We start from the raw sequence: 125,870 nt of genomic DNA, 5'->3' as shown, positions 1-125,870 counted from the left end.
TCTCAAGTGAAAGGGGAACAGCACATGTTTGTGAGGGGCACTTTTCTTCGGTAAAAAGGGGCACTGATACGAGAAAGGGCACTTGCAACAAGCTTAGCAAGGGGACTGTTTGCTCACACATAAAACAGAGCCTTCTGCATGTTAAAGGGACACAGAACACATTTGAGGGGTATTTTGTTTTCGTAAAAATGGGCACTTAGGTAAAAATGTAATTGGTAACACCTAAAACGGGTCATCCTCAGGTGAAAGTTGCACAACCCGTTCATGAGGCCTAGGGGGCATTTTTTGTAAAAATTGGCACTGCATAGTAGGAGAAATGCAATTAAGGGGTCCTCCTTAGGTAAAAGGGGCATAGTACACGTGCGTGAGGGGCATTTTTCTTGCGTAAAAAAGGAATTTTTTCAGTGCCTTTAAGGGGGGGGGGGGCTGTGCCCCCCAGGATCGCCGCCCCTGTGAAATAAAGCAAATACAATGGGGATTCCCCGTTACCAAAAACGCATTCAACGATAGAGGGCGTCATAGTCGCGTAGCTGAAAAGGTCAGGCGGCCGTGGTGCGGGAGGATGACAAATCTTTGAAACGGATGGAAAAGCTGTTTAAAAGTTCACTTAGACATCTGGGAAAAATGAAATGGTAAGCTTTATTGGTTACCCTTTATTGTGCATTGGAAGGTGAGAATCTGGTGATAATTAGTATTTACAAGAAGTGACCCACACAGTGACAGTCGGCTTGCCTTATAACTTATAAGGCTAGCATTTCTTGACAGTTTTCTGCTCGGCGCCAGCCGCCTGGTCGCCTGGCGCATGTGTGTTGTGGCTGCTCCATCAGCGATACTCGCGCAGCACGCGCTGCATGCAGCTGGCAGCGCCATGGGCATGGCCATGGCTAGACAGGAATAACCGTCGTTTCTGGGGATTTATTCAACAATTTCTGACATTTTACTGTAATCCCCATTTACCGACGGTAGGGTGTACGTGTGGGCTCGCATGTGTTCTCATTCCCTCCCTTTTGTCAATTCACAGTCCAAACTAAAGTTTGATGTTATTTTACACATCGAATTTACAATCTAAGGATGTATAAACAACAAACTTTTAAAACTTGATATTTTAATGTTTAAATACTTTAAACGATATAGATGAAAAAGGCATGAAAAATATACTTTACCGATGTTTAATTGGGTTGAACACGATAAAAATGGTCAAAATGGCAGCCAAACTATAAAATATTTACAAACGAACGTCAACAATCACAAATGTGATATCGATATTGCTTTCGATATTATACGATCTGCTCCATATGCGAACGAAACCGAAGATAAACGATACTAGTTATACTAGTACTACTACTAGTTATAATTGCGATATATCGATTCGAGACATTAAGTTAATAACGATAATGACGTCATTCAAGATGGCAACTTGCAAGAAAAACCGTCAGGTCAGGTGAAAATGTCTTAGATGACAGATTTCTCAATCATCCAGAGGATTTTTTTCAATAACTCCGGCCCAAGGTATGCAATTACTTAAGTTATTTATATTTCCCTGATAATGGAAACCATGAAACTTTCAATTTTGCTTAAAAAACAGTTTTAAATCGCGATCTATAAAACGCTAGTTCACTATACGTTGGCTGTAGGTACGGGGCCCCATCCCCTTCAGTCTATGTATGGTGAGTGGAGCCAACGTAGTTCAGCGGAACAACCAAAATACAGAGACTGAAGCTTTTGGTCTAGGCCATGGCTACCTTACAATGTAAGTCTGAACTAAGTCTTCGTGTAGGCTCCACTTCACTGCCGCTACACTATGCTACACCTACCCGTGAACATCAAGGTGGTGAACTCGCTTTGATACTCCAAGGCAAAGGTGGGATTATGGGGGGAAAATAACTTGCAACAACACAACCTTTGCTTTAATTTATTCAGTAGAGGCGCACGGCCAATATTGGAGACTATCTCCAATGTGGGAGATTTTCTCCAATATCAGAGACTTTTGTAAAGAATTTGGGTATCCAATTTCAGAGTTTTGGAGACCAATATCCTTTGTTTACATTTGCTGCAAAAGGATTACCTTGGCGGCAAATAAAAATGTGATAAGGAGATTCCTCATGAAAAATTACCCCTTTTCACCGTCTACTTTTGTTTTGATAAGGATTTTTGTTGTCAATCACACACAAAACAAATGGGCTTCTGACCTCAGTGAGACAAAATTTTTGGTGGAAAAAATCATGCTTTTGTTGGTGTTGTTTCTTTTGTCCTTTTGCAAAGCAAGCTAGTCTCCAATGTGGGAGATTGTCTCCCCTATTAGTATTGGAGACACTCTAGGCAACACCGCAATACTTACCCGTGTTAATAAACTGGGACTCCACTCATGCGCATCTGGGCCGCCCTAGCTTAGAACTAAAGTTTATTATCTAGAAATTGTTAAACTATACTGATAAAATATATTTCATTAAATAGCTTGATACTGTTTGATCGGTACTCACCGGTTCTTTTGTTGCATTTTCAGCCCAATTCTCACAATTCTTGGGAAATATTCGCGACAAATCTTGTCGCCATAGACAGCTACATGTCCATCTTTATTTATAAATGGAGCGCCCTTTACGATAGTTGTTAATGCCGCGGAGAAATCGTTAGGCATTTTGGCCTGTGTTCAAGGCGTAGCTGTTCTATTTTTTTTTATAGGTATGAGATCGAAATCACAGCGAGTATTTACACTCTTCCATAATGATTCCGAAAGGGAGGCGCAACACCCCCCACCCACATGGGCGCAAATTCCAGGGGGACATGTCCCCCTCACCTAGAATAGTAGGGGGGCACATTATGAAATGTCATCCCCCTACTATTTTTGGTCTTTTCATTCAAAATCGACATAAAATATGTATTTTAGAAGAGACGATCTTACTTTTGGGGTGCCCTTTTTTTTTGCTTGTTTGCTTATCAAATTTCTTTTGGTCAAGATGACCTTCTTTTTGGGGTGATAAACCTTCTTTTTTGTTTTTGTTTGTTTGTTTTTTTCTTGTCAAATTTTCCAGCCCCTGGTCCCGGCTACCTTTGGGGAGAGATTTCCGCCCTTGCCTAACAGTACACTTGATATTGTTTGCGAATCTGCGTGGGCGTCGGGGGCTGGGGGATGAGGAAAAGCGGTGAGACTAGAAAAAAAAATAGAAGGAAAAAGAGGACAGAAAAAAAGTGAACGAAAGAAAAATTAATGGAAAATAAAAGGGAGGAGAAAATAGTGAGAAAAGTGATGGGTAGGTCGAGATTTTATGTGTCCGTGCAAAAAGAAATGAGCAGAGGTTGAGATGTTGTCTGTTTGGGCAAATGTCTGTCTGTTTGTTGGACTGGCGCCTGTTGCAAAAATTATTAAGCTGATGGAATCAGAAAGTTCCAACTGCTTCATGTCATACCGACAGTGACAGGATTAAGCGGTTGTAGGTATAAATCACGCTCTAAAACTGTGTTCTTTATTAAAAAGTTGTCCTTCATATTCATTTTCGCAAAAGAATATCAAGTTTTCAATTAATTGTCTATAGTTATCCTGTTTATGATAAAAATACTTAGAAATTGGGTTAGGTTAGGGTTATCAAATTATCGGGGCAGAAAATATATTTTTTCAGTTCGCGCGTCAAGCTGGCATTAGTGATCAGTGAGATTATGTTTTTAATGACATTCATTCTATTCACAGCAATATATTATTAAACATAGCCGCATGAATTATAGATAGGTCTATAGTTATCAGGTGAATAATTTACCGCTACACCCTGATCATGCGGATACTGTTTTGTAAAGGGGAATTTCACCTTGATAAAAAGATTGTGAAAATATAGGCCAAAGAAAAATAATTTCAAAACATCGGTGAAGGTGTTATTAAAAAAAAATGGAGTTAGTAGAATTTCGAATGCTTGATTTGTGACGTCATAAACGAGCAGTTGCTCAATATATTATGTAATATAAAATGCCAAAATTTCCCATTTTTAATGGTCCGTAATGACCCACTTTTTTCTTTTTGGAGAGTGTATGAAGTTATCTATTGATATACTGAATGTACAATAAAAGTCATTATCACGTATTTCTTGACATTTCATTTACTTTTTACCATAATTATATCCGATATAGCTGCTCGCAAAGGCCTACGCCGTCACAAATAATTATTTAAAAAATCTCACCTTTAATTTTTTTTTGGTGGGGGATGGATTTTTCCTGAACGCATACCAATTTTTCAAATTATTTTTTCTGCTATTTTCATAATTTTAACTTTAAATAAATTCACCTATGCACTACTTAATTTTTTCAAAGACAAAATAACAAAATTACATCTAGTCTTCATCATCACCATCATCACCAACTTCATTCTCATCATCATCACCACTACCACCATCATTATCATCATCATCATCACCGCCACCATCACCACCACCATCATCATCACCAAGATAATTTTCATCATCATCATCTTTCTTTTTTTTTCTTTTTTTTTCCCCTTCCCTTCTTCTTTTTTTTCCTTCCTATTTTCCTCCCTTTTTAGAGGGGCACACCACCAAATAAATATGTTTGTTGTTGTTGTATATAAGTTGGCGGATGCCTCATGAAATGGAATAAAAGAGAAAATAAGGAAATGGAAAAAGTAAGAAGAAGGATAAGAAGAAAAAAAGAAAGCCAAACAAACAAGACAAAATAATATCAAAATTTCGTAATAAAGTCAGTCAGTTTAATAATTATGTTTTCAATGAAATGAGACATAAAAGAATTGAAACAAGTAAAAAGGGCTACATCATAGTTAAAAGAAATAGAGGGAAGCTCCGAGACAATAAAAAGTGTAAAAAAAATCAGAAAAGACTTTGAAACACTCTGAACACGAGTATAATATTAAAAAAAATTGGGAATAAGCGAGGACAAGTAGCTGAGGGACCCCCCCCCCTTTCTCTCTAGTTATTTACTCAAACTCGCATATACAAGAGAAGAAATTCTTACTAATCAAAATATTGCGAGCAAAAAGCATGAGCTGACATTTTTTTAAATATTCAAAACTGATAGAGAGACACATTTTGAACAATTCATGAAACATAATAATCATTCATTATAGCTACCAATCGGATTGCGACAAGATCTGAGAATTAGAAATTCATTAAAAGCATAAAATTGTATAACATTAAAATAAGACGGGCGCAACGCATGAGCTAAAGCTTTATATACCCAAGGCTCGACATTAGCGGTGGCCCGGTGGCCCGGGGCCACCAAAAATTCATCTCGGGCAACCATTATTGATAAAATGTTAAGTTTTGGTGGCCCGAATCGGGAAACCAATAATTTTCAAAGTAGCGCAATTTTTCTCCCATTTTTGCACGCATTTATCAACTTTCTACAGCTCAAATTGCAAGCCAGTTCGTCATGCGCCCTTTTTGTTGATCTACACACAAATACACACACAAAAAGTTTGCATATTAGGCCTACAGCTATAGCATACAGTAGCTATTATCCAGCCAGCCGCGCCGGCCGGCTGGCGTGAGCTTTGCATGAAGCCACTGCATACAGCTGTGCTCTAGATCTAGCTCAGCTTATTCAGACTCAGGGAGCTGCGATAAAAATGTTGCTGCTGAGAAATCTTCCACAGAACTTTGAAAATCTAAGTCAAAGTCACCTTTTACACCAATGAAATGCAATTCTACAGTCTATATTACGAAAATTTGGTGTACCCTGATTATTTGCAAGCATTAAGAAGAGGAATTATGACCTCTCTTTTGACTCAAAAAGACCGATTTCCACATGAATTAATACAGATAAAAACACATAGACAAGTACATCACAGTCCCACGTGTGCATTTGTATGTATGTTGATACTTGGTTTCTTTCGAAGCTGTGTATTTTCTAGCCTTAAACAAACAGACAGTTTCTTTCTTTCTTGTTTATAAATGACTTCTTAAACCACTCTTGAGAAAGTAAATACTTTGGGAAGGCATTTCATTGAAATGAAATGTGATTTTTTTCCCAACATTTCGGCAAATATAGGGAAGGACTTTTCTCACACTTTTTTTCCAGATATAGTTTTTGCCATGTTTTTTTTTTTTCTTTCATTTTTTTTGACAGTGGTTAAACCAATTATACCCCTTCCCATTGAATATGCCTGATTAAAAAATATATTTCTACTGAAAATAAAATAATACAAACTAAAGGATATAAAAATAGAAATGTGCCATTCCCAAAAGGTAAGTGAAAATTATTTGCTTGGCTTTTAATTATATTCCAGTCAGAATAGACTGTTGCCACAGCTGTTAAAAAATATATGTAATGGCTTCTTAATTTTCCCCTTTTCCCCATTTTTATATTAACTTTGTTTTATTAATTTTTCTTTCATTTTCTTTTCTTTTTTCTCTCTAATTTTTTTCTTTTCTGTTTTTCTTTTTTTCCCTGTTCTTTGTTTTTTTCTTTCTTTTGTTTTATTTCACTTATTTCTTTTATTATTTTTGTTTTCTTTTTGTTATATACTTTTTGAAAATTATTTTCGTTTGTTTCCCCCTTTTATGCATTGTTCCAATTTTGCAGCATATTTTTCTGTGATTTTCTCCTTCTATAATATGCTGCAAAAGAGAAAACAGAAATAAACTGGATTTGGGGCATGCATAATCTAGGTTTTAGGATTCAAAGAGGAAGGAAGGATAAACCATTATTTTGTACTATGTATCTATCTGAGTTTGCTATGCACTATTTATTTACTTTACCATTATCTCTATACAGAGATTTAAAAAAAAGTCCACACAACCTGCGAACAATACAATTCATTTATTCACTTTCAATCATTTCATTTTTAGAACGATAGAAACAAAATTAGCAAAGTAAAATAACAGCAAACAAGGTTTACATACAATATGTATAAAGTGAAAGTAACTTAGTGGTAGTGGCTGCAGAATTAATATTTCAGAAGTTTGTTTTATTCATTTTTAATGTTTTTCTTTATATTTTTCGGGCCACCAAACTTTAATATCGGGCCACCAAAAAAAATTATTTGATGGTTTTGGTGGCCCGAATGGGCCACCACCAAAAAAAGTTAATGTGGAGCCTTGATATACCAATTAAAAATTTGGACATTTTTAGCGCTTTCGGTAGTCATGAAAAAGATTCATATTTCATGAAAGCTCAAATCCCGAGGAGGAATGATTTTTATTAATTGACTTAAAAAAGGCTGTTCTAATTAAGCCCCATTTAATATTTGATTACAAGTCTCGTTAAACAGTAAAAGAGGAAAAAATAAAGCATATTGTGTTCCTCAATTCTCTTTCTCTTTAACCCTATTTTTTTTAATTTTTTTTAATTTTTTTTTTTTTTGGGGGGAGGTATTTTGGTTTAAAAAAAAGAGAAAAAACGATAATTGCTGGCTAGTGGGTGTATAGTGGTAGGGACACCCCGCCCCGTAGTTACGCAAACATGGGACCAAATGATCCTACTTGTTCCAAGGCGAAACTTGTGCAATCAATTAAATGTTATTTTAAAGAAAATTAAAGCTTGCGCTGTTTAAATTCAATCTCTTTCACCTAAATTTGCGATGAATGCTAGCATTATGAAATATATAATTATCAACGTCTGGCGAAAAGAATAACCAACCGATCAGCTGACGAGAACGCGTATCACGTGATCTGCATATCAGCTTCGATCGCGAGTCAGAAGTGAAGAGCAACTGGCAATAAAATCTGGAAAAAGTCGTCAAAATGTAAGTTCCCCTTCATTTCTTTCAATTTTTTTTTATTGTTAACAATGCTTTAACTTTCTTAAACAAAAATTTAATGAATAGACAGTACGATAGCTCGTACTTGTGTTATAATACACAAATAATCATCTTCACAAAGATTTCTGACACAAAATACTACAGATGTCGCCTATGAGGTCCATACATGTAATGTTTGGACCTCATTGGTACTAGGAGTGATTGGAGAGAGTCTCCCATATTGGCCGTGCGCCTCTACTGTTATTCAAACTAATACCGTATTCAACGTTCTCGCTAACACGCGTCACGGTTGGCGGGCGCCGACAATCCTGAAAATTTTCAGGGCAAATCCCCCAACCGTGAACTTCCCCGACAACCGTGGCCGACAACTGTAAAACAGGTCTAGATCTACACAAAAATGAATATATAAAAAAAAAACTATCTGTTTTTCAAATCCTATAATAAACTTGTAGATTATTTCGTCCACGATTTCTTCCCGGGATTTCTTTGACTCATAATGAATAATAATAATACAAAACATTTATAGGGCGCTTAATACGGGCGTTTCTAAGCGCACTGTGTTCTGAATTTAACTTTACATGGGGGAAAAAATATTAAATGGGCATATTAACACAAGGTGTGACAAAAAAAAAATCATGAAAAAAGAAAAAAAAAATACTAACAGATGAAAACTGGTGTGCACCTCCAATGACCGACCCACAACTGGGATTCATTGATTGAAAAGGTATGTTTTGAGCAGGGCCTTAAACTGACTGACGGACTTGGCACTATGCATGTAAGAGGGTAACTTGTTCCAAAGAGAAGGGGCAATAGAAGAAAAAGCCCGGTCACCATATTTTGTAGAAGTGCGCGGTCCAGGAGTTAACTGCAATGTAAATGATGAACGGAGGGGTCTTGAGGAGGTGCTAGAACGTAAAGAAATGAGATCATGCACCACTATGCTGTATACGATGCGACCTCGACTCGAGGCCCATTTTAACTCTCTTTCTCTTAGTCTGATGTAGGAAGCCGCTGGAAGTGCGAAGATGTTCACCTCGCATTTGCGTATCGCATTGCTCAAAAATAAAGTGAGAGAGAGGTACCGTGGGTACTGGGTTGGGCAATGTAGTTCAGATGTTACGAATTTCAGTTGATATTGTCACTTATTTTGTCAAAAGTAAAGTGTGTCAAAAATAATATAAAAATTTGATCGAAATTTAGTTTCATCTCGTCCCAGGCACATGAATTCATTGAATGCATTTCTGATGACACTGACCTAGAGTGAATTGAGAAAATTATTAAAAGATCACGTTAATAATGACAAAGCCACAGGAATGGATTGATATAATGTCCAACTCATTTACTTACAGCAAAATGATTTATTCACATTTATATTCTGATTTTACTCCATAATTTCCAAAGTCTTGATCTCTACATCGATCTTTAGAAAGTGTTGATTAATTTCGCGAGGGCTTGTCTACCAAGTTCTGTGCCACTGCTCTCGCGCTCGCAACGGCCACATACAGAATACAAATCGCACATGGCATCAAAATCCTTGATCCGCGGGGATCCGAGTCTTCCAAAATTAGATGGGATACAAAACCGATTTAATTTGAATGCTTTTTTTTTTCAGATATTCATTGAATCTGTTATAATTTTTATAAGTAATAATCTTTATTAATATTATTCACACTTTTATCATATTACGACTCATTTTTAATGTGAGTTATGCGTACAGTGTATTTTCATTTGTAATATTGTTCTTTATTAAATAATGCCAATTAAATAATGAACGCACCTGTCACGGTCCTGAGAAATGTTTTTAGTCATCACAGTGAATGCTTCATGAATTTGTTGTACAATTGCTTAACAACTACGATTTAAAATTAAATATTATTTGAAATTAATTTGTGTAAAGGAGAAAGAGAATAATGGGAGGTGGTCGTGGGCAATTAAATATTATTTGAAATTAATTTGTGTAAAGGAGAAAGAGAATAATGGGAGGTGGTCGTGGGCAATGTAAATGAAAATGATGGGATGTTTGTGACTTTGTGTGGGGGAGGGGATTGGCGAAAAGAAGTCAATGTTCGGAGCGAATGAAATTAAAAATAATTTATGGATGTGTCTACTGTGATTGTGGCTGCATAATCTTTATGGCGATTGGAAAATCAACCCTTGGTCGGGAGGGGTACGTGATTCAATAGATTTCGATAGAAGTACACATTCAAAAAAGTGGAATTGACAATTAATTCACAGATATTCATTTCAGGGGCCGCGGAAACAGGGGGGGGGGCTGGGTGGGCTTCAGCCCCCCCCCCACTTTTTTCCCAAACCATGTACAAAAACATAAAATGGACCACCTGATTGTGTTTCTTGCATGGTCAGCCCCCCCCCCCCACTTTCAAGACCTTTCCGCGGCCCCTGCATTTCAAGTACGAATTATTGAAGTTGATATGTGTGAACGTTTTAGAGGATATGTATTTCATTTGTTCACGCCCACATGAGTTGCTAGTATAATTTGAATATCGTTGGATGAATTTTTCAATTTCACTTATGTCTTTATATGTTTTATATCGGAATTGTGTTTTATATAGAGTTATCTTTACAACGGTGTTAGCCTAATTACTGCGAGTGGATGGTATTTATGAAATGAGTTGGAATGTGAACGAGACGCCCCAAAGCCGATGTCACGTGAACTTCCTGGGTTGAGCCAATCATTGTGCTTGAAAACGGGTTTCCCCGAATTCCCGCCCTTGGAATGTGTGCCATGTGCTTGACCTGTTAACCTGTTGTTTGAATGCCAATCAGCTGGTTTCGTGACCTCAAATATTCTTCATGTTGTTAACGCTGAATGGGCCGGGGCTATAAAATTAAGAAGATCTTAATGACTTTTTTTTTCATTTTTAATAATCTGTTCGTGAATTTCTGTAACTTAAAAACTGATGCAATTTATTGAATCACGTACGTACCTCGGTCTTCCTACTCATGGTGCAAGAAAACATTTAAAAAAATTTAAATCTCCAAAATATACGTGTAAAGAAAGATTATTCAGCCGTCAGGCCGTCATCATCAGTAGTAGTATAGACATGTCTATAAATATGCATTCGCTTCAAATATTGACTTCTTCACCTATCCCACACACACATACGATCTCAACATCCCCTTGTCATTGTCCACACCACGACCCGGCCCTCCCCTTTCGCTCTCTCCTTTCGACCATCCTAGCTACAACCCCCCCCCCCCTCTTCAAAAATATTTCTCCCGCTCGTTATGGGCACATTCATTATTTCATAGGTGAGTATAGAACAATACAAATGAACATAGCAATAATTGACCGTGATAAACAAATCTTGATTGGATATTATTATTATAAACACCATCAACAGAAGTCTTATGAGAGTTATAGTTTCAGTGAGTATCTGAAAACAAAACAAACAAACATGCAAATTATATAATTTGGGGACCCCGTCTCATGAATACCGATGCCCATTATTTGGAAACCTCAGAAGTTTTCTTCCGAAGCTTCCAAATAAAGTCGGAACAATCTTTGGATTTAGTAAGGGCCACGGCCGCGGCGCAAGCTCAAGTCAAAGGGCTACGCATGCGGTCCGTAGATGTAGGCGGTCATTGATATAAAAAGCAACACGCATTCACAAAATTAATCGCACTTTCTAAGGACGCAGCGATCTAGACATTGGAAAGTATGGAGTAAATTTATCGATGTCATCGATGTGAATAAATCTATAAACTGTAAGTATAAAATGAGAATGAATTTAAATCATTTCCTTCAGTTTGACTTTTTGAAGTTATCAGTACTTGCCTTTCTGCTTCAATCGCAATTCACGCAACCGTTACGGCTGTGTGGCCGGAGAAGCATTAAATAGACATAAAATGTGGTGCATTTAGCAGCAATCTAAGCTCGTCGATATTGACGATATTGACACCCCCCTCCCGTACCCTCCCCCCCGTGCATGCACGCACCGAGGCCGCTGCGCGTCTTGCGTCGCTTCGCGCCGCCAAGCGTCAGAATGAACCTTTATATATATCGTTATATCGAGGTTTTTACCTGACTGCTAAGAAAGCACGAATGCCTGTGAGCAAGCAACCAGGGGACCGACAGCTTAAGGTCCTCTCCGAGGGACCTGGTAATGAGGATAAATGCCTTACCAAAGGGCACTAGCGCACCACTTGGGAATCGAACCCGGGTCACCGGAATCCGAAACCCCCGCTCTACCGACTGAGCTATCGCGCCTCCTGGCGAGAACGTTGACCGTATTCATGGTAATACTTGGTATTCTTATTCACAAAGTCAACTCAAGTCAAAGTTGTAACTTGTTATACACATTAGCTTCGTCTTCTTCTATATCAGTCTCAAAATTGGTGATTTAGAGCCATTAACATTTACATCCTCACACCTATTAAAGGGATACTTAGGGAGTATACTGAACGAAGTCATTATGACTCTGTATTCAGTTTCAAATTTATCATTATTTTCCTTCTTCATAGTCACAGAGGTAAGAGACTCTGTCTGGACAGTGTGATAATTCACTTTCATGAATTCAATTTGGCCCGCGCGGTGTAGCTAGCACTTAGCACTAGCAGCTGCATGAGTTGGTAGCTAATCGGCATGTGATCGTGTTGCAAGTTGAATTGTCCGACTCGTCATCATCGGCGTAATTCCCTCAATTTACCTCCAGGCTCCAACTACGTCACTTTGTTGTTCATTTCATCATCATTCTCTTCATCTTCAAAATCATCAATTTGAAAATCCAAATCTAGATAAAATTCTGGGTTTTCTTTCATTTCGTGATCGAAGTATTCAGTGACAGTGTGGAGAAAACGTACCCTCACAACAGGTTTTGCATGCAAGTGGAGCTTCACGTGGGAGAGCCAATCACGCCTCTCGTACAGAAAGTGACATCATCAAATTCAAGTCAATTCAGAGACCGATGCGAGGCATATTTCGGAGAGGCAATTTAGCGTTTTTTAATCGGCGATTTTCACCTTATGTATTATTTTTGGTATTTTTGAATGACCCACTGATAATCCCCACATCATTACCTTTCCATTGATATATAATAAGACCACATTCATAATAAATATATTTCTCCTTTAAATAACTGGCCTGGGTGATTGAGGTTTTCCATGGTTCGTAACAGGGGTTTGCCTTCTCCAATGGTTTTGCCTCATGAATTTACAGGGTTCTCAACCCATCAGGAAAATTATCTAATTTCTTTCCAGCCAGGGAATTTGGTTAAAAAAAACACCTCAAATCAGGAAAAATGCCTCAAATGAGGGGAAAATCAGGGAATTTTGATTGGCACAAATGTCAAAAGCATGGTAGTCAGTCAGACTTATATTTTTATTGCATATCCAAACAACATCCATTGAATGACTGGTTATGGTGGTACTAATTAGCTTTACATTGTTTTTATACTGAAAATACATATAATTCAGTGCAACAACATATAAATACATGCAAAACTGGGAATGGGTTTGAATAATTTTCACAGGGAATTCTTAAACTTCATCAGTGGAAAATCAGGGAATTTGTTTTCTTGAAATGCTGGAAACCCTGTTTTTATAGTAAAAACTCCCTCTTTTGCATTTTCACTTGAACTGTAAAGTCACCCATATGCATGTATTATGTGTTTCATATATTTACAGATAGCATGGATGTAAAGCAAGAAACGAATGGATGGGAGTATTGCTCAGTCGCAGGAGGAGGAAGGACTGTTGATCCTTCATATCAACAACAACAACAAGGTAACGAAGCGTTATTGTATGTTTCATGGAATGTTTTGTGTGCACAATGTAGCAATGGCAATGGAGAGTGGGCCTATCTTTGCATTGACCGACCTATATTTCATAATAAACACGAAAGTGATCGTAAAATAATAATTAAAGATGTTGTAATCATCAGCACTTTGATTTACAAATAAGCATAGGGCTTGGCAATATTTCTATTTATATATATAAATCATTTTGTATCTCATATAGGATATTCATATCTTTATGTAGTGTCAATCATAATTGACAGTATTTTGGCTTCTATGTTCTCCATGTCACTCTCCACTTCACCACTTTCTGTTTTTCTCTCTACCTCACTCAATTTTCTCTTTCTATTTGGAGGACATACCCCCCCCCCTCTTTCCATTACTCTCATTTCTCTCTCTCTATTCTTCTCTCTCCCTCCTCCCCTATGCTTATTTCTCTCTTTCTCAAACTTCTATTTATGAGATTCATCTTTTAATTGGAGATAAGTTTTGACATAGAATACTGTAATTACGTTCTTATTCATTTGCCTTGTTATATCTGTATATTCTACTTCATGAATTTTTGTAAATTGACCCTTTCAGCTTGTGCTGCTGGTCAATTTTTATGTGCATATATACCAATAAATAAAATAAATAAATAAAAACAAATTTCCCTTTATGTGAACTAAGTTACCCTTGATTTTCTTCTATTTTAACTGTTTATACAAGATCATATTATTACCACCATGAAAGGGGAAGTAAAAGAAAGCATGACCCACGCTGATATAGGTCAAGACCAATTTGCAACAGAGGGTAAGATAAACTGATTTATGTATGTTGCTTCTAGAGCTAGCTTGATCAGTGTTCAAAGGTCAAGTCCACCCCGGAAAAAAATTGAATCAATAAAGACAAATCGAACAAGTGTAACGGTAAATTTTTTATCAAAATAGGATGTAAAATAAGAACGTTATGACATTTTAAAGTTTCGCTCATTTTTCACAAAATAGTTGTATGCACAACTCAGTGATATGCAAATGAGAGAGTCAATGGTGTCCCTCACTCACTATTTCTTTTGTTTTTTATTGTTTGAATTATACAATATTTCAACTTTTACAGATTTGACAATGAAGACAATGTACGTAATAATTCCACATGTTGAGGGAGACATAAATCTTTGTTTCACATGACAGTAAGGAGAAAGTTAAAATATTTAATATTTCTTATGAAGTACAAAAGAGATAGTGAGTGCATGATGTCATCGGTCCCCTCATTTGCATACTGACCAGGATGTGCATAGAAATATTTATGTGAAATTAAGCAAAACTTTCTTAATTCACATCCGATTTTCATTAAATTCTGTTATGCTTGTTGGATTTTTCTCTGTTTATTCAAATCAACTTTTTGTTGGGGTGGACCTGTCCTTAGGTTTAGAGCATCGTTGATCATACTCATTCTTAATCATTTTCTTGCTATTTATCTTTTTATACTAGGTCAAACCATCGAGGTCAAACAGGAAGTAGATGAAGTTGGGACTGTCACAAATACAGGTCTAAACCAATGGATCACACAAGAAGAAAGTAAGTCCAAGCTATTTCATATTTGTAAGGCGTAATAGAGTCTGAACCATAAACAAGCGTTGTCACTGTGTTGTGCAAGAAACTTCTTCTAGGGCAAAGGTTCTAAAAACCTTTATCTTAACCCTAGGTAATTTTGAAATCCTTCTTTTATTCTTTGATTTTTACTTTTTTACAGAAAAATACAGCTTTTTCAAACTTTGATTTTATTTTCAATTTCTCTGATTCTATATTGAATAGTGATATTCCATGTATGCTCTAGAGCTAGCTAACGTTGGGGCACAGAAAGAAAACCCTGCTTGAACCTGGATCAGAACGTGTAGCAAAATTTATTTCTGGGTCCTGGATTAGGCCAGAACTCTGGGCCATCCCCGCTGTGCCTAGAAGCCTGGCCTCACTCAGCTTGGTGCATGCTAGTGCTGGTGCACTTTTACCCCTCACGATGTTAGCAAACTAATGTCATTTCAATTTTTGTTTGATTTTATTCCCAAGAATCGATCTTTAACCTGCTTTTTAACCACATTGAGCATTAGCAACAGCATTTTTGTCTCACCTGCATAGCAGAGTGAGACTATAGGAGCCGCTTTTCCGACGGCGGCGGTGGCGTCAACACCAAATCTTAACCTGAGGTTAAGTTTTTTAAATGACAGCATAACTTAGAAAGTATATGGACCTAGTTCATGAAACTTGGCCATAAGGTTAATCAAGTATTACTGAACATCCTGCCTGAGTTTCATGTCACATGACCAAGGTCAAAGGTCATTTAGGGTCAATGAACTTAGACCATGTTGGGGGAATCAACATCAAAATCTTAACCTAAGGTTAAGTTTTTGAAATGTCATCATAACTTAAAAAAAATATATGGACCTAGTTCATGAAACTTATACATAAGGTTAATCAAGTATCACTGAACATCCTGCATGAGTTTCATGTCACATGACCAAGGTCAAAGGTCATTTAGGGTCAATGAACTTTGGCCAAATTGGGGTATTTGTTGAATTACCATCATAACTTTGAAAGTTTGTTGGTCTAGTTCATAAAACTTGGACATAAGAGTAATCAAGTATCACTGAACATCCTGTGCGCATTTTAGGTCACATGACCAAGGTCAAAGGTCAATGAACTTTGGCCATAATGGGGGTATCTGTTGAATTACCTTCATAACTTTGAAAGTTTATGGATCTGACTCGTGAAACTTGGACATAAGAGTAATCAAGTATCACTGAACATCCTGTGCGAGTTTCAGGTCACATGATCAAGGTCAAAGAACTTTGGCCACGTTGGGGGTATTTGTTGAATTACCATCATATCTCTGTAAGTGTATTGGTCTAGTTCATAAAACATGGAAATAAGAGTAACTAAGTATCACTGAACATCTTGTGCGAGTTATAGTAGTTTTCAAAATCAGCACTGCTGCTATATTGAATCGCGTGATGCAGGTGAGACCGCCAGAGGCATTCCACTTGTTTCAGCCTTGATCTTGATTTGAACGACGGTATCGAGATCGAAGCCAAAATACAGCCATTTCTGTTGCTAGATGCGACTTAAAACGAGGTCTAGGATCAATTGAGTAAGATATTTAGGAATAGATTTTATCTCAGTTCACTCATGGATTTGAGGTATTGGTTCACATATTTTTGTAATTCATTTGGTATTTTTTGTCTTGCCTGCATCACAGAGCGAGACTATAGGCGCCGCTTTTCCGTCAACATTGACATCTTAACCAAAGGTTAAGTTTTTGTGAACCTAGTTCATGAAACTTAGACATCCTTCTCGAGGTTCAGGTCACTTGAACAAGGTCAAAGGTCATTTAGGGTCAATAAACTTAGACCATGTTGGGGAAATCTACATCAAAATCTTAACCTAACATTAAGTTTTTGAAACATCATCATAAGTTAGAAAATAGATGGACTGAGTTCATGAAAATTGGATGTAAGGGTAATGAAGTATTACTGAATATCCTGCCAGAGTTTCAGATCACATGGCCAAGGTCAAATGTCATACATGTACCATGTTTGGGGAATCAACATCAAAATCTTAACCCAAGATTAAGTTCATGAAACATCATCATAACTTCGAAAATGTATGGACTTAGTTCATGAAAATTGGACATAAGTGTAATGAAGTATTACTGAATATCCTGCCAGAGTTTCAGGTCACATGACCAAGGTCAAAGGTTTTGCATTATTACATGTGTATCTGCATAAACGTTGGAAAGCTTTGAAGAGGGATCATGGCCCTGCAGTCTTTTTTTTAGTTCAGGGTGTACATTATATATAACCAAGAAAGACTTCCATATATTGTGGTAATTGGTTGTTTCATTTGTGTTCCTACTAGATCAAACCATCACCATCAAGCTACAATTGCTTGAAGATTCAACCCTCACCAATGAAGGTCAAGATCAGTGTACCACACAAGGTAAGATAATTGATTCATTGATTAGATTGGCGTGTATGCACTGGTAATAAATGGCTGCCTGACAAGGTTACTCCCCAGGGAGTGGAGATGGTGAGCTTTATGTGTGGAGCAGTGATGGATTCAATGTCTGGGGAAATAAACTTGTAAAGCACTTAGAAACACAAGTATTAATCAATGCATGAAAGTAATTATTATGATCTGTTATTGTTATCTATATTTTAGTTCTAGTTTGAAAAAAGGATGCTTTGAATGATTATTTGCTTGCTTTTTTTTCTTTGCCTTCTTATTAGGTCAAACTATCATCATCAAACAGGAAGTAGATAAAGACATGACCAGCCCCTATACAGGTCAAGACCAATATACCACACAAGGTAATATACACTGGTTCTTGTAGCTAGATTGATTGATGTTTGAAGGTTTTAGCATGATTGACCGTTATCAATCTGAATTATTTTCTTTCTGTTATTTGTTCATACTAGATCAAACCATTACCGTCAAACAGGTAGTAGATGAAGACATGACCAACCCCGATAGAGGTCAAGACCAATGTACTACACAAGGTAATATACACTGGTTCTTGTAGCTAGATTGATTGATGTTTGAAGGTTTTAGCATGCTTGACCGTTATCAATCTGAATTATTTGCTTTCTGTTTATTTGTTCATACTAGATCAAACCATCACCATCGAACAGGTAGTAGGTGAAAACATGACCAACCCCGATACAGGTCAAGACCAATATACTACACAAGGTAATATATCGTGGTTTTTGTAGCTAGATTGATTGATGTTTGAAGGTTTTGGCATGCTTAACCGTTATCAATCAGAATTATTTGCTTTCTGTTTATTTGTTCATACTAGATCAAACCACCACCATCAAACAGGAAATAGATGAAGACATGACCAATCCCGATACAGGTCAAGACCAATATACCACACAAGGTAATATACACTGGTTCTTGTAGCTAGATTGATTGATGTTTGAAGGTTTTAGAATGCTTGACCGTTATCAAACTGAATTATTTTCTTTCTGTTTATTTGTTCATACTAGATCAAACCATCACCATCAAACAGGAAGTAGATGAAGAGATGACCAACCCCGATACAGGTCAAGACCAATGTACTACACAAGGTAATATACACTGGTTCTTGTAGTTAGATTGATTGATGTTTGAAGGTTTTAACATGCTTGACCGTTATCAATCTGAATTATTTGCTTTCTGTTTATTTGTTCATACTAGATCAAACCATCACCATCAAACAGGTAGTAGATGAAGACATGACCAATCCCGATACAGGCCAAGACCAACGTACTACACAAGGTAAGATAAACAGTTGCGAAATCTGGAAAGCAAAAAATTCCAATTTATTCTGTGTACAAACTAAAGGAATCACTCTTCTAATGACGTTATGGTTTTGAGGCCTGTGAAAAAGTTTGCAGGATTGGAGCTTTTCTCAAACAAAATACTCAGTTGGCAAGCAGCAAAAAATGCATAAATTTTGTATTTCAGCATGGGTTAGTATAAGATTAATCAAGTATTACTGAACATCCTGTGCAAGTTTTAGGTCACATGATTAAGGTCAAAGGTCACTTAGGGTCAACAAACTTTGGCCATGTTGGGGGTATCTGTTGAATTACTGTAATAACTTTGAATGTTTATCAGGGCCTGACCTTTACTTTTTTTTTAGGGAGCCAGCCGGGCTCCTCAACCACTTTTTTAGGGAGCCCGCAAGGGGTTCAGGGAGCCCAAGTTTATCACATTTTTTGGGGGGTCATAACAATGGTCAGTATTAAAACACACCAACACAATTCCTTGTTTTTATAATCATCAATACCAGGTGTATTATTATTAAGCAAATGTGAGGATTAACTGAACTGAAGAATTAATCTTACAGCAATTGACTTTTGTGAAGCCCTTTTGCTACAGTAACAGTCTAACATTGGACTTCCGGTTTTATCAGAATGAGATATAGCACTGGATAAGTCACTCTTCCTCGCTTGTCTGTTCAAATTTATATTCATTCAATCTTCAATATTGCTCAACAGATTGAGCAAGCAATAATTAATATCATTTGCAGAGAGGAAAATAAATGACAAAAACAATTGAAAATGCATTTAACCACTAGGAATACACTTTTCTTTCAGAACCTTCCCAAAATATGATATTTTCATCCTTTGCTCAATCTGTTTCATTGCATATTCAATTTCCACTCAAATCGACATTCATCTCATCCATTATTTCAGAATAGACATCTTTGTTTACATTAAACTCAGCCACAGGCACTAGGAATGCCCAAGGGGCTCATACAATGACCCCTGCCATGGGGACATACCATTGTAACCAAGCAACACAGGCTCAATGTTGACAGTTACGAGGTCACTCACTGTTTTTATGAATGAACTTTCTTGGCTGATACTAGAAAAACTTAAGGAGCAAGCCGGGCATTTTGATTTACTTTCTAAGGAGCCCGCCAAGGTTTTAGGGAGCCAATTGCCACCGGGCTCCCGCTAAAGTCGAGCCCTGTTTATGGATCTGATTCATGAAACTTGGACATAAGAGTAATCGGGTATCCCTGAATATCATGTGCGAGTTTCAGGTCACTTAGGGTCAACAAACTTTGGCCATGTTGGGGTTATTTTTAGGAATTGTCGTAACTTAAAAAGTTATGGATCTAGTTCATGAAACATGGACATAAGAGCAACCATGTATCCTTGAACATCCTGTGTGAGTTTCAGGTCACATGACCAAGGTCAAAAGTCATTTAGGGTCAATAAACTTGGGTGTATTTATGGAATTGTCATCATAACTTTAAAAATTTTATGGATCTAGTTAATGAAACTTGGATATAAGAGCAGCAAGGTATCCCTGAATACCCTATGTGCGTTTCAGGAACTTGGCCAAGTTCAAAGGCCATTTAAAGGTTAATGAACTCTGGACGTGTTGGAAATATGTGTTGAATTGACATCATAACTTAAAAATTTTATGGATCTAGCTCATTAAACATCGACATAAGGGTAATCCAAGTATGAATGATTGCCTTGCACATGTCTTAGGTCACATGATCATTGACATAAGGTCATTTTGGGTCAATGGAATATTTTATTATCATATAATTGTTTTCTTCTGTGAATAGTTAAAACAACACAGTTCTTGTATAGCACATTATATTCATTCATTTGCTGTTTTCAAAATCAGCACTGCTGCTATATCGAATTGCGTAATGCAGGCGAGACTGCCAGAGGCGCTCCACTTTTTTGTTTGTATATTGATATAAAACCATCCAGATTGAGTTTTCATTCTTTTTTCTTATTTTTCAGGCCCTGATAATTTTTTTTTTTTTTCAGATTTCTAAATGTTGTATAAATTTGGACATATGAAGTTTGTTTAGGTTCTTTGTAGTTAAAAGAAAATCAGGCACCTTTTCTTTTTTTACTTATGGTGAGTTGGTAAAATGAGTGCAAAAATGGATCGAAAATATGCCTCTTAAAAAAAAACTTTTGGTAGCCAGCATCAAGCCACCAAAAGTTAGCATTTTCAAATAATGGGGGCCCAACGGGCCAACCTGGTGACAGCTTTACACATTAAGATCTATGACAAAAAATTATTTGGGTTAAAAAAAGGACCACATAATAGCATAACCAAAGCACCTTTGATCTGATTGTGGGGAAAAGAGTTCCTTCAAGTAACAATTTGGGAGTAAGTGAGGAAGGATTTAGAAAAATTGATGATTATCAGATCAGGGGTGGATCCGGGATTTTCCGAAACGGGGGGGGGGGGCACATTTTCCTGATGAAAAATTTGACAAGCAAACAAAAAAGAGGGGGGGGCACACTTGTGTAAAAGCAGCATTTTTATATTGAAATTGTTGATGATGGCTCTTAAAAGGGGGGGGGGAGGCACCGACCGGAGGTGTCCCCCCCCCCCACATCCGCCAGTGGTTTGATGTAAACCATAGTAGTAGGTAACGATATATTAACTGTGATACATTATGTGAGGAAATTACAGATGAGTGCTATTTCTTTTTCTTCTCTGCAGATAAAGAGTTTAAGAGTGAAGCGGACAAGAGACAACCTAACGCAACGGAGTGCAGTGGAGAGAAGGCACATCGATGTTTACAATGCATGAAGATATTCACGGATGAGAGCACTTTAACTCTATATCTTAAAGCATGCCTTGGAGGAGAAGAATTCGTTCGCAGTCATAGACCAGAGCTAGATATGAGCTTTCAGTGTCCCTATCGAGATAAAATTTTTGATTGTGATAGTAATCTAATGACCCATGTGGGAACGCTTGGAAATAGAGATAAGCCCTTTATTTGCTGTCATTGTACGAGAAGTTTTGCCCAAAAGGACCTTCTTAAACATCATATCATGACAACACATACTGGAGAAAAACCTCATCATTGCTCTCAATGTGAGAAGGGGTTCCCAACAAATAGAGATCTTATTCATCACGTGAGAACACATACAGGAGAAAAACCTGATCTTTGTGAGAAGAGATTTTCTAGAAAATTCCATGCTGGAGAAAAGCCTTATCATTGCTCTCATTGTGAGAAGAGATTTTCTGAAAAGCGTTATCTTACTGTTCACCTAAGAACACATAATGGAGAAAAACCCTATGTTTGCTCTCATTGTGAGAAGAGATTTTCTAAAAAGAGTTATCTTACCCGTCATCTAAGAACACATACAGGAGAAAAACCTTATCATTGCTCTTGTTGTGAGAAGAAATTTTCTCTCAAGGGTAATCTTGTCCATCATATACGAACACATACTGGAGAAAAACCTTATGTTTGCTCTCATTGTGAGAAGAGATTTTCTAAAAAGAGTCATCTTACCCGTCATCTAAGAACGCATACTGGAGAAAAGTCTTATGCTTGCTCTCATTGTGAGAAGAGATTTTCTGAGAAAAACATATTAACCTATCATGTAAGAACACATACTGGAGGAAAACCTTATCATTGCTCTCATTGTGAGAAGAGATATTCTCAAAAGTATCATCTAACCCTTCACATCTTAAGAACACATAGTGTAGAAAAGCCTTATGCTTGCTCTCATTGTGAGAAGAGATTTTCTGAGAAAATCACATTTACCCGTCATGTAAGAACACATACTGAAGAAAAACCTCATGTTTGCTCTCATTGTGAGAAGAAATTTCCTAAAAAGAGTTATCTTACCCGTCATCTAAGAACACATACAGGAGAAAAACCTTATCATTGCTCTTGTTGTGAGAAGAAATTTTCTCTCAAGTATAATCTTGTCCATCATATAAGAACACACACTGGAGAAAAACCTTATGTTTGCTCTCACTGTGAGAAGAGATTTTGTAGAAGATCCAGTCTTACCCTTCATCTAAGAACACATACAGGAGAAAAACCTTATCATTGCTCTTGTTGTGAGAAGAAATTTTCTGACAAGGGTGATCTTGCCCATCATATAAGAACACATACTGGAGAAAAACCTTATGTTTGCTCTCATTGTGAGAAGAGATTTTCTAAAAAGAGTTATCTTACCCGTCATCTAAGAACACATACAGGAGAAAAACCTTATCATTGCTCTTGTTGTGAGAAGAAATTTTCTGACAAGGGTAATCTTGCCCATCATATAAGAACACATACTGGAGAAAAACCTTATGTTTGCTCTCATTGTGAGAAGAGAGTTTCTAAAAAGAGTCATCTTACCCTTCATCTAAGAACGCATTCTGGAGAAAGGTCTTATGCTTGCTCTCATTGTGAGAAGAGATTTTCAGAGAAAAACACATTTACCCATCATGTAAGATCACATACTGGAGAAAAACCTCATGTTTGCTTTCATTGTGAGAAGAGATTTTCTCAAAAGAGTTGTCTTACCCGTCATCTAAGAACACATACAGGAGAAAAACCTTATCATTGCTCTTGTTGTGAGAAGAAATTTTCTCTCAAGGGTAATCTTGTCCATCATATAAGAACACATACTGGAGAAAAACCTTATGTTTGCTCTCATTGTGAGAAGAGATTTTCTAAAAAGAGTTATCTTACCCGTCATCTAAGAACACATACAGGAGAAAAACCTTATCATTGCTCTTGTTGTGAGAAGAAATTTTCTGACAAGGGTAATCTTGCCCATCATATAAGAACACATACTGGAGAAAAACCTTATGTTTGCTCTCATTGTGAGAAGAGATTTTCTAAAAAGAGTTATCTTACCCTTCATCTAAGAACCCATACAGGAGAATGACCTTATCATTGCTCTTGTTGTGAGAAGAAATTTTCTGACAAGGGTAATCTTGCCCATCATATAAGAACACATACTGGAGAAAAACCTTATGCTTGCTCTCATTGTGAGAAGAGATTTTCTGTGAAAAACACATTAACCCATCATATAAGAACACATACTGGAGAAAACCCGTATGGTTGCTCTCATTGCGAGAAGAGATTTTGTAGAAGGGCCAGTCTTATCTGTCATCTGAGAACAAAGGAGAAAAACCTTATTGCTCTCATTGTGAGAAAAGATTGTCTCAAAAGAGTCATCTTACCCTTCACATAATAAGAACACAACACATACTAGAGAAAAGCCTTATGCTTGCTCTCATTGTGAGGAGAGATTTTTTGAGAAAAACACATTACCCATCATGTAAGAACACATACTGGAGAAAAACCTTATGTTCTCATTGTGAGAAGAGATTTTCAGAGAAAAACACATTATACCCATCGTGTAAGAACACATACTGGAGAAAAACCTTATGCTTAATTGCTCTCATTGTGAGAAGAGATTTTGTAGAATGACCAGTCTTACCCGTCATCTAAGAACACAGGAGAAAAACCTTATTGCTCTCATTGTGAGAAGAGATTTTCTCAAAAGAGTCATCTTACCCTTCACATCATAAGAACACAACACATACTAGAGAAAAGCCTTATGCTTGCTCTCATTGTAAGGAGAGATTTTCTGAGAAAAACACATTACCCATCATATAAGAACACATACTGGAGAAAAACCTTATGTTTGCTCTCATTGTGAGAAGATATTTTGTAGAAAGACCAGTCTTACCCGTCATATCGTTAGTGATTCTTACGAAGCAGCTCAAACCTAATTTTCGGTCAAATTTTCTAAATTTATTTGTTTGCATATTCTAAAAGTCTGTGATTCACTCTATCGATTTGCCAAATTTCAGATCAAAATTTGTATTATGCAAAGAATAACAGCATATTTAATTTTTTTTACCCCCTCCTTGATTATACAAACTAGCCCAAACCATACTTTGTGTACTATAAAGATTCTGGAATGGCGCGCTCAGGTCAAAGACCCGACCTAGATGCTGCAAGTATGCGGCGTGTATGTGCTTTGCGCAGGGTTTGTGCCTCTAAAACATCATGCGCATGGCATGAATGATTTCATGAACTTGCTCAAGTCCCCTTTTTGGGGGGGAAATTGGCAGCTTCTAAAATGCACAGATGTACTTCTTTTTAAATATTTAGAGAATGAATTACAAATTGCGGACAAAACTCTGCATATTATAAAAGAATAGTATGTATGCTTTAAATTAGTTGATCTGGTTTCTTTAAATGCGTGAAGTTTTGAATTTCTGAAACACATTCAAACGTTGGACAGGATTATCTCAAAATAATGTTTTCGAGACCAGCCGAGGTTTGAGCCAGTTCGTAAAATCACATGATATAAGAACACATACTTGGGCAAAGCCTTATGCTTGCTCTCCTTGTGAGAATAGATTTTTTGGAAAGAGCGAACTTACACATTAGAAAGAACACATACTGGGAAAAGCTTTATGCTTGAAAAATCTCTTTACTACTTATGTTAATGTTTTGCGTGAAATTAAAAAAAAAGGTACTCTAATTGATTAAATAATCATTTTTTCACTTTTTGTAGGATTCTGATCAGTTGTTCCCCACAATCATTATCATAAACTTGTTGTATGTAGTTTGGTTGTTTTGAATTTTTTTATGTATTTCTTTGTTTTTGCACTTTATGTTGTATTGTTTTGATGAAAATTTTTGGCAACTCTATTCTGACTGTTAACCAGATGAAATGAATTGAGTTTCATCAGTGAAAGTAAGAGTAAATGATATTTTGCATTCATTTATACACGCATTCACGGTTTTGAGCAATTTTGGGTCTGACATGCAGTTCTGTGATGTATTATTTTGAAACTGCGTAAGCATTTGTTACAAATTTGTTCTCAAAACCAAATTTCATGCACAAAGTCAATACAAAATGTGTTCTTAGCAAGGCTTCCACAATATTTACACATAAGATTTGGCTCTCGAGAATTGTTTAGTGATTGAGACCAAAAAGTACGATTTCATGAATAAATTAACATAATTAAGTAGTGTGAATAATAGATAGAATAATAATAGATATTATATATCACTTTCTGGGCGTCGACTGTCGACGCCCATTGACAAAGGATAATCCTCTGTGCTGCAATTCCCATGCTTTCTACCATTATGAATTTTTTTGCCGTTACATGCGTAATCCATATAGCCAAGATCGCCAGAGAGTGACAAGACTAAATATACCCCGGCTCTGATTACAAAGTGAAAATGTATGTGACCAAAACAGATCCATCTCAATTTATTTAAGAAATTAAATGATTTTTCAGTTGGATATATTTTGAAATTGTCACATGAATTTGTTTTATGCACGTATCAGAACTTGCAGAATAAGACTCTATGAAGTTTTTTCAAGTTATCCTCTTTGTGACCTGATATACAGCCAGTATTTCAGATCGTATCATAATAATAGCTGGATTTATAAAGCGCTTTTTGCCCTGGCTTTAGCTCGTGGTAGTATCATATAAAGTATGGATTTTTATTTTCATTTCACTCATGTAAATGGCACAAGAAGCAAAAGGTGTTTACACGTCAGCTCATTGCTCATTGTGGTTGATATTGCAAATAAAATTGTGAACTAATTATAAAACTTGTCAACTGGATTTACTTTTTATTGCATTGTTTCACATCCTCTTCAGGTGGGACGGGGGTGTTTCATAAAACTGTTTGTTAGTTACGAATGACTTTAAGTACAACTGGTGACCAATTTTCTGTCCTAAATTATGTAGCTGGCAAGAAAAGGTCACCAAGGCCACTTCTTACAAAGAGTTATGATTGATCCAACCAATGGTAAGTGTCATAATTTTGTTTACAGGAAATTTGCAAAATGTCCTGTGTGACAAAGGCAAACACACCAAATTGTCAAGAAATCAATTAATTAAAGAAAATACATCATATCTTGAAATATTCTTGAACAAACATGTATTTTTAGATGTGGGTGTTGCTGGCTTTCCGTGGTTGAGTTTGATCGGATCAATCGCAATTCTTTGCAAGATAGGGCCCAGATGTTTGTAGAGTTGTTTGTAACTCTTAACAGTTTTATAAAAACCACACTCTGATGCCATGATGTGTGTGTGTAAGCTAGGATACCAAGTATCATAAATCATGAGAGTAGAATTTCAGGTCGTTTTACAGGTATTTAAAAACTACACTACAAAAACTCTGGTGTTGATTTAACACCAGCCTGGTGTTCACACGAGAGAAGTATTGAAACAACACCAGTTCAGAATCAAACCGATGCTGTTTCAACACGAATTGGTGTTGCATAAACACCTATCTGGTGTTAGACCAAAACAAAACTGGTGTTGTTTAACACTGAGTGTGGACATATGTAGATTCCAGGCTGGTGTTTAATTAACACCAAAGTTTTTCCAGTGTAGTGGGGTCTTTTCAGTTGGATAACGGTTATTCTCATTGGAGCAGATCAGTTAGAGTGAGGGTTTTGTCGATCCATGACACTAATGAATGGTGTACAGAATGGGGGCCATGGACTCTGATGGGCCCTCCAACATTTTCATGACCAAGAAAAAAGAAGGAAAGGAAAAGGGGTGAAATATTTTATTTTGTCTCGCCTGCATATAGCAGCGCGAGACTAAAGGCGCCGCTTTCCCGACGGCGTTTTGAATCAAAGTATATGGTCCTATTTCAGGAGACTTGGAAACAAATATTACTTAAATAACACCCTGTATTGTTTCCTGTCACATGACCAAGGTCAAAGGTTATTTAGGGTCAATGTACTTTGGCCATGTTGGGGGTCGTTGTTGAATTACCATCATATCATAACTGAAATTTTATGGATCTAGTTCATGATATGTGGACATTAGGGTAATCAACAAGTCTTATGTATCATGATCATGAACAACTGTTATACATGTAGGCAGTGGCGTAGACAGGTTCGTACACCTGGGGGGGATGACTGGGCTGCCAACGCTAGTGAGGGCGCGAAGCGCCCGAGCGAGGGAGCGAAGCGACCGAGCGGGGGGAGGGTGTGGGAGGGGGGTGTCCCCCCTCCCACGGTAGGGAGCTTTTGCAATTTTGAACTTGAAATCGTGCAATCTGATGCATACTTAATGAGGTAAAATAACACACACAAGCGCGCACGCACACACACACATACTCACACACACACACACACACACGGGTGCGCGCACCACACACATACTACGCCTTGAATGGACAGACATACATCGACAAGATCTACACACCGTGGCATACGAATACAGAATGGACTGACATATATAGTATTGCATATTGAACCACACTACGTATTTATTTATCTCTGTGAATTTTGCTGTTACACCTCTTCAGAAAAAAAACCAATGTCAACTGTGTACACGCAGGTATAGTCTTTGTTGTCTTGATATGGGTATGTGGTTATGAATGAAAACAGCCTCTGTGGCCATTTGTGAAAGAACACATAAACAACAAACAAATAACAATATGTCTGTTCATTATAAAGCATAATGAATACGTACATACTATATGCTTTTTTTTTACCTCAAAGAAACAGGCATAGTATCCATAGATGGATATTGGCTGGCGGCTCATTAACATACAGATACAAAAAACATAAACAGTATCACTATGATCCATGGAGTAACAATACTGCTTTGTAAGTTTGTGAAGAAATCGGAACCATAACGGCATTGCATCGTTTCAAATTAGGGCATTATTTACTTCTATTTGATCTCAGTCTTATAATAGTAATAATAATAATAATAATAATAATAATAATAATAATAATAATAATAATAATAATAATAATAATAATAATAATAATAATAATAATAATACAAATACAAATAAAAAATAATACTAATACAAATAATAATGCTAATACTAATAGGTTCCTTTTATCTCGCATTTCAATACAGGGTAAATTCACACTGCGCTTTACATGAAACAAACTTCTTTAAACATTTCAAACTTATGTCTTCATGCATCAATCAACATACTTTAAATGAATACAAAACAAAGTGCATCTTAAATAAAACAAAAATAATTAAAAAGTTAAGGAAGACAAGGCCTCCTGCTGAGCGGACTCACCACGTGTTTTTGTTTTCTAGCTAACTGCCTTAGCGCGTCCCTTCTCTCCCCGCACGTAATGCGCACATAACACGGCGTACGCTCGTAATCCGCATCTCTGATTTTCACACGTTAAAAGCCAATCTTGTGGTTATCTTGTGGTTATCTTGTGGTTTGCCCCATTTGAACACGCAAAACTCGTGGTTATCTTTTGGTTTCCACACCACGAGATTGCGCGCACAGCAAAATATGCGCGATTAATCTTGTGGTTATCTTGTGGTTTCCAAACCACAAGATAACCACAAAATACTTGTAAGATTTTCTTTTTTTTACCGTCTGAATTGGCTTTCACCGTGTGAATGCGGCTAATAACAATAAACACAATTACAATAATGATGAGGATTATTATTATCATCATCATAATTATTATTATTATTAATATTATAATTGTTATCATTATTATTATTACTCTTATTATCATCATTATGACTTATTAAGTAACCAAATATCATTCCCCAAAACCTGGGGGGGATGATTGTACATGCCATCCCCCCCACCTTGTGAGGTGGGGGGGATGCATCCCCCTCATCCCCCCCGTTGTCTACGCCCCTGCATGTAGGGGTCGATGAACAGTATTTTTCATAATGGTGTTTTTGTGATCATTCTGTTTTCAAAGTCAACACTGCTGCCAGAGGCGCTCCACATGTATCACTAAAGGTGAAAAAACTTGCTCTCTTGCAGCTATTATTGTTGTTGAAATTTTGCCCAATACACCATATTCCCAGCCCGGCCCACCCCCTTTTTTTTTGGGGGGGGGGGGGGGGCTCATATATGCTACTGACACTCCTGCTACTTGATAGACTTTGCTTAAATTTATTAACTTGATGATTTAAAAATGTTGACTTATTTTGACAAAACCATTTTCAACCAAAACAAACTGAATATTCGATCAAAGTTGGAAAAGAAATAGGTTATGAATATTCAAAGTTTTTCATTATGTTATTGAGACAGTTCTATGTCTGTCCTGATGAATATGCAATGATTGAATTAATTTTGTCATTCCCAACTTATACTTGTGTGTTCTAATATATGAAATTATGTTTACTTCAATAGATTGATTACTGATCTAATATTTTTATTGCGTTGCATGAGGGAAAAGTTCAGACATGCTCAGACGCACAATAACAATAGAAATAATTTGATTCCATGTATGATCAGGGGCGCGGAAACGGGGGGGGGGGGGGGCTGCGACGCGTCAGCCCCGGCCCGCACTTTTTTCTCCAAAACTGTATACAGAAATGCAAAAATTACCATTTAATTATTTTTTTTGCATGGTCAGCCCCCCCCCCTCCCCACTTTGTCAAAATTGTTAATTCTGCGGCCCCTGAAAGTAGGAGACCATGCCTTCATCACCCCACCTATTCCACAGGAGAAAAGCCGGGAAGAAAAGCCTTATCACTGCTCTCAAGACTCACTGCCAGCTGTGTAAAGCAAGTACATCCGTCGATAGCAGATTACACACTGTGACACTGGCAAAAACCTTACTGTACTCTTGATCAAAAGGGGTTTTCTACAATGAAAGATCTTTCATTACTTATGAAGAGCTCAATTGCAAAAGGTGTTAGATCCATTTTTCATCAAATTTGATTTTTTTTTCTCAATGTGTAGACTTTTAGTCGTTCTGATCGATGATACCAAAGAAAAGTTCGAAATCCCATCAAAACGTGAATAAAAGTGGCCAAGAAAAATCACGTTCTTATGCAAAAGAGATTGGATCAGTTTGCTTCCAAAAAGTGTTAGATCCACAATGCCATTTTTTTTTTATTGAAGACGAGTATAGATTTCTTTTATACCCAATTTTATGTTCACACAACAGGGCTGTACGTATATTATGCCAATTTTGCAATGGGAGAATAAAAAAAAACATGATGGTGCAAAGTGGATCTAATCCCTTTTGCTACCAAACTTTTCATATAAACATATATAAGAGAGAAACCTCAATCAAACCTCATGGTTTTCCCCATTAGAAGAGGTTTTCTACAATTATGGAGTCCTGCTTATACCTCCATCACATTTGCTCTACGGCGGTCGTACGGCGAGTCGAAAACAGCCGTTTTATTAATTTTGTTTTATTCAAACCTATATTGATGCAAAAAAAATGTGAAAACGGCGGTTTTAGTCTTGCCGTACGGCTGTTACGATCTTATAAGCGAATCGTGCTTACGGCCGCCGTAGAGCAAAATGTTAACGAGGTATTATTACCAGTGCACAACTCAGTGACATGCAAAAATGATAGTCGATGATGGCCCTTACTTTAATTTCTCTTTTTTTTTTCAATTGTTCGTATTTCAAGTTTTTACAGATTTGCCGATAAGAAATAAACTTGATTGAACCATATTTTATTTAAAAAAAAAAAAAAAAAAACCGTGGTAATTCCATGTGCTCAGGGAGGCCAACGAGGACATTTGAATATTTCATACATCATTATAATAACATTAACATACAACAGAAATAGTGAGTAGATGACATCATCAGCCCTTTCATTTGCATACCGACCAGGGTGTGAATGTAATTTTTTTGGTGAAATTAAGCGACACTTAAAAATGCCATAACTTTCTCACTTTACATTCGATTTTGATGAAATTCTCAGTGTTATACTTGTTGGATTCATCTCTTTTTATTCAAATCAACTTTCTGTTGCATCGGATTTGTCCCTTGAAAATAGATCATATCTCAAAGAGTTGACAGATCCCATAAAGAAAATCAATTACAGATTTATTCACGTATGCACTGAGAGTGAAAATCTAAAAATTGATTATCAATGAAAGTGACATATCATGTGAAACTATATATATGTAGCTCTTTCTTTAAAAACGTGTAGGCCATTTTAAAGCTATATATTTTCCTGACTTGCTTTAACGTTTTCACATAGAGTGGGGATTAGAATGTTTACGATTTAATTCTCTTGAAGTGAATAGAAAAATACCCTTTCCCTTCTAGCTTTCACATAAGTTGCATCTTTTTGAATAATAAAAAAGAAACAAAAGATAGCTAAAAAAGTCAAAGTACATGTCCCAAAATATATATCGTCTTTATCCCCATTTTCATTAGAATTCCACAATTAAGGAACGTCATTTTTTTTTATCCACCTGACTTCGATCTGTAGCACAAAGCTTCGCGCTTAATCGGATAGGGGCTTATTTTTTTTCTACATTGACTTATTTAAAAAAAAAAAAAAGACAAGTAGGCACTGCCCGGATTTGAACCGGGGATCTCCTGTTTACTAGACAGGCGCTTTAACCGCTAAGCCACAGCGCCGCTTACGAAAATGCGAGGCAAAGTTTTGCACCAATTTTTTTATCTCCAGATTATTAACCTCGTCAGCTCCTATCCAGAACAATTGCATGCAATTTACAAAGGCTATTACGTCATTGAACTCTAACGGTCAGTGCGGTTCAATGCCTTACGTGGGCGGGGTCGGACGGGATGCACAAAGTTTCCAATTTCTTTTCCCCGGGTTTTCGCCATTTAAGGGTGCATTGATGGGGCGCTAACTCCTAAAAGAATAAAATGCACTCTACCCCCGTGAAGGACATCAAGGCCATAAAAAAGGAGAACATATCCAACAAAGAATGAACAATACACATTTTCCTGCGAAAAGAGTGGAATGAAGGAGGGGGGGGGGGGCAAAGTCCCATGTGCCGCCGTTATCTGTGTTACTTATATTTTCAGAAAGTTTTTTTTTTGTGAAACAGACTATCCTTGTGTGACTTAATGTGATTATTTCTTGAAATGCAACTGATATCAAGACGCGTTTGAATATAAATTGCATGTAATATTTACATTTTATTTCTCCAAATAAGCCTCGTCTATGGTGCCCCAGGAGGTGATGCATAATAACGACACTTTTAAGATAGATGGGGGACAGTCGCCCTCTATCATTTTTCAGTTAGTAAAAATCAAATGCAACCTATTTTGTTTGAAAAATCTCCTTTTCATGTCTTGCCTTGAAAAATTGACACATAAGGCACTATATCGATAATAATTATCATATTAGTGTCCCGCATGAAAGGCAGACAACTTTATTTGATTTGCCAATGTATCTGATATTTCGTTAAAAAACATAATCATATTGAATATGTTATGATTTGAGAAATAAAAAGAAAAACAATGAATACAAAACGTGATATGTCCAAGATACCACCTGGCCAAGATAATAAATCCTCGTGCTGAAAAAAGAAAAAAACTAGGCACTGCCCGGATTTGAACCGGGGATCTCCTGTTTACTAGACAGGCGCTTTAACCGCTAAGCCACAGCGCCACTTACAGAAAGAGTGAAGGCTTTATAGCTTTGCAATTATTTTCATTGATCTCCAGATTAATCTCGTCAGCTTTCCAGAACAATTTCATTCATTTGAAAATGGGAATAGGGTCCTACATCATTGTGCCACTGAACTAAACTGGGTTCCAAAAGAAACTTATCAAACTTTACAAGCGCACTACACAAACTCAACTCAGTCAAATTGAACACAATTTTGACTCAGGCCAGCTTCAATAAGTTTTACTAAACACGTGTCAATAATTAAGAGATTGGTTTAATGCAAGGAGGCTGCATCCCATCAAATCAATAGGTTCCGAAATCCTAAGTCACAAAATGGCAAAAGAAAGACCACTGAAAAGTAAATGGGATTGTAAAGCCTAATGGTCATTCTTTGCTTGACTGCTATTGAGTCCATTCATGCTGTATGCTTCTTTTAAATCAATATGTGTGTTTAAAATGTTAATTTTAACTTCAGTTACTTCTTAGTTATTGCGGTAATTAATTTGTTTTTTTAGCCTAATGGTCATTCTTTCCTTGACTGCTATTGAGTCCATTCATACTTACTGCTTCTTTGACATCAATAGGTGTGTTTAAAATGTTAATTTTAACTTCAGCAACTTCTTAGTTATTGATGCAATCAATTAAACATGTGAATGGTCATATACTGTGAACTTTAATAAACTGGTATAGTTTGTTTGATCCCATCTCGTTTTCATTAATTGGATTCCAGAACCAATAATGATTTGAGGGGCTACAGACCTTTTGTGATTGAACCGATCTCTTAATTATTGACATGTGCTTAATAGAGATTATTGAAGCTTATTATTGCGCTTACCAAAACCATCCTTGATGCCCCTTCATTGCCAGGCCTTCAGGGGGGCGCTTCCACCCAACATCTAAACCAAGGAACTAGATTTTTACTTGCACAAACAGCACAATGTTTAAAAGCACCAACAAGTATGCACTGCAGATGAGCACCCAAGATATTTCCTTAGCACTACATCCTGACTTATGGATCCTGCTGAGTATCGTCGTAGAAGTAGAAGTGAAACCAGCCTAGCTGTGTCAAAGTTTTGTTAATTTCGACTGAGTGGAATTTTTGAAGTGTGCTTGTGAAGTTTGATCAGTTTCATTTGGAACCCAGTTTATGTCCGGATTAGACTTCAGTGCCTTTATACGTGCATGGGTGCGTGGATCCATATGCTGCCGCAAGTCTGTGGAATTTTATTGTGCTATTTTATATTTCATGAGGATTTTCTTGCATGCACAAAAATTAGGATTAATTAACCACCCATCTCTCCTGGAAAGAATTTGATGTTGGTACAAATGTTGTTTTTTATGTTTTAATTGTGTGAATTACATGAAACAAAAGATAACGAATCAAATATATGCCTATCAAAGATCAAACGTTTGCATTATCGCCATTATCATCAGAAATCCACTCACCAAAAATTGAATATTCCAGGTCTCCGAAATGACACAAAGATCATCCCTTGGCTGTTGTGACGATTTCAAAATCGGTTAACATTATTACAACAAGGAGTAAGATAAATCCTAACTGTGCCGAATAATGAAAAAAATAGGCACTGCCCGGATTTGAACCGGGGATCTCCTGTTTACTAGACAGGCGCTTTAACCGCTAAGCCACAGCGCCGCTCACATACCTGTCGGTGATCATGATGGCATTCTAGTACAACATCTTTAGACTTATCTCATCATCTTTGAGCTTGACCAAAACAAATCTCTTAATTTCTTATAAGATACTGATGTACAATGGGATATTATCCCCTTACGGGGCCAGATTAGATTAAGGAAAGAGTGCAAATAAAGATTCAATTCACCATTAAAGAGTTTGAGAATAGATCCCACTCCTAAAAAGATATTATTGCATCCCTTAATCTGTATTCTTTAAATGGGGGGGGGGGGGCTTGAGTATCCCCCACATCCCCCACATCGGCGTACCTTCCAAAGCGTTAAAAAAAACCCAATAACTTGCTCACATAAAAGCACATTATAAGACCCCAACTTTTTATAGCGAGGTATATCATTTTCACTTTACAGATTGGAGCCTCTTTCATTGTTTTTCTTAATATCTTAATACAGACTCGCTATATTATATATCCATTGTTTTGCTCCATAGAATTATTCAAATTTCCGGGGCAGATTTATTTCCTCAAATGCAAAATGAGTAATTTTTTCGAATATTTTATTTTGATCGAAAAATAACTCGTGGTAGTCTGTTTTTAATTGAAGTTATGACAATTAGTACTGAGGTTTTTTGTTATTGTTGTTGCTTGTCATTTTTTTCGTGGTCAAAATTTGAATCTTTTTGGCGATACTATGATAATTAATTATTTATCCTGCAACGCCATAGAGCCGAGGTGGATAAGCTTTAATTTAGCTACCTTTAAGTTTATGTGCAACCTCATCCATCTGCAAAACAATCACTTCAGCAAAGACCATCGATATCCTTGCCTCGCTCGAGCTCGCACAGAACTACTTCGTACTTTGGCTTAGTGGAGAAATTACTGCGCAAACAAACAAACCGTTGCCAAGAACTTTTTCCGCTGTTGCTCGCGAACGGTTTTGATAAAAATGCATGATTTACACGGCTTGTAAGAAATGGAATCGACTTCTAATGAAGAAAGCAAGATTTTAGCATAATTTAGCTATACAAATATTTTAAAATGACTGAAATTCTTTGCCGTTGGCTCAATGATGAGCTGAGAGTGTCGCAGCAAGTCGGTAAGTTACGAGTGCCGTTAATTGATTGATCAGTCCCATGTATTCAGTTTAATGTGGGTCGTGGGTCTTTTGGAGTGAGTCGAAAATAGACAAAAAAGAATGACACAAAAATTATATCCGCTTACGCCTACATTACACTAAATGGTACTGAAAACAATAAGCATATCAATCTGGTGAAGCGCAGAAATATCTGTGAGCCCTTTAGATATGTTAATGATTTGTTAACCCTTGTCTAGGCCTAGACAGCTGGCAGCCGTCTGTTTCGAGGAGTTTTTTAACTTTTTTTTTTTTTTTTAAATTTCTCCTCGTACACAGACGGCTCACTAGCGTGCAGCCACCATTAGGGGACTTGCAATGCAAAATCCCCCCGTCGGGGCTCTTCAATTTTTGTCTTTAAAGTTTAATGAATAAAAATTTTGAAAATTTACGCGACCAAAATGCAAATTAATATTCCCTCTTGGCATTAATTGCCAAAAAACGGAGAAAAATCAAGTTAAAAGGAACAAAAACAGTGACTTACTTACCTCGGCTGTCGCGCAAATTCACTTCCCCGTTTTATCCGATCTTAAGTACATAAACATATGGCCATTGAGTCCCCTGTACAGATCGCGCTAGAACTTCGGTCTCTGTATTTGGTGAATGAAGCTAACGGAGTTCAGCTGAACAACCAACATAACAGAGACCGAAGCTTTTGGTCTACCCTTGGCTTGAGTCACCTTGTTTTGACTTTTTGTTTTGTCTTTTGATTTGAGTTTGACTCTTTTTCGGCCTCCATTTTTTAAATTTTGTCTTTATCTGATTCTGACTTGGAGTCTTTGTCTGACTGGTGGGCGTAAACTGTGAATGATGTGAGTGACAATATATTGAGTTCAACTCCAGTTCCAATCCTCCCGACCAATGACAACGTTATATTTATTGAGCTATAGACATATGGCGCGGCACTCACACTAATACGAGGTTCGTACATATATACGAACCTCGTACACCGGACCGTGTCTGACCGTAGATTTCGAAGTAGTCGGCAAACATTGCTTCATTGCTGAAGTAATATTTGCCGAAACTCCTTCTCGCTACGCACCGGGGCTCTTTCCGGTAAGTAGCAATACATAACAAAATTATACATATGATATTTAACTCATTTCATTTAAAAAGAGCAAATTTCGCTTACCTCGGCCTAGCAAGTGACTTCGTTTGTCTCTTCTACGGAAATACAAGGAAGCCCGTTGGTGGCGCTAATAAATTTCACAACCTTGATTCAGCTCCTCGGTAATTTTATAACTGTGAGTGTGTCTAAATTCTTTGAATGCGCAATTCTTATGATTAATTTACTAATTATGGGCACCAATAAATAAAATACCTTCAAAAACATAATTCAGGATTACTATTGGCGATGATAACACTTTTGTTGCAATTAATTTAAAACGATTACTAATATAATTTTTTTTTTTTAAATACACATGCCTGGAACGAAACCAGCAGTACAAGCAGTAGTAATGAACGTCACGGTATACCAAAGTCTATACAATAAAAAGATTGGACACTTCACGGACTTCGCGTAATGCCTTGCGTCGATTTGCGTGTAAAATAGTGTAGGTTCCTAATCTTTCCCTTGTCGTGTCTTTGATATGAATATAAATCGCGCGCCCTCTTTAGGCGAAAATTGATATCTACGCTGACCAAATTTTATCTCCGTGAAATTTCACTAAAGATCAAGAAAATATACATATTTTTAAGAAAAAACTTCAAGGAGAAGTCACGGAAGGATCTAAATGATTCGGTAAGTGTCATAGCAGAATGTGAAATACCAGATTATTGGTGATATTTTATGTGGGCAAAAGCCCACTATCTTTTTGACTTGTCGTGTGTGTCGCGTACATATGACTGATATTCCTTCGCACGCGAGATGATATGAACCCATGGGTGATGGCGCGGCAGCTGTCTGTTTTTAGACTTTACTTTTAGTTTTTAAACATTTTTAATTTTTTATAGTTTCTCCTCGTACATAGACGGCTCGCGATCATGCACCCGCCATTATGATTAGGTGGTTTGCAATGCAATTCCCCCCATGGGGCTCTTTGATTTTTCACTTTATATTCTAAGATAATTAGGCCTTGATCTAACGTCAGATCTACACAGAAATTTTAAAAGACGTCTAGAACAAGAAATTGATGTTAACCATTTTCCAGGCAGGAATATAGGGTAAGAAATTAGTTCATGGGTACTATATAAATACGGCGGTCGTCAAGCTGGCGGTCGTAATAGGTTATGTACTTTGGTAATAATAACAAGCTTAAAATTGTTTGTGGGAGTTTTTTTTTAACTTTGCTATTTCTGCCATTGAGTCCCTGTACAGTCTACAGATAAAGTTAGAACTTCGGTCTCTGTAATTGGTGAGTGGAGCCAACAGAGTTCAGCGGAACAACCAATATAACAGAGATCGAAGCTTTTGGTCTATGGCGCGGTGTGAAGGTGTCTTCTTTTGATTTGAAAGTTAGACTTTTCAGAGCCGGTCGAGGTGCGCAGACATGCCACATGCGGTCCCCCTTCTTAATAGTTTTAGACGACATAGCCAGACAAATTTTTTGCTAGCTTCTCCTGTGTTGAATGCCACCATTCACCTGAGAACTGCAAGCCTCGGGTTGCAGCAAGTGGAATGTAAGTTGGTGTGCTGACTTACTTTTTAGTGATGGTATGCAGCAGTTTGATTGACAAGGTGTTTCCTTGAAAAGTATATCATAGACAAACTGAAGATGGTACGAGACATCAATGACACCGAAGAGGATAAGTCTGGTACGTGCCACAAGAAGATGAGATGGTGTATTCATTGGCATGGCAGCACTCTTACTCTTAGGGCATCCTCTGGGAAGTGGTTGATAGAACTTTTAATTAGAAGGTTATTTGATCGGCTGATTAAAGGCTACGGTGTATGCATTCACCCACAAAGTGGAATAGACTTTCAGCAGGTGATTAACAAAAGTTATTAAGAAAAAAATATAGTAGTTGAAAAAAGAAGACTCTTATGAATTGTCTAAATCGTTCAGAAATGTCAAATTTTTAGAGAAGGAATCGTTGACTTCTGATGTATACTTTATGATCTTTTTGTTTTCATTCATAGATGACACAAACTTTGCTGAGGCATGTGCCAATGGTTTCTTGATCGGTGAAGTCTTAAAGAGGCATCAACTTCAAAATGACTTTGAATTCTTCTCTCAAAACAAGTAAGTGAGATAAACATCTTCCCCCCCCCCCCCGTAATGTAAGGCATAGCGATTGATTGCATTGAATATTGTGTATGATTAAACTAAACAACCAGTTCCACAAATAATCACAAAGCTGTATGTTCCATGATAAAGGGCTATGGTCATGAGATCAATTTGTGGAGGAAACTGCCTTCAAATGATCAGAACATGTTTAAAATTGCACCAAAAATTTGGTGTACATCTATGTTGAATATCATTGGAATCACCAAGAGGGTCTGAATTATTTTGCCTTTGCACATATGCACTGCACACTCAAATACATGGATGGAAAAAAGGGGGTGCATGGCAATATTTGAAATGTGAATTGAAACTTTGATGAGTAGACAATATTATACACATAATGCATGTAAGCGCGTGTATGCATGGCCAAATAATGAACGATGTGCGAGAAGAGCCAATGGATATACCGCACCGAGGTCCGCAGGACCGAGTGCAGTATATTCATTTGGCGAGTCGAGCACAGAGTTCATTATTTAGGTCCTCTATGCACAAGAATGCGTGTATTGTTTATTTTATACACCCCCCCCCCCTCACCCATGTTACTGAGTTGCCCTGAGTGCTACATGTATATTTGATCTACATGTACATTCTAGATAATTCCAGAACTCACACTATCCTGCACTCTGACGTCAGAGTGCAGGATAGTGCAGTTTGGATGCAATAGTGCAATTCGCTGAATATCATGTGATCCGATTTGGACCAATCAGGTTACAGAACATTCTTGGGAGTTGTATAATTGGTGCATGCTGTATTGTCTCTTATACTATTGCAAGTAATTGAATGTAATGTGTTTTAGAAAAGAAATGTACCCTGGAATGTGTCAAAACCCAGACATTTGGCAGTGTACCCTAGGGATTTAAATGCAATGACCAGTATTATACTATGGTCTCTCTGAATGTAGATTTTGATATGCCCATGTTTTGTCATTTTTAGACCAATACTTAAATAATCTCTTCATTACCTTTCCTGCATTGATCAGAACATCGGACTCCAAGCTCAACAATTTCACCCGGCTTGAGCCGACCTTCCGTCTGCTGGAGGTGCCCTTTGACACCAATGTGGCCAGGGATGTCATGACCCAGAAGGCGGGCGTGGCAACCCGTCTCATGTATCAGCTCTACATCGCCCTCCAGAACAAGGAGGCGGCTAATCTGACGGGCGTGGCCATGGAGACCATGCGCCCGAGGGCGCCGGTCAAATTGGAGAGCATGGAAAGAGTTCCGTATGGAGAGGTAAGATTGAAACTAGTTCTGTAATTGGGATAGTAAAAGAAAATAAATATTCATGTCATGTCAAGGTTATCTGACATGTGAGATTACAAAAACTTTTGTTTTCTTTCCTCTTCTTTCATTTCTCATTTAAAGTGATGACTAAAGAGAGATTTAATACCCACTTATTAGTTTCCTGCTAGTGAAGCTGTTAACACTGCTACTGATAACTAGTACTCATTTTCATTCTTGTATTTAGGGGCTGTTTTGGGAAGAGTTAAGTGTGACTCACAATCACAAATTTAATTTCCAATTCAATGCAGTAGACAATGCATCACATATCAAATTAGATTGTGCTGAAAAGATGATGCCTCGCCACCCCGGGGGGCCACTTACATTGACGAGTGGATACCATGCGCGAACCAAAAAAAACACGTAAAAAGGATGTCTTTTTCAAGATAGGGCATGTTTATCGTACGTAACGTAATAAGGGTGTCAAAAACACTGAAATAATGAAAAAGGGTATCTATTTTGCTAGGAAAGCTACGTGTTTAGGGGTCAATTTTTTTTTTTAGTATAAATACTTGAAAATAAAGGATGTACTTTTTGCCCTAACATTAACAATCAACACTATACAAGTACGTGCGTAGAGTCCGACTTGCGCGAGGTGTGGGAGATGGGGCCGTACTAAACCCAATGATGTAGGTAAATGTAAAACCGACGTCTGTGACATATAACAATTAAAATATCGCTATACTTGTTTAGGGGTTCATTTCAGGGAATACTTGCCAATGGTATTGTTTTGTTTCCAATACTTGTTAAGGGTAGGGTTTCACACGCAATACTTGTTAAGAGGTGCATTTTCAGAATATGGAAAATACGTATTCAGGGTGCTTTTCAAGACCCCATGGTCGCGCATGGTATCCACTCGTCAATGGAAGTGGCCCCCGGGCCGGCCGGGCTCTTCACAATGCGCAATGGTGCTTGAGCATGACTTGATGTTAGACTTAACTTTTTGTGTTTGTCTTTTCATATTTTGAATTATTGTGGAAGTATGTCATTCTCACATTCATTAAATTATAAATATATCCTTATACAGAGACTAAAGATCCTGACACCACGTCAGACAGATATCAATCTCGATCAACTTGTGGACAAGTTCCGGGAAAGGAAGAGGAGCCATCTGGACGTCGAGTTCCGCACCAAATACGAGGAGGAGGAGCGTCGTCGGCAGTGGCAACAGGAACAGAGGATGTTTGAGCTGCAGAAGGCTGCACAAGCCAGGCAGAGACAGACCGAGCTTGTGGCTCGCATCAAGTAAGAACAAGAAGTTATCTTTTTATAGACATGATTTAACTTTCACATTTTTTCCCCTTTTAGTCTATTGACTGCCTTTACTCAATTGTTTATTTGTCTCCAAAATTGTGTCAAGAAAACATACTTGCTGTTATCCTTATTTTCATTTTTTTTTATGATGTGATATTTATGAGGTCATTATTTTATGCACCAGTTATACTTTTTGGCATCAAACACAGCTGTTTTATTTGGTACGTCTGGTACGTCTGTCACATATGTTTAATGGGTTATCACCATCATTCACAATCATTTTCATTATCACAATTGTCATTATTATCATCACAGTCGCCATCGTCATCATCGTCATCATTATCAGTATCATCAATAGTAATATAACCATCATTAGTATCATCATTAGTGTCATCATCATCATCATTATCACCATCATCATCTTTATCATTATCATCAACACCATCGCAGTCACCACCACCACCACCACCACCATCATGATCGTAATCATCGTCGAGCTAGCATTGCTAACATCTTTCTATATACATCTCAAGATATACATCTCTCTATTTCTCTGATATAATATCTCAGACAGGCTCTTTATCCTATGTATTTAATCTAAAATTGACCTTGTTTTCCCCCTTAATTCATCCATAAAGGGCTGCCACTGTGGAGATCCCCAAGCCCCCGCCCAACAAAACCCTGAGGGCGATAGCTGTGAGGAAGGAACTTGCCAGGAAGAAGGAGGCAGAGAACACCAGCAAGGAGATTGCAGCCTTTGAGCAGCAGATCAGTCGCAATGTTCCTGTCGGTGTTGAGACTCAGGATGAACGGTGAGGGGTCGTGACTGTTAAATCAGATACAATAGCTGGTTCCTATAAAGTTTTTCGTAAATTTATTCCTTGACTTTTCAGGAAACTATCTTATCAAAACCTGTTTCGTAACTTTTTTATTAAGTTGCATCAGAATAAGTAGTATCTTTTAAACTTTTCCCAAACATTTTCTCTCTAGTCCAGACTATATCTCTCTTTGCAATAGGTTATCAGTTAACGAAGCAAATAACAAGTAAATTCAATTCAATTCAATAATGGTTTATTAAAAACATGCCTCGCAGCCAAAGGCTGAATAAAAACATGTGTACAATTTACAATAGAATAATACCCAAATACATACATGAAATGATATAAAATTACTAGTACTTCTTATTATAATACAAGGAAATAAATTGTTGAAAGTAAATAAAATCATACATTGTACTGGACTAGAGAGAAAATGTTTGGGGAAAGTTTAAAAGATACTACTTATTCTGATGTAACTTTACAAAAAGTAACGAAACAGATTTGATAAGGTTAGGAGGCGCGATAGCTCAGTCGGTAGAGCGGGGGACTCGTATTCCGGTGACCCGGGTTCGATTCCCACTTGGTGCGCTAGTGCCCTTTGGTAAGGCATTAATCCTCAGTACCAGGTCCTTCGGAGAGGACCTTAAGCCGTTGGTCCTCTGGTTGCTTGCTTACAAGCATTCATGCTTCCTTAGCAATCAGGTAAAAAAAATCACCAATATACCAAATACAAAAAACATTATAAATATTAAGTACGCAAATTATAACCACCACAATGAGGCACATTGTACATGCATGGATGAAAAGTATTAGAAAAGAGAAGATGGGGAAGGATAAAGACAGCATAGGGAGACAGACAGAGAAAAAGTGAGTAAGGGGAAAGGGAGAGGATTGGGCCAGAAAGATGAAGAAAATAGTGGCGAAGATTAAAAACAAAAGGTATGCATGTATGACAACAAATTAAGTACAGAGTAGACTGAGTGGGGCAAGGCTGTATAGATAGAGGATGGCTATCCTAGCAAATAAAGAAATCTATATCTATCATATCGTCCGGGGGGGGGGGGGGGTCAACAAATTTATCTAGTTCTCGTTTAGTAAGTCTATGAAGTAGGGGATGGGACTATTTCGGAATCGGCTGGTTTTGCATTTGAATTGATTGTACTTAGGGATTTTCCTTAGTGAAATTTCTAGCCTTTTGGGAGGAGGGAGCCAAGTTTTGCAGTGTGGATTGATTGTAAGAGATTTAGCAAATTTTTGAGCAAGACTTTTCCGTCTAGAATCCAGAGTTTCAAGGTTGATTGTTTGGCAAGCATCTTCATACGACGAGTAGTTACGTCCTAATATAATTTTGCAGACTCTTTTCTGTACTCTTTCTAGGTCAGCGATCTGTTGTTTGGTCAAAGCCCCATTGAAAACTGGTGTGCAATATTCTAATAAGGGACGGATGTATCCAACAAAGACAGTTTTTAGGTCTTCAACGGGCATTCCATATTGCTTGAGTGATCTGAACATATAGTTTCCTATTACACTTCCTAAGAATTTCACCTACATGTTCATCCCATTTCAAATTTGACTGTATTGTACTGAATTTTTAAATGGTGATTTTTAACTGACATAATGAAATGTAATTAGATTGAAAAATGTGATGTAAGCATCCCTAATTTCAACCTCCTTCCTGCTGTAAATATGCACTTTTTGAATAGATTGTGGAATTGAATTAAGAGGCTGTTCTCACTACGTTCCTAAAACTAGTTTACTGGAAACTAGTTTAGTGGAAACTAGTTTAACGCGTAGTGAGAACGGTCGAAGCGGTCTTGGAAGCAATCTCCCAAACCAGTTTGGAAAACCACCTCGCGATGTAGTTTTCAAGATCGCTTTGCCTCGTTAAACTGGTTTTAGCGTAAGTGAGGACACAACCTTTCTTCGGGAAGCAATCTTCGCACATTTTGAGCGCGCTACTCCACACGACAGGTGTAGAATGCCTGTGCTGCGGTTTCGAATTTCGCGCGAAACGTGTCACCCCACTGAGAGCGTTTCCATAGCAACAAGAGCGCTTTACGTGAAGTGATTTTGAAAACCACTTTCGTGTGATCAAGTGGGAACGCTAGCAAAGCGATCTTCCAAAGTGGTTTCCTGAATCGGTTTCCAGTAAACTAGTTTTAGAAAGCGTAATGAGAACAGCCTCATACATGTATGTAAAAGCTAATTTATAGTAATTGTTGATTTACTCTTCTTATTTCATCATTTTCTTGTGGTATTTTCCCTTAATGTTTTACAGAGATGTTGATGAAGAAGTAGCGGCCTATCTTCAGCAACCAGAGAAAACCCAAGCAGAACTAGCATCACTCATTAAGGTAAGATGTGGTTCAATATATAGTCGATAAACACTTAGGCCCGAATTCACATAGGTGATTTTTAAAACCATCGGTTGAACCCATGGTTTATGAAGATTTCCTCTATAATGCTGATGCGCGCTTTTGTCACAGTGCGCCAACTAGACGCCTGTTGCCATGGTTATGTTCGCTATTTTATTCATGAGTTCACTGTTTTGGACTCATTAATTCAAAACAGTGGACTCATGAATTAAATATCGTGGATAACCACAGCAACATGCGTCAATTTGGCGCAATGTGACAAAAGCGTGCATCAGCATTGGACATTTTTTTAATATACGCTGTAAATAAGCTTAATTCATACAGGAAATCTGCAGAAACCATGGGTTCAACTGATGGTTTTAAAAAACCACCTTTGTGAATTTGGGTCTTAATGTACACCTATACTCCGATCCCGGGGGGGGGGGGGGCACTCAGTATATAATGCATAGTGGGTATGTGCCGCGGAGGGGACCCCCATTTTTACACTCAAATTTCCGTTCCGAGGCATAGCATTTTTGTCTTATTGAGAAAAAGAACAAAGAAAGCCGCTCCAAAGCATAGCATTTTCTTCTTCTCGAGAAAAAAGAAGAAAAAAAATCCGCTCCAGGGCTTCGCATATTTTCCGTTACGCCGTTCCGGTCGCAATTTTGGTGAAAAGCGGCCGCAGCTCGCTGTTCGACCATCGCCTCTGCGCTAGCGCGCCCGTCAGTCGTGCCGCCGGGCTAGCTGCATGCACGTTCCATAGGGATGCATACGCACTCGCACGCAGGCGACCCGTTCCAAGGACCCCCGTTTTCACAAACATTTGTAGTTCCGAAGCCCGTTCCGAGGACCCTCCTTTTTACAATGAGCCCGCTCCAAGGCCCCCGTTTTTTGTTTCGCCCGCGGCACACCCCTACCACTTTTTTGGTCGAGTGCCCCCCCCCCCCCCGGGACTCCGATTGCTTTATTAAAACTGAAAACGGTAAAATTTTCCTTTGCTGCATATGAAACATGTACAGGACCTCTTGCATGAATTTATGCTTCAATATGTATTATATTTCCTATAGCCTGCTTCCAATGATGACTACATCGGGAAGATAAGGAAGCGCCTCGAGGAGGATGCGGTAGCCAGGCAGGAGAGGGAGAAGAGAAGACGTAAAGTCCTTGTGGACCAGATCAAGGCTCACGAAGCTAATGAGGTAATAATAAACAAATAAACCAATCGCGATCAGTGTTGCATATGCATCTATTCAGAGCTCTGAGTAAGAGCCAATCAGAATTGTTCTTTTAAATCAAAGCCCATGAAGCTAATATGCTAAGAATGAACAAATCAATGGATAAACCAATCACAATCAGTGATGCATATGCATTTATTCAAAACACATAGCATGAACCAATCAGCATTGTTCTTTCAGATCAAAGCCCGTGAAGCTTAAATATGGTGATAATGAACAAATTAACAGATAAACCAATCACAATCAGTGTTGCATATGCATTTATTCAAAACACATAGCATGAACCAATCAGCATTGTTCTTTCAGATCAAAGCCCATGACATTAATATGGAGATAATGAACAAATCAATGGATAAACCAATCACAATCAATGTTGCATATGCATTTATTCAAAACACACATCATGAACCCATCAGCATTGTTCTTTAGATCAAAGCCCATGAAGCTAATATGGTGATAATGAACAAATCAATTGATAAACCAATCACAATCAATGTTGCATATGCAATTCATTATACAAAGCACTTACCAGGAACAAATCAGAATGTTTTTTGCATTAAAGCTCCCAAAGCCAACAAGTTAATGGCATATAGATAATGACACTTGTTAGACAGCATTTTGTAAAGGGCCAATTGTGTCACCTAGGAATCTGTAATTGCACAACTGATTGGAAGCTACAAATGATAGTTTGTAGCAAAAAAAACAGATGAACTAGGACGAAGAGAGGTTTTTTTCTTCATCAAGATATAATAAACCCCCCCAAAAAAAAAGATCATAAAAATTTGTTGTTTTACAAAGATGTCTGTAAACTAGTTATGAGTTTAGGTACGACTGGATACCTGTTATGCTAAATGAAATATCCCAAAATTTTCCTGATTAAAAAAAGTGAGGCTTAATTTCCTACAACGCTGATCAAATTTTCATAAACTTTGCTCTAATATGCTAGTTAACATCAAGAATTTTAATCTGTGAAGTGTGGATTTCAACTTGAGGTGATGAATCGACAAACGGACACCAGTCAGTTGTAACTTACAAACCGCTTTATGGACCTAGCTACTATAAATTTGCTAGCTGATGAAAACAATTTATTTCAATGTTTGAAAGCTGAAAAATGTTTTGCTGAGATTGTTACATCAACAGTACAATTGCTTATTTTTCTCTATAGGGAATGCGTCGTGAGGAGTTCCTTGTGACCCGGTTGATGCGCCAATCGCAGCAAGAGCGACGCATCGCCACCCAGCTGCTGCAGTTGAGGCACGAGAAGGCCGTCATCCAGCAGAACCGCATCTTCCGTCAGGAGCAGTACGAAGAGCGCAGACAGAAGGACTTCCAGGAAGCCCTTGACAAAGAAGCGGTAAGTATTCAAAAGTATGATATTGTCCATTTGTAAAGTGCATTCCAAAAAAAAGGGAACCTGTTGTCAGCTGTATTTGTTACTCTCATCAATTGTGTCTCATTGACATTTGTATGGTGTGTCCCAGAAAACGGGAACCTGTTGTCATCGATAGTTGTCCATTTGTATAGTGCGTCCAAGAAAAAGTGAGCCTGTGGTCAACTTCAATTGCTATTCTCATCAATTATGTTTCATGTACATTTGTATAGTGTGTCTGTTGTCATTGATATTTGTCCATTTGTATAGTGCGTCCCAGAAAAACGAACCTGTTGTCAGCAATAGCTGTAAATTTCATCAAATATGTTTTGAATTCAAACATGTTTTGAATTCAAACTTAGCACTTTGATTTGTGGTTGGATGATAAGTGAACCATTCTCTTATAGCAGATTAAAATTTCTTAAAAGATCATGCAGGAACTCAAGAGCACATCTGCATCTACTCTCTCATTAAGAGATTTAGTGTAAGATATAACAGAGAACATAAAGAAGTGAAAGTTATTCATTTCTTTCTTATCATTGGTCACCATATTATAATAATGAATAAATAATAAATAATATAACTGATTTATATCCCCCCAAACTATGTGCATTATTTGTCTTACAAATCTAACACAGCCAACTGTACTCTTATGTTAGAAGTTTAAACTCTTCTTGTTCATTCATGCAAGATAAGGTCTCGAATTGAGCGAGATAAACTGAACTTTATAATGATTTTCTTTAGACCCTAAGCAGAGATATCCCTGATAATAGGGATTGATTAGAAAGGATATATTCATTGATATGAAACTAGAGGAGAGCAAACATGACAATACAACTTTCTAAAGAAACGTTCCTTCACTGATCTCCCGAACAGGAAATGGCCCGGCAAGCCAAGCTGGAGTACATTGAGCAGACCCAGCGGGACAAGGAGCTCCACGACAAGATAGCCCAGGAGAGGGCCGAAGCCAAGTACCAGAAGCACTACACCCACTGCAAGGATATCCTCATGGACATTGTGGACTTCTCCTGCAAGGTTGGCAAGTACAGGGAGCTCACCAATAGGTCAGTCAATACTACAGGGCATTGTTTGATGATTTTTTTTTTCTGCTTTCAATGGCACGGTACTTTTAAGCTATTCTAAACTGGTTAAAGATTGTGGCCAGTTGCGTGCACTTACAGTTGAGGCCATACACCCATGGAATTAAGTGAAATTTGTTCACTTGCCATGCATCGTAAAATTTACTATATATTCAGAAATATAAATATTACCATGACGAATTTGGTATCAAATGAAAGAGCGTGTTAAGTTCTTTCACATGATTGGGATGCCATTGGGATGAAAGTAGATTTCAGGTGGTATTTTCTTTGAAGACTAAATTAATATTCATGTTAAATGTATTCTATTGTTTGTTATTATATTTTCAAACATCGTTTTATAGAAATATATAAATGTCAAATCTACGTTTAATATTACATTTTCTATCATGATTTATACAACACATGGATAGATCCTTGACAGCTGATTGGATGAAAGCGTGTCACATGACATTCAGAGGAATCAGCTATAGCACGCTAAGATATGATAGCCGTGCTATAGTCGACTATTGCACGCTCGTGCTATAGTCGACTATAGCACGCTGAAGTAAAAAAGCCAGCACTGCAAGATCCCTAGGCACACTGAACCCATGGACATGCCTCGTATCGCGTACACGTTAAGTGAATTAACGGTATACGCGCATAATCACGTTTTTGTATCTCTGACCGATGTACGTAGCACTGCGCATACACGTTGCTACGCTGAACACAATGCGCGTACGTACGTTGCTAAACTAATTATCCCCAGGGTACGCTGCTTACCTTTTATATTTTCTTCTGGATTTTATGGAATTCGTTCACAAATTGGACTTCATGGATCTATGACTTTATGGATCTATGTTGAAAGTACTTGATTCTCCTGGGATTACTGGAGTAAATCTACTCGACGATCAAAAGACAACATTGTAAGCAAAATAAGACCTAACGCGCGTTAGTCATAGACTAGACCTATAGATCTAGCCTATCTAGATCTAGTCTAAACTGTAAGCTATCGGTGTTGTATAAAACAAATATTCAATGTTGTATTCGTGCGACGTTCCGAATATTACATGTACATTCGTTGCAAGTTGAAACAGTCTATTCAACTCCGCTTCGCGTCGTTGAATAGACTGTTTCAACTTGCACACTCATGCAATATTCGGAACGATCGCACTCATCAACATTGAATATTTGTATAATGTCACCACTGAACAAAAAAGTGTAATCTGAAATGTTTGTGCTGAGAAGTAAGTAGCACAAATGTGAAATGTGTTTGTCAAGTTTTTACTTTTAATTTGTCTAAAATATTAAGATTTTTTGGGGGAAAATGGCAACGAAATATTTTTCAGCCCCTGATGACAAAGCAATGTGATGAAGGGGCATGACATACTAGTACTCATTTCTTTGATATCAAATTCGTCATGATAGCACAAATATCCTATAAGATACACTAAATTTTATGATGTTTGGCAAATGTCAACTTTTCTTTGAATTTCCTGGGTGGATGTAAACTTCTGGCATCGACTGTATGTGGGTCACGTGCACACTTTTTTTGTGCTAACATGTCTCAGAGTGCAACAAGTGCACATCAAAAGTGCACAATGTGCATTATTAAATTGCTATTGATACATTCTAAACAACACTGGCATAAAGAAAGTAGCCATTCTTTAAAACATCTGTATGCCAAAATATAGGCGGAAACAGTAGCTAAAGAGCAATTTTGTATTCTGGGATCTGTAAACATATATATGTTTCAGTTCTGTATATAATACAGAGTAATCCAGTTGGGTAACTGGAAATGAGAAGAACTATATCTCTATATCTCTTGCTTGCTTGTCTTACAGGTTATTACCACCGAAATTAATGAGAGAGTGGACGCTCTTATTTACAACTGGTCAGCCTTTGTACGAGCTAGCTGAGGTAAGAAAAGTGATACCATTCTTCACTGAAAAATGCAATTGCTTCTCTTTTGATTAATTTGTTGATTCTTTTTTATCATGATCTTTTTCATCGTTTTATTTTGTTTTCAAATCGACTTTTTTCTTCATTATATTTTTCATTTTCTTTGAATTTATTTTTGCAATTTTGTATTTTTTATTTTATTCATTTATTAATTTTTTTTTTTTTTTGGGGGGGTGGTTCGTTATTGTCTTCATTATATAAAGAAAAATGTTTTAATAACATAAAAATTTAAACAATGACCACTTGCACTGATCAAGAATGCATCAATATCATTATGTTACTGGAAACAAAATTCAAGCAAGAAAATCATAGTAAGTTTGAATGAAATCTGATATCGTATGAAATTTTTTTGAAATGCTATTCTGAAGCTGGTGAGTCTTTGACTCTGAATTTCTTATATATTCATTCCATCGGCCTACTGCCTGGTTTGCAAGAAATATTGCACTGGCAACCGGTAGCAGTGACATTTTGGGGGGGGCTTGTCAAATTTTCATCGGGAAAATGTGCCCCCCCCCCCTTTTGAAAATCCTGGATCCGCCCCTGTCCAGTAGCATCGGTCGGGCACCGATGGACTGACTGGTTTCACTTGGTCTAACATCTGTTATAATTTTGTTTTCAGGAGGAAGAATTCATTGAACCTGAGGTACCGACTGAAGAACAGCTGATGGAGGAAGAGAGGCAGAAGTTAGTTGATGAGGGTGACTTCATGGAGTACAAGGTAAAAAGCCTCTGACATTTTTTTCTTTGGAAACTCTTAGGCCCGAATTCACAAAAGGTAGTTTTTAAAACCATCGGTTAAACCCATGGTTTATGCAGATTTTCTGTATGAATTACGCTTATTTACCGCGTATGTTACAAAATGTCTAATGCTGATGCTCGCTTTTGTTACAGTGTGCCAAATTGTCGCCTCTTGCCATGGTTAAATACACTATTTTATTCATGAGTCTACTGTTAGAAGAATGGACTCTTTAATTCAAAACAGTGGACTCATGAATAAAATAGCGTGGATAACCGCAGCAACAGGCGTCAATTTGGCGTACTGTGACAAAAGCGCGCATTAGCATTGGACATTTTTTTAATATATGCCGTAAATAAGCGTAATTTATACAGAAAATCTGCATAAACCATGGGTTCAACCGATGGTTTTAAAACCACCTTTATGAATTCGGCCCTTTGTTTTCTTCAACACATGCATGCAACTCTTATGCCACAGTCACTACGGCAAAACCCAACTCCAGACCAGCAAAATAATTTTTTTTTTTTTTTTTTTACTAATGACATATTATTGGTCTATTATGGAGTTAGTTGAGTTTGTGTGATGTACCATTGCAAGTGTGCAGCATTCAGTGAATGTGCAATCCTTTAGGAAAGATAGGAGTCGCCTGAGCTTTACAATTATATACTGTCATCTAATTTGTGGCTAATATTGTGATTCGAAAAAAATCATTATGAGCACTTAGTGGAAGTGTTGTGGTCTAGTAGTTGTGACTCTCATCATTCTCTTGGAAGGTTGTGGGTTCGAATCCCGGCCATGGCACTAATTTCTTTCAGCGAGGTATATATGATCCACACTGCTGCACTCAACCCACGTGGGGAAAATGGGAACCTGGCAGGATTCATTCCTTGAAATTTTTTCAATACGTTCCTTGCTGCCATGCCAAAAACAAAGTAATAGCAGCTTATTCCTCAGGAACCACATAATGTGATATGCACTATACAAAATTTATGCATGTTTATTGTTATTATTATTATTATTAGTGGGCGCGTCATGGTCTTGTGGTTCTGACTCTCGCCTTTCAAACAGAGGGTCATGGGTTCGAATCCTAGCCATAGCGTGTTTTTTCTCAGCAAGAAATTTATCCGCATTGTGCTGCACTCGACCCAGGTGCGGTGAATGGGTACCCGACAGGATTAATTCCTTGAAAGCATGAGCGCTGAAAGGCAGCTCGAGCTAAAGATGGGGTAATAATAATAATAACGTTGCACCTCGATAGATTGTTCTAGATAGATGGCACAATACAAATGCCTATTATTATTTGAACTTTTTGCTGGTTTTGGGTATTTATTGTGCTTTTCTGTCTTCTTTTTTTTTTAAATAGAATATGGTCGGTGAATGGCAGCCTCCAGAAGAGAGCGAAATCAAAGGGATCCCAAGCAATAACGCCATCCTGGGTCACATCCTCGCTCGTCTTTTCAACATCGTCTCCCCTCCATCGGTAGGTGATCTTAGGCCTGTTTTTTAACATGTAAGATTATTGTAACGTTGCTATAAATGGTAATTACCATGGTAACAAGCCTCACCAGCCAATCAAAATCAAGATTTCCGTGGAAATACTATGATTAGAAAGTGAAGTCGATTGTAAGTTTTTATGAAATGGCCCCCTTGTATGTATGAATGAAAAAAAATGATATTAGAGAAGGTGTGAAGAAGATTAAGTGTTAGGTATATACTCTGCAGCATCTGACTTTGAATTGAAAGAGAGAAAAGGTTAGCAAGTGATAGTGATGGTGATGACGATTGGTTGTGCCCATTTAGACGATCATTATGATGAAGATGATGATGATGATGATGCTGCTGCTGATGATGATGATGATGGATATAAGAATAGAGGGATGATGATGACGATGATGAGGATGATGATGATGATGATGCTGCTGCTGATGATGATGATGATGGATATAAGAATAGAGGGATGATGATGATGAGGATGATGATGATGATGATGTTGATAATGATGTTGGTGATGTTGATGAAGATGGTGATGGTGATATTTTATTTAATTCTATGTGATTTGAGTTGATTTGTTCAAAATATTTCAAGAACAGTTTCTAAATAATATATGTATTGAAACTCAAACAAGACATTGTCGAATGAATTAAGAGCTATATAAAAACAATTATTATTATCATTTTTCCTCTTGTCTTTTTCAGCCCCCTCCTGCCCCACCTGACATCCCTCCATTTCCTGTCAAAGCTTGTTTCTTGGGTAAAGCTTTCTGTGGGAAGACAACTCTAGCAGAATACATGGCACAAGGTTGGTAGCACTTAAACATTTTTAGGGCATATGTGTTTTCCAGCCTTTTTCTCCATTTTTAAGATTTGACCCATTCAATTTTGTAAATAATATTGAAGCCAAGTGGCCCAAGTACTTAGATGCAGCAACAATGTTTCCATAATTTTATTGGATTCTGGTCAAACTCATTTTATATTGTAACCACAGCTGGCATTATATGTATTATTTATTGATCAGATTGAATATATTTTGTAGTGCTCATAAATTCTTTCTTTCTTTGGTTTTGAAGATTATCATGACACAATGATCACTGGTCTTATGAATTTCACCCTTTTATGTATGCAAATTTATCTGTAAGGTTGAAGTAAAAATAAAACAAAAAATAGAAAGTGGGAGTAACGTTATCTTGAAATTTCCATCATGTACACGACATTGCAGGAAACTTACATTTGGTGGCCCCTCTACATTCAATCGTCTCGTATAGCAACAGGGCTCAACAGCCAGGCAAACCACCAGTTTACACAGAACTTATTATCAATTGCTTTTGAAGTTGACGTTGGTGACAATTTTTTGTAACAGGGCCCTGATTAAGGGACACCACCAATAAATTGTTTCTTCTTGTTTTCAATCTTCAGAGCATGGTCTGAAAGTTTTGAATGTGGATGCTTTAGTCCAAGAGGCTGTGGATGCCTATAAGGGAGGCGAAATCCTGGAAATGCCTGAAGCACCAACAGTGAGTATCTATACACACCATTGATCTTTAGGGCAGTTAGTGACATTTGTCCACAAATTTGTCTTACAAAGAGATAAGATTGATCTCATCAACCACAACTATGGAAAGTCAGCAAATGCAACTTCTCAAATGCATGTTTGTTAAAATTGTTTTCTAGATATGATGTATATATTCATACATTCATTGTTTTCTCGACAATTCAGTGTGCTTCCTCTTTGTCAATTTCATGCTGAAAAATTATGATATTGATGGATTTGCATATAGTTGATGTTTATTGGATCAATCGCAACTATTTGTTAGATGGGACCCAGAATTAATATTCAGCTGGTTATTCACTCATAATTGTAATCATGTAGGAACAAGGAATAGACAGAGTTCTATTAAGCTAAACATTCATTAATTAATCAAGATATCATACCATTAATCTTGTGTTTGGTTCATTTGATCAGAATCCCCTAAAGAATCTCAAAACTTAACAAAACAGCAGTTAAAAGGATTTATTAACAGATTTACAGCCAAATCTAATTTCATGTATGACTAGATATACTGAATTCATATAAAATAGAATATATAGATAAAGTGAAACTTTTGCAATGCAACTGAATAGGTTGCCTCATTTTTTTTCTACCACCGTGCAATTTTGGGCACTATCGCATGCTCTTGGCTGAGGTCATGCTATTATGATGACTGAAATGATTCCAGAGGAAAAACATGAAGGAGAGAGAAGGTTGAAGAAACAGTTGTTGAGGATAAAGATTGACAAATGAGCAGAAAGAATGCATACTTTGTACTTGGTCAATTGTCCAACTTGTTCCATATAGCTTCTTTGATCTTCAAATCATATCGTAAAGAGATCTTTTTTAAAAACAAAATAAACTAAATAATTGACATAAAAATAAATTACCTTTAGGAGACCATTACAGATGTGGGTGAAGGCGAGCTTCAGACAGATGCCCAGACTGGTGTTAACATCTCAACCACTGTAACCCCTGCTCCACCAGGCTCGATAGTGGATGGTAAGTTTGAAATGCTACAGAGAAGTGAATATTTACCAGTCAACATGTCGTGATCAGCATGTAATGAAATTGGTTTCCCTTTATAGTTGTCTTTGATAAACTCATTCTGGTTGATTTTGTTTTTTAATGAGGTTGTGAATGCAATTTGTTGTCTGCTTGTTATCAATTTGTTGTCTTTATCTACCTAATGAACCAAGTGAATATGTATTGCTTTGTTCTATTCAAGATATTTTTGATCAATTTTGAAAAAAATCTCAAATTGTAATTGATTATAATTGATTTCAAGATGTGAATGAATATTTTAAGGGTATAATTTGGTGGTCACATAATACGATGCGCCACCTATCGGTTGCAGCGGACAGCCCCAAAATTTGCAATGCCTCATGGGAAAAAGTCGTCATATCTGCTGAGCGCGCTATAACGATTATGCACTGACCAACACGGCTCGGCCGGTTTGCATAAATTATGCTGTTTACCAGTTTACCCAACCCTGTTTGAAGAATATGTAACAAAACTGCACACCTTGCCTATACCTGTATGCAAATAAATGTTATTTTGGGTTGTTCTAATCTATAGCTAAGTCCGTAGCTTCAGCCAAGACTGGGGTCACTGCCGAGGTCCCTCCTTCAAGAGAAACCACGACTACAGCTCCACCGGACGACGGCAAAGAGAAAGGTATGTAAACTTAATCTTTCAGAATTAGACTTAATATAGGTTTAACTTGATCACATGCTTTCCCTCAAATTGGCAGTAATGATACATTGTTTCTCCTGCCGATTTGTTTAAACAATGGAAGGACAATATTCCCACTTTTCTGGTGTGCCCTAGTAACTTTTGATGCACAAAAACTTATACCCTTGCTGTGATCTGCCAACCCTAGACTCTTTGAAGAGCACTGGTAATACCTGTGATAAAACCACATCTACAGAGCTATGCAAATAATGCTGCCTCACCACACAGATTCATATCCTTGATTCAGGGAATTGTTGGAGGAAGGAAAGTGAGATGATAGCTTTACAATATTAGGCAATTGGTGAAATTCATATTGTTACATAACGTCTATCGGTCATAAAACTTGATTCGCCCGTTGCTTGGTAAACACGCTATTGGTGTCACAAATACAGAGCTTTACATTACATTTGTTGGTCATACAACTTGATTCTACTTTGGGCAATTGACAACACCTCTTACGTGGTAAACATACCATTGGTAATTGACTACACCTCTTACGTGGTAAACATACCATTGGTAATTGACTACACCTCTTACTTGGTAAACATACCATTGGTAATTGACTACACCTCTTACTTGGTAAACATACCATTGGTATCACATACACAGAGCCTTACATAACTTTTATTGATCATAAAAAATGATTCCACTTTCGATGATGGATAGCTCCTGTTACCAAATATAAAACATCCCAATGGTATGAAATTCTTTGTGATTCTTTATTGTCACCAACCAGGTGATGAGGAGAAACCAGAAGCTTCCAAGGAGGAAGGAGCCGGGGAGACCAAAGAAGGAGAAACGGCGGAGTCCAAGGAGCCCAAGTCTACCAAGAAAAAGAAGAAAGATAAACCTGAGGTATATGCTTATTTTTTTTTTCATCACTTTTTCTATTTCAAGATTACAAATTAAATTCTTATTCGGATACCTCATATTCATTATTTTTATTTATTTGCGTATTTTATTCAGGTCAGTTTGACTGTTGATATTAATTTAGTGTACTAGCAGTTAGGCTAATTTTGAGGTAGTCTAATACTACATGGGCTAGACACATTTGGTTTACTATCAACGTGGTCTAATGGCCATTTGGTCAACACTGCATACATACTTATTCTAATTCTCACTTAGTCCAAGGCCAAGTTGGTCTAATTTTTGCTTAATCTACTCTTTTTTAATTTTGTCAAATGAAAATTTGGCTCATAAACGGCTAATCTAACCCTAAAAACTAAATGGTGTTAGGCCAGGTGGATATCAGATGAAATGGGGATAACCTAACTCAAAATTAGACAAAATGAAATAGGCTAAATGATAATTAGAACAAATGGTTAGTAGCTGACCTGGTTGTAGACAAACTAGGACAGAATAGATTAGACCATGAGGGACGAGACCAAACTGAAAATAGACAAGCGGGTGTAGACCAATTAGCAATTGACCAGTTTGACCACCTGTAATTCTGGTATACCACTTTTATATTTTTTTTTATTAGTTGAGTGCTCGAGGTAAGCTTGGCCAGAAGGCCATCAAGCTGCTCCGGAAAGGACAACCTCTCAAGGACGAGCTCCTGGTGGAGATCATGGTGGAAGCAGTCAGGTAAGTCCACTTAAAATCCAATATACCACTTTCATTTTGAACGGCACCAGCTCAAGAACTAGGTACTGACATCTTAAAGGGATGCTCCAGGCTGAAAATATTTTTATCTAAATAAATAGAGTAAAATTCACAAAGCAACATGTTAGTGTTAGATGTGCAGGAACCATAAGAATGTTTTCGTATTTTTTATTGCTTCTATAGGCGTGCTAAGGAGGAGCAGGGTTGGATCATGGATGGCTTCCCCTCCACTGTAGCCCAGGCCAAGCTACTGGAAAAGGCGCTGAGTGGATACGATGCCAACGCCAAACCTTCGAAGCACAAGCTCAGACAGAGTCGACTGGCCCTTGACCCCAACCCGCCAAAGGACCCCCCTCCCCCGGTCAGCGGGATCGATCTAGTGGTCCACCTGGATGTGACCGATGATCTGGCCATGCGGAGGGCTGCTGGCCGATATTGTAAGTTTGAGACATTGCGCGACAAAACAGATGGAACAAAGCATAGCAATATTTTGTGAATGTAGGAGTTGGTATGACGGCCCTCCCCTAAAAAGTGTTTCGCATAATTTTGGGATTCTTCAGGCTGCAAAATACCAATAAATATTTTAAGAAAGTCATCACAAAATATTCTATGGGATAGCTTTAGTAATGTGAACAGATCTTTAAATGAAGATTTGCCTCATACTTTGAGCTTGTCTGGTCCTGTCCCTTACACTAAAGAAAATTTTTGCTGGGCTTCATCCACCACATCTAAAAAAGACTGAGGAGAAACTTTAAGTGACTCTTATTTCTTTGTGAAATATTTCCTAGATGCTAACCAGGAGGAAGAGGAATACCACCAGGAGTTCAAGCCGCCTCCAGAGGGCAGCGCATCGGGTGTGGGCAAGCAGGAGAAGGTCCAACCGGTCAAGGATCCGGCCTTCGATCAGGAGCAGATCCAGCACAGGTAAGCTAGCACATGGTCAGCTGCAGAGATATGGGGGCAAACTTTTGATTTGGGAACAATCTATCAATGATCAGGAGAGTGTTTTGTAAAAATTTGTGGTCTGGCAAGTTGTCCATGCTGGGGCCCGTTGCAGAAAGAGTTGCAATCAATCGCAACTCTAAAAATCATGCGTAACTTTATTTTCAACCCTTCAACATCGCGCATTTGGGACTTGCGATTGATTTTTTTTACTTGCATTTAAACGCAACTCTTTCTGCAACAGGCCCCTGACAACTTTTCTTAATTCTGATTGGCTGAGAAGCACTGTTACTATGCTAACTGTTGGATAAACACACTGACACGTCCTTTCACTTCCTTAATGCCTGTTGCAGAGAGAGTTTTGTGTTTATGTTAACATTTTTGCAGAAGACTAAATGCAACTTGTAAATGCATGTTTCTGATGGGTTGAAATCAAGTTATTTTTAATTTTTGGGAGTTGCATTTAATTGTAGTTCTTTCTGTAACAGGCGCCCGTTTTTCCTTATCCTGTTCGGTAACCGCTATTTATGGTTTGGCCCGAAAACTGTTAAGAGCACCTCGAATGGCATGATATACATCGGGGAGCATTTCATGAAACGAATCACATGTGACTTTCACTGACTATCATTATAATCTACCAAAATCCTCGCATTCGATTGGCTCTTAATGAAACATGAACCCACCCATAAATATTGACTCTCTTCCTTGCCTTTAATAGAATAACTGGATTCCAAGATTCTTGGAAGAAACTTGACAAGTGGTTCTCCGGCTTCCACATCCTGCAGAAGCTGGATATCTGTATGGAGAAAGAGGAAGCATGTCAAGCAGTCAAGAACCTGATGGTGGAGACCAAAGAAAAGGTGAGAGGACTTAAGTAAGCTATACAGTATTTAAGTGTGACGTCATAAAACAGATTTAGCATTTCATTGTTTCTTATACCAGGGGGCTGTTTCATAAAGCTGTTCGTAAGTTAAGAGTGACTTTAAGAACGACTGGTGATCCTTTCTTGTGGTAAATGATATTCACCATTAAATGCTCATTGGTGATTATTTAGTGCAGAAGAAAGGGTTACCAGTCGTTCACTTACGAACAACTTTATGAAACACCCCCCAGATCTTGAAAGAGCATGATGAAAATAAATCCACAGCCATAGTTTTGTAGGAATCAGTTCCATGGGCCCCAAGATATGATCACATGAATACCTGATTATTGGCCTGGTTCTAAACAATTAGAACTAGGCCAAAGACTCTAATTGGGCTACATAGGTATTCAAATGGTCATATCCTGCTCCCTGTTGAGCTATTTTATACAAAATTTTGGCTGTGGATATTTTTTTTCATCTCTATCAGAGATACAATTAAAAAAAGAATTAGAATGCAAATGAATAATGTGACATCATCATTTTACTACCAGTGGTGGTGTCTTTAGAAAAAAAAGAATGAAATTTAGTGCAGCGTTTGAATATTTATGGAAATGTAAACAGACAAAGCAAATACTGTGTAATTCTCTATAAGACCGGTACCCAGTGAAGTTCTTTGAACAAAGGAGACACATGTTTGATAAACAATCTACAAAACATTGAACTGTCAATGGAACCAGTCATTCGTACCAGCCATTAGAAAATGCTTGCTGAGAATCCATATCAACATTTCATAATTCTTAATAGATGGAGAAAGCTAAAGAAGATGCCCTGAGATCCGAGGAGGAAGCATCGAAGACAGCAGAAGAAGCTCCACCAACTACCGCTGATACCAGCTCAGCTGTACCGACAGAAGGGATGGAGTCAACCGCTCCTCAGCAGCCAGATCCACAGGTAAGAGGGTATTCAAGATGGTGGTCATTCAATGGAAGAGGAAGATTGTGGTGGTGGTGGTGTTGTTGATGATGGTGATGGTGGTGGTGATGATGATGATGATGTTGATGATGGTGATGATGATGATGATGGTGATGATGATGGTGATGGTGGTGGTGGTTGATGATGATGATGATGATGGTGATGGTGATGATGATGATGATGATGATGATGGTGATTGTGGTGGTGGTGGTGGTGGTGGTGGTGATGATGATGATGATGATGATGATGATGATGGTGATGGTGATGATGATGATGATGATGATGGTGATTGTGGTGGTGGTGGTGGTGGTGGTGATGATGATGATGATGGTGATGATGATAATGATGATGATGATGAAGATGATGATGATGATGATGATGGTGATGATGATGATGTTGGTGATGATAATGATGATGATGTTGGTGATGATGATGATGATGGAGTAATAATATGTCTGTAAAACGCATATTAAAGACACATCGTTTTGATGTATTAAGCGCTATATAAAAGTGGAATATTATTAATATTATTATGATGTTTATGGTTTACGTTCAAAACAGTATATTCACTTCTCCCCACCCTTTTATTTCCAATCCAGACTACAGTATCAGAGACAGACAAAGCTTCACCAGGCGGTTCTAGAGCTGGTAAGGTTTCACAATCATTGCTTCACCCAAACCTATAGGGTACTGAACTCAAACACATATCTCGTTCCATATAAAGCCTATAGTCTCAATACATCGCTTTCATCAAACAAATGAGAAGTGTATTGTTTGGGTTTTTTTTGCTGTGAAAAATAGCATGATCATTTTGATCGCTATTAAGGAACAGGAATGCTTTGAAGCATACTAAAACTCAAGTCAACAGGAGATATGATTATAATTTGTAACTTTTATTAATTAGTTGTTGGATAATGTAGTAGTAATTTTCAGATAATATACAATAATAATGCATATTCATGACTGTGATAAACATTGTCATTAGGTAGGCTGTAATATTCAATTCTGATACCCGGTTTTTACACACAAAAAATAGTGCACTTATAAATGTTCTTAATAAACCTTCAAACAAATGCTTTCTATATATTATCATAATTATAAGACATATTTTCAATAGATTTTTAGAAAATCATTTTAATAGTTTTTTTTACTACTTGTTTGAAACAATTATTTCTAGGGTCAGCAAAAGGCAAGGGGTCAGCTCGGGGCAGGTCACCTAAGGGAGAGAAAGGTAAAAGGTCAAGCAGCAAGGGGTCACGGAGCGGGAGTGCCAAGAAGTCGCCTTCCAAAGATGGTAAGTGTACATTTCATGAGTATATATTTCTATTTTGTCCAATCAAAGATCATTTGTCGGATTAAAAGATTTGGTTCATGCCCATCATATTTGTGGTACGCGTATGTTCGCGGTGAGCGTAATTCACTGTTGACTGTCAACCTTTTGTTGGATACCTACCCATTATGTTGACTGCTGAAATTGTTGGGATTTAAATCTTTTTCGTAGACTGTCAACATTTCTTATATTCAAACCCATTTTGTTGACTGCCAATATTTTCTGAATTCCAACCCAATTTTTGGACTGTCAACATTGGTTAATCCTCCCTCCTTAAAAAAAATGAAAATAAGTTAAAAAAGATAAATAAGTAAATAAAAATTAATAAACTGAAATAATGTAAGACAGTATTACATGTTTAAAGGATGTATGTGGCCTTTTTCAATCCCCTCCGCATCTTAAATTTCCTTTGTATTTATGTCATGTATTGGAATAGTTTATGTATTTTGACTGTATTGATGTTTTTATTTTTACTCAATCTGTTCACCTGAATTTGAATTGAATTGAATGTATAGTTTTGCAAATAATTAATAGTATTACCATTATCATCATGGTTCGGAGAAGATTATGACTCACAATGTTCAATAAATGTAAAAGTGATGAATGTTCATGGCATGGATAATTTAATTTAATTTAAGAGTGCATAATTAGTATTGAATATTCATGAGGATTTCCTTCATCCGTTGTTGCAACCCGTAGCAAAGAAGAGTGCCAAAGAAGACAAGAAGAAAGGTACACCCTCGAAACTAACATTTCAAAATACCTGAAAATAACTCATAAATTGATCACATGAGTGTGTGGTACTAATGGTGCACTTTCAATGTCTCTTGGGAAGGGAGAGATGAAAGAGACCTGTTTTCATTTAACACTGGTGTATAACCATCAAAGTTTGTTTCACTTCAAATTAAGGGGTAACGAGTCTAGGAAATAATAGGAATGATAACGTTCTGTTTTATATGTCGTCTCTGATGGTTTGAGAGATCATTCATTCATAATACCTTGGCCATCGGATTTCAGCTTTGCACACTAGTCAAGAGTGTAACATCTTAACCTATGCACACATTCTCGTTGAGGTAGATCTATTCCTAAGACTAATACGCAGTGGCCCTTATGTCTTGAAATAAGTATCGTTTGTATCATGGTACAAGACCATGGTCTCTGCAGATTTATGTACATAATTATGCTTATTTCATTGTGTACACTAAGAAAAATCCAAATTTTTTTTTTCTTTCTTTCAATATGTACACACTAATTTCTTAACAGAAGGTTTTTTTTTACGAATTAACAGTAACACCACACTTTTAGCCTCATCCTTTTTTGCACAAAAAAAGAAACTTCCATAGAACAATCAGTACTCTGTTCCTTAACACACTTGGGTTTTGTTCAGTAATTCCGATTCATTTTTTCACATTCACATAGGAAATGTGTACAAACAGGAAAGTTTTGGGTATTCAGGCCAAGGCCCTTTAACGCAAAGCTTAACAATTGATCAAAGAGCTAAATTAAATATTCGAGCTCTTGGTTTTTCTATTCGTTTTCACTATTTTTTCTGAATGTTACATAAAATGCAATTGGTTAAAGAAAGACAAACTCATGACATCATGCAGCATGAAACAAAAAGAGATATATTTTTGAAGTTTTTCTTCACCACTCTGGACCATTCCTTAAAGTTATTGGCCCATTTCCGAAGAGCGGTTTAAGTTGCACAACGGTCTAAATCAGTTATGAAATTACGATAGGCCCAAAATGCCAAGATTTTGTTTACACAGTATTCTTATATATATATATTTACCAAATTTGTTCCCCATGCCTTAATGGTAAAGAAAACTATTTTGTTATCATTCTCATCCCATTGTGAATAATTGGGGTGCAGACTGAAATGATAAGTTCAACTAATACTCTTAGGGGGTGTTGCAAGAAAATATTTGCGATGAATTGCAAATATTCTGTTCCAATTTTAAAATTGACAGATCACGTTTAGCTGTAGTAAATCGGATAACACTCCGTTTTTCAAGGTGCAGATTAGAAATCAATCGCAAATTTGCAATTAATTGCAAGACATATGATTGATTTAGGGACCAAAAAGAAACTTGCAATTGATCCCAAGTTTCTTGCAACACCCCATTAGAGACTTGTGTCAACTTTTGACTATCCATACTTAAACCACTTTAGACCAGGGCCCCATCTTACAAAGAGATACGATTGATCCGATCAATTGTAACTCTATGGAAATCCATCAGTGTCATAACTTTTTCTACGAAAAATTTGCACAATGTCCTTTTTATGCAAAGAGAAGCGCAGTGAATTTTCAAGAAAACAATGAATGCATGAATATACATCACCGCTAGAAAATGTTTTGAACAAACATGCTTAATAGATGTTGACGTTGCTGGCCGTCCATAGTTGCGGCGATTGATCGGATCAATCGTAACTCTTTGTAAGACGGGGCCCTGGGCCCGGTCTTATAAAGAGTAAAGATTGATCCAATCAGTCTTAACTGTATGGAAATCCATCAATGCCATAATTTTTCTACAGGAAATTTGCACAATCTCCTTTAGTAAACAAAGAGAATCACACTGAATTTTCAAATGAATGATGAATATACATAATATCTAGTAAATATTTTTGAACAAACATACACTTTAGATGTTGACATTGCCGGCTGTCCATAGTTGTGGTCGTTTGGATCAATCCCAACTCTTTGTAAGACGGGCCTCAGAGTTTAAACTAAACCTGAATTCTGAATACGGGCTTGTGCAGGTAATACACATCATCGATGGCATTCGTAAGAATACATGAATGAGGTATCTTTATAATAGTTTTGTTAAACACGCTTGAGGCACAGCCAAAGGTGTTTTGACTATTTCAGAAGTTACTAGTCTGTTTAATTTTCCTATTAAATGCCCGAGCGAAATAATGGGTATTGTACAATTCCCAAGAATGTTCTGTAATCTGATTGGTCCTAATCAGATCACATGACATTCATCGAATTGCACTATTGCATCCAAAATGCACTATCCTTCACTCTGACGTCATACCAAGTGCACTATCTTGCACTCTGACGTCAGAGTGCAGGATAGTGCGAGTTCTAAAATTATCTAGAATTTAGATCAAATATAGCATTCGGGGCAACTCAGTAACATGGGTGAGTGGGAGGGGTTGTATAAAACAAACAATACACGCATTCTTGTGCATAGAGGACCTAAATAATGAACTCTGTGCTCGACTCGCCAAATGGATATACCGCACTCAGTCCTGCGGACATCTGTGCGGTATATCCATTGGCTCTTTTCGCACATCGTTCATTATTTGGCCCTGCATGCACGCGCTTACGTGCATTATTTGTATATTATATATGTTTAAGATAATGATGAGGATCCTTACATTTCTCTTCCTTCATAAACCATCCTCATCTCAAAACCATGACCAGTCAATAGAACTGGTCATTAGTATCAGCCATTAGCTGAAATTAATTACTGGTCATGTGATAGATTTTAACCAAACGGTTGTTGAGGATCCATATAACAATTCATACTAATGCCCCTGATGATATGTACAATTTTACAGGTGCTTCACCAAAGAGGAAGGGTTCACGTAGCAAGTCGCCCAAGAAACGCCGCACCCCTACTCCAGAGCCAGAACCGGAACCAGAGCCTCCCGCCGAGCCCACCGGTCCACCTCCTCCTCAGCCGGGATCAGATGATTGGGTCTATGTGGATGAGCCAGTTGATGAGGTAGGGTTTATATTCTGAGCCTCTCCCTCATGAAGTGGAACTTGCGGAAGTCCTCCCTGAAATCAAAATGGTGTCAATTATAGAATAAATATAAGTCAAAAGGGGCCTAAGCTTTCGATCCTAGCAGAATCTTCGTCGGAGGCAAAATGACAAACATATAAAGCCCCTTTTGACTCTCTAATTTACTCCATTGGCTCTTTTTTTAGATAAGCAGTTTTCAGCAGCTTCTTTTTGCCATCAATAAATATAAGTGTAACATATTAGCGAAAATCCACCAAAGAATAACAGAGTTATGGATAAAAATATACCGGTATTTTATTTTTTTCTACTCAAATTTCTCACTTTTAATGACATCTATATATCAATCTGTATTTATTCTTTTTGTATACATAAACTTGTAAAAAAAATGCAGCAGTGGAAATAATACTTCTGTTGCCAATTCTAGGAATGAAAACTGATCTGACAATGCTCCTAATCATTTATTAATGTCACTTTCAGAATCTTGCTAATGCACTGGCTCCGCACTGGGAAAACACCGAGTCCACCTACCTCGGCGCCAGCAAGCATGTGTTTAGGAACATCCGTCACGAGAGGGAGGACATCTACCACTACTACTACCGCATCCGTCGCAACTTTGAGGCGTACCTGCGGCGGCCAGACAGCAAGCAGGAGTTCATGAACCTATGGCAACAGGAGTACAATCAGATAGCTGAGGATATGAGGGATGATGACGAGACCAAGGCCGAACTTCATCAACGGGTCCAGGTATGGTGATAGGGGTTTATATTCATTCAGTCTTCAAGCATTTGGTCTATTTCTTAGATAGTCTAATATCACATGGGCTAAACCCATTTGGTCTACTATCAATTTAGTCTAATTTATCATTGGTCCACATTACACTTGGTTGAGAAGCAGTTGATCCTACTTCTCAGACAGTCTAGTACCACTTGGGCTAAAACCCATTTTGATCTATTATAAATTTGGTCTAATTTCTCTTTGGTCCACATTACACTTGGTCGAGAAGCAGTTGATCCTACTTCTCAGACAGTCTAATACCACATGGGCTAAAACCCATTTTGATCTATTATAAATTTGGTCTAATTGCTGTTTAGTCTACATTAGACTTGGTCTGATACCCACTTTAATGTAATTCACATTTAGTCTAGGTCACTTATCTGCTTATCATATTTACTTTGTCAAATATGTGGTTCATAAAGTTTTCATCTAGCCGCGTAGACCAAGTGATGTTAGACCAAGTAGGTATTAGATAAATGGGTATAGCCTAACTTGAAATTATACAGAATGGTAAATGGGCTAAGTGGCAATTAGACCAAATGCTTAGTGGACGAACTGGTTGTAGACCAACTAGGACCATGTGGGATGAGAGTGATACCGAAGAGAAAGTAGATGAAGCAGATGAAGCAGATGTAGACCATATTGTAATCTATCCCGATAACATGCAGCGTAATGTTATTATTCAAGAGTGGGGGAGTTGGCGCTTAATATACCCACATTTTCATCCAGTATGAAAATTACTATATAGACTGTATGAGTAAATGATTGATCCCACATTCCAATACAGGTGACAAAATTGGTTCAGAATTGCTGAAATATGAATACAAACCTTAAGATTTTGTATGTGGGCATCATTAATTCATTTAGTTTTATTGTTCCTGTTTAATGCGATTTGTAAAGAACTTTTTTCAATTTATCAAGCTTTATTTTTACTGAATGATGTATGCTAATATAAGTTATAATAATATGATGTCCATATCACAGGACCTTAAGGAGCAGCTATGGGAGATGTCAGATGAGAGGAAACTGGAGGCCGAGGCTGAACGTCAGTCGGTCATCAACGAGGGTTGGCTAGAAGACAGACTAGGTCTCCTCACAAACCACTATCTCACTCTTATGCAGGTCAGTGTAGAACAGAGGAGTTGTATATTTTATGCTATTAACCCATTAGTAGATAGACTTGGCCTCACAAACCACTATCTCACGCTTATGCTGGTCAGTATAGAACAAAAGAGTTGTATATTTTATGCTTTTAATCTTCATTTTAAGACAGACAGTGTCTGCTAAAACAACACATTGAACAAAAGAGTTGTATATTTTGTGCTATTACCCCATTAGTAGATAGACAAGGCCAAACTACTATCTCATTCTAATGGAGGCCAGTATTGAACAAAAGAGTTGTATATCTTCTGCTATAACCCCATTTGAAGAGAGACAAGGTTTCCTAACATACCACTATCTCACTGGGTTCCCCCAGTCAGCCATGTTAGAGGACAACAAATTAAAACCTGCGTCAAACCTTGATCAGTCATTTTTTTTTATGGTCAGGATTCCCATTGTTATATCCTCCATGGTAACATCATCGGGGAACCCTCTATTGCCCTATTGGCCTCTATCAGCAAGGGCCACACCCTTTCTCTTGAACCCCTTTATACCAAACACTTTCACCCCCTATCATTCCTAACAGTGTGAAGTGGATCGCTACCAAGACACCCTGCGACTCCTCAAGGATTACTACCTGGGGATGGAAGGCAAGATACCCGAGGAGCTGGACCACAACTACGCCCGCATCCCTCTCATCGACCTCCCTCCCATGGAACGACCAGACTCCGGTATCCCTCCCGCCGAGAGCGCTGTACCCAGTGAGAGCCACACCCAGTTGGTCACACCCACTCCGACCACCCCGTCAGCGAAGGGGAAGAAGGGCAAGGGGGAACCGGTCGAGGAGATCAAGGATGTGGAAGACGAGGTCAAACCAAAGTAAGACCTAGGGCACTTACATAAAGAAGTAATTTTGACTTAGTCATGCTTAATCATTGACTTGGGGACAGTTTCACAAAGATTTATTGTGAATTTATAGGTTGCTTAATTGTTGACTCGCACATGATTTATGTTCTATGGATCTACTGAGCACGATCTGATCATGTTGGTGATACGTCATTTCTTTCTCCTTATCTCTCCGTCTCTCTCGCACTTTCTCTTTCCGTCTTGGCTCTCTCTGTCTCTCTCTATCCATATGCCTCACGCTCTCTTTGCTTCCATTGAATAGGATCCCCCTGGTCCCGAGACGCCCCGGTTCTTCCGAGGGCTTCTTTCCCATCCCCACCCCTGGGGCTGACAAGAGAGAAGCCAAGGGGACCAAGAGCAGAGCCGGTAAGGGCAAGGAGAAGGAGAAGGCTGCAGCGCCCTCTACCAGCGCAGACGAGGAGAAGGATACTCCTCAGCCTCCGGCAGATCCCGATGAAAGAGTGAGTATGAGTGATATGAATGCGTAGCTGGTATGATGGAATTCCTTGAATGCTCAAACACCTAATAAGGGTGCTAAAGCCAGAGTAATAGTATGCAGCTCTCAGAAACATTGTATTTATGATGTATGTTTTTTTTTTTAATTGTTATTATTATTATTATTTTTGTTGTTATTATTATTATTATTATTATTATCATCATCATCACCATCACTGTTATTATTTTACTTCTAGAGAATCACTACCAAATTATTTCTAGACAAAACCACAGTAGGGCAGTTCATAATTATGTACATCTGACTCCTATATGCGGCATCTACCCGAAATAATTTGTCTCTCTGTACGTGCTTCATATGAACAGGTGTAGTGTTCTCAAATTATGAAAGTTTGATATATTCATTAAGCGGGGTGGAAATTTAGAAATTTTGAGGGCTTATGTTGGATCTGCTAACCACTACAATTTTAGTCTTGCCTATAGGTGCCACATTTCCAACGGCGGTGGATGTGACAGCAGTGACGTTGTCAACGAATTCTTAACCAAGGTTAAGTTTTATGTATGTCATCATTTCTCGCCATTATTTTAGCCATTTTTTGTGCTCATTTAATTTACATTGAATTGTTCATTGTCATTTCAACAGCTCATCTTTGAAGCATACCAATTTGGACTGCACAAGATATCTGAAATGGTAAGAAAACTGGCTTTAATTGGCTTTAAATTATTAATCTCCCAGCCCAAAACTACCTGAAATCAAGCCCAAATGCATGTTGAATGAAAGTGAATCATTCACAAAACGGCTTGAACTAGCAATCAAATGAAGGAATGTAATATTGATATGCATGTACCGAATCACAACAATTTTTTTTTTTCAGCATGGATAGGCTTTAAATAAACACTTTGGGTAGTATTCTGATAGTGCAACCCGAGGTATAACCTGAGACTTAACAAGAATTTTAGACCAGACTTTTATGGAATGCTGGATTTTGTCTGAAATCTCCCATATTCATGGCAAAAATAATGTACCAAATAATTTATAAAAATATATTTTATATTTGTGTTATCATATTTTGTGACACTATTAATTTTTTAGGAAAACTTTAACTGCATTATCAGAATGATTCTCACCTATTACTTTTTACTATGGCCCGTATTCCGAAGTCGGGTTTAACTTAAACTCAGGTTTAAAGTTGTGGTTTAAGTATGGATAGCCAATTGTTACATAAATCACTAACAGTAGAGATGTCATACTTCAGCTCATGTGGCTCTCAAATCATTCATAATTGTCTAGGAAGTATAAAAAGATGATTGTCTTCACCATGGGTGAATCAGGAAAGAGCACAGTAAACATGAGAAACATACAACTTAATAAAAAAAATTTTGACACTTTTGGCTTCCCATAATTTTAGCACAGAGTTAGACCATGGTCTAAGTTAAACCTGACTTCAGAATACGGGCCTAAGAGTTGAGTTGACAACTGGCACTCCATAAAAGTGTGGTCTATTAATGCGTTAACCATGGCTATGAGAATATCGCCCTTTGTGATTTATATATTAAGACGCTTTATTTGTGTGTGGTTTGCGGTTATATTTCATATTCTTCCGACAAGGTCAGTTTCTCTTGATAAGGGTCCACTTATGCTCGATCACGGTGTTTCAATATATTTCTACTATCACAATTTTTCATAGCTTTGCTCGGTCACAAAATTCTGGATAGTTTGGGTCTGTCTCACGATGTTTCATTAATTTTAATCTATCACTATGTTTTAACAAGGGGAACTATGGTGTATTAGTCCATCTGCACTTGCATATATTGGAAGGAACCAAGGGTTATGGTGATTTAACTGGCATTTTGCCTCTCAGACACAAAAATACGGATGATAGTAAAATGAATTTTATCCTATCACAGTGTTTCTTTAGTTTTGCTCTACTGTTATCAGGATGTTTCAATAGATTCGCTCCTCTGAGATGTTTCAATGGGCACTATCTTTGTTCATCTATTAATTCCAAATTGGATTTTTAATGCCTCCACCCACATAGGTGTTTATACATATGTTATACATAGGTGTTTATACATATGTTTTATATAGGTGTAAGCATTGTGTTCTGGTCGTCTGTCCAATTTTCTTTTTTTGCGATAACTAAAGAAATGTTAGAGGGATCCACTTTAAACAAGGTCGAAATATAGATATTGGAGTGACAATGATTTGAGTAATTTCTTTTTTTTTTTGGGGGGGGGGGGGTCGAGAGGTCAATGGTCACAGGTCATTATTAACATTGAAATATATCTTTCTCACAATCATGTAATAACCTTACAAGGTATCAGCTTTGAACGTGGTTCATGCGTACATATTGAATGGATGATTGACATCCTTGTGTTTGGGGGGGGGGGTGCTGTATTGAAAAAAATGGTTATCAAAACACTAAGTAATGTATTATTGGGTTTACACAGATGTGTCTCAATCAGTTATGATTATTTGTGTCTGGGGACCGAACTTTAACACTAGTAGAGCATGAGTGGGCCCTTCTGGGGACCAACCAGTCTTGTTGATAAAAAATTTGATTGCGTAACCCAAACCTTTCGCATATTCATCATTGTTTAAATATGTGAAATTGCAGTATCCCAGCATGATCAAATAAGCCTTATGTTTATCTTGAAACATAATGGCCTGAATTCACAAAGGTGGTTTTGAAAACCATCGGTTGAACCCATGGCTTATGCAGATTTCCTGTATAAATTATGCTTATTTACTGTGTATAATAACAAAGTGTCCAATGCTGATGCGCGCTTTTGTCACAGTGTGTGAAATTGACTCTTGTTGCCATGGTTAAGTATGCCATTTTATTCATGAATCCACTGTTAATTCAAAACAGTGGATTCATGAATAAAAAAGCGTAGTTAACCATGGCAACAGGCGTCAATTTCACACACTGAAAAAAGCGCGCATCAGCATTAGACACTTTGTTAATATACGCGGTAAATAAGCATAATTTATACAGGAAATCTGCATAAACCGCGGGTTCAACAGATGGTTTTAAAAAACCACCTATGTGAATTCGGGCCAATTATTCTCTCATCAAATATCAATTATTGGTCTATCAGGTACATGTATACTGCTGGGCCCTGTAATATGAAATTTAGTGATTGAATATTTATAACCGATCATACAAAATAATAATCAATTCAATGAATCATACAAATCAGTCATGTTATCAATCACTAAGCTGCATGTTACCCACCCCTGTTATATGTCATGCTGTGAAGGAGTGGGGGAGGGGGGGACTGACCTAAAGCATCTCTGTTGATTTGACACGCTTAATGAAAGATTATTTGATAGATTGTCCAGTTTATGTCCCATTACTTCTTAAATTATCACAGTACTTAATAGATTATCTCATTACTTGATAGATTATTACATTACTTGGTAAAGTATCCCATTACTTGATAAGTTATCCCATTACTTGATAAGTTATCCCATTACTTGATAGATTATCCCATTACTTGATGTATTATCTTATTACTTTAGAGATTATCTCACTACTTGATGGTTTACCCCATTACATGGTATATTTTCCCATTTCTTGATAAGTATCCCATTACTTAACGAATTATCACATTACTAGAAAGAATATCCCATTATATGATAGATTAACCCACTACTTGATAGATTATCCTGTTGTTTGATAAAGTATCACATTACTTGATAAATTAGCCCATTACTAGATAAATTATCCCATTACTTGATAAATTATCCCATTGCTTGATAACTTAGCCCATTACTTGATAAATTATCCCATTGCTTGATAAATTATCCCATTGCTTGATAAATCATTCCATTACTTGATAAATTAACCAATTACTGCATTAATTATCCCATTACTTGAGATATTGTCCTGTTGCTTAATAGATTATCCTATCACTTGATGAAATATCCCATTACTTTACAAATTATCCCATTAACTGATAAATTATCCAATTACTTGTAGAGTATCCCATTATGTGATAGATTTTCTCATTACTTGAGAGATTGTCCTGTTGCTTGATAAATAATATCACTTGATGGATTATCCCATTACTTGATAAATTGTCCCATTACTTGATAAATTATCCCATTACTTGATAAATTATCAAATTACTTGATAAATTAACCCATTACTTATCTTGTAGAAACATATGAAATACAAAGCAGAAATTTGCATCTAGTTCATGTCTCTAAACTTAGTTATTTCTTTGTATGTGGACATTTTAAGGATTATCACATAGAGTTTGAAATCCTCATTAAACCCAAAGGCCCGGTGAGTAGCATTCCATTGTACCGAATACAGAGTTTTTGTTTAAATTTGGAATTCATATCACTTTTGCTTATTTCCCTTATTGTTTGCTTACACTTTAAGATTTCCAATGTATTTGACAGATCCAATGTGTTATCTTTCAATAAACATTGTTACTTGTGACAGAGTTTATCATGATGATTCTTACAAAATGTTTATGATGTTTATTTCAGCTTTTACTTGTTTGCATGTGTTTAGTTTTCTGTTGAATCTGGTTTCTCAATTCTCAATGCAAGAATAACAAATAAAATCTTGGAGAAGTAATTGCTTTCAAATTAGCAGTGGTATGAATACAGTAATTGTTTTTTTTTTCAACATAACATGAGAGATATTTAGAACACTCAATATTTGCCATTACATCAAAGAAATAATTCTCCATATTTGAACATCGTTGCACGGTAGAAACTTATCAAACGTAACTTCTCTTGAAGTCAGTTTTCTTTATTGTTATTCAATAAGGGTATCTCTTTCGTCAATACTTATTATGTTTTTGTGAAATGCTGACATTTGGTTGATTACATTTACCTATTTCAAATATTCACATGATAAATTAGAAGGGTATGTGTTATTTGTCAAACAAGCCATAATGTGTGTATGATATAAAAATCTATTTAAAGCCATCGACTTATGTCAACTAAATGCGATTGAACATATTGAGCAACTTGGCTTGCTACATGTATATTCTAGTTATAATGTAAATTTTTTTGTGACTTAGCAAACTGTTTTGTGTAAAATGGTCCCAGGAAGAAATTCCCCTTCAAACTTCCATTCACTAGCAACAATGATTTTGATTGTATCTTAAATGCATGCATTCCATATTTTAACAGTGGGATAACTTTAAGGGTGTGATCTTGGTAAGTGTATATCAGTGTCATCGTTGAGCATTTCCCATTAATCTATGACATTTGCTCCAGTGACAATTGTTCCCTATTGAAATTATGCACCTAAAGTCAAACTTAAAACTTAACCCAAATCTATTTTTCCATGGAAAATGTGCTCCCTAACTTCCCTAAGTCTAACTTAAAACCCAACCCAAATCCATTGCTTCAATGGAAATTATGCACCTTGAATCAAACTTAAAACCTAACCCAAATCCATTGCTCCAATGGAAAATGTGCACTTTCATTCAAACTAAAAACCTAACCCAGATCCATTGCTCCAATGGAAAATATGGACCCTAGTTCAAACTTAAAACCTAATCCAAATCCATAGCTCCAATGGAAGATATGCACCTAATTCAAATATACAATCTAACCTGAACACTATCTTAAGTCTCTCATTACGTTGAACGAAAATCTCTATCACAAACCTCACCATATATCTATCAGGAAAGTAAATTTGGGGTGTTTTAAGTGTAAACACCAATCGAGTGTAATGCTTAATCTCATCGCTCAACCCTGAGCATGATATGAGCAATGTCGTGATGCCCTGTATACCATGTGCAACTTTGAATTTAAGTGTGACCTTTAAGTCCAATTAACTATTTGAGAAACACTTTCCTGGAGCAATTGTCGCTGGAGCCAATGTTGGGTCACCCATCCCTGTACGGGATCAAGTTTTGAGTTGGCAGGCACCTTGATTTAGAATAACAATTGAGTGTTGATTTTAACTAACATGCTTTTAATGCAATAAAGTGAGTTCGCAGCTAAGGAAATTTAACCCATCAGCATCCAGCGTGAGGCCAGGTCTTTCAAATGGGAAAGTTCGGCAAAATAAAATACCACCAAGTGGTTGAAATAATAAAAATTGGTCTGAATTAAGCAAATTATCATTCAGAAAGACCAATTATTGTAATATCTAAAGCCTGTTGCGGAAAGAAAATGAGTTTGATCGCTAAGTCTCAAAAATTCATTCACAAAGCTTAAATACCATTTACTTATTGGTTGGAAATCAAGCTGCATTTGATTTTTGTGAGCATTGTTTGGTTGAAACTATTTGTGCAGTTTGCTCCTGCCCAAGTTTTTTAGTGGATTTTTCTTATTACATGTATTCACAAATGCCAAGAAATATTAATCATTCATAATGACTGTCTTTTCTTTTATGGATTTGAATTTTCATCAGTTTCTTTTGAGTATTACTGTATTGTTTGGATAGGTTGATTACATCGTTTAATCAGTCTTATTGTTCTAGTACAAGTTCATTTAAGATAAAAGCCAAGCTGAATTTCCACTAACTAACATTAACAACAGAAAAAAAAATTATGATGGGATATTATTTTGAAAATAATAAATAGCGTTCCATTTGAGTGAAAAGGATCAAAAATTGATTTTTAGAAATAAATCATCAATCAGTACAGGAGAGCTCTTTGAACTGTACCAAAACCAAATCTGATATGATATACTAAATAGGGATGCTAACTTTTAGTTAAATCAACTTCACAATGATTTTTAGTCTAACACTGTTTAGATCTAATACATTGCACATGCATAGACATTACAGTAGACTTTAAGATATCAAATGGTTTTTTTTAAATTAATTTCCACAAGGTATTTAACACTTAACAGAAATTATGTGTATTTTAAAGGAAAATAATTGTACAGTACCATCAGATTGTTCTTCAATTGTATTATTTTTATTATACACAATAATTGCCAGTTTATTAACAGTTTACGCTACAATTTACATTATTATAACACTTACACTTACATGTATTTACCAGTTTCTTAGAGAGTTGTAAACACGTTAAATTGATTTGTATTCATGCAAACATTCTTTATTTCATTGTTTAGCCAAATTTTTGTTACCTCTTTGTAAAATCACAATTTTTTTGCACATTCTTAATACACATTCACCAAAGAATACAAAACTACTGCATTTATGCTTGTTAAAAAGGGGGAATTTTAGATGAAAAATGATATGTTCATGAATTGAAAAAAAATCCTGTTCGGATACCTTCTTTAAAAGGGATGATAGTCCACAAACAATACATGTATAGAGTTTGAAATTCAGGATTAATGCATTGCAGAGCAATAATTGGAAAGGCGCATTTTAGTTTATTTTTATTTTCTGTGTTTCGCTTTATATATGGGACATATGGGTGCATTTAATTTGATGTGATGATTCATTAGACCAGTGAGTCCCAGAAATTAATTAAATATAATCAACAAATGACAGATTCATTTTGAAGCTTGGAATCTCCTCTTTCATGAGTGAGGTGCTACAACTCCTGCAATACATACTTCATGCATAAATTGAGTAAAAACAGTTTGAAGAAAGAATGCCAACAGGTTGTTTGGTGGACCATATCTGAATTACAAAAAGGAAATTGCATGTCTAAAGAGTTCAATATCTTAAAATGATATTTCAATGAAAGAAACTAACAAAGGAATGATAAAGTTCTCCCTCTTTGAAATAATCTTTAAATATCCATAATTTCATTAAATAAAGTTACATTAATACACACTGACTGTTGGACTTCCTCTGATTTGTTGATGATCAACCATGCATAAAGTCTTCTTTTTTGCCATGCCACTGCAACAGAGGGCAGTCAATGAAAAATACATTTGTTTGATGAAATTATGGAAATGCAAATTTATGAAAGAAACAGAACTCATTCATCCCTTCTTTCATTTTCTTTCATTGATGTATTATATCAAAGATTATGGGCCAGTTTCATAAAACTTGTTATAATAACATATTTGCAATGATGGTTAAAGGCTACTGAAATCCTTCAATCTGATTGGCTGATAGTAAATTTGTTATAGAAATTGTTATAAGTTTATATGAAATGTGAACCTGATGTGGAACTTCAAGACATATGATTCTCTTTTTTTTAAATTCAAATACTGTCTACCAAAAGACCTTTTGCTATCCTTTCTTCATTTTTGTTCGTCACTCATGCATGAATGAGGCGTTATGTGAATTGCATCAGAAGAAAAAAAAGATTATAATCCTTACATTTATGTATCATTTACAAATGTGGTTACATTATGATAAATTTTGACAATTATCTCTTTCAATTTTCTGGAACATACTAAATTTCTTTAACATTGTTATTTGTAGGGGTGTTATGGGTTTTTCGTATCAAATGAGGATTTTTTCCCATTTTTACAATATTAGACAGAAGCAATACATCATACTGAAGTTTAAGATGACATAAAGCAAATTTATTCCAATGTGATTGCTGTGGCACATTCTGTTTTATTTTAATTTATCAAATTTTGCATTTTCTTGTTTAATTTGAGTTTTATTTGTTGTGCTTATTTGAAAACATGCACAAGAACCGCACCATAATCATCTTTTGTTTGTGTGTTTTGAAATTTTATGTGTTTGCCATTTAAGTCTGTGAAATAGCAACAGAATAGCAATTTCATGATGTCATTTTAATGTACACTGGTACATTCTTAAACCCATACATCAGAAGAAAAAGTGAAGAAGTCTACATTTATATTTACAGTGACAATTTATATTTCATCTGTATCTTTTCATGCTAAGTAATGTTTAAAAAAAAAAGAAATTGGTAAATCTGCAACATGAAGGGAACGTAAGAATCACATTTTTTCTCAGCAATTTTCTCTCTTGTTTATTGACCTTTATATATATGATATGCAGATTTAAAAAAAAAGATAAATGTAGCAGTAAATACACCATATGTTGTCAATTTGAAGAATATTTAATGAAATAAGGATTAAATGGATGATTTTTCCTAATGAGTTGATACCCCCCCCCCCCCATCGGAGTACATAAAGACAGTTAGAGGTCAAGTAAAGAAATTTGTTTGTTTTATTTTTATTTCTGCGTTCACAATACATTATCAAAAATATTTACGTTGTTTGCAATATACAAAATAATCCAGAATGTATACAATATAAACATGATACATAATTAGAAAAAAAATGGTGTGGGCATATACAAGGTACTTCACATTTTAATAATAATAAAAAGCAATTTGCCACTTGATAATTACTCCAATTAGATGTTAACACTTCCAGATATCATTTCAAGTTTGATATTTATTTCAGTTTTCATTCATGTACTCTGCTTACATCAAACTGATACTCACACGTTTCAGTACACCAACAAGATTTATGATGCAAAATATCAGAGTCACAGAGACCATGAATATATTTTTGGGTCTAACGCTTTTTTCGTTAACATACATTTAGTTATCAACACCTTGAACTTCGCTCTACACTTTATAGGTTACCTTTATGAAAAAAATATATCATAACAAATTTTACAAGGATTTGAAAAACATCACTATCTTTGTTTTTCAATTTTGGTAGGATATAGTCTATCCTATAGTTCTTGTGCAATATGGGAAGCATTTCATAAAACATGTATTTTATGGACTGTTATAAGCTATCAAATCCTTGCATCTGATTGGTTAAGATAAAATTTGTCCGTGAAAATCACTCGAGATGCTAAATTAAAGACTACCTTGATTTCATGCCTTATTAAATGCGGAACTTATGCTTTTTTTTATTATTGATTCTATCATTATACTTCTCTCTTTCCATTTGACTTTTCTTCAGACGGTCGCTGAGATGGCAGCTAAGGATGCGGAGGACGAGGCCGACAAGGCCCGCGAGGCCGAGAGGGCCGATAAGGCCGAGAAGAAGGGCAAGGGCAAGGATAAGGACAAGGGTGGCAAGAGAGCCAAGAGTAAATCACCCACCGGTTAGTATAAAAACAGACAAATCCAGTCAGACATGGTTCAGTGAACACCACCTTTTATAGTCTGCAGGTGCAGACCCTGATTCAAACTTTTGTCAACAAGTGGGTCTTTACACAAGACTAGCATATCTAAAACTTGCTGTTTCAAATCCTGGGTGAGCGGGCCTTCAGTACACAAGCCAGGATATAATTTCGCTTTACAAATGTGAATAGCATTTTTGGTATAAGGGAAAAGCTCTCAACTAAGTAATGTACAGTCCTTTGTAAAAATATGCTATACAAAAGAGTTTATGCATAGCAGTCTTTCAAAAATGTGGAGCAAATTGCGATGTGATACCAGGAAAATTATCCCCTGCAAGCCATTGTAGGCTATGCATTCAGACCCTTTTAACTTGAGCGAAGGGTTTGCACAGCAGACTAGACTAACGAGTTATAAAGACTACCTATTAATAGTGTAGGGAGATTTATATATGCAGTCTTGATGAGCAGGTAGTCATTATGGTCAGGTTCCTTTGATACATTTTTCAATTGGGAATTCGATTCAAGAGAACCAAATTTGTGGTCCTTATAGAGAGGTGACCCTTCTATCCAAGTGTTGACCAAGGCGGGTTTAAATATACTTCAAGAACCTGTCCATAACGGTTAGCAAATAAGACATATACAATAGAACATGGTTTAGTGATGCCTCTATTTATTTATTTATTTATTTATTCATATTTCACCACGGTAGCACATTCAACAAAAGTTGATCTTCCATGAGGCCCTGGATAACAAACAATACAATTATATACAATTAAAAACAATCAATGGTGATAATACATAATTATACAATCATCAGTCCATATGATATTGTTAAAATACAGACGTATAAAGTGATAACAGTATTATATAAAGTAATATATCAAAAAAGAGATGATAGTTTATAGCATCAGTCCTGAAAGGGGAATGGTATTGCATCCCAGTTGATCGGCCTAGGCAAGATTGAGGAAATGTCTTTTAACAGAGAGTTTGAAATTATTGAGGGTCTTAACATTTTTAACACTTTGTGGGAGACTATTCCATAGAACGCAGCCATCATAATATAAAGCAGTTGTATAATAATCAGTACGGCATTTACCTATAACTAAATCATGATGAGCACTTTGTCGAGTATTTACATTATGAACTTTAGAAATTTCTTTAAAAACATTTTTAAAACAATCTGCTGATAAGTCATGAAGACATTTATGAATAAATATACACCTGAAGTATTCTACTCTTTTCTTAAAAGGCATCCATCTTAAACGAGTAAACATTTCATTAGAGGGGGTGTATATATTACAGTTTAAAATAAGTCTTGCTGCCCTCTTTTGCAATTTAGTCAACTTATCAATTTGACCTAAATATCTATTCCCCCAAATTTCACAACAGTAATCCATTTGTGTTTGAATGAGGCATACATATAATAATTTCATTGAAGCTTCATCAACATATGGGTTGACTCTTCTGAGCATGGCAAGTCCTGCAAATACTTTTCTACATACATAGTCAACATGATTGCACCATAACAAATTATCATCAATAATAACACCAAGACATTTAAAACTATTACACTTTTCAATTTCAATACTTTCATACTTAATAGAAATTGCACTATCTTTTAATACATTTAGTCTTTTTTTACTTCCAATGATCATATATTTGGTTTTATCAACATTTAAACATAGCTTATTTAACTTGATCCACTTAGTGATTGCATCAAAATCATTCTGAAGTTTTACATGTATTTCATAAATAGACGTAGCACTTACATATAGGGTAGTATCGTCAGCGTACATTACTAAATTTCCATGATTCAAAACTTTTAACATATCATCAATGTAAATCAAAAAAAGTAAGGGACCTAATATAGATCCTTGTGGAACTCCAAGGGAAATACATCGATCATTTGATTTAGCATTTTTTATCGCAACATATTGTTTTCTGTTATTTAAATACGAATCAAACCATGCTAAAGACAAATCACTTAAACCAATATTCTTCAATTTATTCAACAAAATAGACGTATTCACAGTATCAAAAGCACTATAAACCTCTATAGGAGGACCATTTGTATAAAGACCTCAAGTTTGGTTTCCCTTGAATAGCATTCCTTGTTGAAACATGTATTATAAGAACCTGTCCATTAAAAATCATCAAATAAGAATATAACAGTACTAAAACCTGCTTTAGTGACCATCTGTATAAAATGACTAACCATCTATAAAGACCTCAATTTGTTCAATGTTTATATCTGGTATTCAGTATTCATCACATCATGTATTTTACAATATCATATATATATATTCAGTTTCCAGATTTTGTAAAGGTGGCAGCGCTAATAAGGCTTTCCCTTTCTAGTTGCCTCCTCATTCATTTATAAATCATGTACTTTATTCAACTGTTTCCCAGATTTTATCATTATCATTGCAATTTTCCCATGTAATTTATGTAAACTTTGTATGTGCCTTGTATTTGTTTTTATGATGAATGAAATAAATGCTATCAAATCCAAATCTAAATCTAATCTAAAATCTAAAATTTTGGTCAGTCAGTGAAACAATATTGTTAATATCTCCTGCAAACTCAATGTTTTTAATACAAAGTGATAGGCCTGGTTGAAAAAATTGTTTATGTAACTAGCACTTGAGGCAGACATTATTTGATAAATTCAGCTTATTTTGATAGGAACAGTAAAATAGTACTCAAAGTCACACACTTATTTTTGATCTTGTCTATTCTTGACATTGACTCATTTGATTTTGTTTGAAATATTTTTTCATTGTGGTTTTAAAGGCAAGAAAAGCCCAAGGGGTGAGAGGTCTCCTAAGAAGGACAAGAAGACTGCCACGCCCACTTTCCCTCCCACCCCTTCTCAGAAAGAAGACACTTTTTTAAGAAGTCTGTCTTTTCAACTGAAAATGTTGTTAGCATATTACTTAACTTTGCTTTTATTGTGTTTATACAGGCAAAAAATCCCCCAGGGGGTAAGAAGTCTCCCAAGAAGGGTAAGAAGACTGCAACGCCCCCCCCTCCTACCCTTCTCAGATAGAAGACACTTTTTAGAAGAAGGTTTATTAGTCTATTCAACCAGAAATGTTTGATTGTGTACTTTTTTTTATTTTACAGGCAAGAAAACCCCAGGGGGTAAGAAGTCCCCCAAGAAGGGTAAGAAGACGGCCACGCCCACTCCCCCTCCCACCCCTCCACCGGTAGAAGACACCCCTGAGGAGAAGGCTAAGAGGGAGTTGAAGGATAGGATGAAGGCAGAGTATGTGGGGGCAATTGCTCATGAAGGTAAGACGGAAGATATGTTAGCGGTCATTAACAATTTATGTCATTTTATCCAGCTATACAGTGCACATAAGTTAGTGAACCTCACCAGACAATGAACATATTTCAAGTGTTCAAGTTCTGCCATGTTTTAGATATTGTAAAGTCAGGTGATAAGATACCATATTCAATAAAGTTTGTTTCTCTGGGCTTGCGGAACATTGTAGTGTTGTTGTCTACATTCAACACTTAGCATGAAGGAGCGCATTCTGTGATGGGGTTCACTAACTTAACAGCACAACTGAAATTGATTGAAATTAAGAGTATTTGGATGTTTCTGTCAGGGGACATTTTTAAAGTTTTTTCTAGACACTCCAAATGAGATTATTCTGAATTTCTAGGCCTGTCGGTGATTCCAACTTAATAGTTTTGCTAATATTCAACATTTTGAGGTTCCTTCAAAGCGGATGAAAATTGAATGTCTTTCAAAGGGAATGACTATGCTCTTGACTCCGTTATAAACATTCACAAATTAGTGTCAAGTTAGGGATGTTAATGATTGTTTTCCTTTAAACATTATGTAACATGGAATGAAACATACTGAGGCAACCAAACAAGGCACTTGTAGATTTCTTTACAGTTTGGGATTTATGTTATAAAGGCTCTGGGTCGAAGGTCATTGGGCCAATCCACAAAATATGGAATGCTCTATTCCGAACTGGAGTGTGATGCATATGATTAATATTCGTGGCATGTTTTATATTCTTTCAGAATCAAGTTTGAAGACAAGGATGGAATTGATCAAGGTCCATGCTATCCAAGTCTTACAGGAGCTGAAAGCCAAGGCAGAGGAGGCATATAAAGACATGGATAATTGGCTGGGATCAAGGTTTATCCAAGAGATGGATAGGTATGGACCAATCACAATCAAGCTTACATGTCAACTCACCTTGATATGAATATTCATTAACATGTTTCTACTCATTTATATGAATATTTATGAAATTGTCAAGTGTTCTTTAACCATAGGATTATTCAAAGTCATCTTGATATGAATATGCATGGTATGTAAAGTGTCTTCAATGATAGGAATATAACATGGAAGTGTTCTTGACCATAGGAATATTCATAGTCATCCTCATATGAATATTCATGAACATGTAAAATACTTCCAACCATGGAATATTCATATTCATCTTTGTATAAAAAAGAAGGATACTGATAAGCATCACAGTAATAGTGATGATGATGATTATGATGATCATAATAACAATACTCATCATAATTATAAAGGTTATTGATTTGATTTGATCTCGATGTACTGTATCTTATATGTTTTTAGAGTTGCAAAATGAATGAATTTGAATTTGAAATTGTAATCATAAACATGATTATTACCATGTTGATAACAATAATCATATTTTGATATTGTTTTCTATTTTATCATAGTATCAATGTTGTTTGCCAGTACCTCGGAGAGTGCATTGAGGAGAGAGCCAAGATTCAACCAGAACTTGTTGTCTTCCAAGACGACTTTGCTATCAACAAGGTATGAAGATCAAGACTATTCCTGGGGCATATTTCATAAACAATTGCAACTATTGTAACTTTGTCATTATCAATAATGAATAATAGAGTACATGTACATACATGCCAACCGTTCCCTTTTTAGAGTATTTGTTCCTCTTTTTTGCTATAAATACACCAAAACTCCTTTTGTATGATTTGTTACTTTTTTAAAATTTCTGATCATGGAGTATGTATTATACACAGCGCGTGACACTAGGGCCGGTCCGACAGTCCTAGACCGGTAAAAAACACTGTCATGCCAGTAACTTGTTGCATGAAAAGAACAAGTAAATTCTTGCCCACGAGCATATGTTTAAAAGGGTGAATTTTCAAGTTTTCAAGTAGAGTTATTTCACATGTTTTTTCACCGATCTCACTACAACAGGCTGGCGATTGTTACGCTGACACATATTTTTTAAAATACTCTTTTTTTGTCAGAAATACTTCTTTTTCCTTATAAGAATAAATTTTTTGGTTGTAGAAGGTTGGCAGGTCTGCATGTATATATAATGCACTGTGGCACAACATTTGCTCTTGCGACAATAGCTCGGGGCTTAATCTCGTCTAAGATGTAGGGTCGGGGTTAGGGTTGCAATAGGGTTTTATGTTAGGGTTAGGGTAGGGTATAGTGTTAAATCCAGGGTTGAATTGGCCATTCGATTAGTGTGTGGGATTTAGAGCAGAGCAATTGTCGCCGGAGCAAATGTCATGGAACCATTATACACCATCATGATAGTGTGACTATTCTGAGTTGCTGAGGGACAATAGAGTTGAAAAGGAGTAAGGAATTACAAATAAAGGAAATGGGTACTTAGAAGGCAATGGAGTGTGCTTTTGTGAATTTGTGCTTCTGCAATTATCTGACAATATTTAACAAAAATAGGATGAAACAGGATTTTAGACACCTGTTGAATGATTTGAGCAATTCTGTTGGTCGGATCCTTAGTCGAAGAGCATTCCAGAGAGATGGAACTTCAAAAGTGAAAGCCTCTTCTCCTAGAGTTAAATTTGTCCCCATGGAACAATTTCTTGATGAGTAAATAAGCCTTTCCTATCCTTTCCTACAGTTGGTGAAGGTGTATCGTACCCCTAGCCCTCCGCCCCGCCCTGATCCGATAGAACTAGCTCAGGCAGATACCTTCGCAGTCGAGCAGATCATCAACCTTCAAGCGCAGTTCATCAAGTCGGCACCCTCTGGGTTCATATCGGCCAAGGGCTTCATTGACACACTCTGTGATCTGACGGCATTGACTGTAAGCTTATGATGATGAAGATGGTGATGATGCTGGTGATGGTGGTGATGATGATGATGATGATGGTGATGATGATGATGATGATGATGATGATGAGAATGATGGTGGTGATGGTTGTGATGGCGATGATGATGATGATGATTATAATGATGATAATGATGATGAGGATGGGGATGATGAAGATGATGAAAGTGATGATCAAAACACCATTCATTTCCAATAGGCAACAGGCTAAATGAAAACAGTCCACTCCTAAAGAATGTCTATGTAATTGTCATTCCACAGCATTTTAATAACGCTGTGCTCACATTGTAATGATTTTATTTCTCTTTATTTTCTTAAATTTTTAAACTTTCACAGCACGGAATGGAAGCTTTACCTGACGGATGGATGAACATCAGTATTGCACAGGTAACCATTTATTCATTAATTCATCATTGTATTCAAATACAGTAATACCAGAGTTGTTGTCAAGGCCAGCCTCGAGGCAAGATTTTGCCAGGCTTGGCCTCGGCCCGAATCACATTTTCAAAGTCTTTGGGAGAAGGTTTAGGTTTTCTCCAGCAGCGTCTTGACTTGGGAAGTAATAGACTTGACTACATCCCTGACAGAGTCTGTGCATGTTTAGATTTTGAAAGCAATTTCTTTGGTATCTGTTGATTTATTGTGTCTTGGGGCCATTTTTTCTGTTTGTAAGTTATGCCTGACTGGTGACCCTTTCTTATGCTAAATGGCAAATCCCCAATTTTCCTGTTTAAAAATAACGGGACTATATTTTAATAACCTATCAAACTTTGAAAAGTATTGAATTTACCAGTCAGTTGTGAATTAAGAATTAGAATTTGAATCTGCTAAAGATTAAAATTTCAATCTACAAAGATCAGGGGCCCGTTTCATGAAACCTCTTATAATAACAAATTTGCATTAACAGTTAAAAGCTACTGAAATCCTTCTATCTAATTGGCTGATGGTAAATTTGTTAAAGACACTGTGCATTTGTAATACTATAACAAGTCTTTATGAAACGGAACCCAGGTATCAGCTGTAGTTGAAATGCTATTCAATTCAATTTATTGTTTAACCATCAAATACAAAAACATTACAAATTGACAACAAAATTAAGGGAAAATACAAGACAATGATGGTAAGGTGACCCCGGAGAAGCAAGGCTTATAAAAAGGGGCCATCAGGTAACAAAAATATCAACAATTATCAAAACTACAAACATAACTTATCTATAAAAATACTCTTTATCTATATAAAGGACATATGTAATTCAGGGAGGTTAAGAGGTTAACATTGCCCTGCACAACTTTTTGAATCTGGAAATAGTGGAGCTGTTTTTAATGTCATTGGGGAAGTTTATTCCATAGTTTTTGGAAATTCTTTTTGAAAGAATTAGAAACAACATAAGTTCGAACTTGAGGGAGGCGAATGAGATCACTCTGACGAGTATTGTAAGATGCTAGATTACCTTAGCCTCCACCCTTTTCTCCATTTCTTCAGCTGGAGACCCTAGCGGCTCAACTGTCTCCAGACTCGGAGTACATCGATTGGAAGACATTCCTGCTCCAGTCCTGTCAGCCTTGGCTCCAACCCTCTCAGGCCCAGCTCCTGGAGACCTTGGAGGAGTTCAAGAAGGCCGACGCCCTCAACTCGGGCACCGTCACCAGAGAACAGTTTGAACAGGTGAGTTAACCCGTCGACTACTGAATTGTTCGAATTTCCGTAGACTTTGCACTGGGATGACATGGTTCCCAGAGCCAAGGCATTAATTATTAATTCACTCAACCTATTACTAAATTTGACTGATGCTTTTGAAATTATCACAGCATTGATCAAGTCAAATGCCCAACCCCCCTGACCAATTATGAAGTGCCCTCTACATGTCATATCTCAGTACCCTTAACAATGTAGGCAGATTGGGATTGATGATTTGATGTTGTTTTTTAACAAGACTACAACACCTCTACATACGGGACCTTAAATTTTCTCAATTTTTTTTCTTAATAATTAAGCAATAAATAGGCCTCTTTACTATTGAAGGGATTCAAATTTATTTATTTTATTTCCTGTATGTAGTAACAAGGTATCCCTTTTAATACATTTTAATAATGAATAGACTAGAATACTCTGCTTCCAGTGTACAGGGATTAGTTGGTGCTATGACTAGCAAGCCTCTGGCAAGCTTTTTAACAACCTTTGGAAATTATGCATTACCAAATGCACACCCAAATTAAATTATCCTAATTGAAAATGCTTTATCTTGTCCACGTTTAGGTGCCCCTATGGTATAGTTACGAGCACAGGGCCGTGAGCCCAGAGGATTCCACGGAACCACGCCCATACAACCGCACTGTGTACATCCAACGTCTCTTCTTTGATATCTTTGCCGATAGCAACGCCATTCCTCCTGTCTTGGATTACACCAACATGGTAAGATGTAGTGGGTCTCTGAATCAGTAACTTGCTGATTGGTGTACACATACTTTGTCTTCTTCCTGTTTCCTTTCATCCCACAATTGTGTAATCCTAGTTCATCGACAACCAATTGGTCTGACCCTACATCTTAAAGACACCGCACACCTTACGATTAGTCTGCAATCCGATTTTGGAATAAAACATAGTATAATCTGAAGCTAATGTTGAGACATGAAATATCTTACTGTAAAATGTTCCAAATCATCGTACGAATACCTGTATTCAAATCTGTGACTATGCTATCATCCTTATTAGAATAAAAGCGAATTTAATATCTAGTCGTATTGATGTCATAGCAGTTGAAGATTGGCTATGATTTGAAACTAATTTGGCCTTTACTCCAAAACAAAGGCTTGCAATCATTCAAAATTGTTATATTACTATTCTTTCAGTTAATTTGAACCTCAAATAAAAATATACTTTTCATTCACATTAAAAAAAAAAGAGCAAAATGCGATTTGTTCCCAAATCGGATCGTGGACCATTTGTAAGGTGTGCGGTGGCCTTTACAGGTAATTAAGCCTGGAGATATTGTGGCAGGAGCAATACAGTTGAGATTGATTTGATCAATCATAACTCTTTGTACGACGGGGCCCTGGTCATGAGACTAAATGAGAATTAAACTAAATGGCCCTTATTCTCAAGAGAGGTATCCATTGGTCCATATTTCTTGCATTGTCGGGCATGAATTTAGCGACCTTTGCCAAAAGTGTGCATTTAAAATTGGGCTTTTTGTATGCAACGAAATAAAGTATAAGTTTGTACAAAAATCTGCATAGTGCATGGTTTAGTACCATGGTACAATTGAAACCTCTTTCGATGCCAATGGGCATTAGACCCTGCAAGAAAAAAAATTGAAATTCAAATTTAAAAGCTCCCCCACCCCTATCCTCCACTTAAAGGTTTTTACTTGATTTAGATATCTACCCATTTGTTTTCTGTCTAGCTGCTATACTTCAGCATCGATGCCAACTACCTGAATGGTTTCTTCCGAGCGCTCAGCGTGGCTTCCGGCAAGCACATGCCCCGCCCGAAACCGGTGGAGGTTGAACCTACCAAGAGGGACATCGAGACCATGAAAGAGGTATGCCTGACATATAGCCAAGCTAATATCTGTACACTAACATCATGTTTTGTCTTCTTAGGGGTTTCTTATTTATCAGTATGTATGGGTTGTACAGGGTTCCGTATATTCTTATTTTATTATTCATTATTTGTCCTATATCTTACAAAGAGCTTTATGAAACACTTACATGTGTCTACTTATTTTCCTATTGATTGACTATTAACATGTACAAAGACATCCAAATTATTATGAGGAGAGGGGTACAATGGAAAGTCCATATTTTTGGATGAATAAATATTGTGGCTTTGTTTTTAAAAGAATAATCTCCCTCTTGAAAAAAAGGAACCTAAAAAAGTCATTAATCTTGAAGTGTGTAAATTTATTTTTATTATTGTATGAAGCAAGTCATGTGTATTTTATGCTTTAATTCTTTCTCACGTAGATGCAACAAGCAATTGTTAATCAGCATGGAAAGGTATCATTTGCATGGGTTTTTTCATGTCATTGGTTTCTCTCACATGCATGCATCTGAGTACTCAAAGCAATGATGTCACACAAAAAATGTCTTTGCATTTCACTGTTTTGGGTTTTTTTTACCATAATTTGGCAGGAAATGATGAAACACCACCAAAAACTACAAATTTTGTGGGAATCAGTCTGTTTGGACCCAAGATGTAGCCATATGAATGCCTACTTAATCCTATTGAAATTTGTGTAAATTTGCCTGGTACCAAACAGCTATGAACCATTCCAGTTATACACTGATTATAATGGGGCCTATGGGGTATTCATTTAGCCATACCTTCGGCCACCATGAACTGATTCATAACAAATGTGGCATGTGGAGGATTTTCATCATGCTCTACTGAAATATGGTCATCAAAATACAGAGATGCACGAAAAGAAAACTGATGATGTCACTCTTTGATGCTCTATGCTATCTATTCACTCTCCATTGCATGTGTACATCTTGGTGGTGGGATCTTAATTAGATTGGGTCATCCTAAAGAAAAAACATGTCAAAATTCATGAAATGTATGTCTCAACCATCTTAGCCCCACAACAAAGCACAACCTTCAGGTCCATCCAGATGACAGCGCAAATAAGACAAACTGCCCAACACTAATGTTTTTGTAATATTATGGATGCTAACAAACTACAGTTTGTGCATTCCACAAATTGCTGTCCACCAACCACAAATGCAGTGTACAGCCAGTGATATTGTCCTGACAAGTGTCACAGAAAAATTGCAAGGACGCTTAGCTGTGGGCCAAGGGATTGTAGAGACAATGGCCCGTATTCTGAAGTCAGGTTTAACTTAGACCATGGTCTAACTCTGTGCTAAAATTATGGGAAGCCAAAAGTGTCAAAATTTTTATTAAGTTGTATGTTTCTTATGTTTACTGTGCTCTTTCCTGATTCATTGATGGTGAAGACAATCATATATTTGTACTTCCTAGACAATTATGAATGATTTGAGAGCCAAATGAGCTGAAATATGATATCTCTACTGTTAGTGATTTATGTAACAATTGGCTATCCATACTTAAACCACAACTTTATACCCGACTTCAGAATACAGGCCAAAGAATTGTGACATATTTTTTTAGAATGACCCTGTCATCCATTTTCATCTTTGTGGAACTATTATACTTGAATTTCATGAACTGTTTTCACATTTCAGGCACATGCTCACAGTCACCTCGTTCCGTCATCACACCATGCATGATCATCCAGCATTTATTGAATAATTAAGAGGGCCCGGCCCAAACAATACTTTTCATCTTGGTGCATATTTCTCAACTGCATATAAAGAAACTTTCATAAGAAACTTTACACATTCGCACATGCTTGAAGCGACATATATGAAATTAGGAGACCCAGTTCTTTGCAGAAAGAATTCGTGTGCACACTCAAATCATTTTAGCAAAACAACTTACACATACTTAGCTGAGGTTCATCTTTATTCTTCCAGCCATTCAGAGCTCAGAATTTATGTAGCATTTCTAACCCTCAGCTTCCATTTGCCTTCATTTTATTTTATCTTGTTCATTCTTCATTTGCTCTTGATAATTGCAAGTAAAAAAAAATTAAGCGTGCATGTCTTCATTCAGTACCATTTGTTTTAAGCAGAGTACATGTACTTGGATGCATTTTCATCTCATAACTCATAACCTTCTTTATGATATTGTGAAAAACTGGTAGCAGATTGACCTTCTGAGAGAGTCATTTGGAGAGTTATTTCATTCACTGTATACATCATGACTTCATCCTTGCATCATTGGACAAAACTTGCTGTGTGCTCACTTAATTTCAAATGCGATAAGTCCTGTTTTACATGTATGTTGTCTTGCAAACACGAAAAAATGACTCTTGCCTTTACAATCATTGGATAAAACTTGATTTGTGCTCATTTAATTTAAAATCTGATTGGTCCACAGATCTTTATTGTCTTGCAACCAAAAAGTATCTCTTGCCCTTTTTGATATTTTTACTGATACTTGTCATCCCATTGACTTTGTACACAGAATGTTGAGCTTTAATCACCGAGTAATGTCACACAATGCCTTCACAGACCTTAGTCAACAATATCTCATTTCCTCATTTGCATCAGTAACATTCCATTTGAGTCCATTCATTGATATTTGCCAGTTGAAAATGTGTTTTCCTCATGTTTTCAGTCATCTCAGGATCCTATTCAAAATTACTAATGACTACAAAAATAGCCTACTTTTGATAAAATTCATACATGAGCTTGCTCCACTTTGTAGAAAAGCCCTCCTGAAAACATAAAAATTTGTATCTCTGTTGTGTCTTTCAAAAATTTCTCAGAACCCATTTTTTGCCTATTTATTGATTTTCTATGTGCCTTGAGCACTCTACAGAGTGGATTCAGCACTAACATTATTAGTACCCGGTATTATTATCACAGAGATCCTCAAGAATGTTGTTATAATTACAAGGTATAGTGTCTTGTGTTTGAGTGAAAGCAAAGTTGGGAAATTTTGCCAAAATAAAATCATATACATGATGAGGAATGTCTTGATTAGGGATGTCTTTCATGAAACAGATAGAAATTTGCCCTGAGCCAATCTGATGTAAGGATTTTGGTAACTTTTAACAAATATTTTGTTTCATGGAATTCTCCCTTGGTGATAAGGTGGTCATTGTATATGTTGATTTAAAGAGGAAAGAAGAGATTAAGAAACTGTTGGTGTGATCATTCATGCAAGGTATTTACCCTCAGACCCCAAAACACAATGTAGGAAGCATCTATGATTTTTACTTGTCACTCTCCATCCCTTGTCATTTACCTTGACTACCATAGGTTGTAGAGACCCTGACTGGTGAAGATCTGATTCTCGGTCCAAGGCACATTGAACCTAGCCTTGGCCCACCCGAAGAAGGGGTTCCAGTCTCCGCAGTGACTGCCACTGTCCCTCTCGGTGCACTTGTCCGGGTAAGTCTAATAGTACCCTGCTTAAAACGACTTAAGAGAAACATTGCCTTGCAAAATAAACATTGTTCAAACTGAAAGACTGGTAGCTGCAAAGGAGGTGATATATTTGCAGCCCCTAGATTATGGCATACATTGGCACTGAAATACAAAAATATCTCTACATATCTTAAGAATACATTTAAGTTAGGAGGAGGAGGTGAAGAAGAAGGAGAAAAATTGAGCAGAATACGGAGGAGGAGAAGGGGAAGGGGGAGGAGATTATTTCATTGATTTATTCGTTGTTGAAATAACATTTTCCTTTATCTATCAAATTCACTTAGTCTGAATTTACTGAAATATTTCCCACTTCAATTGTCTAGGTGCTCCACCACGGGCAGCCCTCGCTTGGTGACAGCCACCGCTTCAGCGTGACCTCTGACCCGGAGGATACCTTCAGCCAGGAGCGTCTGGCGGCCGTCTACCGGGAGCTCGGCTCCGAGGAGCTGGAGCCGGTACCCTTCTACACCCTGATCCAGCACCCCATCATCCAAGATTGCCTCTCACTCTGCCACCGATACAAGGCACCGGTAAGTATCAGAGGAACTTAATTATGAAAGAGAACTTAGCTTCCCTTTTTTACCTACATGTACCTACATAGTTTTGTTAGCGTTCTAATCTTATGCAATATCAATGAACCTTTTGGTTGTCAGCATTTGTCAGCATGGAGCGTTGTGGCCCAGTGGATTAGTCTCCGGACTTTGAAACAGAGGGTCGTGGGTTCGAATCCCAGCCATGGCGTAATTTCCTTCGGCAAGAAATTTATCCACATTGTGCTGCACTCGACCCAGGTGAGGTGAATGGGTACCCGGCAGGATTTATTCCTTGAACGCTTTAGCGCCTATATGGCCGCTCAGCTTCAGCCGGGGTAATAGTAATATACCAAGTATATTTCAGCGCCTTGAGCACATAATCAATGTGGATTTGGCGCTTTAGAAATACTCTATATTATTATTATTATTGTGTGTGCCTCAATGGGGACTGGCTAGAATGCTCCCAATGGAGCTAATTAATTAACCGTGGCAGTTACCCATTCACCTCACGTGGATTGAGTGCAGCACAATTGGAATAATTATCTTGCTGAAGGAAAACGCACCATGGCTTGCATTCAAACCCACGACCCCCCGATTGAAAGACGAGAGTCGGAACCACTAGGCCATGACATGCCACCAATTGTGCCCAATGCTGTTACAGATCAATAGTCGTAAAAAGCTAATCAAAAGTTTGTAATGTCTGTGTGATCATATGCAGCTTAGATTTCATGTATTAACCAAGAGTTTGTTATACAAATGTACTGCCACTATATCTATGATGATGACAAATTAACCTTTATTTCAAATATTTTTTTTTAATGAAATAATTGTTTGCTGCAAGTACTGGCATGTACCTAAACCCCCTTTCCTTCTCTCTTTCCCTTGTTCAGGATTTCAGCTCTGTTTTCACCGCTCCAGCTGTCCTACCTTCAGACAACGACGCCCAAAGCATCATGTCCTAGGTACAACCACACCTTGGGAGCATTCCATGAAACAAATAGTCATTGATTTTCCACTGACTACTGTTATAAGCTACTGTAAATCCTTGCGTCTGATTGGCTCAGAGCAAATTAGTTAGTGAAAGTCACTCTCGTAACTTTCATGAAATGCTCTCAGGTCCTGATGCCATGATTCTACTGGTAACAGAAGCTCAGAGCCTTTCATAAGATTTGCTTCATTCTGAATCCACTGTCAATGACTTGGTACAGAATGAAAGAAAGCCTGATCAAAGCCATCGTCCGTAGAAAGACAATACACAAGGGTATCTGGGAATTGGGTGATATCAAGTTTGGTGTTGACCTTTTGGTTTTGGTGTTGGGATTGATTCTTATGTCAACATAGCACCAAACTTTAAATGAATGTGGTTCTTGGATCAGTCTGTTTAGGTGTTGCAGTATCAATAATGTGACTTGGATCATTTTTTTGTAAACTCACATTTGGTGTTAAAGCTCGGTATGGCAACCTGAATTGTGCTTCTAATACTAACACCAACAACAAACTTGAAATCACACATAGTATTTGATATAGGCATGATATTTTTCCTTTGATGAAAGGGAAGTCATTCTGAACTTTTCTTGCAAAGACAACTGCATCTATAATGTATCACAATTCTTGAAAATGTTTTCTTGAGTTAGACCCCTATTGTAAATACATGTGTGTGATGTCACTTGATTACAGCCTTGAAATGAATTGACTACTTTTTCAATTTATTCTGTGTATATAAATGAATAAAATATTACTTCATACTTCAAAGGAGTTAAAGATATATTATGTATTACTTATTTGTTATCAGCTTTTGTAGTCTCTTATTTCAAGATTTATAATTTAGTATTTATTTGAAGCCATGTATCCCGTCCATTATGTATTGGTTTCAGTAAAAGATGCCTTTATATGATTCTGAAGTTGTGTAACTTGATGTAGCATAAGTTAAACCATTTGGATATAATTGATTTGTGCTGTCGACTTTGATTCCATCCTGATAATTCCTTGACACATAAGTATGAAATTTGTACTTAAAATAACCTTGATTATATTTGTATTCATATATTTCATTGCAATTTCTATTATGCACTTATTTGTTTCAACTGTAAATAAAAGTGAGAGTAATCTATTGACTTGATGAAAAAAAAGGTCCATGGTTTCTTTTGTAACTTTGTTCAAAGATTTTAGCCCAAATTCACAAAGGTAGTTTTTTAAATCATCGTTTGAACCCATGGTTTATGCAGATTTCCTGCATAAATTATGCTTATTTACGGCGTATATTAAAAAATTCCAATGCTGATCAGTGCTTTTGTCACAGTGCACCTGTTGCCGGGGTTATCCATGAGTCCACTCTTTTGAATTAATGAGTCCACTCTTCAAACAGTGGACTCATGAATAAAAAAGCGTACTTAACCATGGCAACAGTCGTCAATTTGGCACACTGTGACAAAATCGCGCATCAGCATTGGACATTTTTTAATATACGGGGTAAATGAGCATAATTTATTCAGGAAATCTGCATGAACCATGGGTTCAAATTTAAAAACCACCTTTGTGAATTTGGGCCTTTATGTCTATGTGATGTGTAATGCTGAATATGTGATGATATGATTTATTTTGATGTGTATTACTGGTTTTGTGGTGTCCATGGCAGACTACAAACAAGTCAGCATAAAATCAGATTTATTTGTTCTGTTTTTAATTGTCACTGTGCCATGGACCAGTGACGGCCTGGTGGTAGTGTCTCTGACCGACAATTAGTACAATGACGGGTTCAAATCTTGCTGGATTCAAGATATTTTCTGTCTATTTAGATTGAATATATGATCTAACCAACTTACTGGGTGCAAGCAAGAAATGAATAGACCTTATCATGTTTTGGTGACCAACGTTTGCTCAAGCAACAATTTGTCTCGTCATACTTTCTCGGATTATTTACCATTGTAGATATTGTCATAGACTTGTTTCTTGATTTGATAGAAAAATAGAGTACTGAAATGATGACGTTACAACAAACTTTTTTAGCGTTTCAGCGTTTTTGATACCATATTTTGGTAGAGCATGAAGAAAAACCCCCACTTCCAAAATTTGTTGGGAATCAGTCCATTAATACATTGACTTCAATGGGGCTAATTATGAATTCATGAGGTCATATCTAAGGCCCCAAATGGACCGATTCTCAATAAATTTGGGTTGTGGGGGTTCTTCATCATTCTCTACCAAGATGGTATATAAAAAAAACGCTGATATGCAAAAAGTGAAAATTGATATGACGTCACACTTCGGTATTTATTTATTTATTTTGTTTTATTTATTTTATACTGCAGGGTAGGCCTGTTCAGTTCTTAAAACTGCTTTACAAAGGCGCCCTGCAGTTTAAAATACATGTCAAGATAACTATGAACAACAACAACAAACAACATCAAAAATACAAAATATCTAACATCAGAAACAATTAACAGCAAAATATAGAGTGGGAAGTGACAATTTAAACATACATAGCATTGTAAATCAATGGAATATCATTTCGCTCTTTATCAATTCGTATGAAAGGCTTTGCATAATTTTTTAAAAACTAACAAGGAGGTACAAACTTGTAAATTTGAAGGAAGTGCATTAAATAATTTGGGTCCGACATATGCGAAAGATTTTCTTTTATGTTCAATTCTAGCTTTGGGAAGCTGAAGGGGGCATCGTAAAGAAAACCGTGTCCTGTATTTCACGGGCCGTTTACATACTAAAGGTTTTAAATAATTTGGAACTAAATCATTCATTATTTTATATACAAGAACACAATACTGATATTTTATACGCTGATCTACTGATTGCCACTTCAGTGACTGCAACAAAGAAATTTGTGATGTATTATAATCTTTTTTTCAAAAGCATTCTGGCATATTTATTTTGAAGTTTTTGTATCTTATCTAAATGTATTTTTGCACTGCTTCCCCAAGATGTAATACAGTAATCAATGTAAGGTAAAATCATAGAAAAGTACAGCTTCTTCATGATATCAAAGGACAGTAAGTGCTTAATCCGCCTTACACAACCTATTGCCCGAGATATTTTACAAACGATATTAGTAATATGTTCGCACCAAGTCAAGCCCGGATCGAGCATGACACCTTAGTATTTAATCTTTTTTACATTTTCTAATTGTATGTTCCTGAATTTCTCTGACAAATGAGCACCCCTCCACTTTTTCTTTTGACCAAATACCATGGCTTTTGTTTTTTGCGGGTGTAAATGCATATTATTTAAGTCTAGCCATTTACTTATTGAATCAAAACCCGGGGGGCCACTTCCATTAACGAGTGGATACCATGCGCGACCACGGGGTCTCGAAGAGCACCCTAAACACGTATTTTCCATGTTCTGAAAATGCACCCCTTAACAAGTACTGGCGTCTCAAACCCTACCCTTAAAAAGTATTGGAAACAAAAATATACTCTTGGGCTTGGCAAGTATTCCCTGAAATGAACCCCTTAACAAGTACAGCGATATTTTATTGTTGTGTCACGGGTCCGTCGGTCGTAGTTTACCTTTTACACACCATTTGGTTATTTAGTACGACCCCATCTTCCTCACCTCGCGCAAATCGGGACTCTAAACACGTAGTGTTGGGGCAAAAAGGACATCCTTTATACAACATTTGAATTTGAATCATCCCCGCAAATTTGACCCTAAACACGTAGCTTTCCTAGCGAAATAGATACCCTTTTTTCATTATTTTTGTGTTTTTGACACCCTTATCACGTTACGTACGTAACGTGCCCTATCTTGAAAAAGACATCCTTTTTACGTGTTTTTTTTGGTCGCGCATGGTATCCACTCGTCAATGTAAGTGGCCCCCCATCTTTTGTACCTCCTTAATTGATTCACCGTGATTAAAAATGGCGGTATCATCAGCATAAAGAGACATTTTAGAATGTACATGCAATTTCAAATTACACATGTCATTAATAAAAATACAAAATATCAATGGACCCAGTATAGATCCTTGTGGGACACCTGATTTTATCTTAAAAAAAACTGTTAATCATTACAAATTGCCTTCTGTCTGTTAAATACGATTCCATCCAGTTGTATTCATTGCCAGTAATACCATAGTACTTAAGTTTTGCAAGTATAAAATTGTGATGAATAACATCAAAAGCTTTGCGTAAGTCCAAGAAAATACCACCAGTAACATGTTTTCGTTCCATTTTATCATACAAAAAGTCTGTAATCTCAGTTAGACAAGTGGCTGTAGAATAAGACGGTCTGAAGCCAGACTGACAATTTGCAAGTAGATCATTTACATTTAAGTACTTATACAATTGATCATGTATTGCTCTCTCTAGTATTTTGGACAGGACTGGAAGCACAGAAATTGGTCTATAAATGTCAATATCAAATGATCCTCCCTTATGTACAGGAGTAATTCTTGCTGTTTTGAAATCTTCTGGAATAACACTAGTTTGTAAAGATGCATTAAATAAATGGGTTAAAGGGCCAGCTATACTCTCTGCTGCCAGCTTAAGAAACTTAGGGTGAATGCCATCTACTCCGACCGCTTTCGAACAATCAATATGTAATAGTTCTTTCAAAACATACTCCTTTTTGATTGCATAAAATTTAAATTCACAATCTGGAATAAACAGAGTTTGTAAATTTTTTAATAAATCTTTCGAGAAATTACCCGAAGCGGCTTGCAACCTTGAGCCGACTTCATTAAAGGCTTTGTTTAGAACGTGAGCTATTTCATTGTTAGGTATTTGATCATTATCAATTGTTAATTTAACATCATGACTCGTGGTTTTATTTTTCTTAGGTATAAGCTTCGATAAAATGTTCCAGTTCTTTTTTATGTCATTTTCGCAGTCCTTAAATTTGTCCTGATAATACTTCTTTTTCAAATTTTTAATCAAGTTATTAGCTCTGTTACGGGAAAATTGAAATTTATTCCACCAATAAATTAATCTTGTTTTTCTAAATTGCTTTCGATAATAATCCCTTTCGCGTGCTAACACCAAAAAATCATCATTTATCCAAGGTACCCCTCTTTGTTTTTGCCGCACTGATATCACGGGGGCATGCCTGTCACAAATGTCCAGGAGTATGTTTTTAAAGTAGTGCCACAATTTTTCAACGTCAGTCCCACAGGAATAAAACTCATGCCAATCAACTTTCCTTACATCATCTTTAAATTTCTCACTGTCAAAGTACTTAAATGAACGACATTTAGTTATTTTCGGAGAAAGGGATTGATGTTTCCCTTTGATTGCAGTAAAAATCACAGAGTGATCACTAAGTCCAGCTGACTGCACTCCTGACTTAATAATATTGTCAACAAGTGCATCAGAAATACATACCAAATCGATTACTGACTGGCTATGTGGTGAAATTCTAGTGGGTTCAGATATAACCTGTGTCATTTGCATTGTAGTAAGGAGACTGGAAACTTTTCTAGAAAGATTATTTATATGGTTTGCATATTACAGTTAAAATCTCTATTCAAAACACTAAATTTTCCCTGCGTTGATGATCTTACATAAAAGTATTATCATAACATGTTCCTTTATATACAGGGAGGGGGAAAAGAAGAAGGAATGGGGATGAGAAAGAGGAGGAGGGGGAGGAGATGAAGAAGAACAATAAAAGAAGGAGAGAAAGAAGATGAGGTGAATGAAAAAGAAGGGAGATGAGGCGGAGGAAGAGAAGATGGTGAATGAAGTGGTAAATATAATGAGACATGATTAGAAGAGTAATAGGAATGGGGAGATAGATATAAAGAAGCTTTTGTACATAATTTTTTTTTTCTAATAAGGTGAAAGAAAAATTAGCGATCTTCTCTTGAGGAATGATGAATGATGGTTATTTCTGACATCGAATACATTAAAGTACTCCATGACGCTTTAATGATAGTACACACCGAATAATGACATGAGAAAATTGTTAAAAGTCGATATAAAAATAGATTGAAAGTCCTGAGAAACTTAGCTTATCCACAAGATTATATCGCGTTCCTATACAGGCCTAATCAAAGATAATAGATATTGATAAAAGCTAAAGGAGAAAAAAAAATGATACAGAGTGTGCACGTGTTGAGTTTGTGTGAGAGAGAGACGGGGGCGCCTGCGGACTTTTGTACCTCTCCATGCAATGAATAGATGACACCCGATGTTTATTGTCGTCATGGTAACGTCTATTCCCCCAGCCCTCCATCCACAAACCAATCCACGCGTGACGTACTTCGCTCACCGATAGATAAAAGATTAATTGTATATAACGATATCGATTCCCTATTCGCATCGTCTGCACAACGTAGAGGTGTTTTAATGGTATTGATTAGAAAATGTAGGATTGGAACAACTTACGCACCTTCGAAAAACGATCAATGTTTGTTATTCTTGCATTTTCTTTGGTTCCGAAAACGATGCAGACGGTTTTTGTTTACGGGAGAATAGATGATCTGGTTAACATCTGAATGATGTGGTCTAAATAGCGTTTATCGTTTGTTTCCAAAGTATGAAAACGTATTGTTTCGGATGCCGGTATATTATACAGGCTTAATGCGGTCACGAGGTCCCTCCAAGAACAGAATTTAAAAATGGTTGCATTGCTCTGTTTGTTGGATGAAATTGTACATGGATGTCAATGATAAAACTACAAAAATGACAGTGATAACTAAAACACCTTTTTTTCTATCTACATCATTTCACATCGCCATCCACGTTTCCTTCTTCTATCCCCCACCCTCTCTCTCTCTCTCTCTTTTCCATTCGTTATCTCTACCCTTTCCAATTTCTTTATGAGAATATATACTCTTTGTTTTTCATAAATTTAGATGTAAATCAATCAAAATGGGTGTCAATTAGAGGAACGATTTCATGCAGACTTGATTATGAGTGTAGATAAAGTTAGATATCAAAACTTGTTTACCCCAGCAAAAAGTTTACCCAAGCAAAAAGTTTATTTGAAAAAAATGAAAATGAAAACCATACAAGCGCAATGCTGAAAATCAAATCGCATTCGAAATTTTATAAAGTCGTAATATTTTATAGTTTCGCTCATTTTCGTGACAGTTATAGACACATCCCAATTGATTTGCAAATGAGATAGCCTACATGATACCACACACTCATAATTTATTTATATTTCATGAATATAAATTGTGGAATGTTTCCAGTAGGAATTCCATCAAATTTTAAGCGTTGCACATTATAGTGGTGATTCCAAACAAGATATTTAATATTTTGTTTTAGGAAATTCAAATGTCATCGGTTCCCTCATTTACATTTCGACCAGGATGTGCAAATATAACTTTTTGGTGAAATTAAGAAAAATTAAAACGTCCTTACTTTCTTATATTGCATCAAAATTTTATGAAATTTTCAGTGTTTATGTTAGTTTGACTTTCTCTTATTATTCAAATCAGCTTTTTGTTGGCGTGCACTTGTCCTTTAAGATTGGTCTCTACTGTTAATATACTCTGAAATATTCTAGTCCATAACATCTAGGGTGCGAGGGTGATGAGTGTGGGTGGTTGTGTGGGTGGGTGTGTGTGATGGAGGGAGTAATAGGCCTACATATAAATTCACCTTCAGAACACTAACGTAAGGCCCCTATAATTAACTTGGGGGAGTCAAAGAAAGACAAAATCACTTTAAAAATATTATGCAACGACCCAGGTGCGTGTTAGTGCATAAATTACATTTTGTTCACGAATTGACGTCCCAGTTATAAATTACCATGTTAGAAAAAGCTCATACCGAATCGTTGAGATTCAGATCGAACTTTTCTGTAATCATGGTAATTGCAATTGTGTTTTGCCATTGTGAAAAAATTGATTAAGTCAGTTTTTTAAACTGAAACACAATTTTTTTCGGGTTATGCGGATGGGTACCAATATTGACGAGATTTCTATCATTATTGTTATTTTATTTGTTATTTTGCACATGTATCATTAAAAAAACAATAACAACAATTTTCAGGTGCATTTAATTAGGTTGAGGGTCAACTACAAAAATGACAAAGGCGCGCCAGCAGGCCATCCTCGATCGCCTAATCCACCCGGAAGGAACTAAACTAATCACCGATCAATTTGTGTCGGATGGGATGCCCTTTATTCTTAACCATTTAATTGTCTGTGTTGTTTTTTAATGATTATGGATGGATAATCATATTTGGTTTTAAACCATACAAAGCATTACTTGAAGACGACATGCCAAGTTTCTGAAATGAGAATGTTTATTAATTCAAGATTTGTACATATCCATCGTTTTCATGTATCAAATACTAATAAATTACATTATATTTCAATGGTTTCATAATAAACATCTTGTGAAATAGTTTTCTCGTTTGACGATCCAACAAAATACAAGCGAGAAATGGCTTTCCGAACGACATCAATGTTTGCAATGATACTGGAATAATGCGAGTGCAAATTTACTGAGAAAGCCTTATTAAAACTATGCGTAAGAGTAATTTCTTTAATGATTGAACATTATTTTTTTTTCAAATATCTAACCAACCTTATGTTTTGGGGGAGTTTTTTTGGGGGGAACAATACAAAATTTAGAAATTAGTTCTCTTTTTAAGGGTTTAAAAAGTACAGAATAAAAACAACATCAAACAAAGTGTATCCTGTTTATACAACATATTGTTTGTGACATGAATTTAACAAAATAAAAACATATGCTTCAAAGATTAACTTTAAAAAATGTTCAACTTTTAAGCCCCCAATACTATCAGAATTTTCAGAATTTTATTTAAAATTTTAAAAATATACCTAACCAGTTCACGAAGTACACTCTTAAAATGTTGGGCAACATACTGCCCACACAAAATGTATCCAACCCTGGGTAGTTTTTAACCAATACTGTGTAGTTTTCACCCAAAGCACACATTATTGGTTTAAAACTACCCAGAATTTGATAAAGTTTTAACCAATTGTTGTGTGGACAGTATGTTACGCAACATTTTTAAGAGTGAAAACAATGTTGCAAAACGTTTAAACTGTGTTGTACCATGCATTCTGCAGATGAGTTGCAAACAAAACTAATTTATCCACGTATTTGTTGTTTTGTAGCACGCCTATTCGAAAAAAAACTGAACCGCTTTATATAACATTCAATTGAGTACAAATAAATGAGTTTTAATGATTTATAGAAAGCAACTAATTGTTTTTAACTGGCGTTTCAAACATATTTCAATACAATTCTTCTTGGTTCCTTTGAACTTCTTTTTAATATCAGAAAATTGGGGGCCTTTGTTATTTTTCTTCAGCAATCAGTAGATCTAATCCAAACAGAAAACATGGTGTTTGCCAAAAAAATCACACAGGTTGAACAAAAAAAAATGGAATAAACTAATGCAATGCCAATATATTTTCTTTGGGGTCGGAGAACATATCGATATACTTTTTTGTCTATGCATACACAATACCCAAATAAACCTTATGAGACCTTCATTTTCTTTCATTTTTCTTTCAAGAGTACTTACTGCTTTATACTTCTTAACCAGTGCAAACTCTTTTGATTTTCAGGATGTTTCTTTCTCTAACTAGTTAAATTAATTAATTACTTATTGGAGTCAATGTTTATTTCTTTACTTATTGCTTTATCGGATAAGCCTCGCCCAATTTTAGAGTTCTTTAAGAACAATATTTGTTTAAATGTAAACATGGAATGCAATGTATTAATACATTAACTATTGATTTTTTCCTCATGTCGAAATTTCAGACATTGTACATTTTATTGCATATATGACCTTTGGAATTTATAATGTAAACAACATGGTGTGAATCAAGTGATTACACTCGTAATCATAGCAAATAAACATTAGCAAATAACAATCATTCTTTAAGAGCATGAACAATCGCTTATGACAGATGACATTCATATTGTTTTTTAATTAATTGCCTCAGACATTAAGGTTATAAAAACCAAACCATATTTCACTCTGAACTGTTTGAATAAGTAAATTGTTAGGGTGGTTTCCATAAAACTATTCAGAAAATTATTCTGTTAGTTCCAGGGAATGGGGTTATCATCTTTAGTATACATCATTAACGATATTATATTTCTGGAGGGGAGGGGAGGGGGGCAATAAGATTTTGTTCCGAGAGATGTCCCAATCGAGGTATCAAATCCCATTCATTTTTTAAGTGTAATTTTCGCGGGAAAGATTTGGTGTGTTGGAGTATTTAATAAGATATGTTTTAACTTTGCATGTGTGTTTGAGCAAATATGACACACAAAAAATCAAATACAATCATAATTTCTTATTATCCCCTCTCGATCACATCTTATCTTCGCTGCATCCACTATCACCATTTCTATGTACACCTTACATGCACATGGTGATATCTATATCAGTTTACTTTTTCATTTGATAACAATAGCACATTGCGAATTATTGCAGCCGCCACGTGAGTTTGAATTGATATTTTCATGTTCTATGAAAGTTCAAATTGTGATATAGGATATACATCAATATTGCAGTTTTGCACTAGTTTCTTTATATGATCCTTAAAATGAAGAAAAACACTGCAAAAACTCCGGTGTTGACTTACGACCAGCCCGGAAACGAACACCAGTTTGGAATCAAATCGATGCTGTTTTAATACCAATTGGTGTTGTATAAGTGCTATACTAAAATCAAACCGGTGTTAACACTTCTCTGGTGCTGTGGACATAATTATAATAGATTCCGGGCTGGAGGTAAATCAACACCGGAGTTTTGCAGAGCATTCTCTTCGCAAGATTGTGTTATTCAATTTCAATGAATATAATTATATATGCCTATAACTATTGCATTATGGTACTCATAGGTCGACTTGACAAAAACGTCAGCAACCATGACGACATCATTCGAAATAAACGCCATAAACCGACGCTACCACAAACATCGACTCGTTTTGATATGAAACTGATGCGTAATCGTCATGTTTTTCATCCCAAACGCATCGGCTTGCGACCCGGACCCCTTGCCCCGTCGTCGGCCCAATGATCACATTGCTGACCAATTTATGGCGCGAAAATCCCAGTAATTTAACTTGATGTTTAAGCACGTCGCACAGATCTCTGGTAAGGGTTTTGACCGTTTCGGGGCAGTACTCCACAGATTCGAGTCTAGTCTCTAAGGTTTGCTGCAGGATAGCCTTGACGCGACTGGAGTTGAAACGTACTTCGGGCGCCATTTTGTAATTGTTCTCGAGTTTCGTCGCGCTTGTCTTCCCGCCTTGGAGCTGTGTCGACCCCCTGATCGACGCGTTCGATTGTTTTCGAGTGTCGGGATGCCCGAATCCTGATCGTAATCCGCTGCCCGTATGAGCCGAGATCGTCGACCGCGACGGGGCGTCATTTTCCGTTTTCGTCGCCATCCCTTTCTCTTGCTCAGCCCTGAACGACCTCGGGTATTAAACCATCAGGTCACAATTGTAATTTTCACAGCCAAAGGTGCAGTTTCTGTTGCCTGCTAATTGCGCTGAAAAGACGTTGCTCTATATCACTTCACGAGTTTCTCGAGGTACTCCCGTGTCCAAAATTTCAATCTTTGGTGATTGACGACATCACAGTCCGGTCGTTCGTCCTATCGTTCTGAAAGGTTTAATAAAAACACCTTTTGATCACTTTATAATGGTTATACGAGAACTATTGATGATGATCTTAACATCACGAGTTATATCTTTATCGTGACCACAACTGACTTTAAAAACATGCGTGGATCCAAGGAGTATCACTTTCCTCTAAGGAGGATTTTAGTTAACCGCAAAAAAGGGCGTCACACTATTGACTCATCCGCGGCAAAATCATTTAAGATCTCGATATAATAAATAAGCCACTCCTCCGTTCATAATTATGCCACAGTCATGAATGTCACGAATCAATTAAAACTTGGTAATTCACAACGACAATGATGCACAGGGCCGCATCCATTGGTTTATCCTTATGCTATAGGCAATTATCTCGTCGTTAAACCTTTATTCGCTCTTGTGGATGGTTTGTTTGCCGTTTCTCGAGAACAAGGAATTCGAAATTGAAAGTCAGTTCTTCCTTATTTCATTCAGACGACAAACAATCGATTTTGTGTCGCGAACACTCCTCTTCAATCACGTTTCCGCCAATTCAAGTGGTGTTTTACACGTGTAAAGTGTTTTATTATTTATTCGGTTATGTACTAAGTACGCACACTCGTCTTTTATTTTTTGTTCTTTCGATCGCTCGGTGCGCCGTTCATGCCCGTACGTTTCCAAGGCAATCGTATACAAACTGTTCATCTCCGATCTACCAGATAAAATTCGTAGGCTCTGCAATATATTATTATCACAAAGGCTTTGGTGTGAATCCGTACGAGTGTAAATACATTTCATGGTGCGTTGTTCCTATAAAAGTGCGCTAAATTCGCTTTAAAAGAGCCCCGCGGAGCGAGGACTTGCCGCTATTGTCACAATTGAAGCCGAAACCCGCCTGGGGGTCGGATCCCAAAATTACATACGCCTATTTTGTCAGAGGGAAATCAGAATGGATCATCCTTTTGAAAATTCTATCTGTCTAGGGATAATGTCGCGTTGACAGGAACAATGCACCTTAGATCAAGCAGAAATTCTGACATCGCAATATCAAAGCAGTGCTTACATGCAGGGGCGGTGATACAGGGGGCGACGCGCGGGGGCGGACGATCCTTATATGAATTTTCGAGAAGTAATAAAGGGGGAAGAAGAAATAAGAATTGGGGGAAGAAAGGACAGGCAAGATTATACAGAAGAGAAGTCTGGATCGTACAACTCTATAACCCCTGATAATCGAGTAAATTGACGTCACCTTTACCTCGTCTCGTTGCCCCCCCCCCCCCACCAAAATACATGGTGCTGCCCTTGTAACTTGTAACTATGAACATGTTTGCAATACTCCCATCCCAAAAGATCTAGATCCAAACACACACACAAACCCATAACAGTGTTCCTTCTTCATAACAGTTAAGATAATCCCAATTTTTATAGAACTTATCTTCGAAATTATTCTCTACTAGTTTTGTTTCCTATTTTTGTATACATTAACGTCACAGCCGGGATGGTTGCTGGTACTCAGATTTGATGAAAAGGGGAAATATGAAAAATGATAAATTATATTTTATTGATTGAAATATAAATTTATTTTGCCTATGTTGATTGGGGCCTGGCAGCCACTGAGCAGCGCCAGATCGACGTAGCTCTATCCCTTAAATCATAACGATAACACTATTATTATAATTATTATCATTATTATTATTAATATTATTATAATTATTATTATTATTATTATTATCATCATCATCATTAACAATATTATAATTATTATTAAATCATAATACACAGGAGAGCAAAGTACAATAATCATGGCAATGATTAGAGATAAAATATGATATATAAATCAATTGTTTAAATCATAAAACTACCAAGAAAACGTAAGAAAAAATAATTAAAACAAATAAGAAGCTGATCGGAGAGGCCTCCTGAGTGAGGTTAGCGTATATATTTTTAATTTTCGCAATCCCTTTGCAGTCGCTTTCTAGAACGCACCATTTCCTATGAAAATACATGCACATTAAAACCAATATGGACAGCTGAGAGGTTTTTGTCGAAAGTGGGTGGACCGGGACAGCATCTCGTCGGAAGCGGATTCGAACCGGACGAATAATTGCAATGTGTCGTGTGTCCGTCAGAGACCAGGACGACATTGCTGTTTTGATTCACATATTTTCGACAAAGGCTATAGCTGTTTTGTCATTGATTAAATTTTGATTAAAGATTCCCTGAGTTATAGAAAGCGCCTGCGTAGCGATTGCGAAAATCTTTGGATAACAATACATTAATTCAAAGGCCCGTATTCTGAAGTCGGGTTTAACTTAAACTCATGTTTAAAGTTGTGGTTTAAGTATGGGAAGCCAAAAGTATCAACATTTTTTTATTAAGTTGTATGTTTCTTATGTTTACTGTGCCCTTTCCTGATTCATCGACGGTGAAGACAATAATCTTTTTATACTTCCTAGACAATTATGAATGATTTGAGAGCCAAATGAGCCGAAGTATGATATCTCTATACTGTTAGTGATTTATGTAACAATTGGCTCTCCATACGTAAACCATAACTTTAAACCTGAGTTTGAGTTAAACCCGACTTCAGAATACGGGCCAAAGAGTACAATAATATGTGTTTTTGTAACAGTATTTGAGCAATTATCATAAGGATATTTTTGCAATTATGATTATGTAAACATTACGTCGAAGCTTCTTAAATTCAACTTGAATTTAAAGTGTTTGACTACTGAATCTTTTATTTACTTCGTAGTTATTGGAATTTGGTAGAATTTCTGAGATTTTTAAAGCAAACATAGTTACTATTAGAAAATTATACCGAAAAGGCAAATTGATGCTTTATTGATAGAAGTTGCCATGACGACAATATGGTTCAGGCGTTGTAAAAAGGATTTGATCACGTTCGTGAAAAAAAAAAGTGGCGTCTAAAGATCGGCGCGGAGGTAGAAGAAGAAGAAGAAGGAGGAGGAGAAGAAGAAGAAGAAGAAGAGGGGGAGGATGTGGAAAAAGAAGTGGAAGAAGAAAATGAAGAAGAAGGAGAAGAAGAAGAAGAAGAAAAGGGAGAAGAAGAAGAAGAAGAAGAAGAAGTAGAAGGAGGAGGCCCGGGGAGGAGGTGAATGATGATAAAAAGTTACCATGGTTATTATCACCCCTGGCATTTGATTCGCTGTTTTACTCACAAAGAGCACCATCCAACAAGACACGTTTTTTTTTTAAATAAAAGTTTTCTATATTTTTGTCAATAAAACAATGACGTTCGCAAACTGTATCGTTGTATTAAGGCCCTGTGGTACGTCAGAAAATCTGAATTGAATAATGATGGATATACTTATTTGGGAAAAATAAATAAAGCAATCCTATTTTCATTTACTGTTGCATTCCCTCTAACATCAGTGGCTTAATGAATTAATTACAGGAGTACACTGGCGTAAATCCCGGGGGGGGGGGGATGGGGGGATATATCCGCCCCACTTTTCGAGGAGGGGGGGATGGCCTGTACAAACATCCCCCCACTTTTTGCGAAATAAATGAAAAAAAAATCACAAGAGATAATTGTTTTATTGGTGAAAATTCTTCCTAAAATACCACTTAACAAATAAAACAATATTATTGAATCATAAAATGCAAATAAAGAGCCAGTTCACCATTTCCAAACGAAATACTTATGTCCTTATTATAACATTGAAGAGAAACCCCCGTTTCTTCCAATTCATCAATGTTGGGGTCTTTGGGAAGGGGTTAAGATGGAATGTCAATTTTTTTTAAATGTAATCTCTAATAAAACCATTAAACCATCATGGGGTAAAAAAGATAATAATATTGGAGGGGTATTTGCCATATGGACATACAGTGGCGTAACTACGGGGGGCATGGGGGGCACATCCCCCCCCCCCCCATCGGCTGACCAAAAAAAAACGGGGAAAGGGGAAAAGGAAAAAGAGGGAGAAAGGAAGAGAAACGTAGTGGGAAAGAAGAAAATATTATTCATTATAATGTTATATTATATTATAATTATGTTATGTTACATTACATAAGAAACATATTTATCATAACTTTATGAAACATAATTTGCCCAGGGCCTACGTCTTCATTGTTCCTGGTGCTCGCATTGTCTGTTTAACGTGATATATAATCCTGTTGTACTAAAACATCCCGTTTTCAAGTCAATATAAACCAAATATATTTCCTAGCACTTGAGTTATCATTGTTTTATGTAGTGACATATGCTTCTTTTTCACGACTCAAAAAGTGATTGCCCCATGTTAAGGTCTTCGTTTATATGAAACATTTCCTGTCCGTGATTACGTTCGCATTAGTGGATTAGTGAGATATGTCTGCTTTTCATAAATTCCTAAAATCAGTCCTTAAAATGTCCCTTCTAATCTGAATATCAAACATTTTCAGCTCGCGCTTTGCGCTCGCATCATTTGGTTAATGAAATACGTATGGTCCTAGTTAATTCTTACAAAAAAACCTTAGAATGCCCCACTTCAGGTCTGAATTATCTAAATTTTCAGCTCGCGCTTCGCGCTCGCATTGTTTAGCGAGACAGGTACCTATCATGTTTACACAAATTTGATTATAATGTCCCTTTTTAGGTGTGAATATAAAAAAATTTAAGCTCGCGCTTCGCGCTCGCATTTTTTGATCAGTGAGATACATATCAGTTTAATGACATTGTCCTTAAAATGTCTCTATTAGGTCAGTATAACTGGCAACTGAGCGCGCTCACTAGCGCACTCACTCAGTGATTCAATTTTTTTGCTGGTGCCCCCCCCCCCCATGCCGTGACCCACGGTACGCCACTGTGGACATATCAATGGCAATTCCTTGCATATCTAAAAACATGATTGCAAAAAAAATGCCAAAATATTTCAGTCATCCCCCCACCCATCAACACGGATTTACGCCAGTGCAGGAGTATAATGAAGTTTTCTATAGATCCTCTTTTTTTTACCTTTTGATAAATCATTGGGAGATCACCCTCGCCCCCTCAATATCGCCGCCCCTGCCTAGGCCCATAGGACCATTATGAATGACATACTTTTCAAAACCTGTCTTTTTCATCGGGTATATAAACCGAGCAAATCATAATCAAACGAATTTTATTTATTTTGTTCTAAAAATACATGACTTTAATAATATATTATTATATGACCATAAGGCCCTAAGTGTGCAGTATTAAAAAAGTTTACAGAGATTGTTTGTGACGGCCAAGTCTTATATTATAGGACTAGCAATATGGCTTATCAATATGACAATAATAATTTTAAACGTGTTGTTGCTCTGACAACTATCCAAATTCATATAATTCCACCATCGCTCGTGATGAAGGAAATGGATGCCTTGTCAATTTTACGATTATTCCGGAACCAAGAAAATGTTAACGATCACGCACGTCAATTCAGAGACTTTGCTAAGATCAATTTCAAAATATTTCAAAGGGAAATTATATTCTTTCGTAAAGTACTTTTTAACCACAAATTACACGAAAGACTAGAATGGCAAATTGATATCCTCGAGCCGTAATGTTGAATGAGTATCTCCATTTATTCATATAATTATTTATTTAATTTGTTTATTTACATTACACTATCTAATTGTTTATCAGGGGCCGCGGAACGGTTTTCAAAGTGGGGGGGGGGGGGGGGTGGCTGACCATGCAAAAAATCACAATCATATGGTAATTTTAACGTTTTTGTACACGGTTTTGGAAAAAAATGGGAGCTGAAGCCCCCCCCCCCCCCCCGCTTCCGCGGGCACTTGTTTATCTGATAAGTATAAATGTACTCTCTTATTTGATAAAAAACTATAAGAAACTTAATAATACTCATATATTACTGAGACAGTTAAGTAACAGTGAATGGAAGAATTTACATAATTCTTTATGAAATTCTGACATAGCATGGGACCTAAATAACCACAATATAAGGAATGCGGAAGTTAGTGCGATTTTTGACAAGTATTATTGTAAACAAAAATGCCTTGCAGGAATATGAAAATGAAGAATGTGATCTTAATAGAAATTGAATCGTGCCAGAGGTAAAAACAATTTTATTACAATTCTTCTTCTGCTGCTGTTTCTTCTTTCTCCTCTTCGACTTCTTCTGCTTCTTTTTCCTCCTCCTCCCCCTTTTCTTCTCCTTCTTCTTTTTCTTCTTCTCCTTCTATTTTTTCTTTTTTTTTCTTCTTCTTCATTCGTTTTTCTATTCATTGAACTCGTTCTTTATTAAAACCTGCACGCGATGGACTGCCTGGTAGAATCTCCTGAAAGAAATCTCCTATAGCGCCATCTTGTGTCATAACAGACGGAGTCTGTGATCGGTCGATTCATATCTTTATCAGATATTGAGCCTCATGGGTGAATAAAGGCCAATTTCATTTTTGTAGCTTTTCCTCCTTTCTGATAGCGTTGTATTTCAGTTTTATAGTGTCTTGGTATGTCGATCGCCCCATTAGTGATGAACTTTTGCATCAATGGGATTCAATGAAAAGTTTGTTGTAAAATACTAGGAAATCAAATAAAAATGGATTTGAGGGTTTGAGGAAAATCCATCAAAGATTAAGAAAGCTTTAGATTTTTCATTTTTTTAATTGTGACGTCATATGCAAGCAGCTGTCTTATATGATATGTAACATAAGCTGCATGAAATAGATTTTATCAATGGTTCACGGTATCTTAAAAGATATTTCAGAAGCGAAATGATAATATGTTGATTGACTGATTGACTAATAATAGCAGGGCCCACTGGGAGAACAGTTTTCGGAACTAAAGTGGCTACCCTGGGTAAATATGCCTTTATTATTATTATTACTATTACTGAAAGTATAATAAAAACCAATTTCAATTTTGCGAGAAAATGACATTTAATTATAATAATAAGGGAAAGGGCTTCAGTAATGCCTATGCCCTTACACCATTATTTTAGTTGTCCAAAAAAGGTACGCCAATGCAAACCCAGCATCGTTCCGTTCCCTCCTTGCCCCCCTCTCCCCTCCCCCTCTCTCACTCCATCTTTCTCTCTCTCCTTACCCCTACTCTCCCCCTCTCTAATTCCCCTTTTCTATCTACCCTCTTTCCTTCTTTCTACCCCTCCCTTCTTTTTTTTACATTCACCACCACAAGCCAGTAATTATACCAACAATTAGCGCATACTTAGGGTAAACACTCTTCCCGAATAGCCTTAATTGATGTAATAATTATTGGTATAGTGGACACGGGGGTGGACATCGCATGTTTAACGCGCTCTTGATTAATTATGGTTAAAATGAAGCTTAAACCATAAATTGCCCTCTTTACCGTAATCATCTTCCAATCAGCTATATGTAGAAATCTTGTAAGTACCAAGATTGATTTTCTGTCTAATAAGGCCTATAAATCTACCACGCTCTGTATCTAATAACAAAAATATAATAGATAAAATGATAACCCCCCCCCCCTTGTGTGTCCATGATCATGAAAATTATAAGAGGGGGGGGGGGGGGCGGGAGGCTAAATGGGGAGGGGAGACCACCTCTATGATTTTCGAGTAGTAAAAAGTGGGAATTAGAGAGAAGATGTAGAAGATGGAAGGAAAAGGGAAAAGAGTAGCTAGCCCTATGTAAAAATAAGGAGCGGAGTATATAGTGTATAAATTCTCTATATTATTATACAACTTACTGTTATTATAAAGGAAAGGAAATATAGGCCTATTCAAATCACCGTTCAGGTTGTCTTGCCACAGACCTGTCTTGCCCACCCTCTCTCTATCAAAAAGCAATGGCGCCCCCCTCTGAATCTACCTAAAAATGCCAAACGTACACTGCATGAAGCTTTAAATTTGTCCACTCAATATACCGCCAGCTAATGATTTTCTCAAGTTCCTTCATTATTGTTTAATTAACATTAACCAGCTGAACTCACAATTTCAAGCGCAGTTGGCTTAAATGAGCAGTTTGACATTTTCCTTCTTTTTAAAATGATACACACGAGGAATTCTGTTGACACATACCAAGATTGATTTTTCCCCCCGTAATGGTCATTATATTATCTTAGTCATCAATTTGTCTATGCTCGCAAATAACAATATCGCGCGCTTTATACTCAGCTTTAAACGATACTTATTAAAGCTATCGTTTCAGGTTTATCGTCTGATTCCCTGAAAATTCATGGTAGTCCCATACATTAATTTTGTTGTTGGGGGGAAGGATAATTACTGACTGGTATCAGCCAATCAAAAGCTACATACGTGGCATTCGGCTGACTGACTCCGTGCTAATAAATCGATATTGCTTGTGCCATGTCACTATGGCAACGTTATGAATAATACATCGGAAATGAAACTGATATCGAAGGAGTTACTCTGTGAGCTTTCCGCGTTATTATTATCATTATTATTATCATTTTTTTATTTTATTTTATTTACATGTATTTATTTTTATTATTATTTTTTCCTTGGGGGGGGGGGGGGTCATTTTTATATATGTGCTTCCATATTATCTTATCACCAAAGCGGGGGGGGGGGGGGCGTGACTCTTAAATGAGTAAGGAGATACATAACTAACGAAAGAAGGAAAATTGAACAATATGACAACTCGATGAGGATCTAGGCATTCTCTCTTTTTTAATTCATTCAATATACAAAAAGGCCTATTCATTTTCTTATGGTGAAGTTATCGTATAACCACCAAGTTTGCATACAATACGACTGCCAACTAATGAAAGGTTCTTTTACTATTGAAGATCCATAGAAGTATAGATATTTATGTTTCAAATATGAACGCATTTAATGGAACAAAATATGTAGGCCTATATAGCTGCCCAGGAATTGCATGGCAATGGGGAATTGCACAAAATGAATGATGGCAAAATTAGATGAATAAATAAGAAATTAATTAACTACTGAACAGATTTTGATAACTAGCACTTAATAAGAGATTCTTTTTAATTTCACACTATAAAGGCATGCTTTTAGTCTGAATTTTACTATTGCTGCGCGTTTTAAAAGAACGTGCAACTGTTCTTGTTATCATTTTTATTATAAAATAGTAAGGAAATAAATAAATTACTTTTGTCATCATTTTTATTTTCAATAAATAGATAAATAAATTCATTGATAAGTAAGTTTATACATTATAGGAATTGTGTGGAGATGTCGTGGTGCAGTCACTTGACTCTTAACCCAAGGGTTGGGGGTTCGAATCCCACCCGGCGCTAATGTCCTTTGACAAGTCACTTATCCACGTTTGTCACTCTCCACCCAGGTGTTAAATGGGTACGGCCGGTAGGATTTGAAAGTCAATGCGATTAGATTGGCATGTGTGCACCGATAAACGGTTGCCTGGCCAGGATACTCCCCAGGGAGTGGAGATGGTGCACTATATTTGTGGAACAGTGATGGATCCTATATATGACCGTGGTAATAATATTTACAATGTAAAGTTCTTAGAAATCAACGTACGAAGCGCTATTATTATGATGATGATTATTATTGTTATAATTATTATTAATATTGATAATATTATTATCATTATTATTTTCATTATTACTATTAGTATTACTAATATTATTGTTGTTCTTAATATCATTATTATTGTTATTATTTCATCATTATTATTTTCATTATTACTATTAGTATTACTAATATTATTATTGTTATTAATATCATTATTGTTATTGTGATTATCATTATTATTATTATTACTATTATTCTTATTATTATTATAAGAAGATGTATTCCTCCATTAACGTAAACAAAAGTGGACTATATTTATAAATCTAATCGCAATTCATTTTTCATTGTACAAAATATTTCAGAAAGCCCCTTGTCTACCTGAAATGCCAAGTTATGAAACATATGGGTCATGCGATTTTCGGTCGATAACTCAAGGTAGAAAATACCAAAAACCATTTAAGAATGAACAAATCCCTATACTACGAGGAAATAATATTCGTGCATCGATCGCCTTTAAAATTCAGACATGTTTCATCGATTTTTCTTTTTAGAATGGAGTAGATTGTTGTGCCCGAAAATATATAGGTCAGACAAATATTACAATTATTTGAGGGCAAGTTTATCGTTTGTGTTTATGACAACTGCTGTACATTGCGGTATGGATGGGGGGGGGGGGTGGAGATTAAGAATATCAGTCTTCTAGCCCATGCTCAGTCACTACTTGTAGGATTGAACATGCGCAGATCAATTTGTTTTAATCTAACACCCTCTTGGCTATTTTCTAATGCTTCCTATTACTTTGGTTTTTATTTATTTATTGATCAATTGATTAATTAATTTATTTTTATTCATTTATTTATTTATTTATTTGTTTTATTTATTTATCTATCTATCTATTTATTTATTTTTTTTTTTTTTTTTTTTGGGGGGGGGTGAACATAAAAAGGGTCCTTCGCTTTAGTATTACAGTACAACCACCCTTTGGCTGACAGATTGTCCACTGCTCCCATCCCATCGCACTGTTGGACAATAAATCTATTAATGAAAGCAGTGGTGATGTTGGAAGTAAAAAAATTTCGAAGGGCCTGACAAGGCGTATAAGGGGCAAACTTTCCAAAAAAAACGTTGACCTTTTAATACAAAAATCTGATTTTGTGATAGATTTTGACATAACATCGAGATTCCTTGTTAGTTTGCCTTTCATTTCAAACTGTAGGCCTATATTATATTTTGTACTACTTTGTATTTTTGTTTCGAACAGAATATTGGCAGATGCCAATGATATTCCAATAAATTAAATCAATCAATCATCATATTATTTGACCCTCTTTATTCTTTACCTTTCAAGTGAGAATTAAGCTCATTCGAATGGCATGCAGTGTGTGTGTAACTAAAAAATTATGTTGTATTGAACAATCAATATCAACTAACTGACAATTTATATAAAGCGATGACCTACATGTATTTTAATGGACTCGATATATAATATCGTGTCGACGTTTGAAATTTGTAGTCTTGCCGCCAAACAAAATTAAAGCTCGAACAGGTGTTCAAATTCAAAGGATACGTTTTCTAAAGCTTGTTTAGTTAATGTAATATGAAGCCATGAATTAAAACTTATAATCGTTGGTTCCCTAATGAAGTTCACAGCTAGACTTTATACCGAAAGGTTGCGACCTTTGTAATGACCTTATTTAGATGAAATTTTGTTTTGCTCATTCCGATTTTATTTCTGCGTTAAAAATGATATAATACATAATAAAATATGTTTACATTAACACATAAATAATCCATAATAGTCGTAATAAAGAATACAAAATAATGGTGTACAGTCATAAACCTTGTGTAGTCAATGAACGCAAGAGACCGCTATCGTGAGTAATTAAACTAAAAATTGATGGCAGCCTTGAATCATTTGAAACTGATTTCATAATGTGGACTGGAATTGGAAAATAATGCACTTTCTGGATGACGAAAGTTTTAAATACGAAATTTAATTTTCAAATAACTATTCATGGCAGAGCGTTAGGCCTGCGACTTGTATCTAAATACACATTATTTCTATAAAACTTCTTTAACAAATCTATGTACATAACTCCTCATCACCAACTCAAATTTGAATCTATAATGAAGAGTAACTATAAGAGTAACCATAACTACGGGGGGGGGGGGCGGGGGCACGTGCCCCACCTAATCGGCTGGCAAAACACACATAACAAAGAAAAACAAATTGGGCGAAAGAGATTTTTTATGGGAGATAAAATAAACATTTCGAGAAAAGGAAAATAGAAATTAAGATAATATCTTTTTAGTAAATAACAATTAAGGAATCAATTGAGAAGCCTTCTTTCAAGTCAAAATATGGTCAAAATTTGATGAAAAATCGGTATAATGTGCCAACTGTGTTCACCCCTTTAGCATTATCATTCTATTTTCAATGTTCCCTATTCAAAATATCGGCCAGATATTTCATGCACAAAACAACTACAGCAAAAAAAAAAAAAAACGTTACTTCATTATCAACTGATTATGCGATTGCGGGCTTGCATGTGACTAAAGTATATGCATGTTTAAAAATCTTCTATTAAACAGATATTGTGAATTTTAAATGTTTATAGTGTTTTTTTTTCTCTCGCTTGCTACTCTTTCTCGAATATCAAAACACGCTTTAAAACAGCAAAGGGATGCCGAGAGCAAGGTGAGAGTTTGCTATAAATTCGGTGAGCGAGATGGTAGAAGTAATGAGCCTAAAGTTGGTCTGTGTCGTATTTGATGACAGAATTTTTTTTGTTGATTGAAAAAAATATATTTAAGACAATTTTTTATTTTTTATTTTTTTATTTAAAACGGTTTAATTCAACAAGGGTGTCTATAGCGGCTGAAAAGCCGAATTGCATTACCCTTTACAATAATTAACATAAAAAATACAATCAATATCAAACAAAGAACAACTGAATTTACACAATTCTACATCTTAAATACACTTATATCACGATATAAATTAAATTAAATAATAAATTGATACTGATAGTACATGCATTTGTTGTAAAATGTTGTAAAAAAAAAAAAAATCGTACAGATTAATTAAAAATTCACATCTGAATGGCAAGACTCGTTTTTTTCTTTCCCGTAATAACCTGATTAAAAATATTATAATGAAATAATATGGTTCATCATCTTAAGTTGTTTACTCAAAGCAAAGGACAGAGAGAATTACAATAGGAATTAGAAAGAGAGGGAAATTGAGCGAAAATCAAAGAGAGAGAAATGAAGGGAAAGAGGGAGAGAGGAAGGAGAAAAGCAACGAGGTGAATTGAGATAGTAAAAAAAAGACAGATGATGTGTTGTCATTTCGGACAGTGAAAATAATAACTGACGAAGCCAGTGTACATTTGTCGATGGTGACCTGACCTGACTTTATTTAAACAATTCCAAAGTTATATACCACACTATAATGGGAATATAGGCTTGCTCGTTTCGCCTTCTCGCAAACATTGCATTATACCATTCATTCAAAATAGGGTATATTTAGGCCTATGCACTAAACTCTACAAAGTTTAGAGGTATGATAATATAACAAAATATTAGCATCATTTATTTGACCAATATGAAAAATACAAATACATTACATCAGAAAAACAATTACATTTATGAAAACATGTAAAGAAATATGGGAGCGGCAAGTGGGTCGGGCCAGGGGCACAAAATATAAATTCAACACTGTTGCCCGGATGCATGTGCCCCACGCATGCCACTCCCGTGACATTAATCAAGGATATAAAATTCTCTTACAGAAAACATTGCACTATAAGTAGGAATGAAGAGGGAGGAGGGGGGGGGGGGGCAAAAAAATCAAAGAATAGAAATGAATTTAATTGGAATATAAGTAAATATTACCACTGCAAAAATATAACTTAGCAAATAAAAAAAAGCACCTCGGTGCTGAACGGTAATAATATCATAGAGTTATATATGACAAATATTCTGGTCAAGAAAGGCAAGTATACAAGGCATATAACACAATTGACGATATCAAGGAAGCATTCTAAACAAACTGAAATATCCGTACAGATTTTATTCGAATTTTATGTGATAAACCTATTGGTCAGTCAAGAGCAGTGGCGTACCTAGGATTTTCCACAGGGGGGGCAAAATCGGCCGCCAAAAAAATGTACAAGCAAAAAAAAAAAAAAAAAAAAGGTCTTCAAGCTCGTCAGGGGGGCATAAAAGGTCTTTCTAGCTCGTCAGGGGGGGGGGGGGGCAGTGATATGTATTTTGTATGGGTTGTGGCTCGTCAGGGGGGGGGGGCAGAGTGCCCCCCCCTGCTCCCCCCCCGTAGGTACGCTAGTGGTCAAGAGTGTTATCATTGAAGCATAACAGGCCTATCCGATTCTTTTCATGAATTTGGACGTCGGAAATTGAGTTGCATTTTATACCCGAATGTCATTGGTCCGAGAATGAGCCATCATTATTATAGGATTTTGTTGGGAACCATATACACAGAAGTTGACAGAACAATGCTTCATCAACATTTCTTAATGCGAATTTTCTCAAGCAAACACAGTCTTTCTTGGTTGTTAAGCGGTTGGATAACCAGACGGCGGAAATACGATTGGATTTTGACAACGTTACTGATCAGTGGTCTTGATGAATGAACTGCTCCTGTCCTAAAACCAGTAGTTCAATGATCCCGAAAATTGAGGGGTCAAATTATTACGGCGCATCGGGGTAAAATTTTCTTTAAAAATGCGAGCGAGTGAAGCGAGCTATATAAAATGAGTTTGTAATGCAAATATCAAATTTTGTGAGAGATTTTGACATGCTATTCAGAAAATATTGCATATCACCCCCTTCTCTTGATCCCCTTTCTTTTCATTTTTGTTTTCTTGGTCGTGAAACCTCTTTTAAGGGGGGGGGGGGGGTGGGCATGGCCCCGAAGTCCCCCATCTGTACGCCAGTACCTCACTGACGAGAGAATAACACTTTTTGTTATTTTATTTCTTTCAAGCTCAAACACTGATCCCTCTAAAAGATATCTAATAGGATAGCAATTTGAGTCTAAGAAAAAAAAAAATACATGAGCCCGTAGGCAAAAGTTTCGACCTAAATAATTTAAAAAATATTAATATTATATTTCACCTATCCTTTTCTTTCCTTTTCTTAATTTTTTTCCTTAAGCTTCTTCTTTTGTTCGTTTGTTGTCAAACCTTGTGGGGGGGGGGTGTCATTTCCCCATGCTCCTCTGTAGTTTTGGGCCTATTTTTCGTTTCGTTTCTTTCCATTTTCAACGATTGCAACATGTTTGGATTCGTACAACTTAATGAAAAGATTACAAAGGAAAGAGAAAATGAGAAATGGATCGGAGAGATAAAAGGTCAAGTCCACCCCAAGAAAAATATTGATCTGAATCAACAGAGAAAAACCAAACAAGGAAAACCTCTTAAAAATCGGATGTAAATATGACACTCCAAACTTTACCCATTTTCGTCAACACACATTTGCGTTTATTGTCAAATCATATTTTGCTCTAAAAGCGGCTTTTATATTTCTCTTTGACTTTATATCGACCCTTTCACTTGTTTTTGAAAATTTATAGGACAGAGAATTAATAGCCAAGGCTAAAAAATAAAATCTGACCCCCCCCTAGATTAGAATTTATCAATGATGATAAAATAATGTTATGACCGAAAATGGGATTACAAGTTAACAATCTGTGATAGACTAAGAAAACAATAGAATGGGGGCATAACGTAACATCACTGTAAAAACTGCGGTGTTAAAACTGACACCAGTTGGTGTAAATAGAGGACCACACCCGAGGTGTTAAAATCACACCCTAGAGATGAAAAATAACACCAAAGCGTGTAAATGTAACAACTAAAGGTGTTGTAATGACACCTATAGGTGTGAAACTAACACCACCAATTCAACACCGGTGTAAAATAACTGGTGTGGTCCTCTATGTACACCGGTTAACACCACAGTTTTCAGGAGCGGAACCAGGATTTTTCCATGGAGCTAGTGTTTTAGCGCCATGTAGTGTTTTAGCTCCATGATCAGAGGAAAATAATTCGCCATTCGTTTACGATACCCGCGCGTATGGCGTACACTCGTACACTCGATCGGCGCGCGCGGCGATCGCTGTATTTTGAAGTGCACACTTTACCTGCTTGTGTTTTTTTTTGCGCTAAAGCTAGCTACGCACGCGATTATTGTGCGATTCAATTTTACATTGAAGATTTTACACACGGAGTAGGCTCACGTAACCCGTTCATGTTTCAACTACCTGCTTTAGTCTTTTTGCTCTACTGATCTGTAGCTTCTCTCATCTCTCTTCTCTACATTTCTATCCTGATCACCTTCTTCTTCATTCCCTGAGAAATGGACGGGTGAGTAGTCTGGAGGGAAGAGGAAAAAATTCCACTTTCCCGTCACCCCAAATCATGATTTCCAAAACGTGTGGTTCTCTCCATACACCTCGTGCGTGTGTTGAAGCTTGCTCGTCGCAAAGCAATGCAACGCCGACCGCGTCCAAATCGTTCAGCGGGAAAAAGCTGTCGAAAGAAGACGAATGGCTACCTTAACAAATATGCACAACCATCTATAGTGATGTCCAGATTATTATAAGCTGTTCCTTTTTCTAATCTTCAATTTTTATTCTTGCGTACGTCTAGCAGAAATGGAACAACATCTGCTAGTGTTCGAGCACGATTGCTGACTGTCTAAAGATGTGTTGCTGTAGCATTGCGTGCATTGCAATTGCATTGACTTTGCAACGAGCAAGAACATGAAGAAAGAGCAGAACGTTTTACTGAGCGAGATGTGCAGTGAGTGACCAAATGCAATGCCAATGTGATGGGATGTGGGAGTGCTGATTGCTGACAATGTATGAGTTTGGAATAAAATAAAGCAAAATGAAATGAGAAATTGAATGCTGTAATTCAGCTCGTATAATTATGATGTACGGTAGATCTTTGACTCTGATGATTGGTCAATTTGTGCGAGTTCAGTGTTTTCTTGCTATCAGTATCACTCGGATTGTCTCAAACAGACAATTTTTTTTGTTTTTGTTTTTTTTGGGGGGCGGCTGGGAAATGGCTGGTTATTTTACATACCCCACCATGTCTGAGACTGACTCGTGTCTTTTTTTGCGAGCATTTGTCTAAATCAAATTTGATTATGGGCCTAACATTTGATGGAATGACATTTTTACCACGATTTTATGATTAATTTATATGAAGACAAGAATAATTTTTTTACTTGAATCTTAACTTGTATTTATGCTGAGATTTTGTTTAGACTTGGGCTGGGGGGGGGGGGGGTGGAGAACAGAAAACGATTGCTACCCAATCACCTAATCAAGATGCAAAGTGCGCTAGAGGGTCTATACAAATCTCATTTATTTTGTTAGTATTTTCAGATTTTAGCTGGCCGTAGCCTGGTCTCCCAAAACAAATGGATATAGAGAGAGAGATGAGATAGGGAGATAGACAAAAAGAGAGGGGGAGACAGAAGTGTCAAGTTCATGATGATGATAATTATGATTTGAGTTACAAGTTTTATAAAAGTTTCTAATTTTTGACGTCACTTGCAAGGGGCAGCGGGGGTCAAATACATTGAGGCTTTCTTAAGGATGGAAAAACATGACAAAATGATACTTGTTCAGAGTAATTCCCCAGATCAATGAATAATTGTAAAGACAAGTCCATTTTGAAAGTCCATACTAGCAAAATGTCCACCTGATAATGACAGTGCCCCCCCCCCCACCTCCCTCGGCTGCTCACACATAATCACTAGTCGGCGTTTCCCCAGTAATTTTCAGATGATTTCACTGTTTATTTTTATGATCAGACCCAGTATTTCAGCTATGCTTCTCTGATTCTCTTCATGTAGGCCTACATGTTATTGTTTTAGAAATTGTTGAATTGAAAATATTCAACTGAAAATTTTCAGTTGGTGTCGAACCCTGCATTACCATAGACCATAGTGGATAAGAAATAGTTAAAGGGATGGTCCGGGCTGAAAGTATTTATAGCTTTATAAATCAGAGTAGAATTCACTGAGCAAAATGCCAAAAATTTCATCAAAATCGGATAACAAATAACAAAGTTATTGAATTTTTAAGTTTAGCAATATTTTGTGAAAACAGTCGTCATGAATATTCATTAGGTGGGCTGATGATGTCACATTCCCACTTGTTCTTTTGTATTTTATTATATGAAATTAGGTTTATTCAAATTTTTTCCTCCAAGAACTAGAAAAATTGGATTGGCAAAATCAAGGTTTCCATGGTAGTTGCCATAATGTTAAAGTTACAACAGTTGTAGCTCTTTATGAAACAGGCCCCTGATGGGTACACACTGTACTGGACTCTCCTGTTTAAATTTATCCAGTAAAACACTTCTTTAGTTTATCCTTTACATCATATGGAGCCTTTTCGGGGCACGATCATACAAACAATTAAATGAATTGGAATAGTCAAATGACTTGCACTTTTTGAGGTATTTACCAAAACTAAAGTAAAGATAGATCATCAGGATAAAAAAGCAGTCCTCTGTTTGCTTGCATGCTTACAAGACCTCGTGCTTTTGAATATCCTTGTCAATCAGGTATGAAAAAAAAAATCCACCAGTACCACCACCTTCATAAGAAGTACTTTTGTATATATGTGCATCAACCATCTTAGTAATATTCATTTTTTCCTAGGGAGCAAGAAATGTAAAATAAAAAAAGTCATATAAAGCTATGGGGCGAATGAACAGTAAAAATTGCCAATTCCAATTTGTCTACTGCCAACTCGCCCACTCACCACACGGTCTACTTTTATTTAGTCTAATGCCATTCCGTCCATCAACATTTCGTCTAACAACCATTTGGTCAAATTGGTCGAAAAACCATTTGATCCAATCATCACTTCGTCTAATCTACCAATTCGTCTATGACCATTTCGTCTCATAACCAGTTGGTCTAATTTCATTTTCATTCATTTTGCACAATTAACACTAATAGTCCAATTAGACCAAATGCTATATGGACTAAATGGCTATTGGACCAAGTGGTTGTAAGACGAAATGGTGAGTGGACAAATTGGCGATTAGACCATGTTGAGAGTGGACAAACTGATGGTAGACCAAGTGATAGTAGACAAGTTGGCATAATTTTGAATAAATTGGCAGTAGAAGAATTGGAAATAAACCACACGAACTTGTCACAAAGGCTTTTTTTTTTGTATTTCAAGGTTGAAAAAATTATACTCTTGCATTTTTGTGAAAATTGTTGAAATGGTAGGATTTTATATTCAATATTTTATTATATAGTCCTATTTACTATTTTTGTATTGTTTATTTATTCCTTTTATTTTTATTCCTTTTATATTATTTTTATTTTTATTCATATTTTGATTTTTATTTCTATTTCATTTTTTATTATTATTTTTATTTTATTGTATTATTTTTATTATAATCATCATTTTTTTTTTTTTTTTTTTGGGGGGGGGGGAGGGTGCAACTGGTCATGCCGGCGTAAGGTACATTTATTTACAGTATGTCTACATGTACGTGTATGTCCCCATGTTACCTCTAGTATTAAACGTCAATATTGTTCAGTGAAGTCCAAAATAGCAAAATAATTCCATGCTTGTAGCAGTACTGCATTGGATCATGGATGCATCATAGATGTGTTTTAATAGCTCCATGGATGCATGTTTGAACAGATTGAGTGGGCAGTGCACATGGTTTCAATTTCCATAAACCTTGATGAGAATATGTTTATATTGAAAGTCCCATAACCCATTTTGCATTGTGCTGACATTTACCTTGCATCGATAGGATGTTTTCTTTTTTGCAAGACACTTTTACCGTACACTGTACTCGTTTATGTGCATGTGCATGAACAGTATAGGTGACTTGCCCCCCCCCCCCCCAAAAAAAAAAGAAGAAATATTGATGGATGATGATTTTGAGGGGGAGTTGGGTATTTACTTGAACTTGTAATGTAAATGTCAGTGTGTTTGTGACCCCATAGTCTGGATTAATATACGATTTTATATTTCATTAGATTAATAACTGATTTATCGTGTGTACATGTACATGATGTACATGTAGTAAGGAAATACATAAGCTTTATAGCTTGGCTGTGAAAATCTATCAGTTACGAAATAGCATGGAATTTGTTCCTCTTCATCAATTCACGGTTATTCACCAGACCAAAATATCATGTGAAGTGCTGTGTTCTTCAAGCGAACCAGGCCCGTCTAAAGCTTTGGAGAAGGATGAAAAATGTGACTCGTACTCCAATATCATTGAACATGACAGTATAACATTTAGTGTAGTATACATGTCATGGGAAGTGGGCATTGAATTTGCTTTCAGTCTTTGATTCTTTGTGTGAATTTGAATATGGGATTGAGTGGATTTTTAGAAATAAAGTGCATTATCTTTTTTATGACACTGACTGTTCCAAGCTCAAGCTGTTCTACAATGCAGACATGCCAACCGTTCCCTTTTTTGAGTATTTGTTCCTCTATTGTGCTCTGAATACACTTATACTTTTTTGTATGATTTGTTACTTTTTGCGATCATGGAGTATGTATTATTACACAGCACGTGACACTAGCACTGGTCTGACAATCCCAGACTGGTAAAAATCACTGTCGGGCCAGTAACTTGTTGCATTAAAAAGAACAAGTAAATTCTTGCCTACGAGCACATTGAATTATCAAGTTTTCAAGTAAAGTCATTACTCATTTCACATGTTTTTTCACCGAGCTCACTACAATAGGCTGGTGATTGAACATTACATTGAGACAAATTTTAAAAAATACTCTTTTTTTGTCAAAATACTTTTTTTTTCCTTCTAAGAATACTTTTTTTGTTGTAGATGGTTGGCAGGTCTGACCATGTGCATTTATATTCCTAATGGTTGTGTCCATAGACCATAGACCGAACATTTACTGTTGCTTTTAAATTGTTTTGAATAGAAAAAAGAAACCCCTTGATTCAGAGAATCATGACGAGTCTATTAAGATCATATGACCTGGCTGGTGACCTTAGAGTTGAAAAGCTTTATGATATCGTTGAGTGATCCTGTTTGATGAGCCAGTGATCATTGTTTGTGTTGTCTGCTCGCTAGCATTTGCGTAACTCAAGCGATGCAGCCCGGGAGAGATTCTGTGGCGGGAAATCACCCACACAATTTCTATTGAATGATGTCTGACTCTCATGAATCTGTTGCTATCAGATCATCTGTACACTGAATTATGATGAATGATTTTGGTTGAAGTATTTATAGCGATGGCAAATTTTGCTTCTGAGATGTAATAAAGGTCTATATGTTGACATGTGTACGACTTTTAATGGTGTGAAGAATATCTAGATTTTCATTTACATATACATGTATGCATAATTTTTAACAGAAGAGGAAATAAGAATTGAGATATCATACCAGTGCTAAAAAAATAACTGGCTAGTCTTTACCAGAAGAAATAGACCAAATAATAGCTTTATTAAAAGATCTTGTCTCTTATGTTTTTCAAGTAGCTGGCTGTGGGTCTATATGCTGTAGGGCCTATGTAGTTCTACTTAGGTTTAAAGGCATGT

The 125,870-nt window shown here is 36.6% G+C and overlaps 3 protein-coding genes and 3 non-coding genes across 18 annotated transcripts; 2 read left to right on the top strand and 4 right to left on the bottom strand.

The window, feature by feature from the left end:
* Positions 1–13,364: 13,364 nt before the first annotated feature.
* Positions 13,365–23,773, top strand: LOC129271761 (zinc finger protein 271-like). Of its 5 annotated transcripts, none has more exons than XM_064106718.1 (10): positions 13,365–13,459; positions 14,940–15,026; positions 17,361–17,441; positions 17,732–17,812; positions 17,921–18,001; positions 18,111–18,191; positions 18,301–18,381; positions 18,491–18,571; positions 18,681–18,761; positions 21,477–23,773. In XM_064106718.1, exons 1-10 carry the CDS (start codon positions 13,366–13,368, stop codon positions 23,651–23,653), a joined length of 2,925 nt encoding a protein of 974 aa, XP_063962788.1. In that variant the 5' UTR covers position 13,365; the 3' UTR covers positions 23,654–23,773. The 5 variants fall into 5 exon arrangements, with proteins under 5 accessions (XP_063962788.1, XP_063962790.1, XP_063962791.1 ...); XM_064106719.1 differs by lacking the exon at positions 13,365–13,459 and adding an exon at positions 14,180–14,262; XM_064106720.1 differs by lacking the exon at positions 18,301–18,381.
* An 8,260-nt stretch (positions 23,774–32,033) lies between these two features.
* TRNAT-AGU (transfer RNA threonine (anticodon AGU)) lies at positions 32,034–32,106 on the bottom strand. Its single transcript has one exon. It is a non-coding gene; the product is annotated as a tRNA-Thr (tRNA).
* A 930-nt stretch (positions 32,107–33,036) lies between these two features.
* Positions 33,037–33,109, bottom strand: TRNAT-AGU (transfer RNA threonine (anticodon AGU)). The gene has a single exon. It is a non-coding gene; the product is annotated as a tRNA-Thr (tRNA).
* A 1,581-nt stretch (positions 33,110–34,690) lies between these two features.
* TRNAT-AGU (transfer RNA threonine (anticodon AGU)) lies at positions 34,691–34,763 on the bottom strand. Its single transcript has one exon. It is a non-coding gene; the product is annotated as a tRNA-Thr (tRNA).
* Positions 34,764–35,555: 792 nt separating this feature from the next.
* Positions 35,556–94,419, top strand: LOC129270798 (sperm flagellar protein 2-like). 9 transcript variants are annotated; one of them, XM_064106709.1, is made up of 45 exons: positions 35,628–35,854; positions 38,970–39,072; positions 40,094–40,346; positions 41,422–41,639; positions 42,287–42,460; positions 44,745–44,820; positions 45,891–46,022; positions 47,224–47,412; positions 48,304–48,491; positions 50,348–50,423; positions 51,085–51,183; positions 52,565–52,681; positions 53,397–53,499; positions 54,114–54,211; positions 55,122–55,227; positions 55,804–55,902; positions 56,696–56,814; positions 57,443–57,546; positions 57,748–58,001; positions 58,353–58,488; positions 59,225–59,366; positions 60,173–60,319; positions 60,940–60,988; positions 61,518–61,634; positions 62,370–62,402; positions 65,238–65,404; positions 65,903–66,169; positions 67,184–67,321; positions 67,887–68,179; positions 68,469–68,667; positions 69,303–69,350; positions 73,818–73,844; positions 78,465–78,609; positions 81,754–81,921; positions 82,669–82,807; positions 83,347–83,446; positions 84,534–84,719; positions 85,080–85,130; positions 86,226–86,408; positions 87,000–87,155; positions 88,147–88,284; positions 88,709–88,741; positions 91,595–91,726; positions 92,086–92,292; positions 93,186–94,417. In XM_064106709.1, the coding sequence occupies exons 1-45, from the start codon at positions 35,797–35,799 to the stop codon at positions 93,255–93,257; spliced, it is 6,039 nt and encodes a 2,012-aa protein (XP_063962779.1). In that variant the 5' UTR covers positions 35,628–35,796; the 3' UTR covers positions 93,258–94,417. The 9 variants fall into 9 exon arrangements, with proteins under 9 accessions (XP_063962781.1, XP_063962779.1, XP_063962783.1 ...); XM_064106710.1 differs by having other exon boundaries at positions 35,706–35,854; positions 55,125–55,227; XM_064106711.1 differs by lacking the exon at positions 73,818–73,844 and having other exon boundaries at positions 35,556–35,854.
* A 7,071-nt stretch (positions 94,420–101,490) lies between these two features.
* LOC129271462 (dynein light chain Tctex-type protein 2B-like) lies at positions 101,491–105,815 on the bottom strand. Its single transcript, XM_064106705.1, has one exon. It carries the CDS (start codon positions 104,642–104,644, stop codon positions 104,129–104,131), a length of 516 nt encoding a protein of 171 aa, XP_063962775.1. The 5' UTR covers positions 104,645–105,815; the 3' UTR covers positions 101,491–104,128.
* Between the last annotated feature and the right edge of the window lie 20,055 nt (positions 105,816–125,870).

This window comes from Lytechinus pictus, chromosome 11 (assembly GCF_037042905.1).
Source record: "Lytechinus pictus isolate F3 Inbred chromosome 11, Lp3.0, whole genome shotgun sequence".
Classification (NCBI taxonomy): Eukaryota; Metazoa; Echinodermata; class Echinoidea; order Temnopleuroida; family Toxopneustidae; genus Lytechinus; species Lytechinus pictus.
This window is presented reverse-complemented; position numbering and strand designations above follow the sequence as displayed.

Bases quoted from the DNA above. Each gene is read 5' to 3' on its own strand.
- LOC129270798 (XM_064106709.1), top strand. From the start codon at position 35,797: ATGACTGAAATTCTTTGCCGTTGGCTCAATGATGAGCTGAGAGTGTCG. The intron at 39,073-40,093 runs GTAAGTGAGATA...TGCATTGATCAG, and splicing joins GAATTCTTCTCTCAAAACAA to AACATCGGACTCCAAGCTCA. The intron at 46,023-47,223 runs GTAATAATAAAC...TTTTCTCTATAG, and splicing joins AGGCTCACGAAGCTAATGAG to GGAATGCGTCGTGAGGAGTT.
- LOC129271462 (XM_064106705.1), bottom strand. From the start codon at position 104,644: ATGGCGACGAAAACGGAAAATGACGCCCCGTCGCGGTCGACGATCTCG.
- LOC129271761 (XM_064106718.1), top strand. From the start codon at position 13,366: ATGGATGTAAAGCAAGAAACGAATGGATGGGAGTATTGCTCAGTCGCA. The intron at 17,442-17,731 runs GTAAGATAATTG...CCTTCTTATTAG, and splicing joins AGATCAGTGTACCACACAAG to GTCAAACTATCATCATCAAA. The intron at 18,762-21,476 runs GTAAGATAAACA...TCTTCTCTGCAG, and splicing joins AGACCAACGTACTACACAAG to ATAAAGAGTTTAAGAGTGAA.